Source organism: Rattus norvegicus, chromosome 1 (genome assembly GCF_021556685.1).
Source record: "Rattus norvegicus strain SHRSP/BbbUtx chromosome 1, alternate assembly SHRSP_T2T, whole genome shotgun sequence".
Taxonomy (NCBI): Eukaryota; Metazoa; Chordata; class Mammalia; order Rodentia; family Muridae; genus Rattus; species Rattus norvegicus.
Window position 1 is genome coordinate 213,854,697 of NC_141534.1, and position 143,403 is coordinate 213,998,099.

The 143,403-nt window shown below is 44.2% G+C and overlaps 2 protein-coding genes and 1 non-coding gene across 20 annotated transcripts in view; all 3 read left to right on the top strand.

Moving 5' to 3' along the window:
- Nucleotides 1-22,534: 22,534 nt before the first annotated feature.
- On the top strand, nucleotides 22,535-71,914 carry Kmt5b (lysine methyltransferase 5B). Of its 6 annotated transcripts, NM_001108512.2 has the most exon segments (12): nucleotides 22,535-22,847; nucleotides 23,138-23,443; nucleotides 40,294-40,529; nucleotides 46,718-46,865; nucleotides 50,550-50,618; nucleotides 55,584-55,749; nucleotides 56,294-56,403; nucleotides 57,994-58,160; nucleotides 58,395-58,414; nucleotides 58,496-58,632; nucleotides 60,803-60,999; nucleotides 67,685-71,914. In NM_001108512.2, coding segments are annotated over 10 exon segments (2,652 nt in total). In that variant the 5' UTR covers nucleotides 22,535-22,847; nucleotides 23,138-23,443; nucleotides 40,294-40,369; the 3' UTR covers nucleotides 69,163-71,914.
- A 10,354-nt stretch (nucleotides 71,915-82,268) lies between these two features.
- Nucleotides 82,269-82,345, top strand: Trnap-agg2 (transfer RNA proline (anticodon AGG) 2). Its single transcript has one exon. It is a non-coding gene; the product is annotated as a tRNA-Pro (tRNA).
- Nucleotides 82,346-98,986: 16,641 nt separating this feature from the next.
- Nucleotides 98,987-143,403, top strand: part of Chka (choline kinase alpha) — a 48,651-nt gene continuing 4,234 nt past the window's right edge. Inside the window, exons 1-9 of one of the 13 annotated variants that reach the window (XR_015681054.1) lie at nucleotides 98,987-99,568; nucleotides 113,618-113,729; nucleotides 125,183-125,212; nucleotides 126,171-126,224; nucleotides 135,155-135,268; nucleotides 139,316-139,672; nucleotides 139,846-139,950; nucleotides 140,889-140,947; nucleotides 143,155-143,242. Coding sequence is in view for 10 of the 13 variants with exons in the window: in XM_087647257.1 (XP_087503383.1) it covers nucleotides 99,231-99,568; nucleotides 113,618-113,729; nucleotides 125,183-125,212; nucleotides 126,171-126,224; nucleotides 135,155-135,268; nucleotides 139,316-139,449; nucleotides 139,846-139,950; nucleotides 140,889-140,947; nucleotides 143,155-143,242 (1,034 nt within the window). In the remaining 3 variants the exon portion in view is untranslated. Of the gene's footprint in view, nucleotides 99,569-113,617; nucleotides 113,730-119,224; nucleotides 119,285-125,182; nucleotides 125,213-125,336; nucleotides 126,225-132,550; nucleotides 132,678-135,154; nucleotides 135,269-139,315; nucleotides 139,673-139,845; nucleotides 139,951-140,888; nucleotides 140,948-143,154; nucleotides 143,243-143,403 lie in introns of those variants that run through there. The other 12 variants (XM_087647257.1, XM_087647327.1, XM_087647286.1 and 9 more) reach the window with 12 other exon arrangements.

Here is a 143,403-nt window from a genome sequence, read left to right on the forward strand (position 1 = left end):
TTCCTCTCTAGCACTCCATCTGTCCTTGGGAAAATTTGTAAATGACACTTCAGTGGCACAGGACTAAAGCAGCAGGCTAGGGGACCGGAAATGACGTCAATATTTTTACTCCTATTGTTTAGACAGCCCAAGGCCTTAAAAAGAGAGCAAAGAAAAAAAAAAACTGCATATATTTACCCACTGTTACCATTTCCAGGTCTTCTTTGAGCCCCGATGGTTTTTCTGTGGTACACATTTCTTCCAGCGTGAAGTCTTTCCTTTGACTCACTAGTTGGATAATCTGTTCCTTCCGTGTGTAATCTGGGGTTAAGCATATCCAACACATTTTTCTTTCAGACACTGTAGTTTTCAATATCTTGAAGTTCAACTAAAGAGGTTTGTTTGGTTAGGTTTGTTTTTTGAGACAGGGTTTCTCTGTGTAGCCCCAGCTGTCCTGCAACTTGCTCTGTAGACCAACCAGGCTGGCCTCGAACTCACAAACATTTGCTCACCTCTGCCTCTGGAACACTGGGATTAAAGGCATGTGCCACCACTGCCTGGCTTCAACTAAAACTTTTAGAATTTCACATGTCCCTACTTAATTTAACAATATTTCCTTTGTTAGTGTGTACACTACAGTTTCTATAACTATTCCAACCACTACTTAATTAGTCTGTCATTTCAGGTTTGGTTTCAGTTATGAGTCAGTTTTTGGGTTTTTTGTTTTGTTTTGTTTTTGTTTTGTGTTGGTTTTTTGTATGCCTGGCCTTTTTTTTTTTTTTTTTTCATGCCATGTATCTTTTTTTGCTGATTTTAAAAATAATTTTACTTTGTTATGTTCTATTCTAGTATTCATATAAATATTCTGAACTTTGTTCTGGGACAGAGTTACATTCTTTGGGAATAGTTGGCCTCTTCCTGGGTTTGCTTTCTTGGGTAGGACCAGACTGATGCTGAGTCTGTGGCTAATTTGCCCTGCTACTGAGGCAGAGCCTTCTGAGTACCGTCCCCAGTGGTCTCCACATCTCCCCTCTGCTGCTGCTGAAGGAGCCAATTTCTGTCACCGGCTTCTTTGACCCTAGCGCGGCCTGTCCTCCATGTGTGAGCACAGACTATTCACTGCAGCCCTGCCTCACAGACTCCCAGAACACAACCTCCATACCCCTGTGTCTCTCGAGTCTCCCCATCTGTCTTCTTTCTGGTCCTCTGCCCTGTGGACTCCAGCCCTGGCCTCCAGGCACCCAGATTCTTCCTCTGAACTCAGGACAGCTGCCAGGCTGCGCTTCACTTCTCTCCTCCTGCTTCAGACTGGAAACTTCCAATGCTTCCCTCCTCCTCTCACTGGTTTTCTCTACCTTAGAGAAAAAAAAAAAAAAAAAAAAAAACAAAGGCCGGAGAGATGCCAAGCCCCTCCACCTGGAGTCCAAATGTTGGGAGGAGAAAACTGACTCCTGGAATCTGTCTTCTGACTCCCACAGAAGTGCCATGGTGTAAACACCCACCATTCCCACACACATTGTAACAAACACAAAACAAAAAAGCCAAGGCCCCTTATCATCGCTCTTTTTAATGTTAAATAATTAGGTTTAAATATATCAAAGTAAGCGTAGGAGATTTAAGCAGAAAATCACAAAATGTTGATGGAAGAAATGACACAAAACCTAAAAGGAAAATGCACCCTGTAAGGGTCTGGAAGACGCGCCCAGGGCTATTTCTCTCTGAGTATAATTACAATTTCCTTCAGTCCTGATCAAAATCCCACAGGGTTAGTGTTCTAGGCATCAACAAAGGAAGTGTGAAAAACACCTGGAATCCTTGAGTCTGGGCAGCCAAGGCACCCTGGGCTACACACACACACACACACACACACACACACACACACACACACACACACACGTGTGTGTGTGCACACACGTTAGGGAGAGAGGAAAGACAGCACTCACAGATTTAGTGTGCAAGGACGATGAGAGATCAAGTCAATGTAGAAAAATTGTCTTTGAACAAATGATGCTGGAACAACTGAACGTCCACAAACAATTGGAAGAAGAGGGGCTCAAAATCAACATCATTCTATGCCTCACACAAAAATTAAACAAATACGGAGCCCAGACGTAAAATAAAATAACTATGAAACTTTTAGGAGAGAACATAGGAGAAAATGATCTTGGCATAGAAAAGCAATCCTTAGGTTTGATTCCAAATTACAGCGCTTAACAGAAAGAAAGAAAAAAAAAAAGATGAACAGACATTACATTTGAAAACTTTGGCTCTGCAAAGACAACATTATGACAATGAAAAGCTCAGAGACAGGCTAAAACAAGACGGTGTAAGCCTCTCATCCTGCAGGAGAAGATTCTGGAAAAATATCTAAATGGGAAGCACCAGAAGATTCCTCTCTACCTAGACAATTTGCATGGGCAGAATCTTGTCTCTTACAATTATTTCCCAACTTTCCAGTCCACTGAGAGTTTGGAAGCTCCGGGGGGGGGGGGGGGGGGGGACAACGCGTGGCAGTTTGTTTTGAGCAATGTTAGCTCTTGGTGTGACAGCAGCTGTCCGCTCTCCTGCTCATGGGCAGGCAGCTGTGCACATGCTCCAGAAACAGCGAGCTGGAGCCAGGTTGAGTAAAGAGAGTTCTGCTCTCCAAACACAGGGATGCAGGCTCAGGTCTTTAACGGTTGATTTGCCTTGGAGGTGCAGACAAAGAGGCAGGTGGCCATCGAGGGCGCACCTCCCCCATTGTTGCAGGCCCCTCCCTCTAGCTGAAGTGACAAGATGGGGATTTAAAGGGCCAATGTTCTTTTTTTCCCCCTCTCTCTTTTTCTCCTTTCAGGGACCAGAATTTAAACATTAAGTCAGTAATCAAGAACAGTTAGATATACAAGGAAAATTAGAAAGTGATGGTGTATGACTGGGCACAGGGCTTTTCAAAGACCTGAGAGAACATCAAAATGCACTTCCCGGGCTGATCATCACATAGAGATACTCAGAGCAATTAAAATACATATAGGGCCTGTGAGAGGGCTCAGCCAGAAAGGTGCTTGCCTCCAAGCCTCGTGATTTGAGTTTGATCTCTGAAACCCACATGGTGCAATGAGAAAACTGACTCACAAATGCTGTCTACTGTTTCATGTTTGCCATGAAACATATGCAAAATAAATGAATGGAAACAAATCTTTAAAATACATATTATTTTGCATGTATTTTAGTGCACATGGATGAATATATAAATACACAAGAAAATGACTAAGCCGAGAAAGCTCTCTGGAGGAGGAGAAATCTGGTTTCTATAATCACCACATTATCAGACCAACCCATCCAGAGCTGAACAACGGCAAAAATCACAAGGCAGAAAAAAAAAACAAAAAAAAAAAAAAAACAGGAAACTACTTCTGTCTGTCTACCTGTCTTTCTGTCTTTCTGCCTTTCTTCATTTTTTTTCCTTCCTTGCTTCCTCTCTCCCGCTCTCCCTTCCTTTCTTCCTTCTCAATATGTCTCCTTGGCTGGCCTGGAACTTGCTCTGTAGACCAGGTTGACCAGGATAGGATGGCCCCCTTTCACAGAAAAAAGAAACCAACAGAAATGGTCCCTGAAAAACACAGATGGCAGGTCTCAGAGAGGAAAGGCCCCTTCCAGTTGCCACCAAACCTTTGTCTGTTCCTTGTTGTCTGCAGCTGATGCTGTCACAAGGAAAACAGGATTCAAAGGGATCAAGAGCATTCTGGGAAATGGTTTGCCAAGCTCTGAACTTTGAAGTTTGAAATCGAGCTAATCCTGGTGATGCATGCCTGTAATTCCAGCACCAGAGGTAAAAGCAAGAAGACATAAATTCAAGGCCAGACTGGGTAACATGAAACCCTGTCACCAACAAATAATGAAAATGAAAAGAAAGAAAAACAGAGTGAAAATAAAGTGAGATGGTTTATATATGCTTAGCCCAGGGAGTGGCACTATTAGAAGGTGTGGTCCTGTTTGAATAGGTGTGGCCTATTGGGAGTAGGTGTGGTATAGTAGGTATGGACTTTAAGAACCTCTTTCTAGGGGCTGGGGATTTAGCTCAGTGGTAGAGCGCTTACCTAGGAAGCGCAAGGCTCTGGGTTCGGTCCCCAGCTCCGGAAAAAAAAAAAAAGAAAAAAAAAAAAAGAACCTCTTTCTAGCTGTCCGGAAGTGAGTATTCTGCTAGCAGCCTTCAGATGAAGATGTAGATCTCTCAGCTCCTCCTGTACCATGCACCTGGATGCTGCCGTGCTCCTGCCTTGATGATACTGGACTGGACCTCAGAACCTGTAACCTCGGCCCCAATTAAATGTTATCCTTTATAAGACTTGCCTTGGTCACGGTGTCCACCTACATCAGATGCCTCACAATCACCTGTAACTCTAGCTCAAAGGAATCTGATACCCTCTTCTGGCCTCCTCTAGTACTACATTTACACACACACACACACACACACACACACACACACACACAACCATTTCAATTATACTTTTTGGCTCCAGAATTTTTTGTTTCTTTTTAGTTTTTTTTTTTTATATATATATATTCTATTTGTTCATGTGTTCTTTTGTTTTGACCAAGCATTCTTTTAGTATCTCCCAACATGGTTTAAAATGTTTTGTTTTGTTTTTCTTTGGTGCTTGAGAGTTTCACATATGGTGGGATAGAAATGGCAGCTCGGGGGTTGGGGATTTAGCTCAGTGGTAGAGCACTTGCCTAGCAAGCGCAAGGCCCTGGGTTCGGTCCCCAGCTCCGAAAAAAAGAAAAAAAAAAGAAAGAAAGAAAGAAAGAAAGAAAGAAAGAAAGAAATGGAGAAATGGCAGCTTGAGTACAGACAAACCACACCAAGCCAAGATGGTCCCATGCGCAAGAGGTTTATTGGGATGACGAGAACAAGGGAGGGGGGGAAGAGGGACAAGAGAGAAAAAGAGGAGAGGAAAACAGGAAGGGGGCAGAAAGGGTCTGCCTTTTACTTGAACTGTGACATAACTGGTCCCAGGTGAAGGTAGGAGCTGAACTAAATGTATGCTGGGAATGTATGGTCATTGCCATGGCAACAGATATGCAGGTGACTAGGTGATGTCACTGCTAGAGGCAAAAGCAGCGGTTCCTGCTACCAACATACCTCTCTTTTTCCTATCATAAAGAGAAGAAAGGGGGAGGGGGGGCTGATGTGTGAAAGGGGAATAGGGGCACCGTGTCTCTTAGGCTGCTTCCTGCTGTCTTGGGCATTGTCAGTTTCGGGGTATAGCTGACGTTCACCATCAGGGCTCACTTGTTAAATGTTCACATCAAGCTCCTTGTGGACAGCGGCTGGTACTCCTGTAACAGGAACTGATTAATAGTTTGGTTAGAATTTTTTTGTATCTGTCATTGAAGGAATGTAGAGACAAGATTAATGAGACAGGGAGCAAATAGTAATGCCAGAAAGATGACTAGGCAAGGTGTTATGAAAGGGAGTGTCCACTTACGTATAGGGTTTTCAAAAATCCAGGAATTGGAGGCCTCGTGTTCCTTGGAATTCTGTGTGTCTGATTGTAGCTCTTGGATTTTTATCTCTCACTATCCTGGATTGGTTGATGTAGAAACAGCATTCTTCTTGGAGGAACAGGCAAAGACCACCTTCCTTAGCTCTCAGGACGTCCAGCCCCGATTGGTTCTGAAGCACCACAGCTGCCAAAGGATCAATCTGTTTCTGGATGGTAAGCATGGTCTCAGACATTTTTTGAAAACTGTTGTTAATCTCGTAAGTGAACTTATTATATTGGGTCATGGGAGTCGTTATCCCTGCTATCCCAGTGCCAGCACCTATGGCTACCCCTGCAGCGACCAAGAGTGGCAGGACCTGAGCTGCCCTCTTATACTGGGCAGCTACCATGTCTACAGCTGGGATTGGCAGGGGCTCATATCCCTGGGTTTCTCCTAGTTCAGGGGAAAGGAGCACCAACATGAGAACTCCTGACCAGATGGGAGGTAGGCAGTGACATACCTGAGTGCCATAAAGGATTGACGTGCTTTGGACTGCAGGGCCTTGTGGCATAGATGAGGTATCAAGGGCTGTGGTTCTATTGCAGTCTGAGGAGCCTAGCGTTCCTACAGAACGACACAGATGTCTTAAAACAGTTAGAAGAAGTGATTGGTCCGTGATCCTAACATATGTATCTAACAAGATCAATATGAGCAGTCAATGTATTTGTCCAGCCATGTTTTACAATAGTGTTTTGTCTGGTCAAAGAGTAAGCAAGTAAAGAGATCATAATATTTAGATGGGATAACCAATACAGGGATGACAGCAATTTGGATCCATTCCTGGCATCCAGCCATGGAGCAGTTTCCAGATCCTATTTGGAAAGACTTTGTTTAGTAACAGAGGGGTTCTGGAGCTCTTAGACTCGGGGGTCTACCTGAGAAGCTGGTAAAGGAAGCCACATGTCCGTGTTAGTGGGTTGGCTGGCTAGAAGGAGCAGAGGGGCTGCTGGCAAGCTTGGGTTTAGGCGAATGGGGGGAGCAAAGCAAATAGAGACTCCCAACCCAATAAGGGGACCAGGCATGTTGGCACTACCAAGAGGGGTGAGAGGTACACCCCTAAAAATATAACTAAGAGGTAGGGTCTGGTGAGGAAGGTAAGATTGTCCTCCTACCTCAACAATAGGAAAACGGAAGAGAGAAATGGGTCCCCAAAACCGTCAAGACTGAGTGGGTGGCCCCAGTGTCCACGAGGAAGGAAATGGGCCACCTACATATCATGATGGCTACCCCAGGCTCCCTGCTAGTGATGGCGGTGGTTGGGTCAAAGGAGCTCAGGCCACTTCAGTCATCCATAGCCAAGTCTAGAAGATCGGCTGGAGGGTTATCTGGGAGTCCTGCACAACATGAGTGCAATTGGCAGCCCAATGTCCCACCTGATGGCACCTAGGACATGGCCTCTTTGGCTTGCAGAAGTTAGGGCAAGCTCTTGCCCAGTGACCTTGTTGACCACATTTGTAGCAGGAGTCTGGTGGTCTCTTAGCCTTAGAAGACTAGGAGTCCGGGGCAGTGCTGGGGGCTGGCCAGACAGCATGTGCCAGCATATGGTACTTTAGTCTGCGAGCCTTCTCATCCCTTCCATGGTACACTTTGAAGGCCAGCACCAAAACTTCTGCCTGTGGAGTTAGCCCCACCCCCTAGCATTTTAAGTTGTCTTTTATGTTGAGGTAGCTCTGGAAAAAGAAATAGGTCATCAGAAGTTGCTTGCCTTCTGAGTTTTCAGGGTCCAGATTAGTGTACTGCAATAAAGCCTTTGTGAGGCGTTCTATAAATTGGGATTGGTTTTCCTGTTTTTCCTGAATGACCTCTTGGAGTTTTTCAAAATTCACTCATTTTAAGGCTGCCCTGCGGAGACCGGCCAGGAGGCAGGTTATGAGTCTATCTCTGGGTAAAATACCATCTTGTGGAGTTATAATTCCATCAGAGATCTTGGTCAGGTCCTGCCTCAGATCCAATCGGACATGATCCATCTGTTTGATGGACCTCATCTGCATGTGTTCTTGCCTGCTCCCAAACTCGCCAGCGTTCGGCAGGAAGTAGATTATGAGTGAGGATCATATGTACATTGTGGAAAGTCAAGCTGTAAGATTGAGTAATGTACTGAAACTCTTTAATGAAGGTGAAGAAGTTAGAGGTATAGGAACCCAGTCTGCTTTAGAGAGGGGTTGGAGTGAAGATAGGTAAACGCTTGGGCGTAGAGGACCTCTTTCCATTTACCAGACCGCTGGCAGTATGTACGAAGATCCCAGAAGATTATCAGATTAACTGTGCCATTAAGTGGCTATTTGGAGCCATTTTCTAATGGGTACTGAGTCCAGACTTTATTGCAAAGTCATATCAGTTTTAATGCCCTGAAGTGGGGCGTTAATTTCAGAGATTTGAAAATGTCCAGGAGACATCCCGGTGGGGGATGCTGGAGGTACCCAAGACAACGAATTACTCGTTGGGGAGTTTCTGAATTATTTGTCCTGGCGTCCCAGTGAGTAATTCAATAACAACACTCGGCCAGGCTGGGTGTCTGAGTCTTCACTTAGATTCCCGGAGGCTATATACGGCAGCAAGTCCCGACCCACCGGAAAGAGTTCTTACCCAGGCCTTGGAATTTCTAATTGGCTGCAAATGCCCGGAGCGGGTGGGGAGCAAGGAGTGACTTTCGAGGGAATATTCACCCAATGGTCAAGCCAAAGTCTTATCTTGGACCTTGGCTGAGGAGGACCAACCCCCTTATCCCATAAAGTCTGGCCAGGGCCTATCTGGGAAATTAGGGGTCCTCTTTGCCATCTAGAGGAAAAAAGTACCAATCTGCTGGTGTTTGTGCAAAGATTTTAGCAGTCTGGTAGCAGGAAACACATATGACCATTAAGATATACCCCCACAATTTCCTTAATTCAAAAACGTATTTGTTTTTGTGTTTCTGTAGGTCTATGTGTAGTTCTGCTTGTCTTTGTGTGCACCAGGAGTGTGCAGTACCCATAGAGGTCAGAAGAGGGAGTCAGGTCCCTGGGAATCCCCTGGACTGGGCTCACAGGCAATTGTGAGTCATCAGATGTGGGTACTGATTAGAGACCTTGGGTTTGCTGCAAAAGAAGTGGAGCCGTGTTCCTAACTGTTGAGCCATCTCTTCAGCTGCTTTTTACCCAAATCCCTTATTTATTTTATTCATAGAACCATCATAATTTATAGGGCAGTATACTGAAGGTAATCCAAAGGAAGGAAGGAAGAAAAGAAAAGAACAGAGGGATGGCTGAGTTAAAATGTTCTGAACTCCCTGGTGGTAGCCCATGCCTCTCGACATAGTCCTCCAAAATGCTCTGGATTTGTGAATGAAAGGTACGCACGAGCTCTCGAGCACACACACACACACACACACACACACACACACACACACACACATGCACACATGCATGCACACACAGGTGCGTGCCCAGCCTTATGTTTAATATGTCTTAAGCAGCTCCAAGGCAGGGCTACTCTTGCTACCTCAGACCCAACTGGGGAAGTGGCTCCTGGGGCTGCTTCCCTGACTCTTACATGGTTGGATGCTTTCTCTCCTGCTCCCTCAGGTCTCATTTCTCTGTTCCCAGTTCATGGCGATTCTAAAAACTCCTCTCTCCTACTCTCTTACTGGGGAAATCTAAAGTTCCACCTCTGTCTCCCTGCTCAGCCTTTGGCCACAGGCAACCTTATTTCACCAATCGAAGCCAACTGGGGACAAGGGACCCTCATGTCTTACAGGCAGACGTGCTGGTTCCTGAGTAATTTTGGGAGCTGAATTAACACAAATAGCATTAGAACCAAACCACAACGATAGATGGATTGATGGATGGATGGATGGATAGATAGATAGATAGATAGATAGATAGATAGATAGATAGATAGATAGATAACAAGAGCGTTGAGTTCAGTGGGAAAGAAACATGTTACATATACGGGATTCTCAAAAGGGTCATCAGCCCAGGAGGCTGGAAGGGGTGGGTTGTTGGGTTGGAGAATATCTCATATAAGAAGGGGGAGAGGGGATGTGATAGGGGGTTTATAGATGGGAAATCAATCGGGAAAGGAGATAACATTTGAAATGTAATTTAAAAAATCCAATTGAAAGAAAAGGTTATCAGCATATTTCTCACACAACCTTTGCTACAGAGCTGGTATTCTCAGTCCTAGCAGCAAACAAGGGACTGGAGAGATGGCTCAGTGGTTAGGAGCACCTGCTGCTCAGAGAGAGCCGTGTGCTTGTTCTCAGCACCTACATGGCGGCTCACAACCATCTGTAGCTCCATCTCAGGGGATCAACATATTATTCTGGGGTCTAAGGGAACACACACACACACACACACACACACACACACACTCACTCACTCACAATTAAATAAATCTTTAAAAAGAAAGAAGGAAGGAAACAGTGAATGAAGAGTCCTGTGTCCTGCACAGCGGTCATTCAAATGCAAGGGGAAAGTTATATTCGTTGCCAGATAAACAAGAGTCATTACACATAGACTTGCCCTGCAAGGTGTGCTTCTGTGGGCCCTTCAAGGGAAAAAAGAAATGTCAGTAGACAGTAACTGGAAGCTGTGAGACGTGGTGCACTGATGGGTCAATGCACAAGGATGAGCCTTTGCACAGTTGCTGCCATTGCACACTGTCCAAGTTAGGCTTTCTATTGCTATGATGAAATACCATGACCAAGGCAATTTGGGGACGAATGAGTTTATTTGGCTTATGCTTCCAAATCACTGTTCATTGCTGAAGGAAGTCAGGACAGGAACTCAAAAAGGGCAGGAACCTTCTGCAGAGGCAGAAACTGATGCAGAAGCCATAGAGGGGTTCTGCTCACTGGCTTGCTCCCTGTGGTTTGCTCAACCTGCTTTCTTGTAGAACCGAGGACCACCGGCCCAGGGATGGCACCACCCACAATAGGCTGGACCTTCTGCATCAACCAGCAATTAAGAAAATGCTTTATTTTTTTTTTTTTTTTTTTTTTTTTTTTTTTTTTTTTTTTTTTTGGTTCTTTTTTTCGGAGCTGGGGACCGAACCCAGGGCCTTGCGCTTCCTAGGTAAGCGCTCTACCACTGAGCTAAATCCCCAGCCCCAAGAAAATGCTTTATAGCTGGATCTCACGGAGGCATTTCCTCAACTGAGGTTCCTTCCTTTCAGGTGACTCTAGTTTGTGTCAAGTTAACATAAAACTAGCCAAGACATACACTGATCATCCATTGCACATGGATGAACCATTGTATACTCCCTTGGTGGCCGAGGATGACTTTGAACTCCTGATCCTGTTGCCTGTACCTCCTAGGTGCTGGAATTATAGATATCCTCACCACACTCATAATTCAATTATTCCATTTACATGGCATTCTAATGAAGGATGAGAAATGATCAGAGATGGTCAGGCTGAGGAATGCAGGGTTTGGAGTGGCTGGGCAATGGCATCAGGCCCAGTTCTAACCTTCTCTGATTACCTGGATCTAGGGGCAATGGCTGCTCCTTTACTCTTCTTCAGTAGCTCTTCCTCTTTGAGCTCCTCTCCTGTCCTTACCTGCATCTCTTTTTCTTCCCCAAATCTCATTCACACATTAGGAGAGGTTTTGTATTTCCCACAGCATTCCAGATGCTTGTAGCAGACACACACTTCGTCACTTCTCCGTGTCTTCCTGCCTGCGTGGACAGATTGCTGAGACTTTGAACTCTGCATCTCCAGGGGACTGTTCCTCTCCACAGTTCAGTCTCCCACACCCAGAGCCACACCCTGGTCCTTTCAGTCACCAGGAAGTGCTTGGCTTCTGAAATAGGTCACCACGGAAAAAAAAATTATTTGGACCATTTGCTCTTCAATAAAGGTGATGTTAGCACCAAGAGTCCAGCCTGCCCCTGCCCCTGCCCCTGCCCCTGCCCCTGCCCCTGCCCCTGCCCCTGCCCCTGCCCCTGCCCCTGCCCCTGCCCCTGCCCCTGCCCCTGCCCCTGCCCCTGCCCCTGCCCCTGCCCCTGCCCTACCACTGACACCACTGAGGACCTGGAGCGTAAATCCTTTGTGGAGTGCTTGCCCAGCATGCAAACCCCATGCATAGGCTTGATCCTCAGCACCTGCAATCCCAGCACTTGGGAGGTAGAGGCAGAAAGATCTGGAGTTTAGGGTCTTTCTCAGCTACATTGGGGGAGTTGGAGTACATCCCTGCCTCAGCAAATCCTACCGGTGTGCGCCACCACAACCGGCACATCCCTGCCTCATTTAAAAGTTTATTATTATTATTATTATTATTATTATTATTATTATTATTATTATATCTAATCTATCTACCTGTATGTTTACTTGGTGTGTTTCTTCTGGATAGTCCCTTGTCCATTTTATTTTGTTTATGGAAGATAGCAGTAAGCCGGTTAGTGCAGAGCCTCAGCCTGGTCGCCTTGGTAGCCAAGGACAGGGTCTGAGTCACACCACCAGGTAAGCCACTTAGAGCAGCTCACTCAGCAGCAGTGCTGGCTGAGGAGGAGAGGTGCCCTACATCAGCAGCAGTGGCTCTGCCTCCCACTTCCTCTCTCCTTCCCTACCCCCCTTTCCTCCTCCTTCTCTCCCCCCACCCTTTTTTCTCTTTTTCCTTCCTTTCTTTTTTCCTTTCTTCCCTTCTTTTTTCCTTTTTTGTATTTCACACAGGGTTCCTATAGCCCAACTGGCCTAATTCCTCTCACTTTCTCCATTAATTAACCACTGGAAAGAGGAGTCCATCTGAACCCTGGAGGAGCCAGCCCTAGAATGTGCATACAGGAAGGGACTGTGGTTGGATGTGAAATGTCTCTTCCAAGCTCACGGTGCCAAGTGGGTGATACTGCTTTGAAATGCCTGGAGCCTTTGGGAGGTGGAGCCTGGCTGAAGGAGGAAACCTCAGAAGGTGGATCTTAGGTCTTATAGTCCAGTTAGCTTCCTCTTCCTTCTCTGCTTCCTGATCCACCCAGATGTGAACCAGCAACCTCCTACCCCAGCTGCCACAGGTGAAAGCCACCCCACTGCTCTGCCTTCCCACTAAGTTATATGTAGACCCTCAAACCTTGAGTAAAAATAAATCCTTCCTCCCTGAATTGCTCTTTATCAGATATTTGGGCACAGTAATGAGACAAATGACTAATTCACGGGCCCAGGAAGAAAGGACATTATTCTCACGAGCTGCTTGCATCCTTCCCTTCACCAGAAGCCCATGCATTGGCAACAGCTGTGGCTGCCCTGCTCCAGGTCACACTCTGGGTGCCCTGCATCTAATGACAGACTGCATCTCCTCCCAGATCTACAGCTTGAGAGATAGCCCTGCATTCCCAATGGCTCCTAATCTGCACCTCTATCCCCACATTGGACTGTCTCCTCTTCTGTCCTTCCATCAGTCACCTACCTGGAATCCAGATTAAAAACTGCATGCCTGAGCAAGGCAGAACAGCTGTCTGAACAGAGCATCCATCCTGTGGGAAATGGCAAAGTTTTGAGCTTGATTGTTATAGAAAGATAAGGCTGAACGTGAAACTTGGAGATGCATTTGCATGGGACAGCTCCATTCTTCTGGATCCACAAGCTGTCCCCACTGTGGCCACCCCAGTACCTGTACATTTAAGGTTCAGAGAAGCCTTGAGGTCTCCAGCCAGGCAAGTGGAACTTGGTGGATGTGATAGTTTGTATGTGCTTGGCTCGAGGAGTGGCATTATTAGAAAGTGTGACCTTGTTGGAGTAGGTGTGTCACTGTGATTGTGGGCTTTAAGACCCTCATCCTAACTGCCTGAAAGCCAGTACTCTGCTAACAGCCTTCAGGTGACGATGTAGAACTCTCAGCTCCTCCTGTACCATGCCTGCCTGGATGCTGCCATGTTCCTGCCTTGATGATAATGGACTGAAACTCTAAACCTGTAAGCCAGTCCCAATGACATGTTCTCTTCATAAGAGTTGCCTTGGTCATGGAGTCTGTTCACAGCAATGAAACCCTAACTAAGACAGTGGTCATCAGTGATAGACAAATCAGCATGCCAATTCTTTGCCTCTCAGCTGGGACAACTGAACTCTGAGGTGTTTTCCCACTGACACAAGGAGCCCTGAGCCACAGTTGCCTACAGAGTTACACAGCTTCTTCCTTCCTTCCTCTCCTGCTTCCCTGACTCCATGCTGGAGCTGCCTGGGGTGGTCTCTAAAAGCTTTCTCTCGGAGTCAACTGGTGGGGAAGCCAGCCTGGGCTGGTCTGGGATATGATTCTAGAAAAGAGCCTGTATCAGTCAGCATTCTCTAGAGGAACAGAACCAAGTGGTGGATATACACTGTAAAGGATTTTTTTTTTTTTTTTTAGATTGCCTTGCATCACGCAGGCTAGGACATCCAACAGAGGCTGTCTACACACTGGAGAGGATGAGAACCTAGGAATTGTTGGGTCCATAAAGCCCGACACCTCAGCAACTTGCCACTGAAGGTCTGGAAGATTCCTAGAAAGCCACTGATCTCCATTTCAAGATGCAACAGGATTCCAATGCCGTAACAGAGTAGATGCAGGGGGCAGACACTGACAGGCAAAAAACAGCGGCTTGGGCTGGTAAGGTGGTTTAGCACATAAAGGCACTTGTGGCCAAGCCTGAGAGCCTAAGTTCAATCCCTGGGACCTGCATGGTGGAAGGAGAGAAAATTGACTCTCACAAGTTGTCCTATGGTCTCTACACTTGTACCACGGTATGCTCATGTGTGTGTTTATACATGCATAAAGACATACACACATATACACACAAATATATAAAACAGCTCTTCTCTAGGACATCTTTATATTTGGGTCACCGGTAGAAGGTGCTACCCACTCTAGGGGAGGGTCATCCTCCCTTGGTTAATCTGTCTAGGAAATGCTCTTACAGAGCTGTCTGTAATTGGTTCCAGAGCCAATCAAGTTGACAACTGTAGTGATCTGAGTGAGAACGACATCTATGGACTCAAATGTTTGAATATTTGGTTAGAAGTAGATGGGACTGCTTGGGATTGGGAGGTGTGGCCTTGTTAGAGGGGGTGTGCTGTTTGGTGTCGGTGTTGTGGTTTGAAAAACCCATTCAGTCCCCAATTAGATCTCTCTGCCTTGTGCTTATGGCTTAGCTGTAAGCTCTTAGCCACCGCTCCATTGCTGAACCTGCACCTTGTAGCATCCGTGAGGTTGTATCTCTCCCTTCAAACACATACAATGCACACACACCGCACATACAAAATGAAAGAAAGAAAGAAAGAAAGAAAGAAAGAAAGAAAGAAAGAAAGAAAGAAAAAGAGGAAGGAAGGAAGAAAGGAAGGAAAGAAGGAAGGAAGGCCTGGAGAGAAGGCTTACCAGTTAAGAGCACTGACTGCTCTTCCAGAGGTCCTGAGTTCAACTCCCAGCAACCACATGGTGGCTCACAACCATCTGCAATGGGATCTGATGCCCTCTTCTGGTGTGTCTGAAGACAGCTACAGTGTACTCATAGACATAAAAGTAAATATATTTTTTTAAAAAAGAAAGACAGAATACTCAAGCATACTCAAACCAAGAGTAGAGATTCTTTCCCACTTGACAGAAACCAGTTCCTCTCTTATTAACAGAGGGTCTGTCTCAGGACCATCAGTTCCTCCCTGTTACAGAGGGTCTATCTGAGGACCTAAAGTGGATGCCTGAAACCTCTGCTAGTACCAAGCCAAGCTAGTACAAGCTTTGAATTTTTTTAGGTTTATTTTATTTTTATTGATGTGTATGTGTGTGTGTCTATGAACATGTATTCTGGCCTCTCAGTGCCTCAGAGGCCAGAAGAGTCACACGCCCTGGAGCTGGCGTCACAGGCAGTTGTGAACCATGTGACATGAAATGGCTCCAGGCTTCTGGAAGATCAGGAAGCGCACAGCAGCCCTCCAGCCCTAACCTGGAGCAGTTCAAAGATCAGACTGCCTCGGAGTGACTGAACATTCCACTTGCACCCTCCATGGAGTGGATGGTGGTCCCCAACCCTGGGTAGGGTGTCTGCTAAACTCTGCCCACTGATTTGATGGTTTATCTCTTCTAGAAACACCCTCCACATGCCCAAGGAGACAGTGTTTATCCAGCTATCTGGGCACCCTGGTCCAGCAAAGTTGACAGTGAGATTGACCAGGACATATAAAGGACAGTGTGAGCCCTTCCTTCCCATCCTAGTGGGCCAGCTCTTGAATCCTCACTTGGGAAGTCATCTCCACCAGGAGCTCAATGCCAAGACCAGCGGAAGGCACTCTCCAACCTTTCAGAATATCATCTGGGAAACCATGACAACTTTTGGCTGAAGAATCACCACTCCTCAGAATTTACCATGAAACAAGTTGTCTACCCTTGTAAGTACACCTAAGAGGACAACGTCAGAGAAGGACAATGTCACACTGGCCAGAGACTACCAAGCTTAGTTCAGAAAAGGTTTAACTCTCAGTCCATGCAGAAGTGGGGAGGTGCCTTAGGAAAGTCTCTAGTGATTATAGAAGGTTCTAGAACAGTGCTCCTCCTTCCTAAATCCCGCTCAGTAATAACTGGCACCTGCTGAGGTTTGGTCTATTGCTATGTTAAATTCTATACTGGAATTCTAGGCCCCAGAGTGACTTCTCATGTTTACAAGCTTTTGTTGTGCAAACCTTGTTCCTTGATTTAAAACTCTTGGTTAAATAGAGTTGGCTACTGGCTATTACTGGAGGGATTAGAGGCAGGTGGGTTTGGAGTGACCTGAATGGAAGAGGAGAGACAAGGAGAGGAAGGAGGGAGAAGAGGAGGAGAGAGGAAGCTGCTGTGAACAGGAGATGAGTGTGTGGACAGGAAAAACAGCAAGTGTCTGGGCTACACTGTTGGGGAGGTAGCCAGGCCAGCAGTTACAAGAGTAGATTAGGGGTGACGCCCCCAGTAATTGGCAAAGCCAAATACAGCAAATAAAGTAACCATACTCTGAGGCTCATTTATTTGTAAGTAGTCGGGGATAAGCTGAAATTGGTTGTATTAGAGGCACCAACAGTACCTTGGCAAAGGACCTAGAATCTTCAGTTTTTCACCTTGAACCTGGAGTTGACTTGTTAACCAGGGTCAGTTCTAGATGAAATGACAGGAAGCACTCAAGAGGAAACTATACTGCAAAGTTCCCTGGGTCAAAAAACATGCTGTGGAAAGACTGGAGATGTTTTGGTTGAGTGAGATCCAAAATCAATTAGCTTTTTTTTTTCCTTCTCTATTTCGAGTACATAGCGCTCATAGAACTTAGATTTCAATTTTAGAGTTTTCCAACATGCTCTCCTGCAACCCCAGAGACACTTCCCATCTGAAGTCTGGCATTTACATGGGCAAGTGCACTCAGTAGGTGCTCAAGGAGTGGCCGTGGCAGCACGAGGGACCCAACACGTGTTTCCTCCCCACCTTCCGAGTGGCCCACATGGTCTTTCTGTTTCCAACGACACCCAATCCCCACAACAAAGAAACTCACTATCCCCAGCTGCTCCCTTCAGTGCACCTGGAGACAGGGGACAAATGACTCCTCAGGTTTTCCCACACATTGTGGATTTTAGCTCTAGGATGCTGTGTAGTTTACATCAAACCTTTTTATTTATTTTTTTTTATTTATATGACTCCTGGCTTCTGTTCATCAACATGGTGTTTTCATTTTTGCCCATGCTGTTTGTAGTAGGCGCTCTGTCCTTTGTGTCAGCTTTCTATCTTCTATGTAGACCACAAATGGTTTATTTGTCCTTTTGTTATTGGCATCTGGGTTCTTTATTTCCAGCTAAAATAAATGCAATCACAAATAAATAGAAATATGAAAACAGTCTAGGCATGGTGCTACATGTCTGCAATCCCCAGCACTTAAGAGTCTGGGGCAAAAGAAGTGCAAGTTTAAGGCTAGCCTAGACTACATAGTAAGATACTACCAGAGAGAGAGGAGCGGGGGAAGGGGAACAAGGGAAGGGAGGAGAAGGGAGGGGAGGGAAGGGAAAGAGAAGAGAGGGGAGAAGAAAGAGGTAAGGAAAGGAACTGAGGAGAGAGTACCTAAGATAAAAAGAAAGGAGAACCAAGGGAAAGAGAGAAAATGATTATTTAGCTTTCTGTTGCTATAACAAAATACCTGAGACAATCGAAGAGAAAAGGTTTCTTTTGCCTCAGTTTTACAGGTTTTGGTTCACCTTTGGCCCCCATGTTGCTTTTGGATCTGCTGAAGCAGCATCAAGACCAGAAGTACTTGTGTTTGTTGTTGTTGTTGTCACTGTTGTCTTTGGTTTGGTTTGGTTTTGTGAGATAGGGTTCCTCTGTGTAGCTCTGGCTGTCCTGGAACTTGCTCTGTAGACCAGGCTGGCCTCACACTTACAGAGAGTCACCTGCCACTGCATCCTGAGTACTGGGATAATAGAGTGCATCACCTCACTTGGGTAAGGTCAAGAGCACATGGTAGAGCAAAACCTCACTCACTGGATGGCCAGGAAGGAAAAGAGAAGAGGAGGAAAGATCTTCTATCCCCTTTAAGGGAATAACATTGGTGCCCCATCTTTTACTATTTCTACCACCTGCCAGCAGCATAAACCTGGAGACCAAGGTCTTACAGCATCACCCACCAGAAGTGCAGTAATGTAAATAAAGTGGATGTGGGCAGGGTGGCACATACTTTTGTTCCAATGTTAGGGAGGCAGAAACAGGCAGATTTCTGTGAGTTCTAGGCCAGGCTGATCTACTACGGAATGAGACCTTGTCTCAAAAATATAAAATAAGACATGATGAATAAATAAAATAAATAGCACAGTGGGAACAGAACACTACATCTTCCTAAGTTCCAAGCTTTTGAAAACTAAGACAGAAAATAAATGACTTTCCAGAGGACAGAGCATCATGAAGAGACCCGAGGGAATCTCACCTGGAAGGATCAAGCTGAGGCCTTTTGCCACCTGCCAAGATGCAGCCAGAAGACACCACTTCTGAGAAATTCTGGTCAGAGATCCCGACCTTGATCTGATCACAAGGAAACATCAGAACCCTAAATTGAAGGGCTTGCTTCAAGATAACTTTCGAGGTTGCTCAGGGGATAAAAGTAGGCCTAAGCTTCATCCCTGGGAGCCACATGTAGAAGGAGAAACCCACCTCTCCAAATTGTTTTCTGACCTCCATGTGTGCCATAGCATAAACACTTCCTCTGATGCTCATTGTACACACAGACACACACACACACACACACACACACACACACACACACACACTGACTCTGTTTATTTTGTATTTGGTTTGTTTGTTTGTCTAGTTCTTTTGAGACAATTGTCACAATGTAGTGTGGACTCAGACTGATGGCAACCCTCCTGCCTCAGCCTCTTAAGTGTTGAGATTACAAGTGTGAGCTCCACATTTAACTCTCCTGGTCTTTGGTAACATCTTCTGTTGCAGTGATAAATTACTGAGCAAGACAGCTTGAGCAAGAAAGAATTAATTGTCTTACACTTTAAGGCAGGAATATTGAGAACCTGAAGAAGAAACGCTGCTTCCTGGCTTGCTTCCATGCTTGCTCAGGCTTCTGTCTGTCTGTCTGTCTGTCTGTCTGTTTGTCTGTCCCTCCCTGTCTTCCTGTCCCTGTCCTTCTTTCTTGCCTCTACCTTCCCCCCTCCCTCTCCCTCCCTTCCTCTCACTCCCTCCCTCTCTCTGTTTTGTTAAGGGTTTCTCTCTGTAGCCCTGGCTGTCCCCATAAACCAGGCTGGCCTAGAATTCAGATTCACCTCTGCCTCTTGAGCGCTGGGATTAAAGGTGTGAGCCACCACTGCCCAGTGATTCTACAAGTCAATGTCAAGGGGACAATTCCTCAGTTGTGGTTACTCTTCCTGGAGTGTCTAGGCGTGTGTTAATAGAACTGACTGGTGTGTCTCCCCAGTCCATACATTAGAACTTAATCTTCAGGGTCACACTTTCATTGTATTTGGAGGTGGGGATTCAGAACAGAGTTAGGGTAAGAAGAGGTCATGGGGGATAGGACTTTGATGACATGATTGGCTTTGTTTCTGTCCATGTCCATGTGTGTGCATGTATATGTAAGTGCTTGTGCATATAGAGGACATAGAACAACCTCAGGTGTCATTCATTCCTTGGAATGTTTCCACTTCTTTTTTTCTTTTTAAAGACAAGGTCTCAAATAACCCTGGCTGTCCAGGGACACACTTTGCAGACCAAGCTGTACTCAAACTCACAGAGATCCACCTGTCTCTGCCTCCCAAGGTAAGAATAAAGGCATGTGCCACCATGCCCAACTTTTTTTTTTTTTTTTTTAGATTTATTTTATCGGGCTGGAGAGATGGCTCAGTAGTTAAGAGCATTGACTGCTCTTCCAGATAATCCTAAGTTTGATTCTCAGCAACCACATGGTGACTCACAACCATATGTAATGGGATCTGGTGCCCTCTTCTGGTATGTCAAAGAAGAGTGACAGTGTACTCACATATATAAAATAAATAAATCTTTTTTTAATTTATTCATTTATTATATATAAGTACACTGTAGCTGTCTTCAGACACACCAGAAAAAGGCATCAGATCTCTTTACAGATGGTTGAGCCACCATGTGGTTGCTGGGAATTGAACTCAGGACCTCTGGAAGAGCAGTCGGGGCTCTTAACCAGAGCCATTTCTCCAGCCCATAAATAAACCTTTTAAAAACAAGATTTATTTTATGTTTATGGGTGTTTAATTTGCATGTGTGTATGAACCACATGTGTACAGTGCCTTCGAGGGTACTGACAAGGGCATCAGAGCCTCTAGAACTGGAGTTCAGATGGCTGTACACTGTCATGTGGTTGCTGGGAATTGAACTTGGGTCCTCTGGAAAAGCAGCCAGTGCTCTTAACCACTGAGCCATCTCTCCAGCCTCAATCTTGGTTTTAGAGTCAGGGTCTCTCACTGGCCTGATACTTGTTAAGTAGTCTAGGCTGGTCAGTTAGCTCCACAAGTCACCTTGAATGCTGGGATTACAAACCGATTATCATACCTGACCTTTTCCCATGGGTCCTGGAGGTTAAACTCAGGTCCTCATAGTTGACGGTCAGCATTTACTAGCAGAACATCGCCCCAGCACAGGAGGAGCTTTATATAAATCGGAACAGAAGGGCTGGAGAGCTGGAAGGATGATTAAGATTACATGCACTTTTCCAGGGGATTCAAGTTCAGTTCATATACTCATGTCAGGTATTGACAACTGCCTGTTAACTCCAGCTCCAGGGCATCTGACACCTTCCTTTGGCCTCCGATGGCACACACTCATAGGCACACACCCACAGAAGTGCACATAATTAATAATACATCTTTTTTTTAGAAAGAGCAAAGACTTAAACTAAATGTTGTTTTGTCTCACTGTGTGAAGAGCCATCCAGAAGGCAGACACCTAATATTAACATCAGGGTCTCAGATTTGCCAAACTCCAGAACTGGGAGTCTAATATTAAACTCCTATTCTTGTCAATGACATAGCTGCTTAGCCACAGGTATTTTCTTACAGCAATAGAAGAAGAATGGAGTGTGGGTTTTTAAAAAAAGTATCTTATTGAGAGTAAATTAGCAAATAATGTAAAATTTAGTGTGACAGATACAAAGAATTCAAACAGCTTCAGAAGGTCCGTGGTTAATGAAGGTGGTAAAAGATGCTGTGTGAGAATCTTTCAGTGAAGTCTTTCAGCCGCGGGGTGTCTGACTATTCCAGGTGAATGCTCTGAACAAAACTCCTATGTTGTACATTTGTTCCAAGCTCATCGGTGTGAAAAAGACACGTCACCATCTGAATAACCTCGAACCCCTGGAGCAGGGAGAGGGGTCAATGAGCTCATCCCTGAAGCAAGTCTGAATGATTAAAGAGCCTCCCCTGCATCCCTTCCAGGAGTCAGAAGTGAACATGAGCCTGTTCTCTCTGTGGCGCTCCTCGGGCAGCTGTGCAGGCTCACAGGCAGCAATTTAACAAGCCCTTCTCCCTTCGCGGAGAAAAGTAAGGGCTCGAAGAGTATTGGCTAGTGGGCAGGATGGCGAGCCTGCTAAGGTAGAAGTAGAGAGGTAAGGATGCTGGGCCACTGCAGTCACAAGGGAGGGTGGAAAGTGTGCGGGGCCGAGTTACAGAGAGGGAGAGGGCAGTCCAGGGGCCTGGCGGTGCCCATATCCAAGACCAGGAAGGCAGCCAGCCGCCCAGCGGGTTCCCAGAATGCCCAAACCCATCTCCACGTCCCACCAGTTTCAGAGAGCTGCTTGCAGCAGAGCAGTCTTGTATTTGTTGGGGGAGGAGGCTGGAGAGGTGCATGCAAGAGTCCAGACACCCAAACTGCGTTACAAGTAGACGTTGAGGAGTAAATCATCCAACCTGAGATCCCAGGCTTAGCCCCAGGTGCAGGGACTCCAAAGGAGTACAGAGTCCCAGTATTAGTTGGACTCCGCTGAGCCATCCTCTAGAAAGTGCCTACTGTGCTAGGGTATGTGAGAGTGCAGGGTGGTAGTGGTGTTTGTAGGGAACCAAGGCAGGCTGGGGCTCTCCTGGAATGGTCCCTCGACTGCTTTCCCTGTCCCATGTGTGGCTGGAGTTGCATTCTTTTTTTCCTTACATTGCCTGAACACTTTTGTACTTTTCCTTAACACCCTCCACCTCAGGCAGGTGCTTACTTCTGTATGGATGTGACAACCTCAAATGTCTCCTTCAGGTCCCAACCACCTGCTTTACTTTAAAGCCTTTGTTTTTCATTGAGTAGTGTACAAGAGGTTCTGGCTCCAGCCCTGAGTGGTTGAAAAGTCACCTAACCAGTCCGTGCCTCAATGTCCCTATGTGTAAATTGGGACCCACAATGCTTTCGACCTCTGGGGATTACCCTGAGGGACAAATAAGGCGGTATACCAGATCGCTATGAACGATGCCTGGTTAGGGGTTCAGGATGTGACCCTAGTTATTGTTGTGCGGCACCCCTTATCCGACTGAAAGATCCAAGGGGTGGGGCTTCGCCATACCCCAGGCGTGGGTGCAAGCCACTCCGGATCTTCCGCCCCAAGCTCCCGGAGGACCAAACCGCCTTTCTCGCACCGGTTGAGCCCGAAGAGAGTAAAGAGTGGCCAAGTCGTGGAGAGGTTGTCACTCAGTAGGTGCTCAAGGAGCGGCCGGTGGCAGCACGGGGGACCCAACGCACGTTCCCTCCCCACCTCCCGAGTGGTAACGCTCCGGTGGCCCACATGGTTTTGAAGGGTGTTTCTGCTTCCAACGACACCCATCCCCACAACAAAGAAACTCGCCATCCCAAGCCGCCTCCCCTCGGTGCACCCCGGAGGCACAGCGGGACCGAATCGCCGTGCGCCCGCAGCTGCCCTCCCCCGAAATCGCAGATGGGGAGCTGTCCCTGGTAGGTGCAGGTGCGCGAGGGACGGGGGCGGGGGCCAACCCCGCGGGGCAGCGAGCGGCCGGCAATCTAGGTGGCGCCCGCCGGGCGCGCGGCGACGCCGCCTCCACCGAGATTTAAAGGGCAGCCGGGCGGAGGGATCTTCGAACAACGCTCGGTGCGATCCCTCCGCCTCGAGGCTCAGCGACGGCAACGACGCGGCTTCTTTGGAAAAATCGCCCTTGTGCCTCCGCCGTCGGGTGCCGCGGCGGAGAACTTCATTTTTTCTGGTGTCTCTCCGCCTCTTCCCGCAGAATTCCGTCGAAGCCTTCACGGCCACTAGCGCGGGGCAAAGGAACGCGCACGCTCGGTGTCGGCGTGGTGTCCCTCCGCCGTCATCCGTGGACTCATTTTCGTGTCCTTCCACCGAGCCCGGGCGGTGTCCGGGTGGCTCACCGGGGGCGGCGACGCGTCTGCGGCGCGGCAGCGAGGCACGGGGGCTATGAGGTGAGGACGCCCGGGGACCGGAGGCGGCACCCGGCGCTGCGCGAGAACGCAGGACGCGAAGCCCCGAAGCCGGCGGATGCCCCCCAGATCCCGCGACTGCGCGCGAGGTGGAGGTGAGGCCCGAGGTCTGTGAGGCGGGGGTGGCCCAGCGCTGCGAGCTAGGGCTCGGGGACAGGGGCTGGGCGCGGGCCGCGGTGGCGGCTGTGGCGGCAGTGTTGGGGGGGCCCTCGGCGGACGCGGACTCCTTTATTTCCCCCCTCCCGTCAGCGGAGGCAGCGGGCGGTGCTACGTCCATGCCGCCATATTGGATTTTACTCTCCAATTTTTTCTGAGGAAATATTTTTTGGTGATTAATTTTTTGGAGGGACGAAAAAGTGTAGTCAAGCTCCTCGGAAGCTCGGTAGAAGAGCTCTTGGATGGGCCCGGTGCTGGAAGACGGGCCGTGCTGGCGGTGAGCCGCGGAGGACGTACGTGCGTGCGTGCGGGAACCGGGCCGCGGGGCGGGGCTGCGGGGCCGGGACGACCGGGCGAGCGCGGCCTGCAGTGGTGGAGGCGGCCGGAAGGGAGCAGTAGCGGTCGGCGAGGGCCGGGTCGCGGCCGCACGAGGGGAGCTGCTCGGCCGCTCGGGATTGGGGGACTGTGTTTTTCCTCTTCTCCAATGGGCGGCTGTCGAGCGTCTCGCCCAATCTGCTCGCGCTGGCGCGCCGAACTTTCGGTTGTTTTTGTTTTGGCCCGAGCCTCGTTTCCTGTCGCTCCAGGCTCAGCCTGTCGCTCTTCAGTTCGCTCCCTCCCCTCTTCGTGCTGTCCCGCGGCGTCGCGGGGGGTGAGGGGGACCAAGCTCGAGCGGAGCGCTGTGGTACTGGGGTCTCTCGATCTGTCATCCGCTCATTCGGCCGGAGTGCGAGGAGGAGACGTGAAGTTCATCTTGAACTTTCTGACGGCGTTCACTCTTGAGAGAGTTCCCTCCAGAGGAGCAGACAAGATGAACCACCTGAATTGATGATTTTTTTTTTAAAAAACCTGCCTTCTAAACTTAAAACTATTTAACACAGAGAGGCCTGTGAGGTTGGGAGACTGCGGAGTGGATGGATTCCTTAGAGGAACTCGCTTCTCCCTGTAATTTTTCCCGGGTCCTTTTTTTTTTTTTTTTTTTTTTTTAAATTGACAGCAACGCCAGCCAGTTTGGGTAATTAGTAGACAAAACATAAGCCCTTTCAGAGGCGAGGAGGAAGTTACTTGTTGCCTGAAAAGATCTCGGATTTTGCGCATGAAGTCCATGCCTTAAGAGTGAATTGTCAAAGACATGTTTACTGTGTAGATGCAGTTTTGACCTCACTAGAAGCTCGCTCTTGGATTAAAGTGTGCAAATGTTTAGATGTCGTATGTGGGAAAACAATAGTTTTTGAGTCTAGCCTCTTGACATCGTACATTCTACTCCTCCCAAGCCCACACTAGTTTCCCATACCTGGTGCCTTTTGGCCGTCCAGTCTCCGGCGATCCCACACCCTTTCTTCTGTCCCAGAATACAGAAAATCCCCAAGAGAGTGTAGCTTGCTGCTGGCACGGTCTTTTGAACAAGCATCCTGGCTGGCCCTCAACAGAAAGCAGGATTCCTCTGTTCCCTGAACGTCTTTGTACATACATTGGTTTTCTTGTGAGCCTGTTGAGTCTTGTACTAAGATTTATTTGGTCCACTTTAGCACAGGTGTTCAGCAGTCACTTCATGAAAGAGATAATTTGTTAATTTCTAGCTTGTCAAGCTTCTTTGTAGTTTTAAAAAATGTATCCAGTCAGTGTCATTGAAAGTTTTTTAAAAATTGTTATAAAAGAGAAAAAGAAAAGAAGCAGAACTCTTACCTTTAGAGAACTTATGCTTCAAGAGGACAGTAGGCCCCCGTTCTTTCCCTGTGATTGAAACCTAACTCTTTCAAGTACCATTTCCAAGGACTTTCCTTTTTCTCCCAAGTGCTCTTTTGAATGTGTTTTAACTCACTGTGGTGACACTGGGCTACTACTACTCTGAGCTCTCCATACTTGTAGAAGACACCAGTGGACAGTGCCTAGGAAGGCTGGGCTGCAGAAATGTATGCAGATGAGATGAGAGGGGTGTGTCCTGGGATGTTTGTGTGGTTGAACAGGTGTTTTATAGGTGGGTGGAGCAGTCTCTTTAAGTTTCCCTTTGGGTCATCAGTGGATCTTACCTCCTATGCAGTCATCTTCTATGCAGCTATCAGCTTGTAGGTTTATAATGCTCAGCTATGTGTCTGGGTTGTACAACAGATTAGTGTATAGCATCTGAGAAGCTCCCTGTCTTCAGGAGTACTTTTACAGTGGCTTGCAGAACAAATGCAAATCATTATGATTCCATCCATTATTTTGTGCTTTTGTTTGTCACATGTGAACTTTATCTTCTCCATTCAACAAAATCCTTTTCTCTGGTCAAAAGGTCTGGGACTTTGCTAGCTCTAGAGCACTCTTTACTAGTAAAAACAAGGGATCATATGGTGTCACATTATTGTTTGCCTAGCATAAATTGAGTAACTGTAGGGAGAGACAACTCGGGGTGGTTGTATCTCAGGTAGAGCTAGATACTAGCTCTATGTGTATGTGTGACCTTTGCATTTTCTGGCTTTAATGACTTTGTTTTGGGAGTGAATAAAACACTTGATTTACTAGCGTGTCAGTGGAGAAAAAGGAAAGACTCATAAATCAAAGTTTCTGACTAACTGATGGACTTCAGTGCAGCAAAGTGAGTTCCGCTCTTCCAGAGTTCCTGAGTTCAGTTCCTGGTACCCACATTAGCTGACTCATTTCAGCCCCAGGGAATCTGACATTTCTGGCTTCTAAGAGCACTTGTACTCATGTGCACATAACCACACACTCACACATAATTAAAAGTAGTAAAATGATCATTTAGAAAATACTCTTAAGGGGTTGGGGATTTAGCTCAGTGGTTCAGACCCCAGCTCCCAAAAAAAAAAAAAAATACTCTTAAACTTGAAGTATGAATTAAAATCCCTGCAGATTTTTAAATATATTCAAAGTTATGTGTATGAGTTGTTTTACCTAGATATGTGCCTCTAGTACCCCGCCCCCCCCAGAGATCAAAGAGGACATCCAGTCCCTTAGAACCTGAGTTAGCAATGGTTAGGAACCACTGTGTGGGTTCTGGTAACTGAATTTGGGTCCTTTGCAAGAGTAACAGGTGCGCATCACCACTGAGCTGTCTCTGCAGCTCCTGAACTTTGGAGTTAAGTGGCCAAGTTCTATAAACATACTGTATAGACAAGTGTTCTTAGTGAGCAGTCCAGGAGCTTTCAATCAGGGAGGGGGAGAGGCATGTTGTGAACAACCTCCTTTAAAATTCATTGTCCATATCTGCATTCTTCCTTCTAATAGGAGATTGTTAAATACAATTTTTTATAGTAGGTATCATTTTAGTCCCCCCTCCAAATAATTGAATGCTTCCTAAAGATTAGAAGTACCAATGAGAGGAAAGGTGCCTGATCAATATTTAAACTATTTTTGTTCAGTATAATCTGAAATCCATTTTTTCCTATGCAAACACTTTCTAAAGTGTCTGAGCATGGTGTCTGGCATGTGCTTATAATCCTAGCCCTCTAGAGATAAGAGACTCAAATTGAAAGTCAGCCTAAACTACCTGGTAAGACTCTGTTTCGGAAAGCCAAAACAAGGTCTGTCGGTGTGACACATGTCTTTAATTCTAACACTTGAGAGGCAGAGGCAGGCAGATCTCTGAGTTTGAGACTAGCCTGGTCTACAGAGCAAATTCCATGTCAGCCAGGGCTACACAGAGAAACTCTTATCTCCAACCCCTCTCCCCCCAGAGAAGAAGCCAAAACAAACATAGTTTAAAGCTACACATACAACTTGTTTTAGTCCCTAATTTTTAGTTATATGCATATTTTTTTAAATGCACTGTAGGGGTTTTTTTTATAGCAACTCCATCTATACAATAATCACCCTAGCCTATTTTTTATAAATTTGTATTAATTTCTAGTGATATTTTTTCTTTTTAAATTTTTTTTTGAGAAAGCAGATTTCCCATATTATATTGTTTAAGCCAGAAAGTTAGAATAAGTGAATTTTCATGTGCCTGAAACCATTTACAGCTTTGTATCAGCCTTTGTTATCTTAGTTTCACAATGAGGAAAAATAGTACCCACACTCTATAAGTCTCTAAGTGACATTTTATTTTGCCATTCTCATCCCATAGTGCCCAGGGACAGTCAAACCAATTAGCATCTGCTGCCTCAGGCCTCAGGCCCTGAGTTGAGGCTAGCTGGTGTGGAAATGGCACAAGCTCAGACACCTTTGAACTCTAGGGTTGTGTATAAACTATGATGCTGTTTATAAATATAATTTCGGGGCTGGTCAGAGGACACCCCCCCCCCGGAGCTGAGGACCGAACCCAGGGCCTTGCGCTTGCTAGACAATCGCTCTACCACTGAGCTAAATCCCCAACCCCCAGAGGACTCTTACTGTAAGAGTTGGTACTGTGTTACAGCAGTCTCTGCTGTCACTCACTGTGTTCAAGGCACTGATGCGGCCAGGTGTTTGTTTCTGAAGAATGATTGGGGACATTCTCTCCAAAGTTACTTCTAGTCCTAAATTCTACTCCATCTTCCTGTACCTTCCCATTTCTAAGAACCACTCCAGTTACATTTACCATATACATTTGGTTTACTTAGCTCATCTTCAGGCGTCACATGGTTTTATGTCTTTTGAAGTGTCAGAAGAGGCTTTACACAGTGCAGGTGGTTTTCAGATTGAGATATTAGCATACATCAGTGGTCTGAAAATCTTGATATTTAAGCCTCACATGGCTCCTGCTTGCTAGGATCTCAGCAGCATGTCTTCATTTGTGTGTAATAGGGCACATTAAACAAGTAAACAGACCCAGAGGCTTTTGTCTGTGATCAGCTCTTTTACTGTTTTGATTGTGGCTCAGCCTGTACTAAATTTCAACAAGAGTTTGAGACCCAGCATTGCTACCTGTGATAGAAATGTATTTGAGCAGCAAAATTCACTCCTGAGCCTTCTTGTTTGTGATGCTAATATCAGTGGAGTAGCTGAGCCATGAGCCCTTAGTCACACATGCTACTCTGAGTATTATAGCCCCTGGTACAGGTGGTAGGCCACCTGCATTTGTGTTCCCCCTTAAAGAAGCACCAGGTCAGCATTTTTCCAAACAGCATTTTAAACATTTTACTTTATTTGTGTGTGTCTGAGTGTGTGAATGTAGGTGTTCATGGAATCCAAAAGAAGGTTTTGGATCCTCTGAAGTTGATAGTGAGATACCTGAAGGAGATAGTACCTGATGTGGGCGCTGGCAACTGAACTCTGGTCCTCTAAAAGAGCAGCAAGTGCTTTTACCCACAGAGTATTTTCAACCTTGGAGTTGTAGCTTTTTTCTGAAGGTGGAAGCTCTTGTGGGCCCTCTAGTGTTCCATGGCCACAACAACTATTCCAGCACCATGAACAGTGCCTGAATGCCAGCAGGCTTTTGCTGTGTTTGTGGAATGAATGGATTCCAGGTCTGCAGAATGAATCATTTCATCTGATTTATAGGACGAGATGAAGTATCTGATGTGTCTGAATGACTCAGTGATCTCTGAAGAGTATTTTTATTTTCAAGGCAATGCCTGCATTGCATCATATAGAGTATATATTTATACTGAGCCCACATACTGAGAATAAAGGGTCCTTGACCCTTCAGCCAGTGAACTAGTATAGTGTCTGTGACTAGAGAGCCTAGTAGGAAACCTTTCCCCTTCCAGAAAGAAGCAGAAGCAGCCTCACTCAGGGTCCTAGAAAGTTCAAAGTTAATTGGCTTTTAAAAACGTTTGGTGAATAGAAGTAAATAGCCAAAGTGCTTTCCCCACACCATGATCCTCTCTATGTTTTCATTTTTTTTTCCTGATTAAAGTCTCAATGTATCTTTTAATTTTTTCACATCTTTGTAGTTCTTACCAGATCGTGGTTATTTTAGATGACTACATATGTAGTCTCTTCACACACTGAAGCTCTATGAAGGCAGAAGCTATTACCATTCTATTCTACTATCTTCACTTATGGGGCAAGTATATCCAAAGATTTACATTGAGGCTTTATCGCTTCTTTGTATGTTACTAAGAATGTACAATCTGACCTTGGCTATCTTGCCTAATTCTTCTGGCCTTGTTCTCATTAATACATTGAGGAAGACAGTGGTAGCATTGTATTACAGGGTTGTGTGTGGACTCGTGATGTGCTACTCAGTCTTTGGTACAGCTCTGAGTCAAAGTGAAGCCATGGTGTGGAGAGCCCAGAACACTAGTTAAGAGATTGCATCTATTGTGCCACATAGACCCTGTTCCCTCACTGTAGGTGAGGTGCTGCTTTGTAAGACATGGCTCTCTTGTCTAGTGCCTGTGTATCTTGCTCATCCTTGTTTCCTTCCTTGACATTGAACTTCCTATGATAAAGCTCAGAGTACGTTGTTTTCTTGTGTGTCATGTAGCAATAATAATAATTAGTCAAATAACTTGCTACTTAAGTCTGCATGGGTTTTAAATTTATTTTATGAGAGCATCTCACTAAGTAGTGGCCTCAAACATTAGGCCCCCTGCCTCAGCCTCCCGAGTAGCTGGGATTACAGGTGTGGGCCATTGTGGCCAACTGAGTTTCTTCCTTTGGTTTTTATTTTTGCCCATGTCAAAGAAACTGTCAGAGTGTTTGTGTGAATTTATGCTACATCTGAGGGTGTCTCCTAAGGGGTTTGGGTCTCCTGGAGCTGAAGTTACAGTCAGCTACCCAATGTGAATGCTGGAAGCTAAATTTGGGTCCTCTGCAAGAACATTATGTTCTGTTAACTGTTTAACCATCTCCCTTAGCCCCTGAGGCTGAGACATTTTGCAGTAGAGATGATAAAATATTTTTAAAAGATTTATTTATTTATGTATATGAGTATATTGTCGCTTCTTCAGACACACTAGAATAGGGCATCAGATCCCATTACAAATGGTTGTGAGCCACTCTGTGGGTGCTGAGATTTGAACTCAGGACCTTTGGAAGAATAGTCAGTGCTCTTAACCGCTGAGCCATCTCCAGCCATCTCTCCACCTTTTTTGCTCAGAAGTTTGGAGCTAGGAGCTATAGAAGCTGTACTTACTGGAATGTGGCAGTAGGTGACATCTATTTCTAGAAAAGGGACCGAAAGTACAGCAAAGGAAATATTGGTTGTATTGGCCCTTGTTTGTATTGGGTGTTACTATTGAGTGAGCCCTGATCAGGTGGAAAAATGGAGACAGTGGTTTTGTGGACTTTCTTTACAATAACATAGCTAAAACTTTCATTTTAGAAATACTTACTGAGGCTATTGGAGTCAAGGAGTGTCTTTTACATAAACTATGGTCGAACACTCCAAATGTGGAGGTAGAAGAAACTGTCAGTATTTTTTCTCCTGAAGCATTTGGAGAAGACTGTATTTCAGGTCCAACTGTAGATCCACAGCCAAATACTGTAGCTGCCTAGTCAGAACTTATCAGTTGAGGGGTTTTAGTGTTTACATGTTTTGCTAAATCAAAATTTTTATCTAAGCAGGCTTTTGATAAAATAGAATAATGTCAGCCATGACACTGCTCAGAAGTGGTTATTTGGCTTAACACTCACCACTTTAGTACCTAATTGTATAGCGGAGAAGCCAGCTGTATTTTTAGAACCCATGCAAGTCTGTACCTATGTCTCATACCTCTAATCACAGGGGAAATAACTTTGAAGATACTTTCAATATATTGGTTCTATAAGAACACTTTTGATTGTAGTGGCATTTTGTATGCTTCTAGTCTGATGACAAGTTTTTACCTTGGTGTACTTTGTCATGGTCTTTGTAGCAGTTTTCCTTTGGGTATTGGAGCAAACTACCTGGTTCTTGATTAATAATTAATTAATTAATTAATTAATTTCCAGAATCTTCAGCGAGATAGAGCCTTTTTTATTTTTTTATGTTTCTTTGAGTGCATGAATACCATAATGTTCATATAGGAAGGCAGAAGATAACTGTGTGGGTCCCACGAATTGATCTCAGGTCATCAGGTGGGACATCTTTACCCAGTGAGTCATGTCACTGGTACTGCAATCTGCTTTTTAACTTCTGTTTTCTTTTCAGCCATTTGGGATTGTTCCTGCCACTGTATGCTTTCTCTAAGATAAAACACACAGAAAGTTCAGCATGTTAAACTTGTTCAGGAGTTCTTGGTAATGTCATAGAAATTATGTTAAAATTCTTTATAGTCACTCAGAATGAATTTTTTTTAATTATTTATTTATTGTATTTATATGAGTACATTGTCACTGTCTTCAGACACACCAGAAGAGGGCATCAGATCCCTTTAGAGATGGTTATGAGCCACCATGTGGTTGCTGGGAATTGAACTCAGGACCTCTGGAAGAGAAGTCAGTACTCTTTTTTTTTTTTTTTTTCTTGTTCTTTTTTTTCGGAGCTGGGGACTGAACCCAGGACCTTGCGCTTCCTAGGTAAGCGCTCTACCACTGAGCTAAATCCCCAGCCCCGAGAAGTCAGTACTCTTAACCACTGAGCCATCTCTCCAGTCCCAGAATGAATGTTTTTATTTCTACAACATTAAAAAAATTTTTTAGGGGTTGGGGATTTAGCTCAGGGGTAGAGCGCTTGCCTAGCAAGTGCAAGGCCCTGGGTTCGGGCCCCAGCTCCGGGAAAAAAAAATTTTTTTAAGTAATTTTCTTTCAATTTGTGTCTAACCTGCTTGTATGTTTGTACGAAACATGTGTGCCTTGTGCCTGTGGAGGCCAGAAGAGGGCATCAGATCCCCCTGGAACTGAAGTTAAAAGTTACAAGAGGTTCTGAGCTGCCATATGGGTGCTAAGAACTAAACCTGGGTCCTCTGCAACCAGTGCCCCTAACCTCTCAGCCATCTCTCAAGTCCTCTCTGCAGAATTTAAAAAGTAGTTTTGTACAAAGTTAAACTCTCCCATCTTGAAGTTACATTTGGAAGCAGTGTCCTCCAAATGGCCAAGACTGCAAACTCAGGAACCTACCAGCACTGTGCTTTCATCCAGTGACTGGGTGGGAAGATGCCCATTGTTGTTGGGCACAGGATACTTCCTGAGTCGAGTACATTTACTGAGACAACTATGTTTTCTTCTGAATTGAGTGTTTTTCTGAATATAAGTAAGTAAGCATTTAGGGAAAATGGTACCCTGTCCCCTAAATGCAGCTGTAGTGTTCTCATGCAGGGAGGTGTGGTGGTGGAGGGGCACTCCGTCTTACTGATATTATGTCATGGTGTGAGTATGAGTTCCCATTTCTACCTCAGTTTTTTAGGAGGGATGGATTATTTTGTACTTTATTTGAGATGGGGATCTCACTATGTAGTTGGCCTCAAATTTATCATCTTTTTAAGCCTCCAGACTAGCCTTCTGAATTTCCTAAGTACTTTCTTATTTAAACAGTTTTCTAATGTGCTTCATGCTGATCCTAATTTGCACCCTCCATATCCAACCTTGTGATTGGTCCTAGAACCTGAGAAACATTGCCTCTTCCCATTGCCTCTTCCCCCACTTGTTGATCCAGTGACACTCTTCCTTTGTGTTGATGAACCAACCTCTTGAGAATGATGCTGCCATCCCTAGTTACCGTTCCTCAGAATTTAGTTGCATCATTTTCAGAGAGTGCAGGGTCACCCCTTGGGACTTTATCATCTTCCACTTAGATAAGCATGTCACTGCAGCCCAGAGAATTAACTTTTTAAATAGAGTATTCTGGATTTATTCTTTGACAATATCATACATAAAACAATGTATCTTGATCATACCCTCCAACTTTTCCCTCCACTCCTCCCAGCAACCCCCCCCAACATACTCTTTCCTCTTTTCCTTTTTTTGGGGGGGAGGGGAGGTGTGTGGCTCTCTATCTGTAAGCCCCTGAGTCCTGTTAGTATAGAATCACTTGCTGGAATACTGACTGTTGCTGCTGTCTTGATCTTGTACAGATAACCACAATGGTAGTGAGTCCATGAGAGAGTTCCTGGTTCACAGCACTCCCCCATCATCCTATTTTTACATTCTTTCCACCTCTTCCTCCTTGATGCTCTCTGAGCCATGGAGTAGGGTTTGATATAGATGTCCCATATTGGGCTGAACACTCAGCACTTTGGACCACTTTGAGACTCTGGATTCAATGCTAACCATTGAAGAAAGAAACTTGTCTGCCCAAAGCTGAGTGCAACATTAACCTGTGTGCGTAAACATAAATATTTAGGAAACAGTTTGACCTGTCCATCTAGCAAGTCAACAGTAGTAGGTTTCCCCACCACCCTCACCCCCTTTTTCCTTTGAGGCCAGGTCTTATACGGCTCAGACTGACATCAAACTTGTTATGTCCCTGAGGCTGCTGTTTTAACTGCCAATCCTCCTGCCTCTGCACCACAAGTACTGGAATGATAAGCATCCATTACCATGTCCACCAGATGTTAAAAAGTTTTAACATGGGGACTGGACTGGTGGCTCCCGCCTTATGGCCTCCAAGGTTGCTAGGTACACACACATGGTATACATAAAGGTATACATGCAAAATACTCGTGTTAATATAAAAGTAAGTGGGGCTGGAGAGGTGGCTCAGTAGTTAATCACTTACTGCTGTTGTAGAGGATCTGGGTTTGGTAGCTCACAACTGTAACTCAGGTTCCAGGGGATCCATCTCTTTCTTCTCACTTTTAACAGCTTCTACAGGCATATGATAAATATGCATACACTCAGGTATTATGAAAATAAATAAATAAAATTACTAGGGCTAGAGTGATAGTTCAGCAGTTAAGAGCACTGACTATTCTTCCAGAGGTCCTGAGTTCAATTCCCAGCAATCACAGACTGGCTCACAACTATCTGTAATGAGATCTGATCCCCTCTTCTGGTATGTCTGGAGGGTATACTCACATACATTAAAAATAATAATAAAATTACTAAAAGAGTAGTGTGTGATTTTAACTGTTGTGAGCCATTTACATTTTAACCTCTCAAATAAATTTTAGAAATTTAACTGAGACCCTAAACAATCTCAAATTAATCAGTGTTTCTAGCATTCCTCAGTCCCTCAATTTAATTGACATTTATCTTTCCTGGCATTTAAGACTTCTTCTTTGGCTAATCTTCCTCTTTGTCCTGCCATTGTTTTTTAGCACAGACTGTATTTCTGAGTGCATGTTTAGAGACACTGCATCCATGTACGATGTTCATTCCTTAGCAGGGCTGCCTCAGTCATCAGTGGTCTGTCCTAACTTGCCTTCTGAATCTCTGCTCCCTCTACCCAAGATGACTTTTTTTTTTTTTTTTTCTGGAGCTGGGGACCGAACCCAGGACCTTAGCAAGCGCTCTACCACTGAGCTAAATCTCCAACCCCCCAAGATGACTTAAGTGCTGTTCCTGGGCTGTTTTTGCTCCTTCTTCCTTCATGGGCTGCTTTGTCCTTGTCTTGACTTTTGATTATTAGCTAGTCTTCTTAGCTCTTAGACCTGCTTTATCCACACCAGGCCTAGATAAATTTGGATCTGTGGCTTGAAATCCTATAAGTACCACAGTACCAGGTGGTATTCCCCAGCCTGTTTCTCAACCCTGGGCATCTAGAAATGACCAAAGCCTAAGATTCCTATAGTTTCTGTCAGCTGCCTCAAGATTCTTCTATAGGAAGTATGAGTTCTCATTGTCTGACCTCTACATTTAGTCTCAGTGCTGTTCATGAAACCTTCAGAGAAGACCCAGAGTCAGCCATTTCTTGTTACCCATGCAGGCCAGTGTTGCATCTCTGCTTTTAAATTGTGAGCTTTTCACAACAGTAACCTGCTAGTATGGTCCTTTAAAACTGAAATGATGTTAACGTCACTCTGCTTCCTGTGTTTCTGAAAGAATAAATTCTGTCTCCAAGTGCTTTCTAAAACCTATCTTCTGTTGCCTATCCTTTCAGCATCTCTGCCCTACCCTGCCTCTCTAACCTTTTGTCTACCCTGCCACACTAGACTGTGAAGGTGTTTCTGCTCTAGGCTAGTGTTTGCCTTCAAAGTACACTTTTGATTGCTGCAGCTGGCTTCCTGTTTTCCCCTCAGCTTTCTTAAAAAAAGTTATCACACTTGCTTGACCAGAACACTCCTGATTATTCTGCTTCTCTTTTCACTAAGGTGTTTATTTTTCATTTGTTTTGTTTTCGTTTTTTGAGACAGGGTTTCTCTATGTAGCTCTGGCTGTCCTATGAATACCAGTGTATAGGTATCTGTGTAGTTGGTGCTTTAAGTTAAAGGTTTATGTGTATGAGTGTTAAGCCTGCATATGTTTGTGCACCATATGCAAGCCTGTGCCTTAGGAAGCTAGAAGAGAGTGTTATATTCCCCTGGGACTTGAGTAGCAGAGTTCTGAGTCATTTGGGTGCCGAGAGCTGAACCTGGGTCCTCTGCAAGAGCAGCAAATTTTTCTTTTTTCTTTTTTTCGGAACTGGGGACCGAACCCAGGGCCTTGCACTTGCTAGGCAAGCGCTCTACCACTGAGCTAAATCCCCAACCCCGCAGCAAATGTTCTTAACTAATCAGATATTTCTTCACCCTCTTGATTGAATTTTTGGTTTTTGTTTTTCAAATTATTGTATATGTGCCATGGTGCACAAGTGGAGGCCAACTTCTGCCTTTATGTGTGTGGATCCTGGAAATGGAACTCAAATTACCAAACTTATAAGGAAAGCCCTCTTACCCACTGGGCCATCTCAGTTGCTTTGATTACTAATTTATCATTTCTTAGTATGTTTTTCCCACAGGTGACCTGGGGAAATGGATCAGTTGGTAAAGTGCCTGGCACACACCCATGAGGAGCTGAGTTCAGGTCTCAGGAACCTATGTAAAAGCTGGATTTAGCAATATATTACAAAATTAGGTAACAAACCATCTATTCCTTTAATCAGGGAAGCAGAGGCAGGAAAATATCTGTGAGTTTGAAGCCAGCCATGTCTACACAGCAAGCTCCTATACAAAATTCTTTAATTCCAACAGAGTCCCATTCAGGATCCTTTGCTGAGCTATATACACAGCATTGTGTCTTGGAAATTGTGTTACTCTTGACTGACACACTGCCTACATTGTGGACCTGTTCAGACAGCAGCTTCGGTTGATCACATTGTAGCAGCCCTGTTGTTGTTCTTTGGTAGTTAACCTACATTCAGTTATAGTGAGAGCAACTTGCAGTGACTAAAGTGCTCTTCCTGGAATGATTTGCTGGTGAGCTTTTCCTAAAACTTAGAAAGAATCCTTGGTAGAATTTTTGGCAGGTTAAATTTCTGTGAATTCTGTTCTGTGAATTTTCTTAGAAAATTGGTCTATCTTTTTCCTGGCAGATAGTACAGTGAAGGAATGATTAGAGCAATTGTTCTCACATTAACTTGTGCACCACACAGAGGTCTTGTCACACCTGGGGTTCCTGCTTCAAATCTTGTGAGTGGGACTATAAGTCATAATTTAAAGATTCTGCATAGAGCAGTTGCTGTCCCATTGGGACCCATGTTCTAACCCAGCACCCAAGTCATGCATCCATCACAAATCTAACTCCATCTCTAAAGGATCTGCCCCCTTCTGGCCTCTGTTGGCACCTGCACACACATCACATAAAGTCTTTAAAGCCATGTCTGTCTATCCTCTTCTACAGTTACACTTAGGACTCCTAAAAACACATTCTTGAGTTATTATTCATAAGTGGTCTGTCACATGGGACATTCTTGGGAGTTTCCAAAAGGATCAAAAGTGCTTTAGTTGTCTTTGTTTTGTTTTTCCTAGAGGTACAGAACTAAAACAAAGTGCTGAGCAGAGGACTGGAGAAATGGCCTAGGAATTAAAAGTACTGTCTGTTCTTCCAGATGACCTGGATTCAATTCCCAGCTCCTATATGTCAGCTCAACACTGTAACTCCACTTCCAGGGGATCCAACACCCTTACACAGAATGCATACAGGCAAAATACCAATGTACATGAAATAAAAACAAATTTAGGGGTTGGGGATTTAGCTCAGTGGTAGAGCGCTTGCCTAGCAAGCTCAAGGCCCTGGGTTCAGTCCTCAGCTCTCCCCCCCCCCCCCCAAAACAAATTTAAGCTAAATGCTGAGCCAAAAATATAGGGAAGTCATAGTATATGTATATCCTACCTTATCTGTGATTGACAGATCACAATATGTGATTGAGCCTTAGCACTGTGGGTATCTAATAGAAGATTTGAAATGGTCAGGCAAAAACTAATTAGAATTTCAAGACAATATGGACATATCACTGCAGTGTGGTCTAGACCCTCCTAACAGCTAAGGGAGATCATCAACCCGCAGTATGTTGTCCCAGCTGAGGGTGGAGACAAAATGTCTGGATTCTGGGCTGAAAAGAAGGCTCAGTGGTTAAGAGCACTGGCTGCTCTTCAGAGGACCTGGGTTCCATCCCCAACATGCACATGGTAGTTCAGAACTGTCAGTGTGGGGCTGGAGAGATGGCTCAGTGGTTAAGAGCACTGACTGCTCTTCCAGAGGTCCTGAGTTCAATTCCCAGCAACCACATGGTGGCTCACAACCATCTGTAAAGAGATCCAATGCCCTCTTCTGGTGTATCTGAGGATAGCTACAGTGTACTTATATATAATAAATGAATAAATCTTAAAAAAAAAAAAAAAAAAAGAACTGTCAGTGTGTAATGCACTTCCACATGGTCTGACACCTTCTAATGACTTTGAGTACCTGGCATGCATGCATTGCATACATACAAGCAAAATACCCATACGCAGAAAGTAAAAATAAGTATGTTTTAATTGGTTCTTTAATTTTAAAAACATATTTGGGGGTTGGGGGGAGTGGTCTTATGGAATAGTGCTCCTGTGGAGGTGGACAGTCTTCTTTCAGGAGTTGGTTCTTCCCTTTTACTATGTAGGTTCTGGGATCAAACACAGGTTGCTGGCTTTAGTGCCAAACAATTTTGTCTACTGAGCTGTCTTGTTGCTTTCCTAGAGGATCTGAGTTTGGTTCCTACACTCACAGTTACAGTTGCTGTTAATTCTAGCTCTAAAGAGTATCCAGCATCTCCCAAGGGCACTACCCACAGGTGGCATACAGTAATGTAATTCTTTCTTTCTTCCCAAGCTTAAACATTGTACATGGTACTTGATCATCAGTAAAGTCTTTAGACAAAATTCAGCCCTGAAGAGATGGTTTAGTGGTTTAGCACATGTACTGCTCTTGGTAGAAGAACGGAGTTTAATTCCCAACATCCACATCAGGCAGCTCATAACCTCCTATAATTCCATCTTCTCAGAACTGTACGTTTCTGGCCTTCAAGGACACCAGAACTTGCACAAACATCCACACAGACACACAACTTAAAAATAATAAATCTTTGAGCTGGAGAGATGGCTCAGCAGTTAAGAGCACTGACTGCTCTTCCAGAGGTCCTGAGTTCAAATCCCAGCAGCCACATGGTGACTCACAACCATCTGTAATGAGGTCTGATGCCTTCTTCTGGTGTGTCTGAAGACAGCGACAGTAATAGGTAATAGATAAATAAATCTTTAAAAAAAATAAATCTTAAAAAGAAAAAAAAAAGGTCTTTAAGCAAAATGAGTTTAATGATGATCCTGTGAGAACTGAAAGACAGTGAAATAAAAGCTAAACAGCGGCTGAATTTAGATAGAAACACCCAGAGGGAAGGACCTCAGAGACGCTTATCTTCACATCATCTAGGCGTCTTCACCTTCTAGCTGAGCCTGCTTGCTTTTTTTTAAAAAGCCCTCTGTGAAGTTATACAAAGAACTCTGAGGACACATAGAAATTGATGTGTTGTGTTTGTATCATTAAAGGTTTACCTTCCTTGGAGTCCTTCATTATTTATCATGAGGCTAGGGGCGTGGTTCAGTGGTAGAATACATGTTTAGCCTGTGTGAGACCCTGGTGTCAGTTCCATTGCTCTCAGTAATGGTTATCACTTGTAGTTTTCTATGCCTTTATGAAGACAAAGACCCAGTATCTGTTATCAGGAGAGCCATGGCTAGAAGCGCTGAGTTGCATTGTTTCTCTTGCAAGCGCACTGCAGCTTTTCATCCGCACTAGTGGAGTTGTGCTAGTACTCACAGATTCCCTTCAGTACTGAGGGTCTTCAGTTCTGCATTTTTCTCATTTGCAAGCTTTAGTTTCTCTTGAACTACAGTGCAACTCCCTTGTGAGGAACATTAGCAGCAGTAACTGTGACCTATCAGACCCTCAAATAAATCCCCATTCCCAAATCCAGCTCATTAATGTTCAGAAAGTGAAGAATATTGTATATACATTGTTTCCTTAAATTTGCTTGCCATTGTGAGGCACAGTTACACATGTTTCCAAATGGGTATGGATATGGGTCCTTAAATGCCTTCAAACAGCAGAAAGATAGGAAATTCATATCATGATTCTGGAGATCAGAAGACAGCTTGGGAGAGGTGATTCTTTTCTTTCAATCTATGGGGCCTGGAATCAGACTTGAGACATCAGGCTTGGTGCATGTCAGGTTCTTACACGTAAGTAGAGAATTCCTAGGTTTCAGTTGTCCCTTTTGGGAGTGAACAGAACTTCACTTATATGGCTTTTCTTAAGCTTTCCTATGAACAAAGGAGGCACTTCCCTTGTATTTTACTCTGAGTTCATAGAGTGTTACCAAACTGTATCAGTGGGTTCTTGAGCTGTGCATAGGCAGAGATGCTTCTCAGTTCTTGGTAACTGAGAAGGGAAATGTTAATGGAACTAGAGGTCTGCTGTGGGAAGCGTGGGGCACTGCAGTCATGACTGATATATGGTGGAAGGGAGACAAGAATGGTCTGTGTCTTTATTACAGTCTGTTGACATGGTCTTTCATATATTTACCTCCTGTTTTGTTTTCATGTTTTGTTTCTGTCAGGAGAGAACATTGAAATTATTCTCTAAGCTATCTGAAGAGAGTGACTAAATGCTCCTGGGTCAGGCTGTCTGTGGGTATGAAGTGGTTGGGAGACTCCAAGAACATGGTGGTGAATGGCAGGAGAAATGGAAGCAAGTTGTCTAATGACCATCAGCAGAATCAATCCAAATTACAGCACGCGGGCAAGGACGCCCTGAAGACTGGCAGAAACGCTGTTGAGAGGCGGCCCAACAGATGTACGTACCTTCGTCTCACTGGGTTTGCTGGCGGTCGCCCATATTCCCTCAGCTTCCTTGTTGTTACACTCCCTTGTTCTCACAGTCAGCAGATTGGTTTGTTTGTTTGTTTGTTTGTTTTTCTTTTCTTCTCCTTTTGTCATTGGGGGTAGGGTATGCTCCATTATGTTGCTCAGGTTCTCCTCCTGGCCTCAAGTGATTCTTCTGCTTCAGCCTCCCAAGTAGCTAGCACTACAGACACACTAGCAGTTTGGGTTCTTACCATGTAAAATGTAAAACTTAAGTGTCATGCTTTATGTAATCTTTTTTAAAAATTATTTATTTAGTTCCCAAATGTTACTCCCCTTCTTGGTCCCCCCTCCCAGAGTTCTTCACCCCATCTCCCCTCCCCACTTTATATATGATGCTTTTTTTTTTTTTACCCATAGCTTGTAGAAAGCTGATTTGTTCTGTAGGAGTTTTTAAAAAATGCTACTGCTGAATTTCTTATAAGTATAAATAAATGCCTTGCTGTAACTTCCAAAAGTGCTTCATGGAGCAAGCTGAACCATACTCCATGAGGAGTGGATGGATCAAAGATGGTCCTTAGAACACCCTCACGATCCTTGCCGTCTATTCAAGAAACCCTATGATGAGAAGTCACTTCCAAACCTCTGTGGTTCTTGGTGGGGATGAGGCATTTTGTTTTGTTTTGTTTACATTCCGAGTGTCCCCCTTCACAGTCTTTACAATCCCCCACCTCATCCCCCCTTCCCTTTGCCTCCCACTTCTAGCATCCCTCTTTTCTGGGGCATCAAGCCTCCACAAAACCAATCGACAAGGCCTTTTTTTTTTTTTTTTTTGGAGCTGGGGACTGAACCCAGGGCCTTGAGCTTGCTAGGCAAGCGCTCTACCACTGAGCTAAATCCCCAACCCCAAGGCCATTTTTTTTTTTTTTTGAGAATTGAGGAAGTTATAGGATTAGTTTCTTTTTCTTGTCCCCTCTCCAAAATAAAATGCCCTAGAACAAACATATGTGTGAGTAGAGAGTTACAGGAATATCATCCAGAAGTGTCTACATCCATGTTAAGGATGACTTTCTCAGTCTGTGCTTTTCCTAACATTAGTCAGCCACTGTGAAGTTCCTTAGTTGGGTTGGGTCTGCCTCGGGCTCTTCAGCTTTGTCGGCAGATGCTGTTTACTGGGCTCAGGCACCTTTACTCTTTCCAGATGAGCTCAGATCAATGTGTTGTAGAAAGTGGGGCATAATTCTTGCTTGGAATTAAGAATGTGAGGGAGTACAAATAACTAGCTCTTCTCTGCAGGGACCCATGTTCATGACTGAGGTCAACATAGGCTAAAACTATGCCCTCTCAGTAGCATTGCAGTGGTCAGAAAACAGGCATTTTTGAAGTTTTTAAATTGCTGGCTTCTTGCACATTGTAAAAGTTTTTAGTTTTAAGTTAAATTGTGGGAGATACAGAATGTAGAGAAGACAGCATTATGCTGAATGTTGTTGGAGAGAGAGCCAGTGACAGAGAAGGATCACATAAAGTGCTCTATATCAAAGAAGATGGTCAGCCCGACTTAAAACTAGGACCCAGAACACACAAAGCTAAATGCTGACAGCCCTGGAGAGAAAGTAGACACTGCAGCAAGAAATCAGGTACTGGAGCAGTCCACCTTCAGTAATGGGTGCAACAACAGGCCAGAAGTGAACAGGAACAGGGTAGATTTTTTTTTTTTTTTTTTTTTTTGGAGCTGGGGACCGAACCCAGGGCCTTCTGCTTGCTAGGCAAGCGCTCTACCACTGAGCTAAATCCCCAACCCCAGATTTTTAAAGCCCTGTAAATCAGCTAACTAATCAGGTATCAGCATAACATTCCATTCCATTCTTATTTCTCAAGTATACATGGAACTATGCCAGGCCATGTAACAAATAAGCAGACTTAAAAGGGGTAAACTCATTTAAATGTTTACACAGAGTAAATATTAAAGTCAATACAAATTTTACTACTACACACTCATGAATGACTGTTGATTCAAAGAAGAAATTAAAAGGGAAACCAAATTGAGCAGGTTGGCACATACCTCTTTATCCCAGCGTTTGGGAGGCAGAAGAAGAAAAGGTCCTGTGAGTTCAAGGGCACCCTGGGAGAAATAAACCCAAATAAACTTGTAACAAGTAGTCATTTAAAATCAGCAGAGCCTACCCACAAAGAAAGCCTCAGGCTCAGAGGGTTTAATTGTTGTATTCTCTGAGATGTCTCAAGAATTGACACCAGTACTTGAGAAAATCTTAGGAATACTTGTAACTTATTTTCTTACCCTGATGCCAAAACTAGACATCACAAAAGTACAGAGTGTGGCACTATATCTGAATATGAACAAAAATATTCTTCACAAAATAGCAGCATATCATTCATTCTAAGGGTGGAGACCATTTTCCTAGAATCCCATCTCCAGGGCCTTGGGGGGTAGTTCGTTCTGTCTGTCTGTCTGTCTGTCTGTCTGTCTGTCTGTCTGTCTGTCTGTCTGTCTGTCTGTCTGTAACTTGACAGGCTTGAGAGATAGCTCAGCGGTTAAGAGCACTGACTGCACTTCCAGAGGACCTGAGTTCAAATCCCAGCAACTGTAGGGTGGCTCACAGTCATCTGTAATGGGGTCTGATGCCCCTTTAGGCATGAAGATACACATGCAGATAGACCACTCATACATAAAATAAATATGTAAATAAATCTCCTAAAGAAAATTTTGTTTATTATTCTCAGCATTCTAAAGGCTGATACAGGAGGATTACTAAGAGTTCAGAACCAGCCAAGACTTCGTGAAGAGAACCTTGCTCAAAAGAATAACAATCTAAGGATGTAGCCTGATGATAAGTGATTCAGCTAGGGTGTAGGAGGTTCCAGGTTCAGCCTCAAGCACAACAGAAACATTTCATTTACAGTGCCGTCCAAAACAGTAGCAATGAGAATCTACAAAGTATTCATATATTTCTGAAAACTAAAAAATGCTGTTGAAAAAGATTGAAGACTTGGGCTGGAGAGATGACTCAGTGGTTAAGAGCAATGAGTGCACTTCCAGGAGTCCTGAGTTCGATTCCCAGCAACCACATGGTGGCTCACAGCCATCTGTCCTGGGATCTGATGGTCTTTTTTTTGGCATGTAGGTGAACATACGGACAGAGCACTCATATGTAAAGTAAGTAAACCTTTCTTAAACCTTGAAGGCCTAATGGATGGAGTAACATGTTGCTTGTTTCTTGATTAGGCAACAGACAGCAATACTCTCCAGGTGATTCTGTCACAACAGAATAGCAAACATTGATTGGAGTCATGGAGAGTAAAGTTAGGAAACTCTGCTTCCTCTGTTTCAAAGCTTCCTTCACTGCTGCAGTAATCAGCACAAGGGTGTCCAGCACATCTGTGCTCCTGGAGTACATTTAAGAACAAGAATAATAGCACAGTTTAGATCTTTCAACAAGGGTAGAAGGGTTTGCTAGGACTGACACTCAGGGCTTCTAGATAAGTGTTTCTCCACTAAGCTGCATTCTCCTTCCCTTCCCTTCCTTTCCCTTCCCTTCCCTTCCCTTCCCTTCCCTTCCCTTCCCTTCCTTTCCCTTCCCTTTCCTTCCTTTCTTCCTTTCTTCCTTTCTTCCTTTCTTCCTTTCTTCCTTTCTTCCTTTCTTCCTTTCTTCCACCAGGAAAAATATGATGAAGGAGAATTAGGTCTCTGTATCCAGAGTGAAGTGAACCCAGCACACCATGTGTGTGAAACATTAAAGCAAACACAGGCAACATTTTCCTAACCTCACAAGGGGCAATGTTCTTTTTTAATAGGACATTTAAAAAAACACAAGGAACAAGAAAAAAAATCACCTAAAAGTAAAAAGACAACAACCATAGAATGGAGTGGGGGAACTAAATCATATGTCTACAAAGGGCCATCTCCAGTATATACAAAGAGTTCTTGAAAGCCAAGGTGAAAGACAGAACCCAATTTCAAAATAGATTACAGACCGAAGTAGACATATTGCTTCAGAGATATGCAAGTAGCCAGTAGCATATTTAATTTGTCAGCACTGCCAGCAAGACAGCTAGAATCAGGATGACAGGCTGTTGGCAAGGAGTGGGAGGCTTGGACTCTCCCAGTCTGGTAGAGATGAGACCCCCACTAGGAAGACTTTGTGGATAGATGATATTTTTACAGAGGTTTGTGGCAGCATTATCCAGAATAGTCCCAAAATGGAAACAGCTCAGGTATGTCTGCTAGCCAAAGTAATTTTTAACCATAGGACAAAAATCCTGATACATAGTGTAACATGATGAAGTGTGCCAGCTAGAAGAAGCCAGTCACAGAGCATCACATATATTATCATTGCAGCATGTAAAGTTTTCAGAGCAGGCAAATTGAAAAGAGACATAGTAGGTCATTGGTTGCCTCAGTCTGAGCAGTTGCTGGGGACAATGAGCCTTCTTTTGGGTCCACATGGGGGTGGTGACGGGAGATCAACGCTGTCAATCTGTTAATCATTGAATTGTCTGTTTTGCCTGGTTGAGTTTATATTTCAACACACCTTAGAAAATGTAGCAGGGTAAGGGTTAAGGGTATGTATAACTCAGTGCATACCTTGTATTCGTAAGGTACTAGGTGGACCCAGACAACTATTTAGTTTGTGGCTGTTATTACTGTTTTAATTTTTATTTGTATGGATGTTTTGCCTGCATATATGTTTGTATACATTCCTGGTGCCTTCAGAAGTCAGATCTCATGCTAGGTGGTGGCAGTACATGCCTTTAGTCCCAGGATTTGAGAGGGAGAGGCAGGTGGATCTTAGAGTTCAAGGTCAGCCTGGTCTATAGAGTGAGTTTCAGGACAGCCAGGGATACACAGAGAAACTCTATCAAAAAAAAAAAAAATCCAATTAAAAACAAAACAAAAAAACATCTTCTAGAACTGAAGTTAGAAATAGTTATGAGCTATAATGATATGGGTGCTGGGACTTGAACCAGGGTCTAGAAGAGCAGTCAATGCTCTTAATAGCTGAGTCATCTCCCCAGCCTCTTAGATCCTTCTCACATGTTTATATGCAAATACTTTGATTGCAGAAGTCATATACCCACTTCCTTGGAAAGGACCCATATGGTTTATTTTGTGAAAGAATGGATAAAGAGGTTAAACCTCCCATTCTCAATGTGCTGATTTTGAGAGCTTAAACTTACACTGTCATCAGCACTTTGTAAATTATGTGCTAATTCCTGGAGCCGACTGAACACTACTCATGAGCCACCAACACCGATGGGAGCTTTTTGTTTCTGCATATGCCTTCTCTGCATTGCTTCTCAGTGAAACCCAGCCACTTACGTTATTCATTTAGTTCACTCATTGAGAAGTTTCTCAAACAGAAGTACAATAGAAATAAGCCTCTCATTTTTCATTCCCTGTCTTTCTCCACTTCTGTGTAACTAAACCCAGGCAAGATTTAAACCCAGGTAAGATTTTAACTTCTGGTCCTCAGTTATCCATAAAAAGGATATTGGTCATTTAGCTACCCAAAAGCAAGAAGCCCATCTTAATTCCTTGAGACCCTTTGGTTCTTGGGATCCACATTTATGGCATTTCTTGATGGCTGTCTGCATCCCTGTTGTTTTCTTCTCCCTATCCCTGTCTGTAATGGCCCTGTGTGCTGTCTCCACTGTTGATGGAGTGGAGAGTTGAATAAGCTCCCGAATCCCTGGACCCTGTTGTTAGGAAACCTGAAAATATTGTCAGCTGCTCACATTCTCCTAATGGTTGGATGTGCTGTATCTGGTTTTCTTTCTTTTTTTTTTTTTTTTTTTTGGTTCTTTTTTTCGGAGCTGGGGACCGAACCCAGGACCTTGCGCTTCCTAGGCAAGCGCTCTACCACTGAGCTAAATCCCCAACCCCTGTATCTGGTTTTCTTTCTGTCTAGCATAAAGAATATTAATTTCTTTTTTTTTTTTTTTTTTTTTGGTTCTTTTTTTTTCGGAGCTGGGGACCGAACCCAGGGCCTTGCGCTTCCTAGGTAAGCGCTCTACCACTGAGCTAAATCCCCAGCCCCAAGAATATTAATTTCTAATCATGAATAGTAACTCCAGCTGATGATGCCAGTTTGGATGCAGTGGGGATTTTAAGGAGATTGAATTGTTTTACCAAGTTATATTTTTTTCTTTTGCTGTTCACAGGTCATGGTAACTCGGGATTTGAAGGGCAGAGTCGCTATGTGCCATCCTCTGGAATGTCCGCCAAGGAGCTCTGTGAGAACGATGACTTAGCAACCAGTTTGGTTCTTGATCCCTATTTAGGTTTTCAAACACACAAAATGAACACTAGGTAATTTTTATTCTTTCTCCTGCATAGAACCAATAATGATGTCCAACTTAAGAAAACAGATGATGACTCTGAATTATAAATGACAATAGCATTCTTTGATACAGAACAGTTTTCTGTGAGCCAAGAGAAGCAGGCAGAATCTGGAAAGAAAGTCCACTTTTCCACCTTGCACTGGAGGGGGGGTGTCTTTTCCATGGCTTCAGTATGGAGTCTTCCTGTTTTAAATAATGTCCACTGGTGTTTTTGCCTTCTTGTGTAACCCTTGCAACTCAGCAGGTAATACTTGTATATTCCATATGCAGATAGGAACCTGTTTAGAGTCTAAATGCTCTGTCAGTCAGAAATTGCTTCTACAGTCTCGGGGCTATGAGTGTGTGAGGGAGAGAAGACAATGCAAGCCTCACCTTCTGAGTTCTGGGACTAAAGACATGTACTACCATGCCTGCTCTGGTTCTTTGACTCGAGTCTGAGGTCTCTGACTCTTGTAGTCCTCTTAAGAACCATTTTTCTCTTGGGAAAGACACTAAGATCATCTTACAGTTCTTTCTCTCTTTGGTTCTGTGGCGAAGGGTTTTGGATCTGGTGGAAATGATTCCACTAGCGATTTAGAGATGAGATGAACTCTGGGTCCATTCCTTCTCATCTCCATCATATATAGGCTTCCTGTAGCCCTATGGCTGTGATCATCCAGGAGAACTGGAAAACCACGTTTAATAAGCTCTGATTGTTAGGGGAGACAGGAACTGGAAGGAAGCCTTGAACACCCTTTTCCCTTTAAAAATTTCCCTTTTCTAGAAGTAAAACAGGACTAGTTTTTCTTACTTACCAGCTTTATTGTATATCTAGAAAGAATGGCAGTAAAAGGTGTCTTTGGAATTCCATGACCTCTATTCCTTTGAGTCACTCACTGAACTAAATGTTATATACATTGTAGTTAAGCTGACTACACCCTGTGCCAGCCTACCACCTCATACTGCTTGAATCCCAGTTCCCATTCAATGAGATTGATGCCCGTTCTCCTGGAAGATGATCTGATAGGATTTCAGTCATCCTCTGTATCTTTGCCCCCCACGCCCTTTTAAATAAGTGGATTACTTAAGTTGTCTATGTTGATTATATCTTTTTTTTTTTCTCTTTTTTTCGGAGCTGGGGACCAAACCCAGGGCCTTGCGGTTGCTCTACCACTGAGCTAAATCCCCAACCCCTGTTGATTATATCTTATGTATTAAGATACAGAGGTAAATGAAATATTTTAGAAAGCTATTCCATTAGAGTCAGAATAAAAGTTTTAGTTGCTTATGGAAGAATATTTATTTTGAACCCCAGACTATTCCAGAGAATAAAGGGTTATAACTGTCAGTGGCTCTGTGGTAGAAAGTATTGTGTTTTTTTTCCCCAGGACACTGGTATTTCTTAGCCTATGGATGGAAACTGTGATTTTGCATTTCTAACAAGCCCCTGATCTGTATTTAGAATAATTTAGTCTAAACCCAAGTTTCCTGAGGCTCACGTAAAATGATGTGATCATAAAGTTCAGAGGCCTAAGGGTGTGGCTCAGTGAAGTGCTCACCTATCATAAGAGAATCCAGGTGAGGAAGAGAAAATGGAAGAGAGGGGAAAAAAATCTCAGTATTGTCACAGTTATTGATACTTGTAACCTTTTTGTATGGCAAGACTCCTGAGTTAACTGTGTTCTGTTTCCACAGAAACTGGAAAACCTAAGTAAGTGTTTCGGTGCAACATTTAGTCCACTCAGCTGAACCAGCCTTGGGGAGTGGGCAGGACTAGTCTACTCCAGATAGAATGGCCCCAGACTCCCATGCATAGTGACGGCTTCCTCACACAGGTTTCAGCAGCTCCCTGCAAGCTGTGTTTAGGAATACACAATCTCTTGTCTCCTTGTCTCTCTCCCTCTGCATGCCTATAGTTCTGGGGATAGGTCAGGGCCTCATACCCGTTAAGTAAGACTACCACTGGCCTGCGACCACAGCTCTTCTTGCCTTCTCTCTCCCTCTTCCCAGGAGCTTCCCGGCCTGTGTTTGTGTTTGGAAGCAGTAGCAGTTGTGGGATTTGAGAACTTACAGCAGCGGTTCTGATTGGAATGCTTGCGCTTTGCCTTTTTATTTGTTGGTTTTGGTTTTGAGGCAGGGTTGTGCTGTGTAGCCAAAGTTGACCTCATACTCAGTCCTGCCTTGGTCTCCTGAGTGCCATATTAAAGGTGTGCAGCCCCACACTTGGCACAGGTGCTGATATTTTGATCTTAGTTCCTCAGCATTTTCCCACCAGTAAAACAGAGCTATATCATGAGAGCTGAGTAAACAGAAAGTACAAATTTACATTTGCTAGAATTTTTAAAATTGCTTCTTTCTTTATTTATTATATATAAGTACACTGTAGCTGTCTTCAGACACACCAGAAGAGGGCATCAGATCCCATTACAGATGATTGTGAGCCACCATGTGGTTGCTGGGAATTGAACTCAGGACCTTTAGAAGACAACCATTGCTCTTAACTGCTGAGCCATCTCTCCAACCCTTAAATTGCTTCTTGTCAGATGCGAAACTTAATTTTTTTTTATACTAGGAGACTAGAGCTGTGGACACAACCTCTGAGTTTTATATAACTTATTTCATTTTTATTTTATGTACATTGGTGTTTTGACTGTATATGTATGTCTGTGTGAGGGTGTTTGATCCCCTGAAACAGGAGTTACAGATAGTTGTGGGCTATCATGTGGGTTCTGTGAATTGAACCCGAGTCCTTTGGAAGGAAAGTTAGTACTCTTAATCACTGCACCATCTTTTCAGCCCCAATACCTCTGACTTTTAAAAAGGGACTTGGGGCCAGGCAGTAGCCTAATCCTTTAATCCCAGCATTTAGGTAACAGAAGCAGGTGGATATCTGAGTTCAAAGCCAGTTGGGTGTACCAAGGGAGTTCCAGGATAGTCTAGTCTACACAATAGAGAAACCCTGTCTCAGGGTAGGAAAAAGGGGGGAGTTGGAGCAAATGTGTAAGGAAGGGATGGGTGGGTGGCTTTAGTAGTCCCCTCATCTAGGCAGCATGACTCACTTGGATCGTTTATACTTTAATCCCATGCCTTTAATCCCAACATTCAAGAGTCTGAGGCAGAGGCAAGTGGATTGCTTGAGTTTGAGTCCAGCCTGGTTACATACTCAAGTCCAGGTTATTCAAGACTACATAGAAAAACCTTGTCTCCAAAACAAAAACGAAAACAACAAAAAAGTCAGGTGTAGGTCAAAAAAAGTGGTTTATGAAGCAAGAATTATTGTCTGGGAACTGTTCCTCTAAAGCTGTGCTTGATTTTCCAGTCTAAAGTTGCCTGACAGTCTTAGCTTTCCATCGTTATAGCTGAATTGGTTTCTCCTGCTATGGGTTTGCTTATGCATATCCTCTCCTGAATTTCATTTATAAATATGTAATATCATTTTAGGATTTGATGCTTGACTAGAATACATAAAGGAATTTTGTGAATTTGTGGAAAATTTGTATTGTGAGAACAAAAGGTTTTTAACAATCTGGCATTGGTATCTGTGGAATATCCCTGTGGATTCATAAAGTTTTAAATATTGTTGTTTAAAGATTTGTGCTCAGTGAATGTTTAGGGATGACAAATAGCAGTTGTACGAAGAGTCTTCACTGTTGTTTGCTTTGTGTTTGTATAGCGCCTTTCCTTCGAGGAGCTCGAGACATATTTCCAAAGCTGACAGTTTTTCTCACAACAACCCTATGAGGTATGTAGCGTGCATTTCAAATAAGCAAGGCATAAGCCTGTGGTTCTGTCCTGGGCCATTTCATTGAAATAGGACTTGTTTTAAAAGTATTCGTTTTTATTTCATGAATTTGTGTTTTGCCTGTATGTGTGTTTGTACAGGGTGTTCCATCACCCTGGAACTGGAGTTAACAGACAGTTGTGAGCTGCCTTGTAAGTGCTGGGATTTGAACTCAGGTCCTCTGGAAGAGAACCTTAACCAATGCTCTTAACCAATGAGCCATTTCTCCAGCCCCCCAAATAGGACTTCTAAAGCATTTAGTAATTCTTTTAAATTGTATGGTCTTGCTGGAGGCAGAGTCAGGGAGATCTCTGTGAGTTGGAGGCCAGCCTGGTCCAGGAACCTTTTGCAGCTATGGTTTGCAGCTCTTTGAGCATTTTCTTTCTCTTCCTCTTTCCTGCCTTTTTCCTTCTTTTTCTCTCCCTGCAGCGCCCTCTGTTACTCTCTTGTGCATGCTAGTGGAGGGCATCGTAGCAGTTCAACTAATACAAATTTGCTTGTTGGCGGCGGCGGTGGCAGTGGTCGCTTGTGTTTGGAAGACAGAAAAGTGAAATAGCAAAAATTCTGGGAAGTTAATCTTAGAGAGTAGGAACAGGAGTGTGAGAATGTGAATATATGTTTGTTCCCTATCCCTTTTAATAGCTGATTGTAAATTACATGTTTTATTTTGTATCGTAGCCACCAAGGTCTGGGAGAGAAGGACCTCTGTGTGAGTAGTAGACTTTGTAATCAGAAAGAGTAAGCATGTCCATTTGGAGGTGCCAAGTGCCTCTCTTTCACTCTTTCCCTCTCCCTCCTGACATAGATGTCAGCACCCACTCTTGCCCTTGTCCCTTACACTGTAGGGATTAGCAGCATAAAGCTGGATAGCCTAGAGTCTCAGCAGGCTCTTGCCACCAAACAGTGTAAGCCTGGGGTTAAACCCGGGACCACATGGTAAGGGAAGATATCTAACTCCTACAACTAGATAAAGTCACCTAAGTGCAGGTTCCTAAGGGCAAACAGAAGTCAAATCCTTTTCAGATCTGCACTCAGTTGGCAGATAGAGGTATATCTCTTGAGTTTGAGGCCAGCTTGGGCAACATAATTCCAGGTCAGCCAAGGATACATATGTGGGGGAGGGGGGTGTAATAGGAAGTTATTTTCCTGCTTCTCAAGTCCGAAGTAGCTTTTGCTTTGTCCTTAATGTTTGTTAACAGTTTTGTGTCATTGCATAATTTTTATCTCCCACAGTATTGGCCAGCTGTTACTACTATGTATCTGAAGGGTCACTGAAATACTGTCTCCTTTCCTTTTTCCCCCCTCACTTTTCAAGACAAAGTCTCTCTGTGTAGTCCAAGCTGTCCTGGAACTCACTGTAGAGCAGGCTGGCCTCAAACTCAGAGATTAGCCTGCTTCTGCCTCCAGAGTGTTGGGACCAAAGGCGTGTGAGAGGACCTCCTCACATCGTCTTTCCTTCATACAGGAGTCAGCTTTGGCAGTAAATTTTCACATTTTAACTGAGTTAGACATTCCTGCTGGGGGATAACAAAGGATAATGCTGTGGTTTCCTTTAGGAGACAGAACTAGAGAATGAGAGACAGAGATCATCTCAGGAGAGATACATCCCAGGGAAAATAGTATGAGTAGAGTTATTTTATGTTGATTTTAGCTTTTAGTAGTTTAACATTGTGAACAATGAAAACTAGGGTACTTAAGGACATTTAAGGTTGGAATGAACATGTTTCAGAAAGTCAAGGACATACAAACTGTTAAAAATGCCTACCTCGGGGGCTGGAGAGATGGCTCAGCGGTTAAGAGCACCCGACTGCTCTTCCAGAGGTCATGAGTTCAATTCCCAGCCACCACATGGTGGCTCACAACCATCTGTAAAGAGATCCGATGCCCTCTTCTGGTGTGTCTGAAGACAGCTACAGTGTACTTATATATAATAAATAAATAAATCTTAAAAAATGCCTACCTCGGTCAAATGAGATGGCTTGAGATGTGGTAGGCAATTGCTGTGAAACTTGGTAGCTTGAATTTGATCCTGAAATCCACATGATGGAAGGAAAAAGTTGTCCTCGGACCTACATACACACACCACTCTTACTTTCTTACTGACTCTCGGTGTGTATGTGCACTACCTTCATTTCAGTCATGTCTAGCTTATTTTTCTGTGTCTTTGAGTGAGTTTAGCTTTTTCCATGTTGCTGAGGATGGAACTGAGGACCTTGCAGGTTAGGCATATATTCTACCTGGACTTACATCCCCACTGCCATCCCACTGTGTAAGTTCCAGGACAGCCAGGGCACAGAGAACCCTTGCCTCAAAAAAACAAAACAAAATCAAAAACAGTGATGTCAAAACCAGAACAATGATGATGTCCTTTTCTTCTAGTCTCTCCCACTTTGGCCTCTTTTATGCTGCTGTACATAGAAAACTTAAGAACTAAGCCTTGGTGAAATCTTACAGTTTAAACTCTTACTGAAATGTTAATGGAAGCTATGCATGGCAGTACACATGTAACACCAGCACTTGGGAGGTAGAAGAAAGTTGATTTGGTGTTCAAGGCCATCCTCATTTACATTGGGTGATCAAGACAAGCAGCTGGTCTGGGTTACATGAGACCCTGTCTCAAAAAAAAAGTTATTACATTGTGATGGCTTAGTTTGAATAGAGTTCTGTTGCATGCTGAGTTTGGTTGGAGTCTGTGCTAGGTCTTATCTCAGTGTTGTCAGGCATAAAGTCACCACTTTAGATCATAAGTGCATAGTTCAAATATTTTTCTCTTGAATCACCTCTATCTTTTCATGGGTTTTATTTGAGCAGAAATCCTTAGGTTTTTTTTTCTGTTGGGTGGGTGGTGATGGTTGTTTTTAACAGGAAACCCCTATTTGAGAAAATTAACCAAATGAAATTGACATACAAAGAAATTATTTTTGTTTTGTTTTGTTTATTTGCTTCTTGACAGGGTTCCTCTGTGTAGCCTTGGATGTCCTAACTCACTCTATAAGTCAAGCTCGTCTAGAACTCAGGAGATCCACTTGCCTCTGCAAGGGTGCAGCACCACTGCCTGACATGAAGAAATTCTTTTTTTTTAAAGATTTATTCATTTATTATATATAAGTACACTGTAGCTATCCTCAGACACACCAGAAGAGGGCATCAGATCTCTTTACAGATGGTTGTGAGCCACCATGTGGTTGCTGGGAATTGAACTCAGGACCTCTGGAAGAGCAGTCGGGGCTCTTAACCACTGAGCCATCTCTCCAGCCTCTGAAAAAATTCTTTTCTTTTTTCTTTTTTTTTTTCGGAGCTGGGGACCGAACCCAGGGCCTTGCGCTTTCTAGGCAAGCGCTCTACCACTGAGCTAAATCCCCAACTATTTTTTTTTTATGGCTAATTTTACAACTAAATCCTTTAAAATTCTAACCCAAATAAATTTCACCAATGTAAATAGTCTCATTTTCCAAATTAAGATTTGGGCATTTTGCCAGGGAGTGTTGGCACATGTCTTTAATCCCAGCACTTGGGAGGCAGAGGCAGCTGGGTCTCTTGAGTTCCAGGCCACCCTGTTTCACAGAGCCAAGTTCCAGAACAGCCAAGGCAACATAGGGAAACCCTGTCTCAAAAAAAAAAAAAAAAAAAAGATTTTGGCATTTCTCCTGTTCTCTGGATGAAGTTGTCCAACATCAGGTGGGTGGTTAGAATGTGTGTTTGAAAGTCCTATTGAGGGCTGAAGAAATGGCTCAGTGATTAAGGGCACTGACTGCTCTTCCAGAGGTCCTGAGTTCAATTCCCAGCAACCACATGGTGGCTCAGGTGCCCTCTTCTGGTGTGTCTGAAGAGAGCAACAGTGTACTTAGATACATAAAATAAATAAATGTTTTAAAAAAAAAAAGAAGTCCTATTGAAATGCATGGAGTTTTCTGCTGTGCACAAAGACATTATAACTTTATTTTGTTTATGTCAATGTATCTCTGAACTCATTGCTCTGTTTTTAAGTCCTTTACCTTAAGTCTACATCAAACTCTTACCCTTATTACCTCTACTTGGATTTTTTTCTATCATAGGCCTTTCATTTTGTGCCTTTCAAAATAGGTGATTAGTGGATGTGTGAGGCAAGACAGTTTTTTGAGTCCACTCATTTGACTGAGATAACAGTCAAAAGATTAAAGTGTTGTTTGAAGAAAAAAAGGAAGCTGAGCCCTGGGGAGATGGCTCAGTGGATAAAGAATTTGCCATATGAGTATGAGGACTGGTATTCTGGTTCCCAGAACCCACATTTAAAACATTTAAAGCCAGATAGATCTAGCAGCCTGACTGTGAGCTTAACACTCAAGAGTCGGGTGGCTCACTGCATTAGCCCAATCAGCAAACTCTGGATTTAGCAAAAGACTCGACTCAGATACATAAAATGGAGAACGATGGGGGAATGTGCCTAGTACCAACTTTTGGCCTTCACATGCACACATGTATGCATCTACACATGCAAACATGCATATATACCACATGCATACAGAGGAAAAGAGAAAAAAGGAAGATCTTTTCAGGTGATTGTAGTACTAATTGATGATTTAACTGTCAAGATTATTTTTTTCTTTTTAAATCTTTGGTGTGATAACCACACTGTCTGTAGAATACCAGCTTCCTTAAGTTCTCTTCAATTGAATCAGTAGCTCAAGAATTGTGATAGATGGCCTAGAGAGATGGCTTAGAGTTTAAAAGCACTAGCTACTCTTGCAGAGGACTCTGGTTCAGTTCTAGCACTTATAACTGTCTGTACCTCCAGTTCAGGGGATCTGACGTCCTCTTGTAACTCCAAGGGCACCAGACACACATATATGCATGCAGGCCAAATACATGATACTTATAAAATAAGTCAGTTAAAATTTTTAAAGAATTATGATAGATAACTAAACTTGCTATTTTGATTTCTTTCAGATTTCGACCTATAAAAGGAAGGCAGGAAGAGCTAAAGGAAGTAATTGAACGCTTTAAGAAAGATGAACACTTAGAGAAAGCTTTTAAATGTTTGACTTCAGGTGAATGGGCACGACATTATTTTCTCAACAAAAACAAAATGCAGGAGAAATTATTCAAAGAACATGTAAGTTAAGTGCATTAATGCTGCTAACCTCTGTCCAGATAAGTAGGAGCTAACTGTGGTAGTTGAAGCTGGAAGATTGCTACCAGTTCAAGGCCAGACTGGGCTACACGAGTTTTAGCTAGCTAGATTACAGTGTGAGACTCTTATCTCAGAAAAACAAAGATTTATATATAAACTGAAGCCTGAATGTTTGTAAGCACTGAGGTTTTATGTCTAACAGTGGTGGCAATGGCTTACAGAGCTTGGATCCAGGGCACACACTGGGTAAATGCTCTGCCACTTGACTAGTCACCAGCCAAGAGTGAATGTAAAGATCTGTAATACAGAAGGTGACCTGGCTGCTCATCTGGAGTGAAGTTCTTTGTGTACTTCTAGAGCAGCAAAGCCAAGCCATTGAGTACTTACATGTGTGAACACTAAGACTAACAGGAAAGGTTTTCACTTGGCTATCCAATGGTTTACATTGTTGTTGGTGGTGATATACTTTTATGATTTTGAGAAAGTCTAGCAGAATGAATAATAGTCACGTTTTTTCCTGCTTTAGGTCTTTATTTACTTGCGGATGTTTGCAACTGACAGTGGATTTGAAATATTGCCTTGTAATAGATACTCTTCAGAACAAAATGGAGCCAAGATAGTTGCAACAAAAGAGTGGTAATTATTACACTAGTCAAAACTCAGTGTATATCTGTTTAAAGTTCTGAAATTGTCATTGAAGTACTTAAGAAACCATGGTCAGGGTGAGCCAGTCTTTCCCTGAGAATCAGTACAGTTCCAAGCTCTGACCTGTTGATTCAGGGAGAAGTGAAATCAGAAATCTGGGTGACCTGGTCCCATCTCTAAGCCACAGCATGTTGATTTTAAATAGCTGTTCTGTGCTGGACTGCTGAAGAAGGGTGCCAAGGTTTATGACCTACTTCCAGGGTCAGTATGACAGGTCTTAAGTATTACAGAAGAAACATTTGAATACATGAACCTGCTTTAAAACATGCATGCATGCTTTTTTTTTTTTTTTTTTTTTTTTTGTTCTTTTTTTCGGAGCTGGGGACCGAACCCAGGGCCTTGCGCTTCCTAGGCAAGGGCTCTACCACTGAGCTAAATCCCCAACCCCAGCATGCATGCTTAAAGAAAAGTAGTAATGACCTTTAATCCCAGCACTTAGGGGACAGACAAACAGATCTTTTTGAGTTCGAGGCCAGCCTGATCTACATAGTGAGTTCCAAGCCAGCCAAGCTACACAGTGATGTCGCGTCTCAAAAGTAAAGTCAAATCTCAGTTTGAGGCTTAAAAGTCTCAATAGATTAGAAGAAAGGTGTTTTTCTCTTCCCTGTTAGTGCCTGTTCCTTACCTTTTATTCCAAGAGAAATAGGCAGTCCCTCCAATGGTTCTTTAGTATTTTAATAGCAAAAATTTCAGGGGTCAGGTACCTAAAAATAGAATGTGCAAAAGAGCATTATTCCCAAGTAGACTCCTGGGATGGGTGTACACAAAGGTATTCTGCCTCAGATTTGGACTGAACTACTTACTGATTGACTCTTGTGGCTCCAGTGTTGCAGATGGCAGGCTTGAGATCTAGGGCCCAAGGACTGTACTTTGCAATTAAGTAGCCACCAACTTCATGGAGTCTTGGAAATATAGCCTGTCTCAATGAAGAGGTGCTGTATACATCCTCACCAGAGTTCACATTGTGTTCTTTTTCTCTTTCATAGTTCCTATAGTAACTGCCTGCTGAAGTATTATTTGGGATATGTGGACTTAAAGTACATTATTAAGAGGAATTTCACCTCTTCTTCCTTGGCGTGACTACTAGGAAACTTGAGCTTGTAGTTTGGGCTTACTACTTTTATCACTTTTATCACTTATCACTTTTAGTGAGTGGTGCACCCTACTGGAGGATGACAACAGTCTGGGCCTCCATGACCCCACTGCTGTGGGACCCATTTGCAAATACAGTGCACAACAGCAAGTAGCTGAGCCCCTGCCTCCCATGAGATGCTGATTCAGGCTCTGCAGGGAGTTGAGAGTTACAAGCAGAACCGTGCCTTACCTAGAGAAGCTTCCATTTTCTTGTGGGAGTAAGGTAGATAAGAAATCAGGAAGAGCATGCTCAGGTGAACTCCGGTCAGTCAGCAAAGTATGTGGAGCCAGGGCTACTCAGTTCTGATATTTAGTGGGAAGGCTTATTTTTTTTTAAAAGAAGCCTTATTATAATTACTAGTAATTTTTATCACATATTTTAAATAGGAAACGAAATGACAAAATAGAATTACTGGTGGGTTGTATTGCCGAACTTTCAGAAATTGAGGAGAACATGCTACTTAGACACGGAGAAAACGACTTCAGTGTCATGTATTCCACAAGGAAAAATTGTGCTCAACTCTGGCTCGGTCCTGCTGCATTTATAAATCATGGTAAGCTGCCTTCTGAGGCGTCTACGCTGTGTGGGCTGGCTGCCCACAGCTAGTGTGGCCTGGCCATACTCAGGGGAGTTTGGAATGGCCGTTATCTTCAGATTTATTAAATATGCCCAGTGTGACTTGAGACCTAAACTGTGATGTTGTCTGGAAAGCCTTTTCAGATTCTGTAACTTCGTGTTTCAGATCTTATCAGCAGTTAATTGACTTTCTCTTTTGGACATTTTTCAGATTGCAGACCTAACTGTAAGGTAAGCATAAATGAAGCCAAATACCAGAGATTCTTTGTTTGCCTTGGGTGTGAGACTCTTAACAAGTTACTTCTATTTCAGTTTGTGTCAACTGGCCGAGATACAGCATGTGTTAAGGCTCTGAGAGATATTGAACCTGGAGAAGAAATTTCTTGTTATTATGGAGATGGGTTTTTTGGAGAAAATAATGAGTTCTGCGAATGTTACACTTGCGAAAGGTAAAGGATCAGACTCCCTTCCTATTCAGCATGTAGCTATCATGATGGTGAGCTGTTTACCCTGCCCAACCGCCCACATCACTGAGTGTAGAGCTAGCATGTGCTCTGTAGCTTGGCACCCAGTGAAGTGGGAAAAGCAGGACTAGATGCGATAGAACTGTTACTGATGGGTCACGATACAGAAGTGCTTAAGAGAAAGCAACAATAAATGTAGTCTCTGAAGGTGTGCAAAGGAGAGATGCAGTGGAGGTTACAAGTTTCTACTTAAGTTGTACTAATTTCACTAGAAGAATTTTAAAAGGTAAAATCTGATGACAGGCCCTCAAGATAAGTATCTGAGTAAAAAGAACTGTGATGTTAGCTGTGAGCACATAGATGTCACTCCTTTCATAATAATACATTTATTTTTGGAATTGACCAAAACTATATTAAAGCTTATGAAACAGTATGCCTGATGAAAACCAAGAAAAACAAAAAAGAACATTGGGGTAGCCCAGCAAGGTAGTTTATGCCGATAATTACAATATTTGGGAGGCTGAGCCAGATGCACTGGGAAAAGTAGGTAAATCTAGGCCACATAGCAAGCTCATTCTCAAAACAAACATGAAAGAAATCTAGTCCTTGGCACTGAACAATGGCGACCACAGCAAAGGTTAGAGGAGAGTTGGTGATATAGTAGATACAGAGCTGCCTAAAGTACAGGGAGCCTGGATAGATCCCAGAGCTGCATGAGTGGCTATTGTGGTGGCACATGCCTGTCATTCCAGTACTCAAAAGTGAGGCAAGAAGATCAGAAGTTCTGGTCATAGAGCATCTGAGACCAGACTAAGAAACAAGAGAATTGTCTTAACAGATATAAAGATGATTATAAAGTGGTTATGGTCAGATTGATAGATACATTGCTTAGGAATGAACAATAGTGAGCAGAGTTCTAAACAAGCAAAGTGCATATGGGAAGTGAGTACTACTGCTTCCGGGGAAAAAACAAGCTAAACTCCCAAATACAGTTTAAATAAACAATATAAAATGATTAGGAAAAGATCTGCCTAGGGGCTTGAGAGGTAAGAGCATGTGCTGCTCTTCAGAGGACCCAAGTTTAGTTCCCACCACACATGTTGTGCTGTTTCAGCCACTCCAGGGAAACTGACACCCAACCTTCCTGTCCTCTGAGGGTTTGTGTGTGTTTGCGTGCACACACACAATTAAAAAGAAAATAAATCTTTACCCAAAGCCGAATGTGGTGGCACATGCCTTTAATCCCAATACCCAGAAAGTAGAAGGCAGCAGATCTCATGTGACTTAGAGGCTATCCTGGTCTACATAGAAAGATCCTGAACAGCTAGAACTAGAGACCCTGTGTCAGAAAAGAAGGAAGGGAAAGGAAGAAAAGGGGGGGGGGGGACAGAGGGAGAGACAGAGACAGACACACATCCCGAAAGCTCTTCCTACCTAACTTTAGGATTTTAAAGGTCATGACTTAAGTAGTAAATCTAAAAAAAATGCTCAAATGACCCAGTTAAGTCAAAGTCAGATGAATACACAGCTCAGCAGCTAAGAGTTCATACTGATCGTTTCATAGGATCCAAGTTCCAGTCTTAGCCCCTGTGTCAGGTTCTTCACAGCCCCCAGTAACTCCAGCTCCAAAGATCTGATGCCACTTCTGGCTTTTATAGGCTCATATGTGAGTATCTACACACACACACACACACACACACACACACACACACACACACACACACACGTCATAGAACATTGAATACATTCATGAATGTTCTGTGTAAATGTGAGCTTTCAAAGCATGTGTTTAATGCACGATTACTCTTAGACAGACATGGTGCCAGAAAATTGAATGCTTGGTAAGATGGTTGTGATGTAGGATCTTAGTTTTGCTTCCTAAAAGAAATAATGTAAATTGAAGAATCCGCTACATAGTGTTTCTACAGATCAGGTCCACAGGCAGAAAATGAATGAGACAGACATTGTAAGTATACTTTCAAAAGAGTTTTGGTAGATGTGTGCTGGCCCTCTCTGAGAGCTCTAAAGCTAGCAGTTCTCTGTGGTGGAGGCCTTATCAGTTCATGTCAGCCCTGTTGGCCACACACCCTCAGCAGCTAAGCTTGTTTTAAATAATGTGCTCCATTTGTTTGACCTTTGCTGTTTTCTCTTTCAGACGGGGAACTGGTGCTTTTAAATCACGAGTAGGACTGCCTGCGCCTGCTCCTGTTATCAATAGCAAATACGGACTTAGAGAAACAGATAAACGCTTAAATAGGCTTAAAAAGTTAGGTGACAGCAGCAAAAGCTCAGACAGTCAGTCTGTCAGCTCTAATACAGACGCAGACACCACTCAGGAAAAAGACAATGCAAGTAAGTAAGGGAGCTACTGTAAGGTGCCGGTTACACTCCTCAGTTCTGTAGAATGCCCCAGAAGTTTTTTTTGGGTTTTTTGTTTTGTTTTGTTTTGTTTTTAAGATTTATTTATTTTATATTTGTTAGTACACTGTCACTATCTTCAGACACACCATAAGAGGGCATCAAATCCCATTACAGATGGTTGTGAGCCACCATGTGGTTGCTGGGAAATGAACTCAGGACCTCTGGAAGAGCAGTTCAATGCTCTTAACTGCTGAGCCATCTCTCCAGCCCAGCATCAGTAGTTTTGAAGTCCCAAATTCATAGAAACTGAGACTTGAGGCATTTCAGCTAGAAATGCACTTGGCAGTATACACTTTTAGTCCATAGCAGTTTTCATCCACTCCAAATTTAGAGCAAACCTCTATATGTATTGTTGAATACTTGGTAATTTGACATTGAAATATTCAGTATATGTTCCAGGACTATTGTGCTCAAGGAAAACATTTTCAAGTCCTTGGTGATTGTGTAATAGTGTTTTAGGCCCTGCAAGAGCTTGGCTGGGGGGCTGGGGATTTAGCTCAGTGGTAGAGCGCTTACCTAGGAAGCGCAAGGCCCTGGGTTCGGTCCCCAGCTCCGGAAAAAAAAAAAAAAAAAAAGAAAGAAAGAAAGAAAAGAGCTTGGCTGGTTCATCAGGCTACCCATATTCATCTCCAGCCAATCTAGGAACAAGATAGACCCAGAGTTCATTATAGCTTCAAGACTTCCATCATTTAACTGCTTGATTAGCATTTTTGAAGTGAATCAAGCTAGTTCACTAGGCTCAGAAATGTGCCATGAGTATTTGGATGTGGCTGTTGTAGGATGTGTGTGATGGCTACTACAGAAGGTAGCAGGCTCTAAGAGGCCAGTTTTATCTTGGTAGTGTATCTAATGGAAATTGGGGAGGGGGTTAAACCAAAAAAAAAAAAAAAAAAAAGGAAGAGAAGAAACGTCACAGAGGCCAAAGATGGCACGGTGGAGCTTGAAGTGCTGGGACCTCTGTGGCGGCTGTGATGTCGCTACAACAGCAGGTTCTCCTGTCTGACTTGTCTCTGCTAGAGTCATCTGTGAGAAAGGTTGGCCTTGGTTGCCTATAGAGTATGTCTTCTAGCACTCTAGTGTCCAGTAACTGAGCACTTAGGATCCTCCTCAGGTACTGGCTGTTCCAGGATCTTCTCCATGCCTTCAGCTGTTTTCAACCCACTCTTGGGTACTCCTCCTTACAGCAAATTTTGAAGAAAAGGGAAATTGTCTCCTCCATGATGGTAAATGCCACTGCGTGGATATTTGAATCTACTTGAAGTCCAAGGCCAGGCGTGACCTCTAGTATGAAAGCAATAGTGTAGTTCAAGTTCACACTTTTTAGCTGAGGCCCAGAGTGAACAAGGAGGAGGAAGTATTAGTCTCTCATTCACTGTTGACTGTTGCTTCTATTAATAAAGGCAGTGTAATGAACTTCGTTTTCTTGAGTCTGGTTCCTTGAAGACACTGTAGCTTGTGAAGCCCATTTCATAAATGCTTACATGGAAACACTGAGGTGTGGGCTGCCCTCTAGACAGCCACAAAGCTATCCTCAGAGAATGGCTCTGATGAATGAGAGAGTCCCTGTTGTTGTGGATGAACTTGATCACTAGAATATCCATTATAAACTCAGTATACCACTGAGCCTAAATACTTAATACAAATAGTTTCTGGAGGTGTTGTTATCTATACTAGTAGCTTGTTACAACATGGGAAATAGTTATTACTAAATCCAGTAGTTTTTAGAGAGATACCAAGATGTGGTGTTTCTGGCCCTTCCTGGGAAACCTTTGCCTCAGCTCCAAGACAAGGGCAGGGTTGCTGCAGAGCTGACTCCTTTTCCTCAAGCATAAGCAGCACTTTGAGCTCAGCACTTTAGAATAGGAAGCTCAACCTTGGTAGCGACTGCTCGTGTTAGGTGTGTGGGTTATTAGTCAGAATGCCTTTTAGTAACATGAGTGTTAAGTAAGCCAAGGCTTATTGTCAGTGACTTGGAGGCATGGCCCAGGTCCCAGCAAGAGCCAATGCTTGAGTATCATTTTGCCACTCTCCTGCCTAGCAGGAAATGGTGCCATAGTGCCTTAGTACATCTAGAAGTGTATAGGACAGGCACATAGTGGGTCCTTTGCCCTTGTTCTTACCTATGCTTTATCTCTTTTGTGAATTTTTTTTATTTTTACTTCTTTGACCCTGGAGAGTGGCCATAGCACATGTGTGGGGGTTGGATGACAGGTCGGTGCTGTCCTTCCACTATGCTGCTCTCAGCAGTGGAACTCAAGTGCCTGCAAGTGTCACCTAGTTAGTGTTGTTTTAAAAGTCAAGGTTGTACTAGGATGTCCAGGTCATAGTTCAGAGCATCACACTTTCTCCCAGGGCTTCAGGCACGCCTAGCGTGTGGCCACGGCCTGCTGTTGGCCTGCATGCTTCTCTTTCTCCTGCCTTCACTTGCAGTTTGGCAGCTGGTAGAGGTACTGCTGTAACAGGTGTACTAGGCAGCGTTGCTCCCTAGGCACAAGGAAAACATTCTTTCTCTAAACAAGGCTTGAGAGATGGTATCTAAGAAGGTCCAAGTTGGCTTTCTGCTTTAGCACCCAGGAATGAAAACAAGACATTCCATGTCCAAAAAATGAGTCCTCCAATCTGAGTTCCAGTGCCCTTTGGAGAGTCATGGGTTTCTAGGCCTTGGTGCCTTATTGGCTTGTCTGTCTCCTATAGTTAGTGATAAAGGTATGTGAGACATGAAGACTCAAACGGTTCCCAAAACCAGCAGTCACTACCTTTATTACAAGCCGATGCAGGACCCAGCAGACACGGGCAGTAGAATGAGTTTATGTGGACTAAAGGAGCACCTGGCTAGGCCTGAAGGTAGAGCCACCCCTTCTCTGTGACAGGGCTACCTCTCACTGATTCATTTTCCTGCCAGGCCTGCCTTTCTATGCCTTTCTCATCATTCCTTTCAGGTGGCCTTGCCAGTCAGTCATGACAGGCAAATGTCCTTGTGCCTGATAATGGGAGCCTTTCATGTGCTGCCTAGGGTTTTCTGGATTCTAAGCTACAAATGGCCCTTGTACAAACTTGATCCGCATGCATTGCCAGCATCGCCTAAGAGCTCAAGGCAGCACTCGTGTTCGTTCGTCATGCTTCTTTATGGTGCACACAGAGTATACTACCTTATGGTTTAAATGACACCTTGGAGCAACCTCAGTCAGTGGCCATCCAGTGTGTCCTCTGTGAGTTGGAACTGAAGCTATAATGCAGGTAGCATAACAGTGATAAGGAACTCAGGTTCTGGAGCTACAAATATCACTTCTCAGCAGACCCACTAGCCCATGAGAGCTTGGCTCCTTCATAGGTATGTTAAGAATCACTTTAGGTCATCATGTGACTTGTATGCAGTGTCCAGCAGGTAGCAGTCAGAAGAAATGTACACGATACCAAAGTTACCATCCAGGTTATGCATTTGGGACTTAACCATTACAAAAGAGAGAAAGTGCCCTCAGCAGGGGCAGCTAGGACACTCCTGCCTCTGGATTTCAAGACCCTGACAGAGTCTCAATACTCTTTGAAGTGGTTGACTCACAGTTTTCCATTGTATCCCATAACTTCCTCCTCTAGATTTAACATGGATGCCCCATCTCCCTTAAATGTCTGCATAGCAACTCGCCCTGGCATTCTAGGAGAGTCTCAGTCACACTTTTCTGATTCATTCTTTCAGTGAGCTTGCCTTTTCACTGGACTTTTGGTGAGACGATGCTTTTCAAATAAACTGTGAGTCCCTTTACAGACACATAATACTTTACAGACACAACAATACTCTCTGGAACTATGTTATCAAGTGCAGTCTATTTGTGCTCAGATCACAAACGTAAGAACCACTTTGTCAGTGATTGGCATTGCTACCACCAGGGACTCTAAGAAAGGGAGGATCTGGGAGACATCAGACTCAGAATCACCTTAAAATGGAATTCAGCTAATGAGTTACATTAAAGACTAAGTAAAGAGAGCCTTTGGTGCCAAGAGTCAGAAAAGACTCCTAAAGGATGAAACTGGCCAGGTGAGGCATGTCCACAGCAGAGGGACACGAGTGGGAAGGCCTTTAATCAGGAAACCTGTTGCTTCACAGATGGAAAGAAGGAATGTGACTTAGTTGAAGGTTTCAGGCTTTAGTCTTAGTAGTCTCAGGTTATTGCAAGGGTTACCTTCTAGAAGGACATGAGATAAGTCGTTCTGGCTCTGGAGGGAATGAGACTGGACAAGTGCCATGTGTGGTCCAACAGGAGGTAGTGGCATGTGGAACAGAAGCAGTAGGTTTCAGTGACTGCAGAGGTAGATAACTGCAGGACTTTATGAGGCAGTTAAGGAAGGAAGAATCGGGGATGATCAGCTTCCTTGCTTGTGCAGTGGGCAGATGGTATTTACTACTGACAGGGTGGAGAACTAAGGGAGAACCTGCCAGAGCTCTAGGGGACAATGTAGGCCTATCAGCCCTGGAGCAGCTTTAATCAGTGTTTATGAGTCTAGACCTGTGGTTCAGGAGGGCAGGGCTAGAGGCTTAGGGACTGCTAGCATCTGAATGGAAGCAACTGTGGCCAGGAAAATTATATTCAACGGGCTTGGGCTGGCGGATGACTGATGGCCTGCCAGGGCTAAAGGAAGACAGGATCATATATTCTTCACCTAGGGGAGAAGAAAGCGGTTACCAGACTCGAGTTCATAGAAATAAAAACAGAAAAGGGCTGCAGAGTACACACTGCTTTGTGCCTGCTGCAGTCCACTAGAGGGGCAGGGCTCAGGCTGCAGAGGGTGCTGACCAGAGCATGCTGTGGGTCAATGTGTGGATCAATTCCATATTCAAAGGAAGAGTGGGATGGAAATGGGAAAATGGAAGGCTGGAGACGGAAGAGCCTGGTTATACATAGTTCTGGAAGAAGCCATGTTTGAGGAAGCATGACAAATGAGAAAAGCAGTCCCTTGGGTTGTGCCTGGAAGCAACCAGAACATTGAACATTAATGTGTTTATGTGGTTTGTTAGAGCCATCTGTTTGCTAAAGTATTCCCTAGACATCCTACCTTTAACATGAGAGAAAGAGCAGGAGTGTAAGTGTACACAGGTGTGAGTCATTCCAATCTATAAGTCACTCAGCCTCAAGTGGAATCCCATCCAGACTGGACTGAACTGCTCTAGGAATAAGTCATATTCTTGGCAGCAACCCACAGAAATGTGGATTCTTAGTCCGTTCAGCAGCTCTCATCACTGTGGGCTCAGATGGTTTGGGTAGACTGTAGCTACTGGCAAACCAGTCCCTGAAGTAGAAAGTCGTCTACTTCTGGTGGGTCATTTCAGAGTGTCTGTTAGACATTCTCGTTCACTTCTAGTGATGAGAGTACTGGCACTGCTAGCTCCTTGCTTTGCTGTGTGGAAAGAAGGAGTGGCTGCCCAACCAACTGTTGGGTAGGCTCTTTGTGGGCTGCCCCTGGCCTTTTGAGGGTGCTGATCACTTGGTCACCACAGCCTTTCTGCTGACTAGTTTTAATAAAGGAGTTTTTGCTGCTTTGTGTTTTTGTTTGTTTGTTTTTGTCATTTTTACCTGCAGAACTCAGAGAATTAAATAATTAAAAATTAACTAATGAGCTAGGGATGGGTGGAGTGGTAGTGCACACTTTTAATCCTAGCACTTGGGAGGCAGAGGCAGGCAGATCTCTGAGTTCAAGGCCAGCCTGGTCTATAGAGCTAGTTCTAGGACAGCCAAGGCTACACAAAGAAACCCTGTCTCAAAAAAAGACAAAAAATTTGACTAATGTAAGATTTCATGATTGTGTAAATGTAAAGGGAAACGTTAAGACAGGGCAAGGACAACATGTCCTTGGGTCACAGCCTCCCGAGAGGCACTTAGCTGTCAACTGAGTCTTGCAGCCTTTGTACTGTTTAGATCTATTGTCCCAAGTTACCATCAAGAATACACTATCTCTGCAGCTCTTGAGCTAATAGCCACCTGCATAGCTTCCCATCTTGTGATGCAAACAGCATGCGTTACTAATGCATGAGTATTAGCGAGGACAATGTATACCTCTTAGAATCTGTTCTGTTAAAACCACTGGAGAGAACGTGTCTTCTAGAGTCCAGCACTCAATGCATCTTAGCTCTGTTGCTATACTGAGTCAGTAATAACATACTTTGGGAAAATTTAAAACAGTGGCTAAGAGTTCAGGAGAGAAGCTGGGCATTACAGTTCACACCTATGCTCCCAGCACTTAAGACAGTCAGAAGTGCTGAGAGTTCAGGGCCAGCCTGGTCTGTCAAGTTCCAGACCAGCCAGGATATATGTACATAAGACACATGGGGTTGGGGGGGGGATGAGAGTAGAAACTGTAACTCATTTGCTTTCCCTTTAAATCTTTTATGTAAGAAAAATACTTAGTCTGGACCAGTGAGCACTGACATGGGAGATACATGCTAAGACCCTTGAACCATAGTAGAGACAATATGGGGTTCTGTTGAGACTGCCCCTGGAGGGCTGCCTTGCATATGTGTGTGTCAGCAGTTTGTGGCCGGTGGTCTGCTTTGGGGATAGATTATTTATGTCCTGTTGCAATACCAAGCTGGTTTCATCTTTTTTTTTTCTTGTAAACTTCACAGCTTCTAACCGAAAGTCTTCAGTTGGTGTGAAAAAGAACAGCAAGAGCAGAGCACTGACGAGGCAGTCCATGCCAAGAGTCCCAGCGGCTTCCAACTCTACCTCACCTAAGCTAGTGCACATGAACAATTCCAGGGTACCAAAGAAACTGAGAAAGCCGGCGAAGCCTTTACTTTCCAAGATCAAACTGAGGAATCACTGCAAGCGGCTGGACCAGAAGAGCACATCCCGGAAGCTCGAGATGGGGAACTTAGTGCTTAAGGAGCCCAAAGTTGTGCTATATAAAAATTTGCCAATTAAGAAAGAGAGGGAGGCAGAGGGACCAGTCCATGCTGCAGTGGGGAGTGGGTGCTTGACTAGACATGCTGCGAGAGAACACAGGCAGAACCCTGGGAGAGGTGCTCACTCGCAGGGCGACAGTTTGCCCTGCACCTACACAACCCGGCGCTCTTTGAGGACAAGGACAGGTCTGAAGGAGACCACTGACATCAAGCTTGCACCAAGTCCCTTGGATGGCTATAAAAATGGTATACTGGAACCTTACCCAGACAGTGGCCAGCAGCCAACCCCAGAGGTGCTGGAAGAACTGGCTCCTGAGACTGCTCTCAGGGAGGAAGCATCCCAGGAGTGTCCCAAGAGTGACTCCTGCCCTTCACGAAAGAAATTTCGACAAGGGAAACCCGTGAAACACTTAGCAAAGACAGAGGATTGCAGTCCAGAGCACAGCTTCCCTGGGAAAGACGGGCTGCCAGATTTGCCAGGGCCCCATCCCGACCAGGGTGAGCCCAGTGGCACGGTCAGGGTGCCTGTGAGCTACACAGACTCTGCTCCCTCACCTGTTGGCTGCTCCATTGTCACACCCGACAGCTTCACAACAAAAGACAGCTTCAGAACTGCACAAAGTAAAAAGAAGCGGCGGGTCACCAGGTACGATGCACAGCTGATCCTAGAGAACAGCTCTGGAATCCCCAAGTTGACGCTTCGCAGGCGGCATGACAGCAGCAGCAAGACAAATGACCATGAGAGTGATAGTGTAAACTCCTCAAAAATCAGCATCAAGCTCAGCAAAGACCATGAAAGTGACAGTAACCTCTATGTTGCAAAGCTTAGCAATGGGGTTAGCTCGGGGCCAGGCAGCAGCTCTACTAAGCTCAAGATTCAACTCAAGCGGGATGAGGAGAGCAGGGGGCCATGTGCAGAAGGGCTTCATGAGAACGGTGTGTGCTGCAGTGACCCCCTGTCCCTGCTAGAGTCCCAGATGGAGGTGGATGACTATAGTCAGTATGAGGAGGACAGCACAGATGACTCGTCATCTTCTGAGGGGGAGGAGGAAGAGGAGGACTGTGAGGATGACTTCGATGATGACTTCATCCCTCTTCCTCCCGCAAAGCGGCTGAGGCTAATTGTTGGTAAAGACTCCATAGATATCGACATTTCTTCAAGGAGAAGAGAAGATCAGTCTCTAAGACTGAACGCATGAGCGCTCACTCATTGTCCTGGGGAACTAAAAAGTAAAAATCCCAGCCACAGCTTCTCAGCGCAGCACTTCTGTGGTCTCATCACCTGTAGGCATAATACTGTAGAAAGTGTACAGCATCCTGACTCTTAAGTCTGATTTGTGCAAATTTTTATTGTACTTTTTAAATAGCCTTCTTATGTGCAATTCCGAGGGAAAGCCCTGTTGTAAGATAGAGGCTCCAGTAAACTATCCAGTGACAGCAGCTCTCCACATAGGACCTTCAGACACTAATGTGGTTACACCATGTTGTCACCTATGAGAGCAAGCGCCAGCCAGCCTTCTTCCGTAGATGACTAAGCCGTAGTTAGGGCGGAGCAGAGCAGCCTTGTGGGAAGGGTTTCCAGCATCTGCTCCTATCACCAGCATTGACCTCTGGCTTTTGGTTTATTTGCTAGATGTTTCCCCCTTGGAGTTGTGTCGGTTTCACACTGTTTACCGGCCCAGGTGTCCTGTCCGTGGCCTTCGTTATCATAGCAGACCATTGGCTGGAAGTCAGATTGATTTCTTTGAAGAAAAAATTAACTTAAATGCAGTCTTCTGCGTGACAGCTCCTTCTCAGTACATTATATGTACGGGCTGGTGGTGTGCAGGATGAGTTTTCAGAGCAACTTATTTATTGCTTGTCTTGTAAATTAAAGACCGTGTATTTAACACTTTCCAATCCTTTTAGATAAAATTGTTCTTTGCAAGAATGATTGGTGCTTATTTTTTCAAACCTTTGCTGTGAACAGCGTGGCGACAGCGAGCAGCGTTTGTCTGATGAACTCCAGCTATCTTAATTTGGGTCTTCAAGTTTCTGTTGCACTTGTAAAATGCTACAAGGAATATTAAAAGAAATTATTCACTTTAACTTATAATAGTTTATGAAATAAGAACCTGAGTCACAGCTTTTGTTCTGTGGTAACCTATACAAACATTTGTCTTTGGGATTCAATGTAAAGAGCTGAAAACGATGTATATGTTGTAAATATTTGTGTGTTGTGAGAAATTTTTGTCATAAGAAATTAAAAGAACTTACCAGGAAGGTTTTTAAGTTTAGAAATATTCATGCCAATAAAATAGGAAATTATAAATATATAGTGTAAGCACTGCATCAGTGGGCGTTCTTGGCTTATGTTAGTTTATTATGAAAGTATCAGATTTTTTTGATTATATTATCAGTCAAACAAAAAGAGGAGTCAGATTTAATTTGTTTTTGAAGCACTTTGAGAAGAGAAATTAACTTTAACTTAATGAGCAATTTTTGATTACTGCTTTATGTTCGATACAGGCTTGTTTGTTTCTCTGGATTATTTTACAAATCAAAGAATTTGAGAATATCAGTCAGTCTGTAGCAGGTGTTTGACACCAGTGGGTCTGTTTATTTCCTGGGAAATATGTAGGTACCCTTTCAGATAGATACATAGTGTTCCTAAACGACACAAGCTAGTGGACTCTGTTCCGGCGTGTCAGAAGGGACCTGCAGGGAGGGAAAGGTCCAACAAAGAGCTTCTCAGTGCTTCCCTGTTGCTGACGACACTATGGTATTCAGCTTGGGGACACTTGGATCCTTAAAACCGTTGCTTAGAGGTTCCAGTTACAAATTAGTAAGATTCATGAGTGTTTCTAGGATACGATGTCTTTGCTCCTGTGCATGATAGAATCCCTGCTGTGGTCCTGTACAGTCTTGTCCTTGCCATGCGGTCTCACCCTCTTGGGTGTCTATCTCACTGGTAAGCAGAAGGGAAGACAGCATGCTCGCGCGCACACACACACACACACACACACACACACACACACACACACACACACACCCATTTGCTATAGCCGTGAAGAAAGGCAGCCCTGTGTCTCAAGATCTCCTGTGTCAAGGCATCCAGAACACCTTCCATGATGCTTCCAGTCCCCATGGGATCCCCAAGTGTAAGTGTGAGCCACGTGCCACCTCCAGGAAGCTGAAGGTGAGCTTAGGAGCCTGCACAGGGCAGCTGGTCACCTGCATTCCCATGTTCTCTTGGGCTGTTGAGACTAAATCCTCCCGTTTCTTTGAATACCAACAATAGCCATTTCAGGAATTTCAATCTTAAGGAAAAAGTAACAAAATAACATATTTCCCATTTTCTCCATTTTTAAGCTTAATTTTAGTAACTTATTTATGATGTTTATTTTAGTTTTGTTGTGGCCTCGTCTGGAGGCCGACCTTCCCATGGGTCTAAGAGCAGTGACATTGTGAGGAGTTGCTGCCTCTCAGGAGTTGTATGCACAAGCATTCAGCAGTGCTGCTGATGCCGTCTAGGGAACCTTATTTCCGTTTCTCAAGGCAGGGGCCTCAGACTGTTCTCGATCTGCTGTAGAACTTCACTGTGGGGGTGCCAGAACCCCACACTCTTGACCAGTCTGGAAGAGGTTACACTCAATAAAACTCTCAGCTCGAGCTTATGCAATGATTGGTAAAGTTTTTGGCAATTGTAAGAATTAGGAAATGATCCTAGAAATATATGTAAAGTATTCAATTTTCAATCATTTTTCAAATTACTGTTTTAAATTGTTTTGCTGAGTTGTAATACTTTTGAGATACAATGTATTCCTTGTACTGAAAGAATGAAAAAGGACTTTTTCAGCATTTGAGGTAAGTTCTTTAACGTTTCATTAAAAAACATTTTTTACAAATATTTTGTACATGCACTTGCAGTATTGAGGTTAATCATTTTAATAAATTCGGAAATTAAAATGATCTGGTCAGTGTCCACTGTGTCTTAAGAAGTCTTCCACCAGGTGCTTCCAGGAAGCAGTTTGTGAATTGGGGTGAGCCATTGTACCTGTGACCATGAGTAAGAGGGGCCTGACTCACTCCCTCAGAATGGAGGGACCATGTCTTTCACCCCAGAAAGGCTGCTTTCAGCACCCCAGACACATCAGGGCTTTTTTTCTCAGTGTGTTACCGGGCTTCCACAGTTCACCAAGTTGCCTGGAAACCCTGAGACTCCCTCCTCAAATCTCAACTTTTTGTGTCCAGTATATGTCCTGCTACATAGGCTGCCAGTCAGATTCAGGTGGGTCGGAACTTTTGTAGCCCCTATGAAAGGGCAAGTGAGCTCTTGGCATGAACGAGAAGGCTATAGCCTCCCTCCCCAGTGTCCTAGATCCCGTGGGCGATGGACAGCAATAGATCCCAGAAAGCAGCAAAGGACCAAATGAATGACCAGAGGGTAGATGAATGACCACCCTCCAACCCACCTCTGCCACACTCACCCTCCCAGATCACTTAAGCTTTTTTTATATAACCCAGACTGCCAGTTGAGGACAGATTAAGAGATTCTCTGTGTCTTTATCAGTTTACTGCCCAGGCTCAGCCATGGTAGATGGGAGTGGCCCACCATAGTCTGCTCTACTGAAAAGAAACCATGCTTTGCTGGGTCACATAGGTTCAGTCTGAGACATGAACAGGCAAGTCCTTTTTAGTACGAGTAATGGCTTTTTTTTTTTTTTTTCCAAATACATTGAGCACCTTTTAGGCATCTGAAGTTAGGTAAGATTTGAGTTAAAGATGAGAGTTGTTTAGGATAGACAGCCCAGGCCTCCCACACAGGAAGTGCTGCACTGGACACCATTTGTCCTCTGTGACCTTAGATAGCAGTTGGGAGTCATTTTAGGAGGACCAGGCTAGTGGGGGAGAGTGGAGAAGTCTAGCTTGGGGAATCACTACTTTCATTAAAAGACTGCAAGTTTAACCAAGGACAATGGAAGTTACCACAGAGTAAGAAAGGAGGTGAGAGGAGTTAGTTATTCAGAGCTAAGAATAACGGAGGGATTAAGAACTGTCTTTCTGGGGGTTGGGGATTTAGCTCAGTGGTAGAGCGCTTGCCTAGCAAGCACAAGGCCCTGGGTTCGGTCCCCAGCTCCGAAAAAAAAAAAAAAAAACTGTCTTTCTGGCTTGCAGCTACAAGAGGAGTCCACGGGACTGGAAAGATACCTCAGTGGTTAAGAGCAATTGTCCTTAACAGAGGACCCAGGTTGGTTTCCAGCACCCACATTGTGGTTCACAACCTTAGGTAACTCCATCTCCAGGAGACCCAATACCCTCTTTTGGCTCCCATGGGCAACAGGCATACATGTGCACACACACACACACTACATATATACATACATGTAAGCAAAATGACAATATACATCTTTGTATAAAAAGGAGTGGGTGTGTTGGCATATGCCTTTAATCCCAGCACTTGGGAGTAGAAGTAGGCAGATCTCTGAGTTCAGTTCCAGCCTGGTCTATGTAGGGAGTTCTGGGCTAGCCAGAGCTACATTGAGACTCAAAAATACAAAAATGAGGCAGGTGTAAGTGGGAGGTCCACACCTTTCCAGGATAGCACAGGCTTCCCATGAGACTACCAAGAGGAAAAGGTTAAGGGCGTGGAGGAGAGCCAGGCCACTTCAGAGCTCTGCCCTGTCTATAAGCAATAGGCAGGGTTGGGGGTTTAGCTCAGTGGTAGAGCGCTTGCCTAGCAAGTGCAAGGCCCTGGGTTCGGTCCTCAGCTCCAGGAAAAAAGAAAAAGAAAAAGAAAAAGAAAAAAAAAAAAAAACAAGCAATAGGCAAGGTCATCTGAGGGAAAGGTGAGGTCTGAGGTTTTGGGAAGTGTGAAATGGACAGTAGGAATGTAAGCTAGCTATAGATTCCCAGTATAATTGGTTAAGTATTTACAGTCAGCATCCAAACATCCGTGGGGTTCCAACTGATTGCACTGATCAGTGAATCTAAGACCAGCAGGAGCCTCCAGAGATAGTGGGGTCAGAAGGCATAGAGGTTAGGGTGTCAAAAACGTTGAGCCAGGCATAAAACTCCACATCTGTGGGGGCAAGTGGACCATGCCACCAAACAGAAGAACTGGTAAGTTCAAAGCAGGTTCAAAAGCCCCCAGTAAATCTCATAAGTGAGAATGGCAGGTGTGGAACCAACGCCCAGCCAGACTCTACCTGTCCTGGAACATGTAACCATGACACCCCACTAAGAGAACCATGACAACTGGTCACTTAGCATAAAAACTATAGAGTTCTCTATGCTAATGTGAGGCTAGATAGGCCCCAAGTGTTTGGCCAATGAGCTTCCCTTCCTGCAACAGTATTTAGTCCCTGGTTCATCCTTAGTAAGCCATATGCATTCACATCCACCATAAAAATAAAGCAGTTTGGACAAGCAAGGGCCATTTCCTTCAACAAGGATTGCAGTCAGGGGGAGGTCTTTGCCTAAATTTCCCAGAGAAGGCCTTCTCTCTCTCAGCTCCTCAGTATTTATTTATTATATATAAGTACACTGTAGCTGTCTTCAGACACACCAGAAGAGGGCATCAGATCTCATTACAGATGGTTGAGAGCCACCATGTGGGTGCTGGGAATTGAACTCAAGACCTCTAGAAAAGCAGTCAGTGCTCTTAACCACTGAACCATCTCTCTAGCCCTCACATTCAGATTCTAACCTCTGCCTGTTAAATATGAGTGTCTAGGTGGGAATAAATTTTGACAAGGGACAGACAGTCTAAGTGAAAATGAGGCAGACAAGTAGTAGAAGCAGTTCCGTAGCTTGCATGGGTTTGTGCACACATCCACCTTCTAGCAATGCACTTGGCAACCTGAGTTTTACCTGCACATATATGACAACATCTTACTCCAGACAATGTGCCTAGCAACCTGTCATCCACACTGGAACCTTTTAATGCAGTGGATCTCAACCTTCCTAATGCTGTGACCCTTCAATACAGTTCATGTTGTGGTGACTCCCAACCAGAAAATTATTTCATTTCTACTTTATATTTTATGTATTTTTTAAATGTCTTTATTTTATATATGTGAGTACACTGTCACTGTCTTCAGACACACCAGAAGAGGGCATCAGATCCCATGACAGATGGTTATGAGCCACCATGTGGTTGCTGGGAAGTAAACTCAGGACCTCTGGAAGAGCAGTCAGTGCTTTTAGCCGCTGAGCCTTCTCTCCAGCCCTGCTTGCTACTTTACAACTGTATTTTTTCTACTGTTATAATATTTGCTACTGAATCATAATATGTGACCCCAAAATTGTCACAACTGTAGGTTGAGAACCACTGTCTTAATGACACTTGAACTTGGACTGTTTATAGTCAAACATACTCCATATATATCCAGGTAGAATAGAACGGCCAATCTGGCCTAAACTGGTTTGGATGTGTATTCAAATGAGGCAAATTGTGGACTTTTAAGGAGAACCCCTTATTTATCAGGTTATGCCTATGCATAATTGGGTGTGCATATGATCACAGTCAGATGCATTATGGGAAGGGCATGTGCAGTGAGTGAAGACCTATGTGGTAGAAGCCTGACAATCAAAATGAAGAGCCCCCCAAAGTATGTCTCTAGTTACTAAACTCCTACTCTTGAACCCCATAAAAGGCACTCTTAAAGGTAAATGAGGTTCTTGTCTCTTCACTCATGAGGCCACTGCTCCTCCCCAGTACATTTGGATATCTTCCATTGCTTTGCTTAAATCAAATTTCCTCACAACTTTACAAACAGTGCAGGGGTTTTTTTGTTGGTGGTTTTTGTTTGTGTTGTTTGCTATTTGGACACGGGGTTTCTCCATGTAGCCATCACTCTCCTGGAATTCACTTCATGGACCAGGCTGGCCTCAAACTCAGGTCTGCATGCCTCTGCCTTCTGAGTGCTGGGATTAAAGGCCAGCGCCGCCACCACCCGCCAAGCCAGTGCAGGCTTTTATTTCCTCCTCCCACCCCCCTCCCGCCCTCAGGTTGATGTGAGGAATCCTCATCCACTGCTCTTCTGCCTTAAGCACTTAGTCAGGTTCTCTCAATCAAATCAAGCTAGTCTCTCTAGTCCAGGTTACTCTGATGTTGTATGTCCGAATTCCTGAAAGATGTGACCCAAATGGCTACTCACCCCAGATAGGGAATTGACAACAGAGTAAAGGAAGAACACAACCAGAGTCTGCCTTGGCCAACAAGTGACTTTATTGGGGTTACTCACAGGAGCAGATATGACTCAAGGACAGCTGTATCACCAGAGTCCACTCCAGCATGGGTGACAGCTCACGAAGACTGGAAACCTGTAGCTCATTGCACAGCCCACAGGCAGATCAGCAGGTTGGAGAACATCTACTCCAGGGGGCTCAGTACTCAGCATCTCTTCCAGGTAGTCTCAGCGTATCTCTCAGCAGTCCCCACTACTTGGGAAGTCCGGAGAGGATCTAGTCAGTTTCAGGGACTTCCTAAAGTTGGTTCAGTTTTGTCGTTGTTGTTGTTGTTGTTGCTGTTGTTGTGGGATTGGGTATCACTCTGCAGCCTTGATTGGTCTGGAACTTTCTATGCAAACCGGGCTAGCTTTGAACTTACAGAGATTTCCCTGCCTCTGCCTCTGGAGTGCTGAGAGTAAAGGTGGGCCCTCCATGCCAGGGTTCCTCAGGTTATAGGGCTTTGCTGAAGGATGCAATGGTCTACCTCCCTCTAGAAGAAAATGCCTTAAGGAGGGTTTCTCCCCACTGAGGGGTTTTATCTCTGAAGAAACTGCTACAACATCTGAGGGTGCCAGGTCACCAATGTACAGAAGAGACACCACCTCACCTGGCATTGTATGCATTCTGGGGTTACTGGAATGGCAAGTGTTTTAAACAATGGGCTGTCTCCCCTTATTTCATTCCCGGATAAGAGGTCAAGAATGTATTCACCAGGGCCTGGGGATTTAGCTCAGTGGTAGAGCGCTTACCTAGGAAGCGCAAGGCCCTGGGTTCGGTCCCCAGCTCCGAAAAAAAGAACCAAAAAAAAAAAAAAAAAAAAAAGAATGTATTCACCAGGTGGTGGTGGCACTCACTTTAATTCCAGCACTCAGGAGGCAGAAGCAAGAGGATCTCTGTGTTCAGGGCCAGCCTGGTCTACAGAGAGAGTTCCAGGGCAGCAAGGGATACACAGAGAAACCCTATCTTTAAAAAAACAAAAACAAAAATAAAACAAAGCAAAAAAAAAAAAAGGAAAGAAAAAAGAACTTAGGGCTGGAGAGATGGCTCAGCGGTTAAGAGCACTGACTGCTCTTCCAGAGGTCCTGAGTTCAATTCCCAGCAACCACATGGTGGCTCACAACCATCTGTAATGGGATCCAATGCCCTCTTCTGGTGTGCCTGAAGACAGCTACAGTGTATTCACATACATTAAATAAATACATACATACATACATACATATTAAAAAAAAAAGAACCTAGCATCATCCTGTCCAGACCTTGACCACCCATCCATAATAAATGGGAAACTGGGAGACATATAAGGTAGGAAAAGAAGACAAGGTTCCTGCCTAGCAAGCGCAAGGCCCTGGGTTCCGTCCCCAGCTCCGAAAAAAAGAAAAAAGAAAAAAAAAAAAGAAGAAGAAGAAGACAAGGTTTCGTGAGGCAAGCTAGAAGAAGAGTGAACCAAAGTGACTTGCTAAGAAGGTGAAACACATACACGTGGGAACTCACTATTCTGCAAGTGAATTTCAAAGTAACAGTTTTTAAGAACCGCTCATTGTTTTCCACTTGTCTTCCGTGGGCTCAGTGGGGCCAGGGGCAGCTTGTCCAAAGGTCAGTGTGCAGATAAAGAAGGGCGACCCACCCATTAGTCAAATACAACCGAGAAGCCCACAAAGTGGGGGAGGCACATTGGGTGCCCCTGGCATCTCCTGGAAGGGAAAGGCTGCTGCTGCCCTAAGAGGTGGGACCCTTCTTTATCTGCCACCCCCTGGAACTCCAGGAGTCCAGGACCAGCACAGAGGTGCAGGGGGTGTGTGCAGAGTCCTGGAGATAAGGCTAGACAAGCTGTCCAGGACAGAAGGTGGAGCCCAGCTTGGGGCCCTCAGGAGACTGGGTGACAAAGGGAAAGGTGGGGACCCTGGTCAGACATCCTAGAGGCACATGACTCTCCAACACTTCCTAATATGGCATAGCGATAGATCACAGCTTGTGAGATAGATCACAGCTTGTGAGCGGGGTGACGGCACAGCCCACGTACCGAGACTAAGAAAAAGAGCAGTGAGTCTGGATGCCCAGAATTCATGAAAAGCTGAGTAAAATAGTTCATATCTGTAATGACAGCCTTCCTATGGTGACAGGAGGCTCAGGGAGGAGAAGCCCTGTAGCTCGAAGGGCAGCCTGTCTGGTATACAAAGCACTGAATAGGAGATCCTGTCTCAAACAAGGTAGAAGAACATGAGGACCAATCCCTGAGGTTCTCCTCTGACCTCTACATAAATAAATAATTTTTTTTCTTTTCTATTTTTCGGAGCTGGGGACTGAACCCAGGGCCTTGAGCTTGCTAGGCAAGCACTCTACCACTGAGCTAAATCCCCAACCCCAATAATTTTTTAAAATGTGCATGTGCACACACACACATACACAAAGGTGATGAAGATGATGGTGATAACTAAAACAAGAGAATGCCTCACATGATGGTGAAAACCTTGGAGGGACATCCTCAACAATATAGCACATTTAAGACCAGCCTAAACGATGTAGGCCCCTGTCTCCAAAAGGAAAAAAAAAAAAAAAGCAAAAGCTAAGGGTTTGGAGAGATGGCTCAATGATTAAGAACACTTGCTTAAGTCTGGAGAGATGGTTCAGTGGTTAAGAGTAGGGGCTGCTCTCCCAGAGAACCCAGCTTCAATTCCCAGCACTCACATGGCAGCCGACAACTGTCGTAGTTCCTGTTCCAAGGGATCTGACACCCTCATACAGACATGCATATGGTCAAAACACTAGTGCACATAAAGTTTTAAAAGACAAAACAAAACATTTGCCTAAATGTCTTGCGGAGGATCAGCGTTTGAGTCCCAGCACCCACATGACAGCCACCTATGACTTCAGTTCCAAAGGATCCAATGCTCTCCCATGGCCTTTTCAATCACTGCATACATGTGGTGCACATACATACATACATACATACATACATACATACATACCATACATACATACATACATACATACATGCAGGCAAAACATCCCTTTACATAAAATAACAATAAAGAAAACTTTAACGAATAAGTAAATAATATTTAAAAATAAATCAACCCGGTATACCAAAAAAAGAAAAAAAAGGTGCACACAATAGAAAGATGTTTGGCTTTGTGTGCCCAGACAAGCTGGGAGGTCACACAGCTTCCTGTGACCTAATTCCTATGTCTATGTTTTCACACAATCTGTCCCAGCCCCAGCCTCAGGGCCACCAGCATGGGAGCCTGGTCCTGCCACAGGAGGCCTCGTCGGGTGAAAGGCTGACTGCAGAAGCCATTCTAGCCCATGATTCTATCTGCCCAGAGTCATTAGAGTAGTGAGGCTGAGTGGGCCAGGCAAGTGGCTTGGATGCAGACAGTCTTTTCCCCTTCCTATCTGGCTGCCTGAGCCACCCACCCTATGCCAGCGTGGCAGGCAATGCCAGGCAAGTGGCCAGGTCAGCAGGAGGAAACTGCTGTTGACATGTGACAGCTATGTTTGCTTACCTGGGGCCACCCACCAGAAGAGTTAATATTCAACTTCCTCTAGACCCTGGAGCTGCAACAGGGTCTAACTATGGTAACAGAGACATGAGTCAGCTCTTGCCTTAGAGAGAGAGTGTGCCTTAAAGTTCAGACAAGCCTCTTGTGGGTCCCTTACCTGTTTCTAGAAGAAACCTGAGCTTCAAAGTGGCATGTGACCCAGTACCACTCAGCCCACAGACTCTAATTCACAGGCCTTGTGAAGACCTGAGGTCCGAGGAGCTCTGTGGGACCCTGGTTGGCACTTGAACTGTGGTGCAGGTGGAGGTAGGTATGGCACACAGGTCTGAGGTGTGCTCAAAAACGGCTTTCTACCTATTTTCTCTGATTTGGGCCTTCCCAGTATCATTTCTGAAACATTCCCTTTCCCACACTTCATGTCTCTCAAACACACTCACCTCCCCCCACTCAGTCGTGATATCACAAGATACCCAGAGTCCTTTGGGCCTGGCTAGGCCTTGACCCAGGGAAGCATACGTGGGTTGGTAAACATACATCCAAGTACCTTCACTGGAGATGGAAACTTCCAGCAACCCCAGCTCCCCAGTGTCTCCACACCACAGCCTGACAGGGCTCAGAAAGACCTGATGTCAAAGTCTTATAGCTACATGGTTAAGAGCCCTGCACCTGTCATTGTCCCTCTGTCCCAGGGAGGCAGTTGTCCAGAAAGCCATTCTGAGTAAAGGACTGGATCCAGAACCCATTCTAACTATTGAATCCCAGCAGAGGAGAGACTAGAAGTTTGCTCTGTGTTATAACCTTCTCACTTCACCCTGTCACTGTCACAGCCCTGGTGCCTGACAGAGCACTGCCGGAGGATGTGTCCTCTGCTGGCCCACCTCTCAACACAGATTCCTGGGAATGTCACAGCCTTCAACCCAGCATCATCCAAATGCAAGGAACCTTCTTGGCCTGCCTGTTTATAGCCAATAAACGCAGAGAGGGAAACTAAGCAGGGTAAGGGAGGGCATGCGGCAAGAGAGTAGAGAACCTGCTCTCTATCCTCACCCCAAATCCTTTCCCTGAAGTGGGAGGCAGAGAATGTGGTTCCAAATTGACAAAACTGCAGCGAGCGTGGCAGGCACCAGGTCATGGCCCTCCAGTCCTTAGTCACTAGGTCAGGTAACTAGGAGGCAATGGAGGTGCAGAATGTGATTGCCAAATGACTTCTGAAGGCCTCTGTGTTGGCTGGACTGATGGGAACCCAGTCAGACAGGCTGACTTTGGACTTGGCTTCAGGAACTGTAAAGGACTTCCATCCCACACACACTCTGCTTCTGACTATAAAGCTACAATTGCCCAAGGCTGTCAGCAGGTGTGTGTAGGTGCTCCTAGGTGTGTGTGTGTGTGTGTGTGTGTGTGTGTGTGTGTGTGTGTGTGTGTGTGTGTATCTGAACATTGTTGATGCCTGGTGTCTTCTATCACTCTTCCTTTTTAGATTTTTCTAAGATTTATTTATTTTAAACATTTATTTATCTATTTATTATATATAAATGTGCATTGTAGCTGTCTTCAGACACCAGAAGAGGGCATCAGATCCCATTACAGATGGTTGTGAGCCACCATGTGGTTGCTGGGATTTGAACTCAGGACCTCTGGAAGAGCAGTCAGTGCTCTTAACCACTGAGCCATCTCTCCAGCCCAGATTTATTTAATTTTATGTGTATGGCATTTTACCTACATGTGTGTCTGTACACCATGTGTGTACAGTGCCAGGAGGTCAGAAGAGGATGTCAGCTCCCTCGGGATTAGTCACATAGGGTTGTGAGCCTCCAGAACAAGTATTCTTAACCACGGTTCCATCTCTCCAGTTCCCCCACCTTACGTTTTGAGTTACATCTCTCACTGAACCGAAGCTCCTGCTCTTGGCTGGGCCAGATGTCCAGAGACCTCCAGGGGTCAGCCTGTCTGTCCCCACCCTAGTGTTCGTATTATAAGCATGCATACAATGCATGGCACACCCAGCTTTTTATGAAGATCTTTGTACTTGTTTGATAAGCACATTATCTACTGAGCTATCTATCTACCCAGGCTCCCATACTGTAATATGTATTATCTTACTCGGTATCAGTGCTGCGGGCTGAGTCAAGTCCAAGCCCTCAGACATTGGCCCATTACACTGTGGAACCACATCCAGTCCTTGGCTATTGGTTTTGCTTTTGTGTGTCCTAGTGGCTGCAGATGTGAAACAGGTGGTTTTGCTTTTAGGTGGGGTTGAAATGAGATGACTCTTAGCTGTGTCTGGCATCTGATTTGCTGGGCGAGGTGGGAGACACAGGTGGCCTGGGAGGTTTCTCATTTATAAGGAAGGAGACAAACAGGAGGACAGTGCTTTTTCCTGTCTCCTGGACTCAGCTTCAGAAGAGCCCCCGACCCCTACTTGAGCCTCTGCCAACCTGGTAAAGAACAGGCTAGCCCCCGTTGGTAGGGTTGAGAAACAGTGAGTGGTCTCCATTCTGACTTCCCTCTGGGGTCTGATTCCTGGGCTGGGCTCTTCCTTCTCTGGAAAGCCACACAACATTCTCCTTGATGTGGTTTGAGACAGACAGGCCGGGTTGGGGATTTGGCTCAGTGGTAGAGCGCTTGCCTAGGAAGCACAAGGTCCTGGGTTCGATCCCCAGCCCCCCCACAAAAAAAAAAAAAAAAAAAAAAAAAGAGAGAGAGAGACAGACAGGCCTTCCCACCTACTTGGCTTTACACCAGGCTTTGGGGCAGGGGGAGGGAGGAGCATTACTTAAACACCATGATTGGTCCAGGGTTGAACACATAAACAAGATGGGCTAACAGATACAATCTTGGGACTTTAGCAGGGGCTTGGGGAAGCAGAGTCCTCTCCTACTGGGGTCATCTGCTTCTTAGCATTGATCCTTGAATACCACCACAGAGGAAATCCTTCACCTGTATTCCACAACCAGCCCTGGTGATGGGATTCAGAAACCCAAGTTGAGCCATAGGTCAGCCTGGATATTGCTTGTCTGTGTGGTTCAGAGCCAGGCATTCATTGTCCAGTCCTAAAGCTCTGTCAACCATGGGCTATGGCCCTGTCCTATGGAGTACACATGCTCACAAGGCATGGTGAGGGGTATGGGCTGAGGCCTGCTGATGTTCCCTCATAGAAGGAAGGAATAGGGAGAGTCACTAGACCCCTTCCTAAATCCAGGAGCCAAGGTGGCAGCCAGGGTGACAACATATGTAAGGCTCCTCCATGTTGTGATTTGCCCCGGAGTTATCTGTATCTTGATGCTAATTTCATTGCCTCAAGGATGGCTGCCTAGTCCCGTACTTAGGATTCAGGTGAATTCACCAGAACCTTCTCCCCATTTAATTTGTAAAATATAGGTAGGGCAGGTACAGGATATGAGGAGGCCTGTCATTCCAGGAGACTGGAAGGGAAGAGGAGACAGGAGGGACAGAGAGAGAAGCTGCGGCGGGACAATATGGAAGCTGACGTTAGTACCTTTACAGGTTGTTATGAATGTTCTTAAGGGGTGGATGTGTATTGGGCTGTATGTTTAGGTGGGCAATTATATCTTATCAATTGGATCAGAGGTTGTGCTGTGTGTTCTTTCATGTAGCGATTTAAGTGAAAGAGAGTGTGCAGTAACTAGAGAGTCTAGGCCACCATGGAATTGGAATGTGTGCTTCTGGCAAGATATCTACCAGATATCTTGGAGCACTACAGTTCAAGACCTGGAGCGGGATAAAAGACAGCTTTTTATTTTTTATATATTTTTTTTCTTTTTTTCGGAGCTGGGGACTGAACCCAGGGCCTTGCGCTTGCTAGGCAAGCGCTCTACCACTGAGCTAAATCCCCAACCCCTATTTTTTATATTTTTACAACAACAACTCCACTTTGGTTGAACTATGATAAGACACTTTGCATTGATGGTAAGTTGTCTTGACTTACTTGACTTTAGCATGACTAAAGAAGTTTTCTCTATACTTGCCTTCCTGGCCTTGGTGTAAGCAGTCATCTGACATGCTTCAACTGAACGCCCCTGGTTACCCTAACAACAACTAACTGTGCCCCCCCCAAAACTTTTCAACTTTCTTCTCTTCCCCTATTTCTCTGGAACCCTAAAGAAGGGACCCACAGAGTCTGACATATGAGCCTGGTCCCTCTGTACCTCTCCTGCCATTTGCTCTCTGCCTGTGGATGGCATTAGTATGTCTTACTAATTATAATAAATCTCTAATAGAAGGACAACCCGGGGCTGGAGAGATGGCTCAATGGCTAAGAACACTGGCTACCCTTGTGGAAAACCAAGGTTCAACCTACATAGTGGCTCACAACTATCTGTCTCCAGGTCCAGGGATCTAACACTCTCCTCTGGCCTTGCAGACACCACGCACAAATGCGGCACATACATGCAGGCAAAGGGTCCATACGCAGAAAATAAAAAGAAATAAAAACCGAAAAAGAAATAGCTGAGCTCTCCTTAATGCTTTTTAAAAGACAATCCTTCTCGGTGTCACCTGTGAGCCCTAAACCTAGAGTATTTCAAAAGGACGCTGATGACTTAGGGGAGATCCACCTTGCCAGAGGTCACAGATGTAGTGTCACATCTGGAAAGACCCACACTTGTGCCTGCCATCACCTGTCCCAGCCTTCCAGAGATTAGACAAGAACCTGTGGTTAACAGTCTATAACCAGAACACTAGAGCATGGGGTTCTGGGAAATGTGGTTCACTGGCAGGCAGCTACAGAGACAGTTGAGTTACTAGCAGGTCCTCTGGCTCTACAGGACTATAAAGGTCTGCCAACCTGGCATGTGTGTGTATGGTGGCATGCTGAACCCAACCCTTGGTGCCCTGGACAAACTCTTCTGTCTCTGTCTGGTTATCTGGAAAATTGGAATGACAACATGCCCTCCCTACAGGGCAAAGTGAGGATGGTGTTTACTGTGTACGGCAAGTTAAGCACAGGGCCTGGGTGCCTGTGAGTGCTTAGCACACATGCACTGCTCTGATGGTCAAATGACCACAATGCTCTGGCTAGGAGCCTCAACCGCTTTGTTTAGCTGCCCCGTTCCTAATGCCCTGTCTGTGAAGTGGAATTCTCCACTGTGCTGGCCTGGGGAAGTGAGGGCCTATGTCAGTCGGATTTTGGTTGGTGCAACTAAATGCTAGCATAGAACAGGCAGGGGAAGCAAGGCTTAGCTGGCACATGCTCTCAGAGATTTCTGTTCCCTTCAGCCCTGCTGTTTCTGAAGGCAGAAGAGTGTCAGGGATGCTGTTTCTCACTTTGTAGTAGCCAGGAATCAGAGGGAGAGGGGTCAGAGTCAGAACAAGATAAAGTCCCTAAGGACCTTGTCCCAGTCCCAATGCTGTGTCAGAGGTGCAGACAAAAGTCTCAACATGTAGCCTCTAGGGGGCATTTCACAAGGAAACTCCAACAGGAACGGAGACCTGTCCTTCCATCCCTGCGGGCACCAGGACCAAGAGGAAAGGAATCTGTCTTGTTCCACAGACACAGTGGTCTACATGCCTGATGCTGTGGTTCGGGTAGGGACCGTCCCCGGTAGGTACAATGCTCAGTGGAAGTGTCTCTGTAAAGGGCCTGGGTCTTTACTGCTTTAGGTTTGGTTTGGTTTGGTTTGGTTTTTGAGACAGGATCTCACAGAGCCAGAACTGACCTGGGACTCACTGAGCTCCATCTGCTTCTGCCTCCTAAGTGCCAGGATGAAAGGCGTGTGCCGCCATGCCAAGGCCCTGTGTTTCCCTTTTAACTTATTTTTATTTTACCTCATGGTTTCAGAGGGTTCAGTCCTTCAGGGCAGGAAGCACAGAGCTGTTCACACCCTGGCAACTGGGAGGCAGAGGAAAGGGCTAGAGCAAGATGCAGTGTCTGTAGATAGGGGCTCCTCTCCCTCAGGACCTACTGCTCCTCCCTGTAAGTTTTAAATCTCTGGTATTTTGTCCCATGACAGCAAGCTGACTAATACAAGGGAAGTATGGGGACATATCTAGTTTCCCATTATAAAAACTAGGATATGTGGCACAGGTGGGCCTCTGTGAGTCACAGGCCAGCTAACGTTACATGGTGAGATCCTGTCTCTAATACAAGATAAGGAAAAATAAAACCATAAAACAAAACTTTTTTTTTTTTTTTTTTGGTTCTTTTTGTCGGAGCTGGGGACCGAACCCAGGGCCTTGCGCTTCCTAGGTAAGCGCTCTACCACTGAGCTAAATCCCCAGCCCCACAAAACAAGTTTTAACTGGTTACAACACATTCTTTAGGATTCTCACTCAATCTTATTAATAAAATAATTTAGAGGGGTTAGATGGCTCAGAGGTTAAGAGCACTGGTTGCTCTTCCAGAGGTCCTGAGTTCAATTCCCAGCAACCACATGGTGGCTCACAATTATCTGTAATGGGATCTGGTGCCCTCTTCTGCCATGCAGACAGAGCACTCATATATGTTAAATAAACAAATAAATAAATCTTTTTAAAAAAATTTAGAAATGGACTTGGACAGATGTTCAAGGACAAGCTTACTAGTGTTGAGAGAGGAACACCAGAATAGGTGAGCTATGACTCGTGGCAGCTGCATGGAGGAAGACAGAGAAGAGGAAGAGAGGAAGCCATGTTGCTCATAAGCAGCCACATACATGGAGGGGGGGGGAGAAAGTGTGAGGAACTCAGAGCATTAGGGGAAGTGTGCTTAGACTCTGAGAAAAGACTAGAAGGAAGAAAAAGGGGGAGAGTGAGGTGTCTGGGAAGAGGGGTCCAGGATCCTACTAAGGGGTAGTTATTCTTGTCATCTCCTCAGTGTTGCCTCAGGGAGTCAGCCTTCCCCAGGAGTGGTTTCCCAGCTAGGTGACTGACAGGCCCAGATGGACTAACTCCTGAGAAATGAAGCAACAGTATGTAATGTTCTTTTTGGAACAGAATGCCAGGTCTTCACCCTGGGGCCAGAGGTAGATTCCATTCTTTTGATCTGGGGGGAAATAACTTTCACTTAGCAGCCTCTATAGAGCCCTGCTATTCATCTGCAGTAGTTTCGAGACTGCTGTGACACACACTCCCTGAGAGGAGAGACGCAAGAAAGAGCTGAAATTGGAGAAAATAGATAACCTGTTTCCACACAATTCCAAAGCTGCACAGCAGAAGGGACCAGTCTCCGGAGTAGTGTTTCAACCACACCTTTGCGTAAAGCTCCAGGCAGGCAAGGTGCTCACTCAGGAGGAGATTAGAAACCAGGTGCTCCCTTTTGGCATTCTTGGCCAGAGAAATAAGGACATTTCCTGCTTCTCCCTCCTGTCCTCAACTGATGAGGACAGGAAAGGAACTGAGGAGAAGGGAGACAGTCACAGCCTGTTCCCCAGGCATCAGGTTTGTCAGGTAGGCGTGACAGAGGAAAGAACCCTCTACTGTAACAGGAGCCCCATTGGTTTTTTTTTTTGTTTGTTTGTTTTTGTTTTTTGTTTTTTGTTTTTTTTTGGTTCTTTTTTTTTTTTCCGGAGCTGGGGACCGACCCCAGGGCCTTGCGCTTCCTAGGTAAGTGCTCTACCACTGAGCTAAATCCCCAGCCCCAGGAGCCCCATTGTTAATGGCTGAATGTCACAGACCTCTGCTTTAGCTCACCCAGAATCCCTGCCTGCAGGTGCTCCTGGCTAGGTACCTGTCCTCTGGTGACTCCATGACACTCCTTCTCTTCATCTTGTACCTGCCTGGGCCCCTAAGAAGGGAAAGTTTAGGGAAAGTACAATAGCTCTCAGTCACCTCTCTCCATTAGCCTGTTCTGATGATGGGCAGACACCCCTCCATGGGGTGAGCACCTGGGCTTTCAAGACTGGCAACTCTTTTGGCCCTTCCTTTACCACTTCCTCAGACCTGACATCAAACAGGATCTCATGCAGGCATGTGAGCCCAGCACTCTAACACCCGGCTACACCTTCCACCGCTGTCTGTTGACACTAGTTAGATTCTAGAGGGCACTGCTAATCTGCCAAGAGAGAGAGGTGACCCACACAGCAAGCCACAGCCTAGCAAGCCACATGAAATGAGCAAGCCTACCTCACTGCAGACTGGGAGGGGACAGTCTCCTGGCAGGCTCAGAAAGGAGAAATGCACCCAGAGAGCAAAAGTCCCCACAGCATCTCATCCAGGAAGGACAAGAGTTGTTTTTTTTTTTTCTTTTTTTCTTTTTTCTTTTTTTTCCGGAGCTGGCGACCGAACTCAGGGCCTTGCGCTTGCTAGGCAAGCGCTCTACCACTGAGCTAAATCCCCAACCCCGACAAGAGTGTTTTTAAGGATGTGAGGAGGATGAATGGAGCCGGTGTGGAGTGCACCCCTTTAACCCAAAATACTCAGTAGTCACAAGCTGGGGAACTGCTGCAGTGGGGTGTGTGTGTGTGGGGGGTCAGTCAGGGCTACATGGAAAACCCTGTCTTATCCTCAATCCACCCCCTCCTCCAACCCTGAAAAAGAAAAAAAGGCGGGGGGCGCATTGAAAAGAGGCAGAGAATTCTAGCCAAGGAGCAACCTGGAGGAGAGACCCAAGGTCAAAGTGCAAGTTTGATGGACCAAAGCGGAGGGCTTGAGACAGCATCAGGTCTGGGGATACCTTTGTTGGTGAACACCGCCAGACAGTGCGCTCAGTGGGAGAGGAACAGGCTGAGTGCTGCCTGGAGGATGACCTTGAATTCCTGATCCTCAGGTCTCCCTATGGCAGGGACCCTTGGGTAATTACATACCACAGCATCTAGCTCATTCTATTCTTTGAGCACTTAAAATACTTAGGTACTGAGAAAGAAAGAGGGACCGAGAGTCCGCAGGGAAGTGATCTGGGTCACCACAAGAATGCTAGGGCTTGGGGAAGAGGCCTGGCAAGGTTTCTTGGTCGGCCAGGGGGTCTTCTTCCAGCTTCTGGGGCTGAATGAAGGGCAGCCTGCAACACATTGTGAGAACCTTTGTCCCAATAAAACAAGCGGCTTATAAGCACTTTTTTTCTTTTTTTTTCTTTTCTTTTTTTTCCGGAGCTGGGGACCGAACCCAGGGCCTTGGGCTTGCTAGGCAAGCTCTACCGCTGAGCTAAATCCCCAACCCCTTATAAGCACTCTTACCCACCTTTTGCATCCAGGGCTGCTAGACTTCATCAGCATTGTAAATATGCTCTAAAGCAAAGGATGCGTGGTTAGTCCCAATCCAGGGCCTCCAAACCACTGGATTTGACTCCACCTCTCACAGAGATCCCGCCCACAGATAGAGCCACGCCCACAGGACCCCCAGGAATCAGGTGTCCACTCTAGGATTTCATCTGAATGACTGGCAGGGAGTCTGGAATCCGGTTGGACCAGATTCTCCCTGCCACCCTGGGGCGTTGGAATTCAGCCACTTCAGTGAAACCCTCGGAGAAAGGGTCAGCCCTGAACCAGTAGATCTTCCAAAGTGGCCTCCTCTTCCCTTCCCCCATCTCCTGTGTCCATCTTCCCCTTTATGCCCTTTGGTCTAAGATGCCTGGGGACAGGCCAAGGTCACACAGAGTGGGCAATGGCACTGCTCTTTTGCCTGCTTCCTTGTATGACTCTAAGCGTTTTTGAGAACAGGACTTGGGTCAGTTAGAAGTCTCCCCGCATCCGAGGTAACGCTGATAAATGTCCAGGAGATGTTAGACTGGAGTTCACCAGAGACGACAACTCAAACACAGACTGAAAGCCTTTAATCCAGCCGGCCGGGACCACACCCGAGTATTCAGAGACCTAACTGTAGCCAGAGCTAGTAGGGTCCAGAGCACCGGAGGTTTGAAGGCAAAAACCATTTCCTGGGATCTTGGCTGTTTGAGGGGGTTCTGCACATACAAGTAGTTCTAACAGAAGCAAATGTAAGTTAGCTAGGATGTCCTGACCTTGGGCTCCTAGAACAGAGATGGGTAATTTTCCATGGGAGTCTTCATAAAGGAGACCAAATTCTAGTTAAACCTGAAATGGCATCAGCAAGAGTACAAGGTTGAGGAAGCTCTGCACTGTCTAGCGGGGTCAAAGAGAAAGGAGATGTGCCCCCGGAGTGGGCCATGGCATCCTGGGTAAGCAATCCCTGCCTCCTCCTTACTTAGCCTCAGCTTGTCTATCTGTACAGAGGGTCCTCTGCAGTCGAAGGGCCATCTCAAGGGCGCCAGGCTGGTCGGACTTCTAGTGACCACGGCTGACTGGAGAGGGAAGAGTCCAGCGCCTGAACTCAGTTTTTTCCTTTCCCAGTCCAGAAATCTCATCTCTCATTTTGACCTCACAGCACCTGGAGCTCTGTTCTTTTTAAATTATATCTATTTAATGTGAGTGTGTGATGTACCATGGTGTGCAATGTGAAGGGGGAAAGGCAGTTTGTGGGTATTGGCTCTCACCCTCCACCACGTAGGTTCTGGGGAGGAGCTTGGCCAGCTGGTTTAGTGGCATTGCTACTCAGGGAGTCACCTCACCAGCACTGGAGCCTTCTTAAACAGTACACTTGCTCTGGACCCGAAGGTACACAAAGGCAGGGTGAGCAAACAAAATCATTAAACAGACTTTCATCTGATTCACAGGCAATCACTCCAGAGGACTCAGGGCTTTCCTCTACAGGGATCCCTTTACTGCTCAGGGTTTGTAGCAGGAGCCTTCTGTGTGTCAGACTTGGCTTTCCAGTGTCTCAATACAGATGTCTCAATACAGTGTCTCAATACAGATAATTGAAGTGCCACCAAGACACAGTGTTTGAAGGACTTACTAGCTATAAGCCTCAGGTGGGTTGAGAAGCTTTGAGCAGGAGAGTTGACGTGACTGACATACCCATGGAAGCCTCTCTGGTTATCACTTCTGGACTGGAGGGCTGTCCCCTTGATAAACTCTAACATCCCCAAGGTTCTCCCTTTTCTATCATGTAGGCCTTTATATACATGAAAAGCATTTGCCCATGTTCAGGGTTGGCAGTTCACACCTGCAGGATGGAGGGGCCAGGAGGACCGACTGGGGGTCAAAGGTCAGCCTTAGTTGTATAGTGAGTACAAGACCAGTCCAATGTACATGACACACTGTAGCAAAGAAAAACGAGACAAAAGATGTTTGATTTGTCTAGTTTAAGCTGCTCTAGTATGCCCCAGTTATAACCCTGTTCATCCATCTGCATTTGAAGGTGCCAGGAACCCCCCCAAAAAAATGGAAAAGTGTCCTGGCCCAGGCTGATCTCTGAGAAGGCTGCATGGCCCACATGAGGTTTCTTTCTTTTCTTTTAATGTATTTATTCTTTTATGTTATGAGTACACTGTCACTATCTTCAGACTCACCAGAAGGGAGCATCAGATCCTCATTACAGATGGTTGTGAGCCACCATGATGTGGTGACTGGGAATTGAACTCAGGACCATTGGAAGAGCAGTCAGTGCTCTTAACCGCTGAGCCATCTCTCGAGCCCTACAGGCTTTGCTCCTGGCTGACACTGGGAACCAACTGCTGTGGGACCTCTTAACAGACCACAGTTGGTCGCTGCCAGCCTCTGGGAATCCTGCAGTGGGGATAGCTATGGTTTCTGAAGCCCCGGTTCTGCACCCAGTCCTTTCAGGGCATGTTTCCAACAGCTTGTGGGGTAGGAAGTTTTCCCACCTGACAGTGAGGAGCATTTGACTTAGAGAGTCACACGTCTCTAATAATAACCCAGTAGGCACAAGCTGGAAAGCTGCTACAAGGCTGTGTGTCAGTCAGGCCTAGGAACCGTCTCACCCCTTATCCACCCCTACCCCTCAAAGAACAAAAAGAAATGGAGAGTTCAAAAGGGCCAAAGACTCCAACTAAGGAAGGAGATGCCTGGAGGAGAGATTTCCTCATCAGAAGTCACAGAGCTCATGGTATGGCCTCCAAAGACTAATTTATCTACACAGTATGCTTGGGATCCATGCAAATGAGTTGTTAGAGGAGAGGTACCCCAGCAGCTAGACTTCTGGGCATACATTCTTTGAGTTCTTTAGCCCTCGGCCCCAGCTGTGGGTGCTGCAATTGTTTGGATGGCAGAAAGATGTCAAATAAAATCAGAAAGCCTCCAGAGATGCTGTGTGCAGCCTGAATGCTCAGCATAGGGGTCCAGCCCCCGTCACTCTGCTGGCGGGTAACGTCATCCACTCCTGAACATATGGCATTCCAGCCTGTTGGCCTCTCTGTGTTCTCATCAATATTTGAAGGCTCAGGACTGGAGTAGCACCTGGTTCTGTGTGAACAGGCTGGCCCTGTGTGAACAGGTAGCCTGGCCCGAGATCTGTTCCTCTGACCCTCTGGGGAACCCTCTGTGCCAAGTGTCTATGACTTGCTAGACCAGAAATGCAGGAAAGAAAGATAAGGGTCCTTGAAGGAGTCCTGGTGGGGCCCTAGGATCTGCCGGCCCAGGACAAGTTTCACGCCCCAGTGAGATGCCCTTATGGTCTGGAAGACAAGTGCTAAATAGACTCAAAGTTCTCCTACAGTGTGCATGCGTGGGTGCCTGTGTGCCTGTGTGTGTGTGTGTGTGTGTGTGTGTGTGTGTGTGTGCCTGTGTGTGTGTGTGTGTGCCTGTGTGTGTGTGTGTGTGTGTGTGAGAGAGAGAGAGAGAGAGCGATGAACATCGGCTGCCATTCTCAATCACGTCCCACTTCGTTTGTTTGAGGTGATGTGGTCTGCCTCTGAACCTGGAAGCTAACCCACTCACCTAGGCTTCATTGCGAGCTCCAGGCATCTTCCAGTCTTCTCTGTCTCTGCAGCTCTGGCTGGAATTGTCTCCTGGCATGCCTTGTGCCTAATCTTTTAAATGGGTGCTGTGGATCCAGGCTTAAGTTCTCATCACTGGTAGCCCTTTCTGACTGAGCCATTACCTCAGCCTAGCCTCCACCTTCAATTTTCTTTCTTTCTCTTTCTTTTCTTTTCTTTTTCTTTTTTTTTTTTTGGTTCTTTTTTTCGGAGCTGGGGACCGAACCCAGGGCCTTGCGCTTGCTAGGCAAGCGCTCTACCACTGAGCTAAATCCCCAACCCACTCTCTCTTTTTTTTTTTTTTTTTTGGGGGGTGATGTTGGGGGGTCAGGGTGGAACAGGATGCTACTCTTGTGCTAGGAATAGAACACAAGGCCTATGACTGCTAGACTGGGCAAACACTCTAACTCCGAGACATATTCCCATTCCCCAGAAATTCTTTTTGGGGCCTTGCAGGTGGAGTTGCTGGTGGAGGAAAACCCTTGCTTACTTAGGTGAACTCTGTGTGTTTTAGAGTCCTTGTCCTCCCAAAGACAATAGGGATACCTGTCTAGCTCTTAGTTTAGACAGAAGCAGCAGCCATAGAACTTTGAGGCATGGCACAGAGATTCAGTCCCCTTCCCTGCCTCCCACGGCCCATCAGCCACTTAATGCATAGTCTTCAGAATTCAGCACCCATCACAGCTCTGGAAACACTTCGGTCCTTTTGTTCTAAAAGAAAAGGTTGAATAGCTTGATTAAACTCTTCCCAGAGCCAGAGCCTGTGTAGCGAAGCTTCTTCTGCCAAACCCTGGTCACTTGTGTGCAGGCACTGACACTTTGGTAAGCAGATGACACAGTGCGTTGTCTACTGTCTACCTCTCTTCTTACACAACTCTATTCATTATTCATCTCGAAACACAGGCCTTAGGAGAGAGGCAGCATCAGCAACGTACTGCAGGCAACAATACTCGTGTTTCCTGTACACCGTGAGCTAGCAGGTGTCCCCTCTCTTCAGTCCTCTGGACCACCCCGCATACCTGGTGATCTAGTCCCCCCTTCACAGCTGAAGAAATGGAGACCGGGCCAAAAGAATTCACAAATATATTCATTCAGCAAGTATTGCTAAGGGTTGACAAACATTAGGCCCCTTTTGTTTTCTCAGTGGCTCCAGTCTGGTGGGAAGATAATACACAGCTACCAGGGGTGAGGAGAGGGGGTGGGGTGGGTCGTTTGCCCATCTAGATTAGAGCAGGAACCAGAAGATCTGCTTCCTTGTACCTCTCCTGCCAAGTCCTATGGTGGGCACATAGAAGCTGTAGAGATGCATGGAAAATAGACCTCTTACCTTGTACTTAGAGAGTGACTTTACCCCCGGCTTAGAGCCCTTAAATGGTCTAGTTCCTGCAGGTGTGGGGCACTGAGGTTCTTTCCACTTCTTGTCAATTATAGATGTGGTAATGGGATATGTTATGCATGGGAAATTTTGCTTCTGAGAACTTCTCCTTTTTAACACTAAAAAATTATTTATTTATTTACATACTTATGGTAGGGCCCTGTGAGTGCTATACTGTGTATGTGTGGGTCAGGGGCCCATCTGTGGGAGTGGACTCTCTCCTTCCAACATCTGTGTCCTAGGCGTGGAACTCGGTTCTGAGGCCTGGAGGTATGTGCTGGCTACTGAGCCACCTTGTTCATCCCTGTGTTTGTGTTGTTGGGTCAGGGTCTTATGTAGTCCAGGATGACCTCAGTCTTGATAGTACCGTGATGATTGACTTCCTGATCCTTTTGCCTCTACCATTCAAGTGCCAGGGATTACAGCTATGTGGCATTACTCCTGGCTTCTGGGAACAGTTTTTGATTTTTTTTTTTTTTAAAGATTTATTCGGGTGTTGGGGATTTAGCTCAGTGGTAGAGCGCTTGCCTAGGAAGTGCAAGGCCCTGGGTTCGGTCCCCAGCTCCGAAAAAAAAAAAAAAGAACAAAAAAAAAAAAGGGGGTTGGGGATTTAGCTCAGTGGTAGAGCGCTTGCCTAGCAAGCGCAAGGCCCTGGGTTCGGTCCCCAACTCCGAAAAAAAGAAAAAGAAAAAAAAAAAGATTTATTCATTTATTATATATAAGTACACTGTAGCTGTCTTCAGATACACCAGAAGAGGGCATCAGATCTCTTTACAGATGGTTGTGAGCCACCATGTAGTTGCTGGGAATTGAACTCATGACCTCTGGAAGAGCAGTCGGGTGCTCTTAACCGCTGAGCCATCTCTCCAGCTCTTGATTTTTATTTGTTCATTTGCTTTGTGACTCAGAGATCTGCCTGCCTCTGCCTCCATGGTCCTGGGATTAAAGGTGTGCACCTCCACTGCCCACCTATTTTTAAGTAAAATTTATTTATTTATTTATTTATTTATTTATTTATTTATTTATTTATTTATTTTTAGTATGTGTGAGGAATGTGATGTGCTTGGGAAAGTCAGAAGACAACTTTGGGGAGTTGGGTCTCTCTTTCCATTGTGAGTTTCAGGGACAGAGTGCAGTTCTTCAGAATTGGTTGCGAATGATTTTACCTCTGAGTCATTTCCCTGGCCCAGCCAATTTTTTCCCTTGGGAACAGAATTTTTCAGCTCAAGGGCTATGAACATACTTAAAAATGTTGCTGTAATCTCTTAATATTCTGCCTTCTCAGACTCTTAAGGTCCCCCAATGTACCCCAGGGGTGCTGTCCCTCCTTGTCTATGGACACAGTTGTCTTTCGTGCAAGTCTTTTTTTTTTTTTCCCCCAGTTTTAAACTGCGTCAAGTTTAGGTGGGATCGATCACTCCAGTGCCTAAGATACCTTAGAGTTTTGTTGTTGTTTTGTTTTGTTTTTTGTCTTGGAGACAGTGTTTGTCTCTTTAGCCTTGACTGTCCTGAAACTTACTCTGTAGAGCAGGCTGGCCTCAAACTTACAGACATCATCCTGCCTTTGCCTCCCAAGTGCTGGGACTGAAGGTGTGCACCGGCAGTGTACAGCTGCATTAGGGTTTTTATTGCAATGATAAGCATCATGAGCACAAGCAACTTGGAGAAGGGGTTTTTCATCTTACAACTCTCAGGTCACTCTATCATTGAGACAGTGAGGACAGGAACTCAGGGCAGGAACTGAAGCAGAGACCATGGAAGAGTGCTGCTTACGGCTTGCTCAATCTGCTTTATATACTATCCAGGACCACCTGCCCAGGGTGGCACTGCCTAGAGCTGGCTGAACTCTGCCACATCAGTCATTAATCTAGAAAATGCTCAAGATATGCTACAGGCCAGTTTTCACTTTTTGTTGTTTTATTTTTTTATTTATATAAATCAACTGTAGCTGTCAGACACCAGAAGGCATCAGATCTCATTACAGATGGTAGGAGTCACCATGTAGTTGCTGGGAATTGAACTCAGGACCTCTGAAAGAGCAGTCAGTGCTCTTAACCTTTGAGCCTTAATCTCTCCAGCCTAACAGGTCAATTTTATAAAGGCATTTTATTAATTAAAGTTTCCTCTTCCCAAATGACTTGTGATTTTAACAAGAAAATTTATTGCAACCCTTTATCCCTGCCAGGAGGTAGGCTATTATAGTAATTTGACAGACGGGGACAGGCTTAGGCAGAAGAAGCCTGCTTGAAGGCAGATGCCAAGGAAGTAAAATGGGTAAGATTTGAACCCTGGGCAGCCAGGCTCCAAGGCTGTACCTCTCCCTTGCTGTGATATAGGCTCTAGAAGGGAGGAGAAGGTTGTGCCTCTAGGGCAAGCTTGTGACTGGAGAGGAAAACTTGGTTCACTCTGGCCTTCCTCAAAGTAGGGACTGGTGTGTGGCACAGGACCTCCACCTAACTTCAGAATTGCCATAGATGCTAGTAACAGGGTGTGCCTGTCCTAGAGCTAGCCCTTGCTGTTCGGGCACGCAAGGCTGGTACCAGCCACATGCTTCTACTTACAAAGCGGAGTTGGACCCATTGGCCCCACCCACTTTTTGTGATTTGGAAAGCTTGGAATGACAGAGGGGAGAAACTGCTTGAAGTGACCCTAAATCAACCCTATAGCCACATCACCTACGTTTAGATCCAGGCTATCATTTCCTACCTGTGTGGTCTTGGGCAAGTTCTGCTTTGTGTGTATGTGTGGGTGTGTGTGTGTGTGCACGTGCACATGTGGGTGTGTCCTCACTTGTGGAGAGACCAGCAGGCATCCTCAGGTGATATTCTTCAAGTGTCGGCTATCTTGTTTTTTGAGACAGGGTCCCTTCCTAGCCTGGAACTTGCCAAATTGGCTAGGCTGGCTGCTAGTGAGCCCCAGGAATGAACCTGACTCTGCCTCTCTAACTCTAGGATTCTAAGACATCCCACTACACCCAGCTTTGTTGGTTTGTTTGTTTGTTTTGCTCTTTGTGACAGGGTTTCTCTGTGTCATCCTGAAACTTGCTCTGTAGACCAGTCAGTCCTCAAACTCACAGGTTCACTTTCCTCTGCTTTCCGAGTACTGGGACTAAAGGCATGTGGCAGCATCATTGCCCGGCTACCACCTCATTTGTTTAAAGCTGGTATCAAAGTGATAGATTCATTAAGGCAATTTCATATATGCCATTAATAAGGTTTTCCACCCCTCGTGTGTGTGTGTGTGTGTGTGTGTGTGTGTGTGTGTGTGTGTGTGTGTGTGTTCCAGGCAGGGTTTTATTCTGGCTAGAGTTTTTATGTGGGTGATATATGTTCATGTTCTTTCCTAGCTTTGGCTGCCAGGAGGGAGCCTTTCCAACCCTTTCACCAGGGTGACCTCTTGCTGCTACTGGAAATTGTGTTCCCACGAAGGCGCCTTGTGGGTTCTCATAGTCTAAACCAGAAGAGGTCAGAGAAAACGTTACTGCAAATTATAGAGCTCTCCTCTCAGCCAGCTTGCCAACATTCCTCTGAGATTATGGGGACTCATATGGGGACAAAGGGCCAGTCACCTGCGAAGGCCAGTGGCACGGCCCCACCTCCACGTGGACTGCTGTTTTCAAAGTCCTTCGCTCCCTTATCTCAATGCCTTCCTGAATGGAGGCCTTGATTTCTTAGCCTTTCTAGCACACAGTGGTACTCTTAAGCTAGGCCTCCTTTTTTCCCTACTTCTCTGAAGTTCAACTCCAGGTCTAGCTCCGAGGGATCCTCCTAAGTCTCCTTCCATTTGCACTTTTTTTTTTTCACAGACAGGGTCTCACTAGGAAACTTGGGCTGTCCTGAAACTTACTGAGTAGACCAGGCTAGTCTTCAACTTGCAGAGATCTGCCTGCCTCTGCCTCTGCCTCTGCCTCTGCCTCTGCCTCTGCCTCTGCCTCTGCCTCTGCCTCTGCCTCTGCCTCTGCCTCTGCCTCTCAACTACTGGTATTAGTGTCATGTGCCACCATGCTTAGATTATTTGCATTCTTTTCAGTAATATCATTTTAGGGAGAGTAAGACCAGATAAGTATCTACTCTTTTTGAAGAGTTTTTGGCTTCCAGCAGACTGTAAAAACCCACAAAGAAGCCATTTTCTGCATGTTGGGCTCTGGATTTTCTAGACCTTTGGCAGCTGGAGAAACTTTTCTTCCTAGTTATACCCCACAACACAGACCTGTACTTTTATATTCTTTGTAGCCTCAATTACTTCCTGGAAGGACTGAAAGATCAGACCAAAGAATGAGGCAATGTGTGGGCATTCAGAGTAGGGCCTTGGCCCCCTTCCATGCCCTAGGGCAAAGGTACGTTAGTCATGGTCACGCGACTGGACAGCCAGGAAAGGGGGGGGGGCGGCAGATGACAGCGTCCAAAAAGACAGGAAGCACCCTTGGCTAGCAATTCTGGCGGCTGTTGAGGCCAGGCTGTTAGGAAAATGTCCTGAATCTAGCTGACATCCTCAGCACCACGGACAGGGAAACTGAGGCTGCGGTGCGTAGAGGGAGGCTTAAAGCCGAGAGCGCAGTCAGCTGACAAGAGGGTGTGTGGCCTTGACCCAGTCTCTTTTTGATATTAGAACCGCAGAGGAAAAATGCCTCCGGCCGGGAGTTGTATCAAGCGTGGATGCATCTCGAACAACGCCTGGGAAATGGGAACACCCACAAAGCTCCTTCAGGAGCTGCCTTGCCCCAAGGTCACGCGGAAAGAGCAGCTAGCCTCCAGACACCAATTTCCTGCCAGCTCCTGCAAAATCCCCGGGGCCTTTCAAATCACCACTTTCAGACCTGGGGGCGTGTAAGGAAAGTTTCCCTCTCAACACTCACTCTAGGGTCTGCCAAAGCTGCAGAGGCCTCGACTCGACTCTCTAGCCTCGAGAGGCCCAAGTCCGCGAAGGCGCCACCTTGTGAGTGCTGGCAACCGAGGTAGCGGGTCCTTTCTAGGACCCTCGCGACCCCTAGACAAGGCCCCGCCCCCGGTGCACTGGCCCCTCCCTCACCGTGGGCTCACCGCCTGAGGCGAGGAGGGGCTGTGCCGCAGCCAATGGGAAAGCGGCGTGGCGAGGGTGGCGGCGGTTGTGATGCGCCGCAGTGTCCAATCAGCGGCGAGCGCGGGGGCGGGCAGTGACGCTAGGCTCTCCGCGTGCTACTCTGTAAAGGAGCGAGCCCCGCGGCCCACTACAGCAGTCGCCCGCCGTCAGCCTCCCGCGCTCGTCTCTCGTCACTGCTGCTCGGCGTCCATTGCTGCCTCTCCCCGCAGTCGCCGACGTCGCTTCCCCGCGCGCTCCCACAACCGCCGCCCCGCCGGTCAGTGAAGCCGGTGAGCCATTCCCCGCGCCGGCCCCCAGAGGCGGGCATCCAGCCGGACCCCGAGTGTGGCCCTCTCCTGCTGTGGCCGTCCGCGCCTTCTCGACCGCTTATCCAGCATGAAAACCAAGTTCTGCACCGGGGGCGAGGCCGAGCCGTCCCCGCTTGGGCTGCTGCTGAGCTGCGGTGGCAGCGCTGCCCCGACGCCCGGCGTAGGGCAGCAGCGCGATGCCGCAGGCGAGCTGGAGTCCAAGCAGCTTGGTGGCCGGTCCCAACCTCTCGCGCTGCCGCCGCCACCACCGCCGCCCCTGCCGCTGCCCCCGCCGCCATCACCGCCGCTAGCGGACGAACAACCCGAGCCCCGGACGCGGCGCAGGGCCTACCTGTGGTGCAAGGAATTCCTGCCCGGAGCCTGGAGGGGCCTTCGCGAGGACCAGTTCCACATCAGTGTCATCAGGTCGGTGACTGCGGCACCGCGCGGGGGGAGGTGGGGGCGGGGCGGGGCGGCGGCCCGGGTAGAGGTGAGCGCTGCGCATGGATCCAGGAGCACACACCCCGCAGCGCGGAAGGCCGCCTGCGGGCGAGCTTTGAGAATACGTGAGCTGGGATGCTGGTCCCTTGCGGGAGAACAATACTGTGCAGTCACACAAGTACATTCTGTACCAAAGCTCAAAATAGATGAGTCTAGGAAGCCGTTTCCCTACGAGGGCCTTCAATGAAAAAGGGATGTGTGGCTGGGCTTTAGAAAAAGAGGGAGGAAAAGTCCCCGGGTAACTTTTCCTTGTAATCCCTTTAGTCTGTAATTTGATCACAGCCCTCTCCCCTTCCAGAAATTCTCCTTTGGCACTCGGGGAGGCAGAGGCAGGCGGATCTCTATATATTTTCGAGGCTGGTTTGGCCTACATAGCTTCAGGTCAGCCAGAACTACATGGCAAGATACAGTCTCCAAAAGAGGTAGAAAGGAAGTTGATGTGTGTTAATGGAAGGTAGCAGTCAGTCACTCATCTCCTTCTGAGGCTCTTAAGTCTTTGTCAACCTGTGTTACTGGCCAGCGTCTGGAGGTGTGGCTTCACAAATAATCGTGAAATAAAAAGAATTCCTTCTCTGAAAGATGGATCTCTTGTGGGCAGAGTAGCCTTGAGCATCCTAGGTATTGGAGCCTGACTTTGAACCACTGAGGATCCTGAGTGCGTGCGACACACACACACACACACACACACACACACACACACACACACACAGAGCTCTGGTTGTCTTGGAACTCACTATGTAGACTCACAGAAATCCACTGCCTCTGCCTCCCCGAGTGCTGGGATTAAAAGCATCTGCCTGGCATTCTCCACTCCTTTTAAATTTAAATATATTTCATCTTAGATTAGAAAATTTTTTTAATGTATTCAGACTAATAGAGAAATGTAGCTGTACCCTTGCCATTTTGTACAAGTGCTTGACATTCAGTATTGAACTTTTTTTTTTTTTACCTTTAAAAACCCATTTGGTCATTTTCTACCAGTTTCTGTTTGATTGGTTGACCCAGTTGAGTGCCAAGTGTCTAGAAACTGACTGGCTGGCTGGCTGGCTGGCTGCCATCAATAATCCTCAAATCCAGTTCTAGTCATTTGATTCCTTTTCCATGCCCAGTCTTTCACCAGAGTCATGAATGCAGCAAAATTAACTCTTTGGATGGATGGCACTTCCTCTTAGCTTTTCAGGCCCCTCATGGACATGAGAATATGTCAGATATGTCTGAGCAGATAGTTAAAAGGTAGTTGGTAGGTAGTAGAAAAAGAGAACCACAGATACTCAAATCATTGTTGAGTGTCCTAGAAAAATTTGTCCCCAAACTTGTCCTCTGGCAGGCTTGGCAGTTGTCACCAGGGGAATGATAGAGATTACTGTGGCACATTCTTCTCCCTATAGAAGTAAAGGTAGGTCTCAGGGGATGTGCTTGTTCCAGCACTTTGGAGGGAGAGGTAGGAATATCAAGAGTTAAAGGCTAGCCTGGGCTACATGGCAGGTTTGAAGTTGGAGTCCAACCTGGATTACATGAGATCTTGTTTCCTCAAACTAAACCAAAACTCTGAAGGAGTGACTTGTCTGAGGTCCATTGACAGCCCTCTGGTGTTCCTCTCTTTTACATTGGCCCTGAGGTCTGTTTGGACAGCCCTATACCCAGCCTTAGGCCTGTTTGTGATTGTCTCCAGGGACTGTGTCACTCATCAGTTAAATCTGTTTTGCTCAAACTAGTCATTGCAAAAGTATGGAGAATCTTTTGGGGTTTTCCTTTTTTTTTTCTCTAAGAGTTAGTATTGAAGACAGGACTTTCCTTTTGGATTGCAGTGTCTTTTAAAATGTGGCATGCTGTAAACGTGCGGGATAGTCAGTGGTTATAGAATATATTGAATAAGGAGAAAGGATGATTTAAGGTGTGGGGAAGAGGTAGTAACTACCTTTAAGTTAGTGGCCTGTCTGTTACTTTTGCTGGGTCTAGTCCATCTGCCTGATTTATTCATTTCAGTTCATTCAGCCTGTCCCAGGTTTAGCCATTTGACTCCTTCCCACCTCAGAATGTATTTTCTGCCCTTGCCTTAATAGTAGCCAGGCTCCAATTCCTTCGTCCTATTTGCTCTGTTCCCCCATAAGTCTCTCTTTTGCCTCGTCACATGGTAACAGGAGGTCCCAGCCATCTCAGCATCATTCTGTATGTACCACCTTCTATCTAGTTCATTCTCTATCCTGTTGACAGCAGTTTCACAAATGCCATCCGTTGCTCCATGGCTTTTGTAGCTAGGAAATAAAACCTAAAATTGTTTGCAAAAGTCTAAACCTGGGTTTCAGTCTACCTGGAACTGTTACTCTTTTAAAATCTCCCTTTCCCCAACCACAATGGCTGAACTCCTTCCACTGGGCCCAGTGCTTCTGAAAGAGCTCTGTGTTTCAGTACCAGGCTTTTCTTTGCTCTGCTTGGCAGTCCTTTCCCCAGGACTGCTTTTAACATTCCTGCTTCAAGGCCTCACTCAGGGAGAACCAAAAAGAAGGAGCACATCCCCCATCTATTATTTCCTCTCCAGGACTTAAGGGTTGCTGGCCTTGACATCAGTATTTAACATACTTGGCTGTAGGCTTGTTTCTACTTTCCCTTAAGACCGATTCCTAGAGAGCATTTCACATTCAGCACTTTGTGAGATATGGTCCTGTGTACTGAAAAATGACCTCTAACTTCTTCTCAGTTTGGCTTTCTTTTTTTTCTTGTCTTTTTTTTTTTTTTTTTGGTGGGGTCGTTGGGCAGACTCTAACTTTGTAGCTCAGGGTGGCCTCAAACTCTTAGTAATTCTCTGTCTCAACTTCCAAAGTTATGGGATTATGAGTATGGATTGCTGAGCCTGGCTTTTTTTTTGTCTTTATTATTTTTTTCAGTATCATACTCAAACCAGAGCATGCACTCTATACCTGGCCTTGGATCTTGCCTTCATTGTGTTAACTGAAAAATTATCATCAGACATTGTATCATCTGGATTTTGTGTTGGTGCTGAAATTTTACTGTTTTGCATTTTACATTGAGGTGCATGTTTCATTTGAAGTTTATTAAAGGGGTTTGTTTCTGGACTTTTACGTGTGTCTGTATGTGGTGTCCAGTTGCTCTGAGACTAGTTGCCAAAAGTACTGTTTTTCTCTATGGTATGGCTCTTGCTCTTGTCAAAGATTGTGTTTGTGGGCTTTTCCAAGTTTATTTTTATCAACATTTTTAGTTTCATTTAATTTTTTTTTGAGACATAGTCTCACTGTATATCCTTGATTGGCCTGGAACTCACTATATAGACCAGACTGGCCTTGAACTCACAGAGATCTTGGTCTCCAGTGCTGAGATTGAAGGTATGTGCCTATATACGTGGCTTATATTTATTTATTTTATCTTGTGTGTGTGAGTAGTTTGTCTGCATGCATTCATGTACATGTATGCACTGTCCATGGAGACCAGATGAGGAGGGTACCTGATCCCTTGTAACTGAATTTACAGGTGTTTATGAGCTATAAGAGAACTGGGAACAAAGCCTGAGTGTTCTGTAAGACTAGCAAGTGCTCTTAACTGCTGAGCAATCCCTCCTTAATTATTGTAGTTTTATTTTTATTTTTTTAAGATTTATTCATTTATTATATATAAGTACACTGTAGCTGTCTTCGGATACACCAGAAGAGGGCATCAGATCTCTTTACAGATGGTTGCGAGCCACCATGTGGTTGCTGGGAATTGAACTCAGGACCTCTGGAAGAGCAGTTGGGGCTCTTAACTGCTGAGCCATCTCTCCAGCCCCAATTATTGTAGTTTTAAAGGGTGATAGTGTTAGCTCTGATTCTTTTCTTCATTTCCAAAACTATTTTGGCTAATCTGTCTTCTTTGCCTTTTTATAAATTTAATAATTTATTTGTTGATAACTATGAAATAGTTATGGGGATTTTTTTCTGCATTCTACTTTATGTTGCTATAGACTTCTCAACAGTGCAAAAGAGGAGCTTACATCTCTAGTAGTAAATAGAATTCCTTTTTTAAAAAATAATTTGTATTTTATGAGTGTTTTGTTTGCATGTATATATATATATGCACCACATGCCTGTGATTCTTTGTTAAGTATTAATTCTTTTTTTTTTTAAAGGAGAGGGAGAGTGGGGGATGCGTTTTTTTTTTATTTTTGATTAATTTTTATTTCTATAAGTACATATAGCTATCTTCAGACACACCAGAAGAGGGCACCAGATCTCATTACAGATGGTTGTGAGCCACCATGTGGTTGCTGGGAATTGAACTCAGGACCTCTGGAAGAGCAATAAGTGCTCTTAACCGCTGAGCCATCTCTCCAGCCCTAAGTATTAATTCTTAAGTATTAATACTTAAAACTCAGGTCCTATAAATGCTTGGACTCCAGGGCCACTTGGAAGAGCTGCCTTACCTGTGGACTTCAATAGGTTCAATGCTTCTTCTCATGGATTCAGACATGGGAGTTGAGAGGCCAGTGATTGAACATGATTACAACAAGCCCATTTTCTTTCTTCCCTCTCTCTGGTTTATTTTATTTTATTTTATTTTTTGTTCTTTTTTTCGGAGTTGGAGACCGAACCCAGGGCCTTGCGCTTGCTAGGCAAGCGCTCTACCACTGAGCTAAATCCCCAACCCCGTCCCTTTCTCTGTTAAAGGTTGATATATATATATATATATTTTTTTTTTTTTTGGTTCTTTTTTTTCCAGAGCTGGGGACCGAACCCAGGGCCTTGCGCTTCCTAGGCAAGCAAGCGCTCTACCACTGAGCTAAATCCCCAACCCCTATATTTATTTTTATTTTTGAGGTAGAGTTTCTCCGTTTAGCCCTGGCTGTTCTGGAGCTCACTCTGTAGACCAGGCTGGCTATAGACTCAGAGATCCAACTGCCTCTGCCTCCTGAGTGCTAGGATCACTTCACAGCCCAGCAAAGGTTTATTTTTAGTGGTGTGTGTGTGTGTGTGTGTGTGTGTGTGTGTGTGTGTGTGTTGGGGGAGGGGTATGCTTGCTTATAGGAGCCCATAAAGTCCAAAAGGCAGGTAGGTATTGGATCCTCTGGAGTTACAGGCGGTTGCGAGCTGTCTAATGTGGATGCTGGGAACTGAACTGAGATCCTCTGTGAGAACAGCAAGTTGCTCTTAACTGGGCACATCACTCTCTCTAAGCCCCCTCTTTAAAAATAGTTTTGAATGTACTGTTAAGAGGTCTGCAGGCAGAGCAGTGCCTTGGAGGTCCTGTCGATCTGTGTCTTGCTTCAACAGTGTTTGGGCAGAATAGACCAGGGGACTCCCACTTTATTAGATTCTAGATGCCTTACAAGTCTCTCCAGTCGCAGCATCCAAGGACCATCTCCTTGCCACCTTCGGCTCCTAGGACCAGCCAACACAGTCTTCATGGTTATCCCTATACTCCAGATCAGCCATGACCTCTCAATAAAAATAAAGCTTTTTGAAACTGGGGGGGGGGTACTACTTGAAGTACACCTCTCCCTCCCTCCCTGGTTTACTTCCTTGCTTTTGTGTGGCTCCAGCACCCAAGTGCTGAGATTTTTGGCACACACTTGCATACCCTTTCATCCCTGTAGTTGTGAGTTATTCACCCTGAGCTTCCAACAGTTTTATCAGTTATGAGGGCTTCCTGTCCTTCCTGTACTAGGTGCTGTACAGTTTCTGCTCTGCTTCTGACGGCCTATCTACTTACTTTTTGGGGAGCAGTCTGCTTGCAACCTCACCACATTGGTAAATCTAAGAAGAGCTTTTTCATGTTCGGATTGAGTGGCTCTTTCTGCATGCCATACTGGAAACTGGAAATCAGGACATTGCATCATTTCTCATTTTGGGTGGGAGTTCTCAGCATGTAGCTTCCCCTAAGCTGAGTGGAACTTCAGTACTGTTGTAGCTGTGTTTCCTTTCCTTCTGCCCTCTATGTTCTTGTACCTTGTCTCTTAGCTTGTCTAGTTTCTACACTGATGCCTTCGTTCTGTTGTTGATTTTTAATTAACTAGTTAATTAAACGATTATTGTTGGTTTTTTGAGACAGGGTTTCTCTGTGTTGTCCTGAAACTGCCCTGGAACATGTCGTATAGACCAGACTGGCCTTGAACTCACAGAGATCCACCTGCCTCTACTTCCTGAGTACTGGGATTAAAGCCACCACTGCTTGGCTCTTTATTTATTTTTGCAACAGGGTCTCACTATGTAGTCTGTCTGGCTTTGAACTTGCTGTGGAGACCAGGCTGGCCTTAAACTCAGAAATCTCCCTGCCTTTGCTTGAGTGCAGAGGTAACACGTGCACCACATTACCTGCAGCTGGCCTTCCCTTCCATTGGAGCCTTGTCAGGCGGCCTCTCTCTAGGACTCCTGTCTTTTTTTTTTTTTTTTTTTTTTCCGGAGCTGGGGACCGAACCCAGGGCCTTGCGCTTCCTAGGCAAGCGCTCTACCACTGAGCTAAATCCCCAACCCCACAGGATTCCTGTCTTTTAAGTTAGAGAAACCCTTATTTTTAGTTTTTCATAGAGATTGTAATCTGTCTTTGACAATGCACTTTCTAATCCTTCTCATTTTGTTTATTAATATTGCAGTAGCCTCTGGGCTGATGGCAGAACACATACAAAATAAGGACTGAGAGGAGGGTGGGGACTAGAGAGATGAGACTCGATGGTTAAAGGTACTGGTTGCTGACAGACATTTGTAACTCTGGTTTGAGAGGACTTGACATCCTCTCTGACCTCTTTGCTCACCAGGCACATACTTGGTGCACATACATACAGACAAAACATCTGTATACATATTGTGAAAGAAATAGATGTTTCTTTCTCTTTCTTTTTTCCTTCCTTTCTTTCATTCTTTCATAAGGATTGGGAGGTTAGCTCCATGGTTGAACTAGAAAGGAGACATATGGAATTATTTTGTGAAATGGGGAGAGTACTCCTGAACCCTGAAAGGTGGCGAGTAGTCAAAGTCAGGCTTCTTTATTTTCAAATATTTGACCATAGTCACTATTCCTTTTGGTTTACTTTTAAAAATTATATGTGTATGCATCTGCGTAGAGTCCAGAAGTCATATCTAGCATTGTCTTTAATCACTGTCCATTTTTTAATGATCTATTTTTATTTTATTTGTATTGGTTGTTTTGCCTGCATATATGTCTGTGTGAGGTTGTTGGGTCCCCTGGAACTGGAGTTACAAACAGTTGTGAGCTCCCATATGGGTGTTGGAAAATGAACCCAGATCCTCTGGAAGAGCAATCAGTGCTTTTAACTACTGAGCCATCTCTTTAGTCCTGCACCCTATATTTTAGATAGGGTCTTTTATTGAATGTAGAGCTCACCAATCTGCCTAGACTTGCTAGTCAGCAAACCCAGGGGGTCCTATGCTTCCCAGTGCTGGAGATACACACACACACACACACACACACACACACACACACACACACACACACACACATCCATCCATCCATCCATCCATCCATCCATCCATCCATCCATCCATCCATGCATTTATTTTAGACAGGATCTCTCTGTGGCTAAGGATCTCTCTTTTTTCTTTTTTCTTTCTTCTTTTTTCTTTTTTTTTTTTTTCCGGAGCTGGGGACTGAACCCAGGGCCTTGCGCTTGCTAGGCAAGCACTCTACCACTGAGCTAAATCCCCAACCCACTCTCTCTTGATTGGCCAAGAACTTACTATATAGATCAAGCTGACGTCAAACATATAGAGATCAACCTGCTTCTGTCTCTAAAGCACTGGGATTAAAGGAATGTGCCACTACACTTAGTTAGCAAATTTTGCTTTTGAAACTTATATAAGTCAGGCTGGCCTCACATTTGCTGGCTTTAGACCGATTTGAGGCTTTGAATGTTTTTTGTTTGTTTAGTTTAGTTTTGTTTTGTTAGGTGTTTTGGTTTTTTTTTTTTTTTTGTTTTGTTTTTTTTTTTTTTTTTTGTTCTTTTTTTCCAGAGCTGGGGACTGAACACAGGGCCTTGCGCTTCCTAGGCAAGCGCTCTACCACTGAGCTAAATCCCCAGCCCCAGGGTTGTTGTTTTATTTTAAGTTTTTATTTTCTTTTTGTAAAGGGTCTTTCTATGAAGCCCTAGCTGGCTTGAACTCACAAGCGATCCTCCTGCCTCTGCTTCCCAATTGCTAAGGTTAAAGGGTTGTGTCACCTGCCCAAGAAATGGATATTAGTAAGTTGCCATAATTACATGTATGTCAGCTTCCAGGTGCTCAAGGATGTTTTAATGTAGGCCATATGATGTGGAATAAGTAAGTCATGGTTACTTGGGTTTACTCTTAGGATTGTGAAAGTTTGGTGCCAGTATTTCATCAGATTTCACTTCCTTTTATATGTGGAAGATACATATCATGTATGTGAACTTTTCAGAGCAGCCAAACATGAAAAGCAGTTTTCACAGCCAGCCTGACTTGAGAGTGCCCAGTGATTGGAGACAGTAAATAGGTTGCCAAGGTTTGAGAAGCTGCCTGTATTTGACTACTCTGTACTTGGACACCAAGGTTGGACAGGCTCCCTGTGCCTGGGAGTGAACAATGGTTTAAGAGCAATGCTGTGGTGTCTCATCCTGAAGGGCTTTGAAACTGGTGAGACAGAGGACAATATTTGTTTGCAGCTGTTGAGGGCCTGGCCATCTTGTTTTCTTCTCATGTTCCAGCTGGGGTTTTGTTGTGTGTGGGACTCAGTCCCCACTCTTAAGTCTCCTGGGTGATTGGTATTTGCTGCTCTTGAGCTAACACTGCCTTTCAAGTCAGAAGACAAGTCTCTGTTTACCTCCCACAGGAAACAGGCTGTTTTCTTTCTTCCTTTCCTGAAGTCTTGAGAAGGACAAGTTGGGAGAATGAAGCAAGCTAACCAGTTCTTGAGGTTTTTTATTTGTTTGTTTTGTTTTTTGAGACAGGGTTTCCTGGCTGTCCTGGAACTTACTCAGTAGACCAGACTAGTCTCAAACTCACAGAGATCCACCTGCCTCTGCTTTCCAAGTATGGGGATTAAAGAAAGGCCTGTGCTACCCAGTTAAAACTCTAGTTTTTTGTTTTTGTTTTGTTTTAAATAAGATCATACTAGTTTTTAAAGATTTATTTATATTTACTTAATGTATACGAGTGCTCTATCTGCATGTACACCTGAGAGCATCAGACCTCACTACAGATGGTTGTGAGCCATCACATGGTTCCTGGGAATTGAACTCAGGACCTCTGGAAGAGCAGACACCTCTCTTAACCACTGAGCCATCTTTCCAACTTGAAACTCTCATTATTTAAAGTAAAATGATGGGTGAAACCAGTAGAGTACACTTAGTCCTTACATGAGGCTTAAAATGAGAGACTTACTGTGTGGCCCTGGCTGCCCTAGAGATGATACATAGACCAGGATGGCCTCAAACTCTCAGAGATCTTCCTGCCTCTGCCTTCTGAGGGCTGAGCCTCTTTGAGTGCTGGAACTAAAGTGACTGGCCCCATAGATGGCAATTTTTTTTTTTTTTTTAAGAGTTCTTGTTAGGAAATCCAGGAATGAGAGACATCTGGGCCAAAAAGTCTTCTTGGGGAGTGTTCAGAATATACCAAATGCTGTGTGATTGGACTAAGGAACTTTACAGAAAGCTTTAGATAACGGTGTGTACATGTGCGTGTGTGTTTGTGTGTGTGTGTTTGTGTGTGTGTGTTTGTGTGTGTATTAGAGACCTCGGAGTCCTATCTGACTGTCCTGGGACTCAGAGATACCTGTTTGCTTCAACCTCCTGAGTGTTGGTTATATGCAAGGGTGTGCAGTGCAGAGAGAAAAGGAAGCAGACTGGGCTATTTTCATGAGGATTAAGAGAGCACAGGTTGAACAGATCATGTGGAATATAAGCAGGGTGAGTAGCTGGGGAGGGAAGCTCTGAGGTGAAGGGAGTCTTAGGGTAGGGGAACAGTGAGAAGGGCCAGGCTGCTAGCTCATCTTTGAAAATCTTTGAAATGTACAAATACACACACACACACACACACACACACACACACACACACTCTCACCCTAGCAGGTACATTCCATAGCACATGTATGGAGTTTCGTGGCTAACAACCTCAGGTTAGACCTCAACATTTGCCTTTGTTTGAGGCAGTGTTTCTTCATTGCATATACTAGGCAGCTGGCCCATGAGCTTTTGGGATTCTCCTGTCTCTGCCCTTCATCATGACAGAGGCACACTGGAATTATATGTATTACTCTTCTGGATTTTACATGGCTTCTGCCAGAGGCAAGGGAAATTACTCCTTTTGGGTGACAGGAACCTATTTTACAAGTTCTGAAGGAATGCTGGTTTTTATCTAACTACTAGAAATGCTTTGGGGAGCTGGGGATTTAGCTCAGTGGTAGAGCGCTTACCTAGGAAGCACAAGGCCTTGGGTTCGGTCCCCAACTCCGAAAAAAAAAAAAGAAAGAAATGCTTTGGTAGTCCAGCATGTGCTTATTTCTGGATATATGTACCACCCGCGACCTAACATTGGGATTAAAGGCCAGTGCCACCAACACTATATATTTTTTTAAGATTTATTTATTTTTATTTATATGAGTACACTGTAGCTGTCTTCAGACACACCAGAAGAGGGCATGGGGTTCTATTACAGATGGTTGTGAGTCACCATGTAGTTGCTGGGAATTGAACTCAGGACCTCTGGAAGAGCAGTCAGTGCCTTTAACCACTGAGCCATCTCTCCAGCCCCCAACACTATATTTTTAAAGAAAAAGTATGAGGTAAAAAAAAAAAAAAACATGTTTATAAGAATCAAAAACATTTCATAATCTAATCTGGAATCCATTCACATATGAGTTTCACTCAGTATCTTCCTGCCCTTTCTCCCAGCAGCTACAGTGATATGTTCACAGTGATGACTCCAGGCCAGTAAACTCTGTGAGTCATCTGTATGCATACTTTCAAATATGTTTACTTATTTAATTTTTGTGGGATAGAACACCTAACAAAACAAAATAAAACAAAAACCCAGTAGTTATAAATGTAACCCAAGAATTATTTTTTCTTTATTATGTATTCTTGGCTGACTTAGAACTCAGGGAGATTTACCTGGCTCTACTGTTCTTTGCTGTTTCCTACTGGTTGTGCTGGTGTTTGTGTTGTGTCATTTTTGTTTTTGGCTTCAGTATCTTGTGTTTGCTATGCTGTGTTGGGACTCATGTTTATTGTAAAATACTATACAAGATGCTAAATTTGTGGGTTCAAAATCTTTGAAGTCCTTGAGAAATAGTATCTATATTTTTGATAATTTTATATGGCAGTTGCATTTTTAACTGCCATTTCTATGGCCTTTGTTGGCAGCAGACTTGTTGCCAATCATAGGATTGACTAATTGGTCAATGTGTGTGGTTTTTTTTTCTTGGTTTAGTTTCTCATAGTTCTTCGGCTGCTGGTGTAATGACCCTATTTCACTCATTCTGACTAACATCAAACTGTAACAGACAGCTTATTCACTGCAGTGTGTTGCCTAACTGAAACTGCAGGTAACACAATAGACTAAGGATGTCTGAATTGTGAGCTTGTTTTTGGCTCTCTTAGCATGCCTGCCTTTTGTGACTATGAAGACAAACTTGGAATCAAGTCACACAGTTTAGAACAGTAGTTCATCTGTGCTGGCATTTATTTGACTAGGCTTTGGAGAGGATGTGACAGGAAGAAAAACGAGGCCTGTCCTGTTGCTTGGTAGTCAGAAGCTCCTGCTGGCTGTAGCTGCTTATGGTGGTGAATTGTGATAAGCCCAGCAAAGGGAGGCACTACCCCAGCTTAATTTAGGAAGAGGAAAGCTGCTGTTCTTCTCCCTGGAGACTTCTTCCTGGACTTTTAAACTAAAGTGACAACTGCCTTGTCTTCTGGGAATAAGCCTATACTCTTGCTGTCATTCCTAGACATTGAGGATTGTTTTTAGCAGCCTACTGAAAAACTTCTTCAACTAGATGTGTTCCAACCAACTATAATCCCTGGGGCTTTGGGTGAGACTTATCTTAGCAGGAGAATCAGGAGTTCAAAGCCAGCCTTGGCTACATAGTGAATGAAGTGAGGTTGAGATTAGTCTGGCATATATGGTACCCTGTCTTACAAAACCTAATCGAAACAAACAAAAGCCTAAACTGAGTACAGTTGTATAGTAGTATTTAGAAGTTTTTAACCGATTGGGGGTGGGGGTGGGAATCAAACGGTATGGTGTTACATACCTGGAGAAAGTTCTAGACCAGCTTGGGGTTCTTAGATCTTGAACAGGAATCAGAATAGGAATTAGGAAACCACAGTTGAAGTCCTTTTTATCCATAGTTCTTTTTTTTTTTTTTCTTTTCTTTTTTTTCGGAGCTGGGGACCGAACCCAGGGCCTTGCGCTTGCTAGGCAATTATCCATAGTTCTTAAGTGTCTTAGTCAGGGTTTTTATTCCTGCACAAACATCATGACCAAGAAGCAAGTTGGGAAGGAGAATTTTTATTCAACTTACACATTCACATTGCTGTTCATCACCAAAGGAAGTCAGGACTGGAACTCACACAGGGAGTAGGAGCTGATGCAGAGGCCATGGAGAGATGTTACTTACTGGCTTTCTCAGCTTGCTTTCTTTTTTTTTTTTTTTTTTTTTTTTTTGGTTCTTTTTTTCGGAGCTGGGGACCGAACCCAGGGCCTTGCGCTTCCTAGGCAAGCGCTCTACCTCTGAGCTAAATCCCCAGCCCGGTTTAACTTCTGCTGTTAATGTTTTTTTTTTTTTTTTTGGTTCTTTTTTTTTGGAGCTGGGGACCGAACCCAGGGCTTTGCGCTTCCTAGGCAAGCGTTCTACCACTGAGCTAAATCCCCAACTTGCTTTCTTATAGAACCCAAGACTACCAGCCCAGTGATGGTGCCACCCACAAGGGGCCCTTCCCCTTCATCACTAATTGAGAAAATGCCTTACAGCTGGGTCTCATGGAGGCATTTCCTCAAGGGAGGCTCCTTTCTCTGTGATAACTCCAGCTTGTGTCAAGTTGATACACAAAATCAGCCAGTACAATAATTGCACAGAATTTCATTTTAAGAATGTTCATTTTTAACAATTATCTTCTGTCCCTGGTCTTCTCCAGCCAAAGCAGTTGATTTTCTCCTGTTTACTGTTTAAAGGACCATGTAGTTTGCTTTTGGGTTTAGCAGTGAAAGCTGAAAATAACTGTAGGTTATTATTATCTCCTAAAAGCCCCTAATGTTTTAGGTTTTTTTTTTTAAAGACTTAGTTAAAAAATGATAGGTATTTTTACTAACCTTAGCATAAAATAGTTAAGTCTCAGACTCACACACCAAATAAAAAGCCCTGGAGAAGTCTTAAGATCGTCCCAGCTGGGTAAGGAGTATTCACTGGACAAGATAACTTACCTCCAAGCCTGCTAACATGAGTGCTCCCTGAGACTGAATCACAGAAGGACAGCACTAGGTTCTGCCTGCTTGTCCTCTGATCTCCACATCTACTCAGTGGCAAACACTCTACCAATGAATAAAAAAGTTGTCCAAAGATTTTGATAGTGATCAGGATAGTATAATGGAAGCTGTAGGTTAGAAAAATAATTGATTTGCAGAGGCACCTGAGTATTCCCATTCTTAGTGCCAAGGAGCTTCTTCCTTGGTCCTTCTCATGTTTAAGATATACAAGGGTGGGGGTTGGGGATTTAGCTCAGTGGTAGAGTGCTTGCCTAGGAAGCGCAAGGCCCTGGGTTCAGTCCCCAGCTCCGAAAAAAAGAAAAGAAAAAAGAAAAAGAAAAAAAAGATATACAAGGGTGATTCAATGGTCCCAACTCTAGAAAACCCAGATTGAGGATTTATCTATTCAATTGGACTCATTTGTTTGAAAATGGGAGTCTACCTTTCAAGTATCCTGAGAGAATCCACCAAGATTCAGGTGAGTATCTGTCAACTGGTCTGTATTCACCCAGGAAGAATGTCTGAGCTTTTCCTTCTGTGTATTCTCTCGCAGGGGTGGTCTCAGTAACATGCTGTTCCAGTGTTCCTTGCCAGACTCCATAGCCAGTGTTGGTGATGAACCTCGGAAAGTGCTCTTGCGACTGTATGGGGCAATCTTAAAGATGGTGAGTTCAGGGTTCACCTGGGAGGGGTCGGTCCACTGACATTTCACTCTTTCCTAAGATACCTGCAAAGAGATCCTAAATACTGTAGACATGTACTAAAGATACTTACTGCTTTTATTTTAATTGGGCTGCACACTTGGCTTATTGTTTACAGTCTATCACTTCTTATTTTTTAATCTAATATTAGTAAACTAGGACTCTAGAGAAATCATAAGGTTGACCTGACTTTGATAGTGATTTCTACATTGAACTTCAGTTCATTCTTAAATGATAAATTTTAACATGGGGAAGGTATTTTAGACTTAATCAGCAATATTTTATCCTGTATGTATAACTTTTGTTTAAAATATTTTGATTTTATGCATATGGTTGTTTGCCTGTGTCTACCATGTGCATGTAGTACTTGTGGAGGCCAGAAGAGGGCATCAGATCCCCTAGGACTGGAGTTAAAATGGTTGTGAGCTGTGATGTAGGTGCTGGGAATTCTACTTAGGCTCTCTGTAAGAGCAACTCCTCTTACTCAAAGTATGTACAATATTAGCATCCTGTTTGAATTGTTTGAGTTTTAAAGAATGTTATAGTTAACAAAGTATGACCTCAGTGCAGGTGAGAGTTCTTTAAAGCTTTTAATTTGTTAGATTAATAATCTTATTTTATTTAGTTTGATTTTTTTTTTTTTTGAGTCAGGATTTCACTGTAGCCCATGATGGCCTGGAACTCACTATATTAATCCAAACAGGTCTTAGACTTGAGATCCTCCTGTTTTGGCTTCCTGCATTCTGTGATTACAGCCATGTATCACTAGGCTTGCTGCCAAACTGTAGTTTTGCTTTGTTTATTAAATGTATTTTGTGTGTATGGGTGCTTTGCGTGCATATGTATCTGTGCATCACTTGCATGCCTGGTTCCTTTAAAGGCCAGAAGAAGGCATCAGGTCATCTGGGTCTGGAGATATAGAACTTTGAACTGCCGTGTAGGTGCTGGGAATTGAACTCTGAACCTCTAGAAGATCACCAGTGCTCTCAACCACTGTGTCATCTCTCTAGCCCAAAAGTAACATTTTTAAAGCATAGTTTTGAAGTAATAGGTGTCCTTTAGGCACATTTAATGAGTCAGTATTAACTTTTCCCTTGAATATCACTGCCTGATGTATCCACTTTTGATCTTTTAAAGCGTTTCCTATTGCAGCAGTGTGTTTAACTGCTCAAACGGCTACGTCATCTGATCCGGTCTGCCGTTTCTGCACAGCTCAAATACAAGCATTCTTAAGTATTATTTTATGTGTATGGGCATATTTGCCTGCATGTGCACTAGGTATGTGCCTAGTGCCCAAGGAGATGAAAGAAGATAGTGGATCCCCTGAAACTGCACTTTGAGGCATGTTGTGCGCTCTCGTGTGAATGTTAGAATTTGAACCCATGTTCTCTGGAAGAGCAGTGTCCTTAACCACTGAGCCATCTCTCTGGCCCCAGTGAAGCATTTTAAATGCTCACGCTATGTTCTTCCATGTGTTATACTAAAACTTTCATTTTGTTTTTTGAGACAGGATCTTCACACCGTAGCCCAAGCAGGCTACCCTCAAACTCACAGCAGTGCCCTTATCTTGGCCTTCAAGTTAGAATACTGGGATTATAGGCCTGAGCTGCCATGCCTAGACCTTGCTGCAGTAATGAGAGTTTGAAAAGCTCTGCAACTGTGCTTTACAGTTTGTCTAATGTGATTGTCACCACCTAAGTACATGTGAATGTTAGACACTTGAAATGTGATTGATGAGTTAAATTTACATTCTATTCAAATTGGAAGTTAATCTACTGGATAGCTGAACTGTATGTGTGGGTGCCATATAAGTGACTTTGCAGAAGCCAGCCTGGAGTCACAACAGTCTAGAAGTCTTAAATTAGTTAAGATAATGCAAGTGTCTGCAAATAGTTTTCTTTTCTTCTTTGTTTTTTTTTTTTTTTTTGGTTCTTTTTTTCGGAGCTGGGGACCGAACCCAGGGCCTTGCGCTTCCTTAGCTCTACCACTGAGCTAAATCCCCAGCCCCTATAGTTTTCTTTCAAAACGAATTCTATACCTCAGTTTATTTTTGAGAAAAACACACATACTGTTAGGCAACTCAAAAATAAATAGCAGAATGTAGGCTCGCAAGGTGGCTCGGCAGGTAAAGGTGCCTGCTGGCTGCCAGGTGAGCCAAGTTCAATCCCTGAGCATACATGGTAGAAGGAGAGGACGAAGTCCTGGAAACCGTTCTCTGACCTCCACTGTGTGCTTTAGCACATGGGCAACAACACTGAACACACTAATCAGATGTAAGAACATTTAAATAGCAGAGTAGTTAAAGCTGTGTAAGGTAGAATTAACTCTTACCATCTAATAGAGTAAAATATATTTTACAAGTAGACCATTTGATTTGGGGAGAGGTACATTTCTCTAGGTTTTTGGGGTTTCTTTTCTTTTCTTTCTTTCTTTTTTTTTTTTTGTTGTTGTTTTTATTGTTTTGTAATTTGGAAAATGTTAAACCATCTTTCATTCCTAAAGTGACATCCCATGTTTGCCAGCCACTAAAAAAACCAACAAAAAATAAAAAAGAAAGAAAGAAAGAAAGGAAAAGCATATAACAAACAGTCTCACATTTGATGTAATAAAAAGTAAAACAATTTTTGACAGAAAAAGGGTTTTCATTTGTTTCATAGATGAGAATTCTTATTTTCATATAATTAATATAGTTAGCTTAAGTGCAGTTTTCCTACTGAAGTTTAAATAGTAAAGTCATGAACTTACAGCTTCAAGTTGCATTACTTATTTATTTATCTATTTATTTATTTATTTTTAAAGATTTATTTTATTTATGTGAGTACACTGTAGCTGTCTTCAGACACACCAGAGGAGGCCCCTTGGGATCCCATTACAGATGGTTGTGAGCCACCATGTGGTTGCTGGGGATTGAAATCAGGGCCTCTGGAAGAGTAGTCAGTGCTCTTAACTGCTGAGCCATCTCTCCAGCCACTCAAATTGCAATTTTTTTTTTTTTTTTTTGAGGTGAAGTGGGGATCTCAAACTATGTAAGGTCTAGCAGGGATATTTGCTGCCAGCCTAGAGGATTTAAACTTTCTTACATCTAATTTAGTGTGTGATTTTATTTTATTTTTTCTCTTTTAGAACTTTCAGAATGAGTTGAAGTAAGGAAGGAAATGTTTAAGGTCTATGGTGAGGATGATGTGTTATCCTCACAATAAGACGCTCACCAACATTCAGAGTAGACTGCCATTTTCACGTGTAGCTGAGAACAGAAATCTCATTACCTTAGTAACAATAAATCCCATTGCTTTAGTAAACCCCTGCACTAAAGGAATGCTTAAATCATAGGAGGATTCAACTTCTGTTTTTCTCCTTTTTTATCTCTACTACATAATGGAAGCCCCCATCATTTGTGTTTATCCAGACACAAATGAAGTGTCTCCCCGGCCAGCAGTATAAGTGCCATAGTACCCTTTAAGGGCCACACCTTCCTCTCTCCTTGAAGAATATTAGTTGAAGACAACTACATGTAATGGCAGACTTATTTTTCAGATTTTTTTTTTGATGTTTTGCTTAATTGTAGGACTGATTTAATTTAGTATATCCTTCCTTTCACTTTTCCCATTCTTGCTTTAAGCATTTTGAACTTCTTACTTCTGAGAATCAGATACTAAATGGAAATATGTCTTAAGCTTATTCTTTGATCTATTACTGTTTGGTTTAGAATAACTAGCTGCTTCTTAGCCTTTTCATTTCCCATCCTGGTACTTTGAGATTCTAATGTCCTTTATTCCCGTAGTCACAGTGAAATGACTGCTCTTTGGTGCAGTTCTGAGGTTTAGTACGAGAAAACCAAGAGGTAACACTGGCTTACCCCTCTGAATGGGTTAAGGCCCACAGTTTGTGTCCCCCAAACATCCATCTCTTCCTATTCCCCTAATATTCTCTATTAGATGAGAAATAAGCAAATTTCCCTATTGTGTCTTCAGGTTCTGTTTAGGATTTCTGTGAGGTTTATGGGAATCTGTAAAAGTCCTGTGTTTAAAAAGGGTAAGAATAGTTTCTTTTGAAAATATGAGCACAAGATGAGACAAGGTCCACACTGCAATATTTGTAGGAAATTTTGAAACATGAACATACTGGGTTGTTTTTAACATGGCAGCATAGTTTAGTGACTTTACGTAGCTTAGCTTCTATTTTCACGAAGAGGCTGTTTTTATTAGTTGGATAGATAATGAAAACAAAGCTCAAATATAAAATTACTGTGAACTAAAGTCGTTTAATGGAAAATTTGAAAAGTAAATAAATAGTTCAGCCTTTTCCACTTTGGATGGTGATATAATTATTAGAAGAGAGCTTAGACTTCTAGAGCCAGATATCAATGTGACTTGAATTTTTTTCTTTCTGATACTGGGAGGGAATGTGAGCTCTGAAACATGCTTTAGCAAGACAAGTTTAGCTGATTATAAATAACTAGTTTATTTATCATGAATTGTGGAAGACACAAATGTCAGTATGTATTGTTCATGTGGTGTCAGCTATTCAAGTTGACAGAAGGCTCAGAGGGTGCCTTGCCTTCCCTGTGTCAGAACCATAATGTTAGACCAGATCCTCTGCGTGAGCAGCAGGACTGGCCTCACCACTGTGGACAGCCTGGGTATGAGTATCTGTAACACATCAAAGAGAGCTCCTTCTGGTTCTGTCTGCAAAAAATAACAGAAGGCTTGTTTGAATACTAACTATAATATAATTAAAGGTACAAGGCACAAAGCAGATATGTATCACTGATCCAAAGATTATAATTAAGAACATTGTCCCTTTTGAGTTCAGAAGAAAACACAATGTCTTCTTATATTCTCTTAATTACAGTTTAAAAAATTAATTCACAGTAAGAGTAGCTTATAGATAGTACAGAACTATTGGTTACCGAGAACTCAGTTTCTTTCTGTGAAGAATTCAGGTCATACTTTGTGCAGTGACTGGTGGAGAGCCAGGCCCTGGCATTAAGGTCTGGGAACTGCCACCTTTTCCTTGTTACATTAATATCATTATGAGTCCAAGTTAACAAAGATTCCCTGTGCTTCGAGAACAGTGTAATTACATCTGTTTCTGAGGCAGCTGGAACCTCATCCTCAGAAGTGAAACGCTCCCATCATGGGCACCCACTAGCATTTCTCAGCTAATGCTCTCCAGATGTAGTTGCCAAATCACTACCTATTGTCCTTCAATACCTGCTTTGGTGCCTTTTGGTAAATAAATAAACCACAGACTGACTGTCTCATTTTGGCGTATTCAAAGTGGTTTTGTCTTGCTGGTCGTAAATGTTTGGGATTTTAGCACAAAGCCAATGCAGATCTGATCTCTGGAATGATGACTTGACCACAGCCCGCCCCTCTCTGGGAAGGAATGTATTGGGGGAGTGAAGGGTGTGGGGGTAATGTACCACTTTAGCTGTGTGCATGTGTTCTCTGCTGCAGGCTTGTCCATGCGATCGTGCCTGGAGCACTCTGGTTTCCAGGTGACAGACACGATTCACGGTATAGTATGAGATCTCTGAAGTTGGAGCGTTCTCTACAGCTCTCATGTCTTTATGTAGTTTTTGGATTCAAGAAATGCTTTTTAAAAAGAAAACTGTAATGCTTGTTAAGTAGCAGCAGCTACAGTGCTCTGTGCTTAGAGAGGTGCAGTGATTAAGATTTCAGAATGTTATGTATTGAATGAAATACCACCTTTCCTTTGGCTTTTTTTGTCCAAGGCAAACTAGACCCCTATCTTCTGTTTCCTCAGTAGAAAATGACAAACATTTAATAATCTTCAAAATTCATGGCTTCAGTTTGAGAACGAGGTTGACGTATTCAGGGTCTTCCTTCAGCTCCAGCACACCATGTACATATATCTTTTGGGAGTGGGGCTAAAGTTAGGCATAGACACTCTTCTTCACCCTCAGCCCTGGGTGCCATTTCCTGTGTGGAGCACAGCAGTGCTGACTTAACCTGGAAGTACGCCATACCAGAGAGGTGAGAGCCTCTGGGAAAACTCACTCACAACCCTTGGAAATGCAAGAAGACGTGGGTCAGTCACCAGATTGACTAGAAAAGTCCTGAACCCTGAGAATGTGTTGAAAGGAGCCCCCGGTCTCCGGCTTCCACTTTCCAATGTTGGCATATGTCCCCAAGGCCTCTTAGAGGTTCCGATCTGCCACCCATGTTAAAGATAACTCAGGTACAAGAAGGTGGACTAGATAATAATAAGACATAGTCATAGAAATGGCTTATTTAGATTCCATGAGGTAATTATATAAGCTGCATTTTAAAGCATTTATTGCGATCTTGTAACCTTGTAACCTGTTCAGTAATTTTACAGTGCTGGGGAAAAAATTATTTTTCCTTTATTTAACATTGAAACCAAGGAGGTGGAAGGCTATGCCTTATGATAATACTGAGAAGCACACATGCTACAAAATGCTGAGGGCCAGCAAGTGAGTCAGTGCGTAAAGCAATCCCCAGCAAGCTTGATGAAGTAAGTGAGTTTGATCTTTAAAACCCATGATGGAAGGAAAGAAATGACTCCTGAAAATTGTCTTCTGACCAGCACAAGGACATCATGGATTGTGAACATCTGCATTCATACACATACATGTACACATACATAGCAATAACAAAAAGTAAAAATGTTAGTTGTCTTTTTTTTTTTCAACAAGAAGCCACAACTTTATTAGTGATAGAAACAGTACAAATTTTAAACCAAGCTGTAGTTCCACTTTTCAAACACCAAAAAGGGGGGAAAGGGGGAGGAGGGTGTCCTTGCTGTCAGATAATTACATTGTTAGTTGAGTTTTATGACTTTGTGAGAGCCCCAACTCTGGCTTCTTCAGGGTTTTGTTTGTTTGTTGTTTCCTAGCCTCACTTGAGATGGGACAATAACATTAATTAGCGGCAGGAACTGGGCGGAGTTATGGTGCTGCTTCCATGTTAGGCATGACGTCTCTTGGCAGACATGATAGTGCCGGCCTTTAATCTCAGCATTCAGAAGGCAGGAGGCAGGAAGATCTCAAAGTTCCAGGCCATCGAGGAACATACTGAGATCTTTTCTCAAAAACATTAAAAAACAACAACAACAAAAGATGTATCACCCAGAATTAAATGTGGTTGGAGAGCTGGGGTGAAGACTTTAGGTCTTCAAAGCCAGGCCTGGGCTACACAGTAAGGGCTTCTGACGCTCAGTAAGAGGTAGTTCCTTCTCTCCTGGGATCCTAGGGACTAAAGCCCCAAAGATGCTCAGGTTCTGCTTAGTCCTTCAGGGTATGTTGGCCCTTATTCCAGACTAAACAGACTGTTTTAGGTTTTTCTTTTCTTTTTTTCTTTTCTTTCCCTCCCTCCCTTCCCCCCTTTCTTTCTTACTTTATTTCTTTCTTTTAGTTTTTTCAAGATAAGGTTTTTCTATGTAGTGCTGGCTATCCTGGAACTCATTCTGTAGACCAGGCTGGCCTCAAACTCAGAGATCTGTCTGCCTTAGCCTTTCCAGTGCTGGGATTAAATTAAAGGCATGCACCACCACCACTTGTTGGTTATTCTTTCTTAATCTTCCATAAGTCCCAGGTCATTTAAAAAGGCTATAGTTTATATTTTATAGAGATTTGTTTAAAAGAGACGATGAGGGCTGGAGACATGGTTCAGTGGTTAAACTCACTTGGTTGCTCACAACTGCCTGTAACTCCAGTTGTAAGGGATCCAATACCTGACCCCTGTGACCACTTACACACATACACACACACACACACACACACACACACACACACACACTCTTAAAAAGAAGACATTGTAAATGTTTCAAATACTTATCTGTCATTTCACACCACCTTCTCTATGCATTTCACTAATCACTAATTTAGTTTTATCTACAAAAACTCATGGGCCCAGACTCAGAGCACAACAATGTGCCACTCTGTTTCACCTCACATGTGAGCCTCTGTTGCTGGAGTTTAGTCAAATTCATTTTTCTTATTATTTGAGGAGTCTTTTACTAAGAACTTGCCAAAATAAAGTCTGCTAAGTCAATTTGTTCTGTGTGATGGTTTTAGTGAACTTAGAGACAGAAACTTGTACTAGTTCGGAATAATAGGTAACTCAAAGTAGATACCCTGTGAGTGCTGGGGATTGAGCCAAAGGCCTCACCTGTGCTCCATGAGGATGCTGCCACTGAACTCCAGCCCTAAAGTAGGTTTTTCTTTTTTCTTTTTTTTTTTTTTTTTTTTTTTTTTTTGGGTTCTTTTTTTTTCGGAGCTGGGGACCGAACCCAGGGCCTTGCGCTTCCTAGGTAAGCGCTCTACCACTGAGCTAAATCCCCAGCCCCCTAAAGTAGGTTTTTCAACCTAAAGTTACACAGTAGTCACCCTATGCTCCAACATTGTGCATTTGCTGCTCACTGTGTAGTCCTGTACTCACTATGTAGACCAGTCTGGCACTGAATCAGACCTGCCTTCATGCTAGTAGTGCTAGCATGAACTACTGAAAACACGGTTCCATTTTCTTATCAAGACCCTAAGACAGAACCTTCTGAAGATCAAAACTGTAACAGGAACATTTGCTACTTTCATAGTCTGACTTAAGTTGTAAAACCAAACTAAGGACAGTAGAAGAGAATTTGCCAAGCATACTAAACCCTGGACAAAAACAAGTAAGCAAACAAAAAAAAAAAAAAATTCCTTAAGCTACAAAACCAAAGGCATTGCTCCTGGGAAGACTCCTATTCTCCATAGTTCATCAGTTTGGTTTTTTTTTTTTCTTAATTTGTTTGCTCTGCAAAACAAAACAAAACCAAACAACAACAACAAAAACCCAACCAAATCCATAAAGCCCTAAGTATGATTTGTGTCAATTCTTTGTTTTTGTTTTTGAAGCCTGGCATCAAGTGTAGTGCTTGCTTTCAAGTAGCTTCTAAGTAGTGGACAAGAAAGAAGTGAAAATGGAAGTCCTCTATTCTCTTATCTTAGCTGGCAGAACTTATATATTTTTTTTTAATTTATTTATTATATATAAGTACACTGTAGGTGTCTTCAGATACACCAGAAGAGGGCATCAGATCTCTTTACAGATGGTTGTGAGCCACCATGTGGTTGCTGGGAATTGAACTCATGACCTCTGAAAGAGCAGTCGGGTGCTCTTAACCGCTGAGCCATCTCTCCAGCCCCAGAACTTATATTTTAATACATTTTTTTTCTTTTCTTTTTTTCGGAGCTGGGGACAGAACCCAGGGCCTTGTGCTTGCTAGCCAAGCGCTCTACCACTGAGCTAAATCCCCAACCCCTATTTTAATACATTTTTATCTTTAAGACTAGGTCAATAAAAAGAAAATCTTTACAGGGACAGGGGAGACAGCTTAGTGATTAAGACAACTTATACATGTAGAGGATCCAGGCTCAGTTCCTAGCACCCACATGATGGCTCACAGTCAAGTTTAATTCCAGTCTAGGGAATCCAGCACCTTCTAGCCTCAACAGTCATTGGACACACATGTTCAGATCCACACACGTGTACACACATGATTAAAATAGAAGCATAGAATAATAAAAAAAATTTTTTTTTTTTTTTTTTTTGGTTCTTTTTTTCGGAGCTGGGGACCGAACCCAGGGCCTTGCGCTTCCTAGGTAAGCGCTCTACCACTGAGCTAAATCCCCAGCATAAAAAAAAATTTAAGACTGCACATAAATATTAAATAGGGCCATCGAGAGGCTCGGCGAATAAAAGCATTTGCCATGCTAATCTGACTGCCTGAGCTGAATCTCTGGAACCCACAGTGGAAGGAGAGAGTCAGTTGCCAAAGATCGATTATTTTTGGGCCTCCAGCACCCACATAGACAATAAAATAACTAATGTTAAAATTTAGTAAACTTTCAAGTTAGTTGAAGGAAAATGTAAAGTTGTACTCAATGTTTAAGCAGTGTATTTTAATACCTGCTTAAATAAATTGTGTCACTAAAATAAATTATTACACATTCTAAAATCCCAATTTGCTTTCTGTTTGAACAGTCTTTGGGACTCACACACAGAAGGTGTCTGCTTGGTGCACCTTAGGTGGTGTCTGCCTTTGCATGAGTTCATGGCCATCTGCCTTCCTGCTTGGAGATTTCCTCTCCTTTCTCCTGAGTTCCAGCTCATTCTGTACTGAGGAAATAGAACATGGGACTACAGAAGTCCATCTTGTCTTTGTGATGGTGCTCTTATGGTATAAATCATAGGTTCCACTTGGAACAGGATCGGGTGAGTGGGTGTGGGAAAAGGAGCAATAGAATTTATGTCCATGTATTGTAACAATATGTTTAAAAGGAGTTGTATTTTTAGGTAAAGTGACTTGTTTTGGAGAGCACCATTAGACAGGGAAAGGACTTCTGTGAGCTAACAGCCTTTTAACTGTCTCCCTAAGGTACAGTTAGAGCAGTAACAGCACAGGAGTGACTATAGCCATTTAGGGTTTTGTACAGGTCAAATCCCGTTACAGCAAAGTTCATAGGATGTGAAAATTCTTCATTTGTTCTGACATTCTATAGTGTGTTAGCATGTAATTATCAGACAATAGAACTTGTTTCGTTCATAAATTTCCTTGAATGAAAAAAAAAAAGTACAAAGACCTTTAAAGAGACATTTAGCCCCATTTGGTCTCTTCATGTGCAGCTAGTTCCCCATCCTGGCGTTGGCGGCTAGTCCGCTCTGAGGCACTTGGTGACTCCTTGAGCATGTTTGCCATGTGCAGCACAGTGCAGTGCGTGCTTGCCTACACCAACCACAGCAAAGAAGCATCAGGACTTTTTTGTGTGCTTTGAGGGAGCACTGACAGTAGAAAAGCAGAGCCCATCATTCATTAGGAATCCATAGATCCCTTGGGATGGACTGCTGTGTTTGTCCACACAATGGGGTCAGTGCCAGAGTGCCCTGGGTATAAGAAGCGGTAAAGCTTTCTGATCCCGAGTCACTCTGTCCTCAGGCTGACACACTGTCACCAAAGGGCAAGAACTATTGGTATATTTTAGGTTTTTTACCTTTCATTGTAACGGGATTTAACCTGTAACATCTAGATTTTCATCAGGGAAATGCAGATTACACAAATGAAAATAGCACACCATGTTTGTACTGACTGTTCTGTTCAGATGCACTCACCCGCATGTTATGATTACTATTGTATATGTGTAAGCACCAGTGTTAGGAGCCTTTGCAGATAGCTTTATGAACATGGATGTTTATATTGTCTGCTTTTATAAAGAAGTAAGATAAATGTATCTTTTATACCAAACACATTAAGATATCTGTTGGAATATTATTTGGTATATGATGGTGAGAGCGGTTGCTTTATCAAAGGGTGTTTTGAATGCTGCTAGAGTAGCTGGTGTTGCTTAACGTGGCATTTTTTTTTCCTGTCCACACTTTCCACCCTTGGTACAGGTGTTTTTGATAAAGCTGTGGAATGGCAAGGTATGTTTTTATGGGATGTTCAAGAATCTGTTAGCTTAAAATTCTTTTATGGAGGTTTCCTTTACAGGATTCCTTTTGGGTTTGGCTCAAGTAAATCTGATGTAATTGTAAGAACTGTTTTGAAGGCAGGTGACTGTACAATTTTGACAAAACTCTTATATTTCTGGTTTTATTTTTTTCCCTTCCCATTATTAACTAAGACAGTGTTTCAGTTTTAAAGCACTTGGGGTGGGGGGAGCTTTAAGAAATAGCCCAAGTTCTTAACCCCAGTCCATGATCCAGTCTGTTGTTATTGTTAGAAGCCTGGTTGCCAGTAATTTGTAATTTCATTAAGGAAACTGATGTAAAAGTAGCTCCTAATGTGTCAGTTATCAGCTAATCCTAGGGCTTTCTTAAATGCACAGTCCTCTATTTACAAGAGGAAGAGTTGAGATTGAACTTCGACTGGTTGGAGCCGAGGGCTAGTCTGGTCAAGTGGCAGGTGCATAGAGCTCACCCTAGCCTTATCACCTGCTTACTGCTGTCCTCTCTGTTCATGTTCTCTGCTGCCTGCAGCCCTCCACAGGCGTGTTGACATTCCTGTTTTGCAGGTTCGCTTGAGAGAACCACATAGCTAAATCAGGCAGAGCTTTAGAAGGCCCGATTGGAAGAGAGCACTCTCTAGTGACTTTCCTCTAACAATGAAATTGTGAAAGGTACATGGGGACTGCCATGAGAGGCACAGCTATTTGGTCTCAGCAGTACAACCCTTTCCTTGTAAAATGATGAAGTATTTGAAGGTTTCGGCACAAGTGCTGGAGACTGCTGGTGCCTTTAGACTACGCTGGTCACCTGGGGGGCCAGAAGCCCTTGTTAAATATCTGAGGTGTTTTGTGAACACCCGTTCTGTGGTTGCAAAGTTAGTGTCTGCTCAGAGTGCTCCATCTCACCGGAAGTGTTTGCTTTTTCTCATTCATAGAGGTCCTGTAATAAAGAGGGATCCGAACAAGCTCAGAATGAAAATGAATTTCAAGTAAGTAATCGAGTCCCTTCTCATCTGCATGAGCTGTAAACTGGTGGTGTTTAGCCTTACCAAATTGTGGTTTGGCAGGCCTGGTTTCTGTACTCGATCTTTATCTTTCTCAAAAGAGGGGCTCTGGACCAACCAGTTGGAATCAGCTCACTAGGCTGAGCTGCAAGGGCTTCCTAACTCCTTAGGGTAGGGAGTTGAATTGTCTGTGGTGGCAATTTCTAAGCAGTGTTTGACATGCCGAGAGATGCAGGCTTAGGTAATAATCTCTGATACTCTGTTTTAGAGGCTTCTGCCTCCTCTGGCAGTGTCTCACCATCATTAGGAAGCAGTTCATTTCCTGGTTGTTTCACTGGTGTTCTTGCTCCTGAGGAAGTGGCAGTGCTTGTCCTGGGTTTGGTAGCCAGGTTGAAAAGGCTTCTTCCCAAATTCTGAAATAGAGACAACGACACTGAGACATATGCAATCGAGGGAACTTGAGACTCCAATGTGAAATGAGCATGGGTGGAGCATGGATACTTTGTGAGCATTTTCTTGTGTGTTCACACTTACAGGGAAGGGGCACTTGTGTGCACAAGATGATCAATGTGACATGGCCAGCTGGCCACCCCTGGAAGGTTCTGGACTGTGAGCTGGTGGTTCCTGCTTTCCCTGTCAGGTTGCCGCTGCAGTAGCAACCTAGTAGCAGAGCCCTTGTCCCAGAAGTTCTCTGTGTTGCCTTCTGGCACCCATATTCTTGTTTATTCCTCTCTCATGTTTCAACTGCCATCCTCAAAGACAAACAATCATAGCTGCCTCCCCTTCCTCCTTAGGACCTGCTCCCCAGGGGTCTGATTGTTCCTGCGATTTGGGGTTGGCATGCACACAGTTGGTTACTGAGTATGGTTGTTACCTGTTTTATCCCCAGGCTGATGTAGTGGGAGGAAAGAACTCAAAATTTATCCTCTGACCTCTATATGCACACAAACATATAAACACATGCATACATAAGTGCAAAAGTGATAATTGTCCTCCTCTTCTCACTATTGCTCCCAGGCCTGACCATCCCACAGGTCATCCTTTGAGGCCCTCTGAGAGGACATTTTCTATCCAGCCATTCACAGGTGCTGCTGTCTCCCACTTCTTCCTTCTTCTCTCCAAGCATTTAACAGCAGAAACCCCAGCTCATGTGAAGGGCCCCTTGCCTTCATCCTGGGCCGTGGGCTGTCTGCTTCTTGCCCTCATTATGCCAAGATTCTATAACAACCTGTTGGAGTCCCTTCTGAGCCCTGCCATTGTTCTGTGGCCAAGATATTCTTTTCTCCACTGAATCCCTCCTGAGCTTTTCCAATTATTCCTTCTTATGTCCTCTCCCATAAGTGTGTCCTGATTGTCTCCAAAAGGTGGTAGGAACCTTCTTTGTCATGTGGGGCTTAAGCAGTTACTTTGGCTTCTTGAAGTTCTGTAGTGCAGACATTGTCCTCTCCTTATTCTTCATTGGCCGTCCTTCTGATATGCTTCTGAGGCCTTCCCGCCATACATCCTCAGTGCTTTCTTCCAGTTGTCTCTTTTGTGCTTACCTGTAACCCCTACCTACTATGCTGAACCCAGCCACCTCCATGCTTGCCTTCATTGCACTGCACCCCACAGCCTGAGAGCTGGTGTTCCACCTCAGCAGTGCTTACTGCCTGGCCGCCTGCTAAACCTCACCTCAGCTTTGCCTTTGGGTTCTAAGGTGTTCCAAAGTCTGTTTTAGGGATCTGTTTTCTCTGGCTGCTTTCCTGTCCTCACCCTGTGCATGGAGTATGAAACTCATTCTTTGACTGTGCATCACTTCTGACATCTACTCCAACCCCGTTCGTTCATCTCCCCTCTGGAGGGGATCTTTGTCTTGCATCCAGTATGTCCACTCTTTCTTCTTTGGGTTTCAGTTCTCAGCTTATTGTCATAATCCCCCATTCCTTCTCCAAGGAGTCAGATGTTCTTGCTAATGTCCTTTCCACCTCAGTGTAATCTCTGCTACTTTTCCTGATAAAATTTCTATTTTTCTTTTTAAAATGAATTTCTTTATTTTAGACTTTTCTAAGTCGTCTTAAGTTTTAGGGGTTTTGTTTGTTTTAAAGCCATGATTCATTCCTGTGATCTCAGCACTTGGAGGTTGATGGAGAAAGATTGAGGCAGGGCTATAGAGATGGTTCAAGGGGTTAAGAGCACTGGCTGCTCTTCCAAAGGTCCTGAGTTCAATTCCCAGAGATCTGATGCCCTCTTTGGCATGTACATAAAGATAGAGCGTGTGTGTGTGTGTGTGTGTGTGTGTGTGTGTGTGTGTGTGTGTGTGTGTGTGTGTGTGTGTGTGTGTCTCCCAGGATTTAATGCAAAAAAACAAACAAAAAACCCTATACAGAAAAATTGCAGGCTTCTAACTTGACTGAACGCAGTATTACACATCTTCTTTATAGTTCTTAGCTTCTTCCATCCAAGTCTTCCTCACTTTCTAATACCTGCTGAAGATGGGTATATTTAGCCTTTAACTAACACTGGCAATCTGGGATCATCATCAGGACTCTTGTAGCATCTCTACCTGCTTCTTTTTATCATTAATTAATTAATTTACTTCTGGATAGAAGTTTCCCCTCCCTCCTTTCTTCCTAGTCTTCCCTTCTCACCTCCCATGGATATCAGCCCACCTTAGCATATTAAGTTGCAGAAGTTACTTGTTTCTTTGTTTTTTCTTCCTTCGGAGCTGGGGACCGAATCCAGGGCCTTGTGCTTGCTAGGCAAGCGCTCTACCACTGAGCTAAATCCCCAACCCCTGTTTCTTTCTTTTTAAATGTGTATTAGTACTTCACCTGCACATACACCTGCATACCAAAAGAGATCATCAGAATCCCGTTATATATACTTGTGGTTGTTGAGAATTGAACTTAGAACCTCTAGAAGAGCAGCTGAGCCATCACTCTAGCCCTCCTGCTTTTCTTCTTTTTTTTTTAAAGATTTATTTATTTATTATATATAACTACACTGTCACTGTCTTCAGACACACCAGAAGAGGGTATCCAATCCCATTACAGATGGTTGTGAGTCACGTGGTTGCTGGGAATTGAACTCAGGACCTCTGGAAGAGCAGTCAGTGCTCTTAACCTCTGAGTCACCTCTCCAGCCCAAAAGTAAATTTTTTCCCTTTTTCTTTTTTTCAGAGCTGGGGACCGAACCCAGGGCCTTGCGGTTGCTAGGCAAGCGCTCTACCACTGAGCTAAATCCCCAACCCCGTAAATTTTTTAAAAAACGATAAAGCAAACTGAGGCTATAGATGAGTGGTATAGAGCTTGCCTGACATTATATAAGTTTTAGGGACAAAGCTTACAAGTTCTCCCCTACAGAACTAAAACTTTATAAAGATAATAAAAAGTATAAATTTGTTTCCTTCACCCATCTAGATGACTCTCTTTCTTTTGTTCACCCTTTCCTATCTAATCCATGTACCCATCACTCCTCTGAAACTCTTGTTTTTATCACTAGCAACTTGTACATTGCCAAGTCTGCAGCCATTTTGCTTCTCTTCTAATAAGCTCCTTCTTCTAATAAGGCAGCCATCTTACCACCTCTTCTCCCTGGATTTCTTCCTCCCTGGATTTCTTCCTCCCATTGTCCAGATTTGAATCAGTTGTTTACAAGTGGTAGGTTATGTAAAATGTTAACATTTTTGATTTTTCTTGGGGGTTTTTTAGAAGCAAAGTTTCGGTATTTTGCCTAAACTCTGTAGCCTAGCAGATACTAGGGTGTTCATGTTGAAATAAAGTAGAAAAAAAAGATCAGGAAACGTTGTATCTTTAGAGAGTGAATGTTGATGTGTATATTGTTTGGTTGTGTTTGTTGATGGGTAAATGCTAATTTTAGGAAATTTTTCATTCCTTTAATATTTTATACATGTATATTATGTATCTTTAAAAATTTTTTTTTATTTATTTATGTCTGTGAGTGATTTGCTTGCAAGTTCCCCATGTGCATGCCTGGTGCCCTCAGAGGTCAAAAGAGGATATTAAATCTGAAACTAAAGGGTTGGGGATTTGACTCAGTGGTAGAGCACTTGCCTAGCAAGCGCAAGGCCCTGGGTTCGGTCCCCAGCTCCGAAAAAAAAAAAAAAAAAGGAAAAAGGAAAAATCTGAAACCAGTTAAAGATTGTAAGCGATGTGGGTGCTGGGAATCAAACCAGTATCTTTTGCAAGAGCAACGAGTGCTCTTATCCTTGGAACCATCTCCACTTTCTATATAATGTACTTTGATCATCTTAACCCAGTACTCCTCTTCCGTTCCTCCAAACCCCACCCAATATGTGTCCTCTTTAAGAAAAACAACAACTCCTAGAGTCCAGTCCAGTTAGTACTGCCAGCATGCAGATAAATGTGAGCCTTCCATTAGAAAGGGTGTGGGAATCAGCAAGGGCCACACACTTAGGGAAGCTCCAGAAACCATTAACTGCCAATAACTGCTAATGATCCCTCAGCTAGAAGTGGTAGTGTTAACAGTCACTGCTCTCCTGTTTGGACATTGACTGGCTTGATTTTGTGCAGGTCTTAATGTAGAAACCACAGCTGCTGTGAGCTCCCAAGTGCAACAGCCACATCATGTCATGAAGACAGTTCGGTGCAGCATTCCTGCTCATTACCTGGCCATTGCACTCTTTCCACTTCCCCTTCCTTGATGTTTCCTGAGCCTTAGGGGTGCTTACTGATGTGCCTGCTTTGAGACCACTGCTGTAGAATGGGAGTTCTCAGCAATAAGCCAGTTTCACTTTTGCTCTGGGAGTTTTCTCAGTGCATAAGGTTTCAGTGTATGTTGCTTCACATGTTCCTGTCTGTCCCACAGGCTGCTCCTGTCTGCCCTGGTTGCCCAGTTGAGCAACTGCTCTCTCACTTCCTTGACTGCTCCAGACTTCCTCCATCAGAAGAACTCATAGCTCATTTGTACCTTGCAGTCCTGGGTCTGTTTGGATATCACTGCCCTTTCATAGCTTGTCCTTCCAGCCTTCTGTCCCTTTGTGGCCTTGACTCCTGTAATTCTGTTTAGTCATTTCCTAGTTCTCTTTGTGAGTTCCATACAGATAGGGCCTGATGGGGCTTACTCTTTGGCTCCCTGATATTTAGTAGAATGCTGAATATTTATCAAACATTTTGTGTTCTGAATCAATGAATGATTAAGTTTTATTTCTGAAACCAAAATAAATAGTTGAGGTATTGATATCTCCAAAAAAGTAGCACTAGCCTGTGGCTGCCCCAGATGATGAAATGGAGTTGTTGGCTAGGGGCCAGGCCCTGTTTGTTCTGACCACTGCTCACTTGCTTCACCTAGCCACCAGGGAGAGCATCAGGGACTTGGAATTGATTGTATCTGTGTGCAGGTTGATGGGCTTTGCAGGAGTAGGTAGAATATTAATCCAGGTACCAGTGACAGTGCTGCCACACACCTAAGACAGGCACTGATGAACTTACTGAACTTTAAATCTTACACATGAGGTCAGGTATTGTGTTGTCTGCCTGCAGTCTGTCACTGGGGAAGCTGATGCAGGGGGTGCAGGGAGATTGGAAATTTAAGAGTAGCCTGGACAATTATGCAAAGGTTTTGTCTCCAAAACCAACCAGAAAAGGCTGGCAAAATGGCTCAGTGGGTCATTTAAGTCAACTTACCCCTATGCCTAACCACCTGAGTTCAATTCTCAGTGCCACATGATGGAAAGAGAACACCAACTCCTGGAAGTTGTCCTCTGACCTCCATATTGTGGCATGTAGGCAGCCACAAACATGTACATTCATATATATATTCTCTCTCTCTCTCTCTCTCTCTCTCTCTCTCTCTCTCTCTTTCTCTTTCTCTCTCAAGTTTTTTTCTTTTTATGTGGACAGGTTGCTTGCATGTCATGTACAAAACCCTGGGTTCCATCTGCAAGCATTGTAAGACCTGTACATGGTGGTTCACACTTTTAATCCCAGCAGGAAGGAAGATCAGAAGTTCAGGGTTATCTATAACCAGTTCAAGGTCAATAAGTGCTACCTAAGACTGTCAAAAGAAAAAAAAATACAAAATGTAACACTTCAGATACAGTTGAACCCTCACGGTCATCGTAATCACTCTGCAGTACGGGAAGTTGGAAAACAAATTTTAATCATAACAAGTCTGGATTTTTAGACAAAAGAAGCTTAGAAATGATTTAACTGGAAGTTAGAATGTGGGGGAGGGGGAGTTCTACAGGAGGCATAGAGCTACAAGGAGCCATACCTGGTAGATTGCCTACTCTAGAGTTCAGCCCAGGATACTCTTGTTCAGTTATGGTCAGGCTCTGCTTGCTTTTGCAGTTTCCACTGTAGGAGGCGCCGAGGAGACTGCTCCCAGCCTACAGGGGAGAGGACTACAGCAGAGGACAGACACCTTGAGGGCCTTCGCTTGAGCTCCCCTGAGAGTCTCTGCAGTATCGGTCTTCAGGTCAGACAGGGCTGCAGTAACTGTCCCTCCTAAACCAATGTGTTACGAGGGTTAGATGAGCAATAAGAACATTTCATGTGCTAAACAGAGGTATTCGGTGTTGTCAAAAAGATACAAGTCCATGTGATACCCAATTCCTTAGTCTGAACCAATTAATATCTATATTGTCAAATACACAAACTTGTAACTAATAAATACAGATTGAGCCTCACAAGGTATAATATAGACTAATATGGGGATTATACAAGATTATAGTTAGTCTTTAATTGAAGGGATTAGGAGCAAGCACTTGTCCATGACTGACTTAAGATTTTGTATGCTTTGACGGCTTTGGAAACAGCATTTCTTTCTTTTGTCTTATCAGCTGTGGTATTCTACCATTGCCTAATGAGCTTGTCCTCAGTTTCTGAATTCAGTTTTTGTCAGTTTGTTTGTTTGTTTAAAACCTTCAGAGCTGAGGACCAATGCAGGACCTCCTGTTTCCTAAGCAAATGCTCTACTATGAGCTAAACTCTAAGCCCCCTGAGTTTTGTAATGTGAATGCTGCGAGCATGTTTATCTGGGATTGTATTCAACCATAGCATATTTCTTAACAAAGGGAGATCAGATCTCTGAATTTGAGGACAGCCTGGTCTACAGAGCAAGTTCCAGGACAGCCAGGGCTACATAAAGAAACCCTGTCTCTTTAAAAAAAAAAAAAAAAAAAAAACCCCACAAACAAAACAAAACAAAGAAAAAGCACATCAAAGAGTGATCAAAAAAAAAAAATCACCTGAAAGCTGGAAAGAAGGGGGAAAGTTGTGATTTTAGAAGTAGTCACACACACACACACACACACACACACACACACACACACACACACACACACACACACACACACACACCTCTTTCGGTGTGGGATTGGGGCCAAGTGAGGCACTCGACTGGTAGAGGCCCTAGCTCAGGTCTGGCTACCTGAGTCTGATCTTCAGACCCTGTAAGAGTCTTGACACCCAAGAGTTATCCACTGACTTCCACATGGGCTCCATGGCATGTAACTGCCTGCATGGAGAAAATAAAGTTTTTGAAATTTAAGGTGGAATCTGAACTAAGACTTAAGACACTAAATGAGTAAGTAACACTCTGTGGAGAGCCAAAGACCCTCCCACCCACTCTTAACAAATGACAACTCACATGCCCTACCTAATTTGCTGTTTTCAGGGTGACAGGAATATGAATTGGGGGAAAGGTGGGTTTTGAAATCATAGGTAGAGAGAGTTCCATGAGCTATTAGGACTAAAGATAGAAGATAAAGATAAAGATAGGGAGGAGGCTGGAGATGTCTGAGTGACTAAGACCGCTTGTTCTTAGAGAGGACCCAGGTTCGGTTCCTAGTATCCACACAGTAACTCAAGCCATCCAAAACTCCACTGCCAAAGAATCCAGTACCTTCTGATTTGGTCACGCACCAGGCACCCACTCTGTACATTTATCTGTGCGGACTGGCACTCAGACACACAAAGTAAACCTAAAGAAGAACATATGGCTTTATAGAGAACATAACAGACCAGAACTGAAATTCAGAACCTAGAGCCCACGGACTAGGCAGGCAGCCTTTAGAGCATTCAAGCTCACTGGGTACTGAGTGGAGAGGCCCTTAAGTCACCTTCATCAGAATGGACATTGTCTTTGGTGAGAAGCCCGGGGTGAGACTCAACAGTAATGTTGTAAAATGAACAGACAGGATAAAAGCAGCGGCCCTTAACTAATAAGCCAGTTTACTTTAGTAAAGTGACTTGCTTTGGAGAGTACCATTCGACATGGGAAAGGACTTCCGTTATGGTTAGCCCAGTAACTGTCTCCCTAAGATACAGTTGGCATGGTAACAACATAGGAATAACCACAGGCACTTAGGACTACATGGGTTGGGGCTGGGGATAAAGTTTTTGCATAGCATGCAAGAAGTCATGGTTTAGGTCCCCCCTGTACCAAATAAAGTGAATGTAGTGGCACATTCCTGTAATCCCAGCAGAGGCAGGAGCATCATCTGCTACATAGTTCATGGCCAGCCTGGGCTACCTGAGACTTTATCAAAACAAATAGTGTTAACACAACTTTTAGTAAGATACCAAATTTTTTTATTTACCTTAAAGCATTTTCTACAGAGAATTACAGAGTATGTAATGTACTGCTTTGTAGAACTTTTTAGTCTAAACACTACTTGGAGGGAAAATTGTATTTTTGGAATTAGTGACTTAAATTTAAAACATTATATAGTATAATGCTGTGAAAAAGTCGTGTGTGTGTGTGTGTGTGTGTGTGTGTGTGTGTGTGTGTAAGGGGGAAGGGACGGAGGGAGGGATGGAGAAGAATCATTGCCCAGAGGAGAATCATTGCCCATGCCAAAGAAGGCCTAGCATCCTGGAGGAACCTGTTCCTGAGATAGCACTTCCTGTCTAGGAAAACACTAATGCCTGGTCTGTTGCCATCTGTTCTAGGGGGCTGAAGCAATGGTTCTGGAGAGTGTTATGTTTGCCATTCTTGCAGAGAGGTCACTTGGGCCAAAACTCTATGGCATCTTTCCGCAAGGCCGACTGGAGCAGTTTATCCCGGTAAGATTATGGAAACCACAAGGGTGGACTCCCTTTCCTTCTTGTAGCAAAATAAGAATGCTAAATGTCATTTGAAATACTAAATGTGGGATTTACAAATGTGGGAAATACTAAATGGAAGATAGCTTAGCAATCAAGAGCTCTCGTTGCTCTTTTGAGGCTCTGGGTTCAGTTCTCAGTACTGGCTCGGTCCAGTGCCAGTTCAGGATGTGTACATTGTGCACAAATAAATACACAATGCAGATAAGACTCTCACTCACAGAAAATAAGGCAAAGAAGTCTTCAATTTTTTTTTAAGTGTGACTTATTTAAACTGAGTCATAAGTAAAGCAAGACAAGAGAAAATGTGTTGGGCGTGAACCAAGATAGTAGAGTACTTGCCTAGCATCTAAACTGTGCTGTAGCCTTTCTTTCATACATAGACATAGTCATACAAAGGGAAATTATATGTGAGAGGATGGAGAGTTGGTCCAGCAGTTATGATCACTGGCTGCTCGTCCAGAGAACCTGGGTTTTAATTCCTAGCACCCACTTGGTGGCTCACAAGTAGAATCTGTTACTCCATTCCAAGAGATTCAACGTTTTTCTTCTGGCCTCTTTTCTTCTGGCATGCATGTGGTACAGACATACAGAGGCAAAACAACTATACATATAAAAATAAATCTTTAACAAGATTTAAAAAATAGGTGCACACATGCACACACACGTCTCACCGTTTTGTTGCCACTTAAACGTTTCCTCTTTCACCTTATTCTTAGCCTCTGGGGTCTTTTTTTATGGGATGGAGCAGCATTCAAGCTGGAACTCCTTATTCTTCCTTCTTGTCTCCATCATCCTCCCTCTTCCCACTGTTTAAGGTTTCCTTCATCCCATTTTGCTGCTCTGGCCCAGTTCTTGTTTCCAAGGTGTCAGTATTTTCCTTGACTTGTCATGGGGCAGCTGCTGCTGCTATTGTTGTTGTTGTTTGCCTTGAGAAAGGATTTCTCTGTGTAGCTTGGCCGTCCTGAAACTCACTTTGTAAACCAGGCTGGCCTCAAACTCACAGAGATCTGCCTGCCTCTGCCTCTGCCTCTGCCTCTGCCTCTGCCTCTGCCTCTGCCTCTGCCTCTGCCTCTGCCTCTGCCTCTGCCTCTGCCTCTGCCTCTGCCTCTGCCTCGAGTGTACCACCTCCCAGCTAAATGTTTTTGTTTTGTTTTGTTGTTAATAAATGTAGTCTTTCTGGAACTCCTCCATCATCCTTGTGGATATATATTGAGCTGTGGCAAATAGCATCTCAGCCAGGTGACCTTGTGCTGGGTCCTGGGTCCTATCCATTGTGGGAAAGGACAGCCTTGTATACAGTAATTCTCATAGGCAGCACCATGAGTCAGGGCAGAAAAGAGCCACTGTGACTCTTGTTTTTACAGAGCTTACATTGAAAGAGACAGGAAATCTTTCTTCTCCTCTTCTTCCTTTTCCTCTTCCTCCTGGGAAATCTTTCCTCTCTTCTCCTCTTCCTCCTCCTTCTCTTCCTCCTCTTTCTTTCTTCTTCTTTTAAATTGTTTTTTTTTTTTTTTCCCTGTATAGTTCCTGGAACTCATTCTGTAGAACAAGCTGGCTTCAAACTCAAAAGATCTACCTGCCTTTGCCTCCCAAGTGCTGGGACTGAAGTGTGCCACCACTGCTGGGCTTAGATGGAAAATCTTTCATCAAATCTCCAAAGGGAGGGAGAAGGGAAACTGGTGACCAAGGGAGACTCGACTGACCATATAAGCCTTTAGTTTCATGTAAAGAACCCATAGACACAAATGGATGTAGAAAACTGTTGAGACTCAAAGCCTTGCATTACAGTGAAGCCCTTGCACTGAACCCCAAAACATAAAAATCTTCTTAGGACATGTAGGACACAGTGGAACACTCCTTTAATCCCAGCACCTGGAAAGGAGTGGCAGACTGATACCTGAGTTGGAGACCAGGTTGGTCTATATAGGAAGTTCCAAGCTAGGTAAAGACTGAAAATTGAGGCTCTGTAAGTAAGTAGTTCCTCAGGACTGTTGTACAAAATGGTATACATCTGTAATACCAGCACTTGGGAGTTGAAGGCTGGGACCTTCATCCTATGCTACATTGGAAGGTTTAAGGCAGCCTGGGCTATATGAGACCCTGTTGTATTATTTTTTTGTCCTTTTAAATATGTATCTTAGCTCCTTTTTTTCCTAAATAGGCATAGTCATCCAAATTAAAAAAAAAAATTTGAGTCTCACCAAAAACAAAAACAAAAACAAAAATGCATAGCACATATGGTTATGTATAGTACACAATGCTTGATAACTAATGAGTGGGTTCCTTGCTTATGTGCTGTACTTTTTATTGTCGTATTATGAGTGTATTTCTTCTACATAGAAAAGAAAATGTTGGGCTGGAGAGATGGCTCAGCAGTTAAGAGCTCTGACTGCTCTTCCAGAGGCCCTGATTTCAATCCCCAGCAACCACATGGTGGCTCACAACCATCTGTAATGGGATCTGGTGTATCTGAAGACAGCTACAGTGTACTCGTATACAAAAAATAAATAAGTAAATCTTAGAAAGAAAGAAAGAAAGAAAGAAAGAAAGAAAGAAAGAAAGAAAGAAAGAAAGAAAAGAAAGTGTTAAGCCAGACTGGTGACTCACACCTGTAATCTCAGCAGGCTGAGGCAAAAGGGTAACCCTAAATCCGGGGCCAGCCTGGGCTTCACAGTTGAGATGCTGTCTAAAAACAAGCAAGAAGGCTAGACATAGTGGTGCATGCCAGCACTCAGGAAGCAAAAGTAGGATGATGTTTGTTTTTTGTTTTTTTTTAATAATTTTTTTTCTTAAGATTTAATTTTATTTTATGTATGTGAGTACACTGTCACTGTCTTCAGACACACCAGAAGAGGGCATCAGATCCCTTTACAGGTGGTTGTGAGCCACCATGTGGTTGCTGGGAATTGAACTCAGGATCTCTGGAAGAACAGCCAGTGCTCTTAACCTCTGAGCTATCTCTCCAGCCCATAGGATGATCTTTGTACTTGGAGGCCACATCCTGGTCTACATAGTCAATTCCAGGCTAGACAGTGAGACACTGTCTTAAAGCAAGCAAAGAAGTTTCCTATAATGAATGTGTTGTGTTTGTGTCAGACTCTCATAGTAGCTAGAGAGGAGTGGCCCTGAATCTCTTGGTTACATCATTTTTCTTTTGTGCTTGATTTAATCTTGTGCTGTTTTGTTCCTTGCAGCCCTAGGAGCAACAGGTTAAAACCATATATGGTCCCCAGCTCCGAAAAAAAGAACCACAAAAAAAAAAAACAAAAACAAAAACAAAAAAAAAACATACATGGTTTAGCCGTGTGATAGGTTTAAACTGCCTAGCTTTGTTAATAAGTACACTGTGTTGTTGCAGTAGCCTAAGGACATGTTTCTGGGAGTACTTTTGATAAGTGTCAACACAATGTCTACAGGCTAGGATTTGACCTCCATGTCTGATACCTGCTCCATATCAACCCATACAGCAGGGGCAGTGGTAGCCCTCTTGAACCTAGGGCCTCTCTGATAGGAAGATGTTCAGCTACCAGTTTTAACAAGTGCTGATGTCAGCTGTAGCTGTAGAGATCTATCACATGTCACAAGAGAATGGTGTGTTTTGCTCATTAAAGGAGGAATTTCCTCAGGTTCTTAATGAAATGGACCGGTTCCTTGTTGTACACCCTGCTCTTCATTGTACACTCTTCTCAACGTATACCATGCTTCTCTATAGACGTACCATGGCACTTACTGGGTATCACCTGTGGAGATGCTGTGTCTTTCTTTTTTTGGGACTCACTATGTTAAACCAGACTGGCCTTGAACTCACAGACCTGTTTGCTGTTGACTCTTGAGTTACTGGGATTAAAGGCATGCACCACCATGCTGGGCTACTTAAGAAAACTTTGTGCCCTGGGTGAGACTTTAATAACTTACCTTAACTGGTTCCTGTTTCTAAAGTGGTGTGGTCTTAGTACAGTTGTTAGGTTGCATGTGTAAATGACAGTTCCTGATTCCTGTTTCCAGAGCCGGCGATTGGACACTGAAGAATTATGTTTACCAGATATTTCTGCAGAAATAGCTGAAAAAATGGCCACATTTCATGGTATGAAAATGCCATTCAATAAGGAACCAAAATGGCTTTTTGGAACAATGGAAAAGTAAGTGTTGAAATTACTTGGTCCTCATCACTCTTACCCTGGTGTCTTTGGCAGTAACAGAAGTGAGTGCTTCCCTTCATCTGCCAGGGTGGTCAGAGACCCCTTTGGTTCACTGGTGTGCATGCCATTACTTGTGATGTATGTCTCATGATTAAGTCTTTCTTGCATGTATCAATCAATTCCTGGACCAAGAATGAAGACTTGTTTGCAAAATTGCTATCAGGTGGGTGGGTGGAAAGCTGGTTCCCCTGAGTACTGTAGGCCCAACCACCCCTCCCTCTTTCCTGGAAACACTGGGCTTCCTTGGTGCTGGGCTTGTCTAGAGTTGGGTGCTTGAGTGAGGCCTAAGAATACACCTGCTCAGCTTAGCACTGGTCTTTGTCCTTCCTATGGCAGATACCTGAATCAAGTACTAAGACTTAAATTCAGCAGGGAGGCCAGAGTTCAACAACTGCACAAGTTCCTCTCTTACAATCTGCCTCTCGAGCTTGAGAACCTGAGGTGAGTATAGCCTTCTGTCCCCTATCCTGACATAGTAAGCTCGTCATCTACTGAATTAATGCTCTCTTAGTAGTAAGTCCTGGTGAACAGGATGGATTGAACCTGGCAGTCTCTCTCTCTGAGACAGTGTTTCTCTGTATAGACTTGCTGTCCTAGAACTCACTTTGTTGACCGCTAGCCTCTGTCTCTGTCTCTGCTGGGATCAAAGGTGTGTGTGAGAGGGCAGGGTAAATTTGTCTTTAAAAGATGTTATTTTTATTGTCAAATCTGAACTCATGAACTCAATTCCTCTACAAGTAAGTATTCAGCTTAATCACTGAGACATATCTCCAGCCCTGAAAGTCCAAGGTCAAGTGAGGTTTTTAACCTAGAACAGGAGGGATGGGGGGTACGGGGGTAGTAGGCCAGGGAGATGGTAGGCCAACCTTAGCTTTGGCAGACATTGAAAATTTTGAGATTGGTTTCTGAGCAGAACCCCATATTGTGTCCTTCTGGTGAGGCTGGGTGCAGGCCTGTGTGCTATGCCATGTGGAAATGGTGCCAAGACCTTTAGAACTCTTGCTTTATTAGGACAGAAAGCAACTGTCTAGTTAGTTCTATGCGTGCTGTGAAGGAACCATTCTAGGGGCATGTAAGTCAGTGGTTAGGCTCATGAGGAGCACTTGTATGTTCTGGGATAGCAGAGGACACAGTAGTCCAGTAGGGAAGAGCTTGCAGTGCAGAGAAGTTGAGTGGGTTCTCTGCTGAGACATACAGTGACACGTGGTCCTAGATGTGTGAGTGTGCTGTGCTGGAAGGCAGGCTTGATGTTGGTCACACGAGTGTGAGTGTATCCCACCAAATAGGATGGGTGTTCGTGAGGCTGCTCTGTGCTAGCCATGAGAGTATGCATGCACCTTACTGAATTAGATAGGTAACAGTGGGGCTTTCTTTTCCAGGTCATTGCTGCAGTATACTAGATCCCCAGTTGTGTTTTGTCATAATGACTGTCAAGAAGGTAAGAATTGCCATGGCATGCTAAAGACGAAGCCTGTGTAAGACTCTTGATGTATGTGTGTGAAGCATGCAGGATGACAGCACAAGTATACTAAGTACATTGAAATAAGGTGCAGCTAGCAAGTGAAGTTTAAGTGCAAAAATGAGCTAGAATTTTATACCAAAGAAAACCTTCTAAACTATAGTTAGAAAAGCAAGTTCTCAAAAAATGAAGAGTATTAATTATATTTACAATATTAAAAATATATATATTAGAAAGATCTGAAAAAAATTTCTTTAAACTGGGAATTGGGATGAAACCACATGTACCTGTTTGTGTATAACTCCTATGGTAGATAATCCTACTTTAGCCTACAAAGCAGCCCAAGATTGTGCAGGCTCTATGCAACTTACTTAGAACACCTTCTCAGAAAATGCCCACACACCACTGGAGAAAATTATAGTAAAGTATATGTTGCTCTTAAAGAATTTTACTAGTTTTTTTCCCCTGTGTCTTAGTTAGGGTTTTATTGCTGTGAAAAGACACCATGACCAAAGCAACTCCTTTTTTTTCTTCTTTAATTTATTCACATTACATCCTAATATCAGTCTACCTCTCTTTCCAGTCCACCCCACACCCCCATACAACTCCTGTCCCCATTTCTCCCACCTCTTCTTCTTAGAGAAGGGAGAAGCCCCGCCTGGGTTTTGCCCCACCTTGGTACATCAAGTAACTGCAGGACTAGGCACATCCTCTCCCACTGAGGCCAGAAAAGGCAGCACAGTTAGGGGAATGGGATTCATAGGCAGGCAACAGGTTCAGGGACAGCCTCTACTCCAATTGTGGGCAACCTGCATTTAGACCAAGCTACACATCTGCTACATATGTGCAGTAGGGGGCGTAGGTCCAACCCATGCTTGTTCCTTGGTTGTGGTTCAGTCTCTAGGAGTCTCCAAGGGTCCAGGTCATTTGACTCTGTTGGTCTTCCTGTGGAGTCCATATCCTCTTCTGGTCCCTTAATCCTTCCCCCAACTCTTTTCCAAGACTCTTGTAGCTTCATCTAATATTTGGCTGTGGGTCTCTACCTCTGTTTCCATTGGCTGCTGGGTGGAACCTTGAACTCAAGAACTCTGGAAGAGCAGTCAGTGCTCTTAACCATTGAGCCATCTCTCCAGCCCCTAAATTGGTTTCTTATGAAGACTCCTCATCAATAAGTTATTAATTTGAGTCAAAGTATTTTTCTGATTAGCTGATCATGGCTTGCCCAGCAATGGGGAAAAGCAGGATATACAGGAAAGCTACAGCTTTGCCTGTTAGCCACAGCCTTCTGGTCCTGATGGTGATGAGGTGTGCAGAGCATCATTACCAGAGAGGAGTCTGGACCAAGTCACTTGTCTGATTGATGGCCAAGTGTAGAAAAAATAGAAATGACGGTTGCATTTATTTATTATACAATTTTGGGTGTCTTTCTCCTGTTCTTGTTTTCATTGTCATTGGAAGCAACAGGAATATGCTGCAAAACCTAGAAGTTACTTTTATCAGAAACCTTGGGGGAGAGAGTAGCCAGAGTTAGCAAGGTATGGAGCTCCAGGCCCTCTCATCCACTCCTGAGCTGCTGAACACACTAGACTGACCCAGGCAGGTTGGCAGTCACCCACCTGCCTTGATTCAGTGCTGGAGGAAACATCATAGAGCCACTCATTGTCCCTGGTCTTCTTGGGCTGGACAGCAAGCAGGAACAAATTATTTGGGTCCCAGTTGGGCAGTAGATGACAGCAACCCAGTTCCAAGATTCTGGGACATTGACGTAAGGAAACCAGATGTACTCTTTTTTTTTTTTTTTTCTTTTTTTCGGAGCTGGGGACCGAACCCAGGGCCTTGCAGTTGCTAGGCAAGCGCTCTACCACTGAGCCAAATCCCCAACCCCCCAGATGTACTCTTAACACACACTGTGTGAGGTTTTTGGAAAGTACTGCTCCAGACAGTAGTTGAGGAAGTCTGGCTATGCTCTGAGTTATGCAGAGATCCTAGAGACAGAGACTAGGAACAGGTGGTCCTGGAGCCTTCCTGCTTAGAGCCAGGCCACTGCCATGACAAAACTTGTACTCTGTATGCCCATGATGTCTTTAGAACCAAAGCTGAAATCATTTGATGTAAAAATCACACTCTGCTGCCCAAGGGTTGAGCCTTGTGTTATAAAAATGCCTTTTCACCCAATTTTTTGGTAGGTAATATCTTATTGTTGGAAGGCCAAGAGAATTCTGAAAAGCAGAAGTTGATGCTCATTGACTTTGAATACAGCAGTTACAATTACAGGTAATGTGTTATAGTCAAATTCCAATTTCAGTGTCATTTCATTATTATGATATAAAGCAATTATAGGCTCAAACAGCATACTGAGCAAAAAAAGCTTCCCCACCAAGAAAGGTAGCTATTTGCCCCTGAGGCAAATCAGCCTTTCTATGCAGTTAGAGCAG

What these genes read in the sequence shown, in the direction of transcription:
- Kmt5b (XM_087573608.1), top strand. Translation starts at nt 40,370, where the DNA reads ATGAAGTGGTTGGGAGACTCCAAGAACATGGTGGTGAATGGCAGGAGA. An exon ending in TGAGAGGCGGCCCAACAGAT is followed by an intron (nt 40,530 to 46,717) that starts GTACGTACCTTC and finishes TGCTGTTCACAG; the next exon opens with GTCATGGTAACTCGGGATTT. An exon ending in AGAAATTATTCAAAGAACAT is followed by an intron (nt 55,750 to 56,293) that starts GTAAGTTAAGTG and finishes TTCCTGCTTTAG; the next exon opens with GTCTTTATTTACTTGCGGAT.